General features: G+C 41.6%; 1 protein-coding gene and 2 long non-coding RNA genes across 3 annotated transcripts in view; 1 reads left to right on the top strand and 2 right to left on the bottom strand.

The window, feature by feature from the left end:
• The window catches only part of LOC138843425 (uncharacterized), a 3,472-nt gene extending 1,076 nt beyond the window's left edge, over window positions 1-2,396 (top strand). Inside the window, exons 1-2 of the long non-coding RNA XR_011378129.1 lie at window positions 1-1,542; window positions 2,162-2,396. The exon at window positions 1-1,542 is cut by the window's left edge and continues 1,076 nt beyond it. This is a non-coding gene — a long non-coding RNA (uncharacterized lncRNA). The remainder of the gene's footprint in view (window positions 1,543-2,161) is intronic.
• A 29,965-nt stretch (window positions 2,397-32,361) lies between these two features.
• On the bottom strand, window positions 32,362-40,239 carry LOC138843454 (zinc finger protein ZFP2-like). The gene is made up of 2 exons (XM_070047304.1): window positions 40,032-40,239; window positions 32,362-37,338 (listed from the first exon to the last, which is right to left on the bottom strand). Exons 1-2 carry the CDS (start codon window positions 40,237-40,239, stop codon window positions 35,360-35,362), a joined length of 2,187 nt encoding a protein of 728 aa, XP_069903405.1. The 3' UTR covers window positions 32,362-35,359.
• A 61-nt stretch (window positions 40,240-40,300) lies between these two features.
• LOC138843424 (uncharacterized) lies at window positions 40,301-124,532 on the bottom strand. Its single transcript, XR_011378128.1, has 3 exons — window positions 124,321-124,532; window positions 96,583-103,373; window positions 40,301-40,616 (listed from the first exon to the last, which is right to left on the bottom strand). It is a non-coding gene; the product is annotated as an uncharacterized lncRNA (long non-coding RNA).
• Window positions 124,533-144,179: the final 19,647 nt, after the last annotated feature.

Here is a 144,179-nt window from a genome sequence, read left to right as displayed (position 1 = left end):
GCTGCTGATCAGACCACCAGCAAGGATAGGTCTGCTTTAGTTCCGGACATGTGGACAGTATGTGATACCTATACTTTGCTTAAGATGCCCCTGTGCATGGTCCACCCATGCCTGCATGACCTTTTTGCTGATTGGTTCCCCTACTGCCCATGTCTTTTGTAAGCTTTATAAGGCTGCATACTTCTTCAATAAAGTGGTTCCTGCTTCCACAGAACTCACGGGTGCTTGTGGTGTGTTCATCACCCGTCGACCTTACCCTTCCCATTTGCCTTGTTGGGGTGTGCTTGCGCTGCCCCTGCTGGTCAGGGGCTAGCATCAGGCTTGAGACCCCAAGAAGTGGTGCCCAATGTGGGGCACGATGGACTCGAAAGAGCCCTAAAGAAGGACTGACTCTGGCCGAGAGAAGGACTGACTCCAGCTTAAGTGAAAGTACTGGCGGACATGGCTAAGCGAGGCTCTCGAGGTAAGGTATCCCTGAAAGGATGGGGCAATATCATGCTAAGTTTGAGGACCCAGTGTCTAAGGCACTGAGATACATACTAAAGACTCAAGGCTTATAGCCACACAAAAAAATTTGCACACCTAAGCTGGTTGATATGAAACAGATGGGCTGGGTGGCCTTTAATGAGGAACGTCAGAAGGATCATAAATCCCCAGAGGCAGTTGAAACTCAGGTAGAGCCTTCAGGTGTGGTGGCAAACCCTAAAGGCCTAGTGCTGTCTCAACCCACCATGCCTCCAATTACAGAGGGGACATTTGGCCTAGTACCACCCCTGTGGTCACCCCTTTAAGGGTATTCCCCTCCCTTGGATCACTCACTGCCATCTTGTAAACAGTGTACCTACCCAACCCCACAGCCTGCGCAGTCTTCCCTGTAAATGGGGGACCACAGCCTTTCTCTGCACTCTCTTCCAGTCAATGTGGCCTGCTGCACCCACGCAGGCATGGCCATAACATAGGGTCAGATATTTAAAGGCAACCAAGGAGATTTCTGAGAATGGCACGATTCTGTGAACTTTGGACTCCACAATTTGGATCCCCAGCTTTCACATGTAGCTTTAAAGATGCCCTGATGCAGTCTCCGTACTGAAAAGGGTAGCTGCAAAGTTGTTCCAGAGAACTAAGGAGCTTCTAAATAAAAGCTCTGGTATTGGGAATTACTGATGACAGGATTCTATGGAATTTGGATTCCAAGATTTGTATTTCAAACATTTGTGTATAGCTTTAAAGAGGCCCTGATGTAGACTTTGTACTGAAAAGGGTAACTACAAAAGTTGTTATGGAGTCCAGGATTTGTATTCTAAGCCTTGTGTTTGCTTAAAAGCCTCTGAAACAGACACTGTGTTGGACAGGGGAGCTGCAAATGTGTTCCAAGGAATCAAGGAGTAAATTCCAACATTAGAAATTCCTGAGCAAGCCATTCATAAGAAGATCCTCTTCAGATCAGTTTCAGCTTAAATAAAAGGGACCTTACCAGGTGCTAGAGAACACGACTACCTCCGTGAAATTTGGATTAAACTTCTACCTCTTAAGTCTTCACAGGTGAATACAAAAGACATGCCTGACTGTTCCTTTAAGCCAATCAGAAACCTTAAGTCAAGATGTGTTCCCTGTCCTAAGCAATGGGCTCCTACACTGATAACCAGCCCTTCTCTGTGCTGCTATAGCTAACTTATCTGATGAGAGTTTGCACGTGTCTTGAAGGTTTCATGTTTTATTGGATTTGCCTGTCTTTAATGTTTGAGTGATTACCTTAAATCTGATCAGATCTAGCCCACAGCCTTGGTTAAAATGCTCAGGTTAAACATATCAAAAAACAAAATAAGATTATAAAAAAACTTATAAAACAAAAAGGGGGAATCATACTCCCACAAGACCAGCTACTAATGGCCATGCTCATATTTTAAATTTTCCAAAACATCAGCCCTTGTCAGCCTTTCACAAACATTGGTTCCTCCAAGTATCCTACCTTTCAGTTAGGGTAAAATGGACAGACCCACTGACAGGATGCTGGCAAGGACCAGACCCACTGATAAGTGTTAGTAAAGGATTTGGATGTGTCTTCCCTCAGGGGAATTCTAATCCCATATGGGTACCCTGCCAAAGAAAGTCACCCAGGAGGACCCCTTCCTGAGGAGTGATTTTTCTTTTTCTCTTACAGGGATGAAAAGACCGTATTGGACTCTCTGTCTCATTGTGACTGGATCATCATGGTACATCAGGAGTGCTGCTTTTATGCTAATTGCTCCAGCATCATTAAGGACAAGATAAAGACCCTCCAAGAAGACCTTGAAGCTCTAGTTACCTGTGGTCGGGGCTTGGGGGATGGCTTCCTTATCTCCTCCCCCTTGTGGGCCCCTTGGTCTCCATTGTCCTTGTAAATTTGTCCAAGATTGCATCACTGCAGTCCAGTTAATGGTGGTCCGACAACAAGATGCCACTCTTTTAGAACCGGGTTATGCTGCTCTTCAAGCACCAGATTGGAAACCCTATATATCTGCCCATGGCCGCTGCCAAGATGTAGAGGTATAATACATCAGACTCTGAGTTGCTGAGGTGGTAGCCAATGATGGGTAAGATCCCCTTGGGGTAGTCCTTAACAGCTGGAGAAGTAGTCAAAGACAGGTAAGATCCCCAGAGGGGGACAACCTAAGGTAGACATGCTCCCTAAAAGGCTGATACCAGTCAGAGGGGAAAACCTAAGACAGGCACCCTATCCACTCAGTTCCTCTTCCTCTCTTTAATATAAAACAAAAAGGGGGAAATCTTGGGCATTGCTTAAAATCTCCATTACAATATGGCACCTGGCAGATGTTCGAGGGGCGTGTCTGCAGCTGCTGATCAGACCACCAGCAGGGATAGGTCTGCTTTAGTTCTGGACATGTGGACAGTGCATGATACCTATACTTTGCTTAAGATGCCCCTGTGCGTGGTCCACCCATGCCTGCATGACCTTTTTGCTGATTGGTTCCCCTACTGCCCATGTCTTTTGTAAGCTTTATAAGGCTGCATACTTCTTCAATAAAGTGGTTCCTGCTTCCACAGAACTCACGGGTGCTTGTGGTGTGTACATCACCTGTCGACCTTACCCTTCCCATTTGCCTTGTTGGGGTGTGCTTGCGCTGCCCCTGCTGGTCAGGGGCTAGCATTGGGCTTGAGACCCTGACAGAATAGTCTATTTGAACAACAGTGTAGATCAACTTTTTGAGCAGTCATATAAGGAGCCTTCTACCTGACAGCATCAGAACACATACACTTTAAAAAAAAAAGTTTATTTAGTTATTTGAAAGACAGAGTTGCAGAGAAAGAGATTAAGAGATAAATTGATAGATCTTCCATCTGCTGGTTCACTCACCTAAAGGCCACAACAGTCAGGAATGAGTCAGGCGAAAGCCAGGAGCTAGGCGCTTGTTCCAGGTCTCTGACAAGGATTCAGAGGCCAAGGAATTGAGGCATCTTCTGCTTTCCCATGTGCATTAGCAATGAGCTGGAACAGAAGTATCAGTGGCTTAATCTACTATAACACAACACCCATCCCAGATCACATGTTCTTAACCATTCTTCAGGTGGGATCACCTGTAGTTCAGAAAATTCAGTTTCAAATAGTTTTAGAAACTTGGAATTGTACCAAGCACATTCCCTAAGTGTAATGGAATAAAAATATAAATCAACACTAGAAGTACAAACTAGGCAAAATTTCACATGTTGGTTTTCAGGACTTTTTTTTTTTTTGACAGGCAGAGTTAGTGACAGAGAGAGAGAAAGGTCTTTCTTCCTTTGGCTCACCCTCCAAATGGCTGCTATGTCCAGCACACTGCACCTACCCGAAGCCAGGAGCCAGGTGCTTCCTCCTGGTCTCCCATGCAGGTGCAGGGCCCAAGCACTTGGGCCATCCTCCACTGCCTTCCCCGGCCACAGCAGAGAGCTGGACTAGAGGAGGAGCAACCAGGACAGAATCTGGTGCCCCAACCATGACTAGAACACAGGGTGCCAGTGCTGCAGGCAGAGGATTAGCCAAGTGAGCTGCGGTGCCAGCTTTCAGGGCTTTTTTAATCATATATTTTTTCTTTGAGAATCAGGGAGATTGTGCATCTGTGGGCTTACTCCCCAAATTCCCACAATAGCTGCGGCTAGGCCAGGCAAAAGCTGGGAAGCAGGAACTCAGAGATTAAGATTGAGATAGCCAGAATCAGCAATTAAGGCATTCAGATCTGGCTAAAAAGCCCATGAGAGTATTTCAGACATGGAAAGCCAAGACACTCTGGCAAAAAAAAAAATGACCTAAATGAAAGATCTCTGAGTGAGATCCCAGAGGAAAGAATAGGTCATCAAAGAAGGAGGCATCTTTCTCTGAAGGGAGGAGAGAACTTCTACTTTGACTATGGTCTTGTCTAAATAAGATCAGAGTTGGCGAACTCAAGAGGCTTTCATAGCCTTGGCAATTCATGACAAGAGCCTAGGGTGATTACTGATGCCATAAATAAGAGTGTCAATTGTTAAATCAACAACAGGATTCACTGTGCACTTACTCCCCATGTAGGATCTCTGTCCTTAATGTGTTATTCGATGTGAATTAGTGGTATCATTAGTACTCAAACAGTACTTTATTCTTTGTGTTTCTATGTGGCTGCAAACTGTTGAAATCTTTACTTAATATATGCTAAATTGATCTTCTGTATATAAAGATAATTGAAAATGAATCTTGATGTGAATGGGATGGGAGAGGGAGTAGGAGATGGGATGGTTGCGAGTGGAAAGGAGGTTATGGGGGGGGAAGCTGCTATAATCCAAGGTTGTGCTTTGGAAATTTATATTTATTAAAAGATAAAAAAATAAAAGAAGATGGCCCAAGCCCTTGTACCCCTGCGCCCACATGGGAGACCTGGAGGAGGCTCCTGGATCCTGGCTTCCCCATTGGCACAGTTCAGGCCATTGTGGCCAATTGGGGAATGAACCAGCAGGTAGAAGACCTCTCTCTCTCTGCCTCTGCCTCTGCCTGTGCCTCTACCTCTGCTTCTCTCTGTGTGTAACTCCAAGTTTCAAGTAAATAAATAAACCTTCAAAAAAAAAGATTGAGATAGCTCCCATGTTATCCACTGGTTCACTCTCCAACTACTTGTAATGGGGAGAAGACAGGACCAGAAACTTAATCTTAGGCTCCTATATGGGTAGAAAGAATCCAATTAATTATGCTATTATCACTGTATTCCAGGGCTTGATTTTGTGTTAAATTGGAGTTAGGAGTCACAGCCAGATAGATAATTAAATCCAGGTTCTCCATTGTGGGGGTCAGGTGTCTTAATAATTTGGCTAAAAAATTAGAGGTATAAGAGTGCTTCTAAAACTCCAAAAATGGGAAACTACATTGTGGCATAACAGGTAAAGCTGCCACCTGAGTTTCTGGCATCCCACTGGACATTGAATTGAGTCCTGGCTGCTCCCATGAAATTGAGATCTTAAAGAGAAATCAGAATGAAATCTTGGAAATGAACAATTCAATAGAACAGGTAAAAATACAATGGAGAGCCTTAATAACAGAATCAGTTAAGCAAAGGAAAGAATATCTGATTTAGAATACAAAGCACAGGAAATTATAGTCAGACCAAACACAAGAAGAAGAAATTTAAAAAATAAAAAATAAAAAACACTGGTGGGAATCTATAGATCACTATCAAATGAACCAACATACAGGTTCTAGAAATTCCTGAAGGCATGGAAAGAGACGTAGGATTATAAGAACTTTTTAGTGAAATAGTAACAGAAAATTTTCCCCAATTTCAAGAATGAAAGGGACATCTAATTACAGGAAGCACATAGAACTAATAGATATGACCAGAAAAGATTGTCTTCAAGACACATTGTAATCAAACTCTCCACAATAAAACATTAAAAAAGATTCTAAAATGTGCACAAGAGAAATGCTAGATTACTTTCAGAGGATCTGAAATTAGACTCACAGCAGACTCCTCATAATTAACTCTACAGGCTAGTAGATAATGGTGAGAAATACTCAAAGTCATAAGAGAAAAAAAAAAACTGTCATCCCACAATACTGCACCCTGAAAAGCTCTCATTTATGAATGAAGGTGAAATAAAGACCTTCATGACAAACAGAAACTGAAAGAATTTGTGACCACCCATCCAACCCTGCAGAAGATACTTAAGGATGTGCTGCACACAGAAACACAAAAACATGGTCATCATTATGGAAGAAGTTAAGGGAAGAAATCTCCCAGTAAAGGCACAGAGGAAATCCAAGATGAAAAACTGGAATATTTTTGGAAAAAGGCAGGGCAAGTCTTTCCTTATCAATAGTCACCTTGAATGAAAATTGCCTTAACTCTCCAGTTAAAAGGCACAGACTGGCTGAATGGATTAAAAATCAAAACCCATCTATTTGCTGCCTACAAGAAACAGCTATCACCAACAATGATGCACACAGACTGAAAGTGAAAGGATGGAAAAAGATATTCCATGCCAACAGAAACCCAAAAAGAGCTAGTGTAGTGTTGCTGTTGCTTTCTCAAGAATGTTGCAGTGTATTCATTTCTGGGAGGAGCAGTGTGGTGGGGGCAAGAGATGTGGAGTCAGCACACAGACCCCGGGAGTTGGGTGAAAGCAGGCTTGAGGCAAGCAGCCTGCAGACTTGTTTATTACAGTTGGAATCACATCTTATATAGTCAAGACCAGCCAATCTGGTCAAGGGGCAGTCTATGCTCCAACCAATCACAGCCTGTTGCCAGGCAGACTCCATTGCCAGGTGGGTTTCAAAGCCATTCCTGAGTAACGGACACTCGCTTGCCAGTGGCCACCTTGGCATGACCTTCTCATTCCACACATTTCCCCCTTTTCTTTTATTTTTGAGCAACGGGAGGTGTGATTCTTGGCCATAACATTGTTGACCCCATTTCCATGTGGTCTCCGTACACAGCTGTGCCTGTCTTAGGTTGTCCCCCAGAGGATCTTACCCGTCATTGACTAACCAGTGCTCAAATCGAGAGGCCACAAGATTTCTTGCTCAGATAGGGGTAGGAATGAGGAATAATGGTTATCAGGAATGGCATGACCGCGCACAGGCTGTGGGCCATTTGAGTGGCTGACCAGAGCTACTGGGGTATAAAACAGTAACAGGTATGGCTATGGGCAGTTTCTCAGGGTAGGATGATAGGGCAGGTGCATCTGCTAACAAGGCGGAGTCTCAATCTTGTTCAGCTGGTTTTGGTTGGCTGTCAGTGTGATTTTGAAGAAGGGCTGTTTCCCTTAGTAAATCGTATAGCGGTCTAAGTTCTGCAGGTGTTAGGGGAAGGAAGGGCTTCAGCCAATTGATTTGGCCACATAGTTCCCGAAGTTCATTAAGTGAGTATTTATGCTTCACTTTTAGGTTTGGTCCTATTGGAGATATATGGGAGGAGATTTGATAACCCAAGAATTGAAAGGGAGGAAAATGTTGTACCTTTTCTGTGGCAATAGATAAACCCAGGAATTGTAAATTTCCTACTGTCTCACTTAGACAGGCATTCAGAGTTGCTGCATTCTTGTGAGCAAGTAAGATATCATCCACATAATGTATGACCAAGCACTGATCTTTAAGTGTGCTGGTTGCATGAGAAACTTCTCATTCCACCACAGTGTAGCCATCCTAATATCACACAAAATAGACTTTTAAACAAAAACTGTTTAAAGAGACAAAGAAGGGCACTATGTAATGATTAAGGGATCAATTCAACAGGAAGATGTAACTATTATAAATGTGTATTCATCTAGTTAAAGGGCACCTGGCTATTTAAAAGAAATGTTAAGGAAGCTAAAGGGAGACATAGAATCAAATACAATTGTAATGGGGTATTTCAATACCCCACTTTGAGCAATGGACAAATCAACCAGACAGAATATCCCCAAGGAAACAGAATTAATCAACACTATAGACCAAATGGACCTAAGAGATATCTACAGAAATTTTAATCCTACAGTTCCATAATAAACATTCTTCCCAGCAGTGCATGGAACCTCCTCTAGGACTGGCCACATGGTAGGCCATAAAACAAGTCTCAGCAAATTCAAAAAAATCAAAATCTCTCTGAATACAATGTAATGAACTGGAAATTAACAAATTAGGACTCTCCAGAACATATGTAAACATATGAAAACTGAACAACATGCTCTTGAATGAACAGTGGGTCAAAAAAAAATCAAAAGATAAATAAAAGAATTTCTGGAAACAAATGAAGATGACAATACAACATATCAAAAGTTATGGGATACAGCAAAAACAGTGTTAAGAGGAAAGTTTATAGCAAATGGTGCCTACATCAAGAAATTGGAAAAGCACCAAATAAATGAGCTATCAATGCATCTCAAGAATTTAGAAAAACAACAGCAAACTAAACCCGAAACTAGTAGGAGAAAAGAAATAAATAAATTGGAGAATAAATCAACAAAATAGAAGCAAAAAACAATGCAAAAGACTTTTTGAAAAAACAAAATTGACCCACCATTTGCCCAACTAACCAAAAAAAGGAGAGAGAAGACCCAAATCAGTAAAACTAGAGATGAAAAAAGAAATGTGACAATAGTCATGGCAGAAATAAAAAGAATCATCAGAAATTACCACAAAGAGATGTATGACAACAAACTGAGAAACAGAGAAAATGGATATATTCCTGACACACGCAATCTACCTAAATTGAGCCATCAGACATAGAATACATAAATAGACCAATTACCAAGAAATTGAATCAGTAATAAAGACCCTTCCAACAAAGAAAAGCCCAGGACCAGATGGCTTCACTGCTAAATTCTATCAGACATTTAAAGAAGAACTAACTCCAATTCTCCTCAGATTATTCAAAATGATTGAAAGGGATGGAATCCCCCCCCAAATTCTTTCTATGAAACCAGCTTCACCTTAATTCCTAAACCAGGAAAAGATACAACAGAGAATGAGAACTACAGACCAATTTCTCTGATGAACATAGACGCAAAAATCATCAACAAAATTCTGGCCAATTGAATCCAATAACAGATCAAAAAGATCACTCACTCAAACCAAGTGTGATTCATGCCTAGTATGCAAGAACGGTTTTACATTCACAAACCAATCAATGTCATATATCATTGTGGTGGAATGAGAAGGCCATGCCAAGATGTTGTCAGTTAGGAGTGGCTTCAGAAACCCCCTGGGCAACCCCCTGGGAAACCACCAGGCAACAGAGCCTGCCTGGCAACAGGCTGTGATTGGATGGCTTTGGATACTGCCTGGCAACAGGCTGTGATTGGTTAGGGCATAAACTGCCCCTTGACTGGATTGGCTGCTTTGACTATATAAGCAGCTATACCAGTTGAAATAAATGAGTCTGTGGGCTGCTAGCCTCTGGCCCACTTTCACCCAACTTCCGGGGTCTGTGTGGTGATTCCTGCCTCTTGCCCCCACCATGCTCCTCCTCTCAGAACAAATCCACAGCAACACATCATAACAAATTGAACAAAAACCATATAATTATCTCAATAGATGCAGAGAAAGAATTTGATAAATTACGACACCCTTTCATGATGAAAACTCTAAGCAAATAGGATATAGAAGGAACATTCCTCAACACAATCATAGGAATTTATGACAAATCCAAGGCCAGCATCGCATTGAATGAAGAAAATTTGGAAACATTTCCACTGAGATCTAGAACAAGACAAGGATAACCATTCTCACCATTGCTATTCAACATAATCCTGGAAGATTTAGCCAGAGTCATTAGCAAGAAGAAGAATTCGAAGGGATACAAATTGGGAAGGAGGAAATAAAACTATACCTATTTGCAGATGACATGATTCTATATATAGACAAATTCTATATATAGACAAAGGTTCACATTCTAGCATGACACATTTTTTGGGTTGGCTCTGACTTTACCATTTTTCACTCTGCCTCTTTCCCATTGAATATGTTCTTGTTTTACCACATGACTTGGCATACATCATTTCCCATGTTTCATAGCTCATATTTTGTTCATGCTTCCCTGTCTAGGATGACCTTCTCACACTATCTTTGCACTTGGTCCATTTGTCAAAATTTGGCATTACTTTTGCAGCATTTTCTGAGCTGCCCAGACTTATATCCTGTCATCTCCTCTATGCCCTTACTTTAAGTTATTCACTTCATTTGTAGGACTGGTGAATTATACTTTTCTGTTTTACTTGTTTACATATTCTATACTTCCACTTGAATGTAGGGCAGAATCCATCCTCTATTTATATGTTTGGCTTCTCTTAGGATTGTGCCTATGATATGGTAGGCTCAGTAACTGCCTTACTGAGTGTGTAGGCATACAAATAAATGTTTCTGAAGTTCTTTTCTTTTTTTCAAAGATTTGTGTATTTATTTGAAAGGCAAATTTAGAGAGACAGAGGGAGACAGACAAAGAGTGAGAGGTCTTCTATCTCCTGCTTCACAGATGGGTCTGGGCCTGGCTGAAGTCAGTAGCCTGGAGCACAACGCATTTCTCCCTCTTGAGTAGCCAGGGCCCAAGCATTTGAGTCATCATCTACTGATTTCTCTGGTGTATTAGCAGGGAGCTGGATCAGAAGCAGAGCAGTTGGGATTTGAATAACCACTTCAATATGGAATGCCAGCATCACAAGTTTCAATTTAATCCACTGGATCAAAATGCTGTCCCTCCTGCCTCAATTTAAATTCATTTCTGTCATTATTAAAAGGAAAATGAAGTTATCATCATACTACTTGGAGCAATTACTCCCCACATGATAAGTTTATTTAGCCTGGAAAAGAAATTAGTTAATTAGTTACTATAACTGTATTCAATTTGTTTTCTTTTTATAGAAAAATTTTAAGTCACATATATTTGGCTCTAATGATTTTTGTTCCTCTTCTGAGCTTTTCCAATTTCCACACTTGCTTTTTTTTTTTTTACTTTTTTTCTACACTTGCTTTGTTTACCAGATCTAATCAACACACAAGCTCTAATGAAAACCCAACTGATAATGAATTCCGAAGCAATGCTGTCCTATCTGGGACTCTCTTCTCCCACTGATATTCTAAGATTTCTGTGAGTACTATTAGAGCCTCACTACCTGCAAACCTGAAAGAATATTGAAAATTAGATGACTTAAAGCTGCCACACTCAGTTCTCAAACTGTCCATTTCTTTCCTGAGATGATATGATTGGGAGTCAAACAGATGTCTGACCCCAAAGTCACATTCTCATTTTTGTTCACAGCATTGTGGAGATTTAATGAGATCAGGATGCATTTCACTTACAGGTCCTAAGTCTACTCAAATCCATCACTGATACAACAAGAAATTAGATGGATCTTACAGGATTTTCTCATCATTACAAATGTGTGTAAGTTATTACCTAGCACTCCAGGCACTTTCAGCTGTATATTGATTGATTATCTGATAATCAAGTTGTGGGGAGCAACTCAGACTAGACTAAGTTTCTGGAATTAAGACTTATTCTATGCATCTGCTCTCCCACAATATGGCACTGGGAGAGGAGTAAAAACAACTTTTACACAGCTGCCTCCAGTTCAACCAGTAACCTGCAGGAGCTGATCCCGATCCTGATTGGAGGAGAGCAGTGTACTCAGCGTGTGAGTAGCAAAGTTGGGATTGGCGGAAGAGGACTATAAAGGAGGAGAGAGACAACATGCACCAGGAACATCTAAGGGGAACACCTGAGGAACATCTGAGCAGCCCCCGAGAGAGCCGGCCGGCGGTGTGCCGCTCCCCTGCAGAAGTGGGGAAAGTGGCAGGGGGGCCCATCCCTCCACGGAGGTGGAGGGACGGCAGCCAACCTGGGAAGAACCAGCAGCAAACCCAGGAAGGGCCGAGCAGACAAAAGAACAGCGCAGGGTCCTGTGTCATTCCTCCGCGAAGAGGGGGAGCAACACATGTCAAGAATCTTCTTTGCAGAACTGGCATTGTGGTACAACATGCAAAGCCACTGAGTGCAATGCCAGCATCCTGTATGAGAATGCCACTTTGAGTCTGTCTGCTGTGCTTTCAATATAGCTCCTTGTGAATGCACCTGGGAATACATCACAATGTGGCCCAAGTCCTTGGACCCCTGCCACACAAATGGGAAACCCAAATGGCATTCCTACCTCCTGGCTTTGGCCTGGGTCACTGGTTCACTCCACAAATGGCATCAATGGCCACGGCTTGGCCAGGCCAAAGCAAGAAGAGAGGAGCTTCTTCCAGGACTCCTACATGGTGGCAGAGGCCCAGGGATTTGGGCCATCTTCAACTGCTTTCACAGGTGCATTTTCAAGGAATTAGACAGGAAGTGGAGCAGCCAGGGCTCAAACTGGATTCTACATGGGATGCCAGGTTCACAGGCAGTAGCTTAACCTGATATATGACAACATTGGTCTCGGGAGATAATCTTTAATCAGGCCCAGGTCCTGGTAAACTGCATGAACTAACTTGGCCTAGATCTGGAAGATTTTGGTGCCTAAATCTAGGAAGGAAATTGGTGATGCAGCTCTTTAAAATATGAACTACATGATGTCATAAGCATTTAAAAAAATAAAAATGAATAAATAAGCAAATATCCTAGACAGAGAGAGATGCAAAATGCCTATGTTCAACCAAATTGAAAAACCAATAAGGCTTTACCTTCTGGAACATGGATGGGAACCTTTTCCAAAGAGTAGAATAAAGCTCTGTAAGTATCTGAGTTTATATCCCACTTCAAGCTTATAACATGTACATATAAGCAGGTGAATGGAGAATAAGGGAAGAAAGGGAAAGGTGAAGTGGTTGTTGTGAAATATGTAGGTGAAATATGCTACTTTTTAAAATGTATCTACTGATGTGGAACTGATCCTTCTGTATCTCCTGAACTCTCCCTGCTATATATCTTCTGTTACTGGTTTTCATTTTTAATGTTTCAGACAGAGAGATAGACATATAGAGTTAGATCTTTCATTTTCTGGCTCATTTCTCATATTACTGTAATGGCCAGAGCTGGGCTGGTCTGAAGAGAGGAGCCAAAAGCCTATTCTGGGTATCCCACATGGTTGCAGGTGCCCAGGTGCTTGGGCCATCCTCCACTGCTTTCCCAGGCATGTTAGCAGGGAACTGGATGGGAAGCAGAGCAGCAAAATCATGAACTGGCTCTCATATGGAATTCTGGACCCCACACATAGCTGCTCTACCTGCTACACCCAATGCTATCCCCCAGGATGCTACTTTCCTAGAGACCCCTGAAAAAACCAACCACAAGAAATGAACCCAGGGTCTGATATTCAGACACATTGTGTTAAGACAGCCCACAGTGCCAGTATCTCAATTGGGTACCAGTTTTTTTTTTTTTTAATTTATGCTTATTTATTTATTTTTGATAGGCAGAGTTAGACAGTGAGAGAGAGAAAGAGACAGAGAGAATTGTCTTCCTTCCGTTGGTTCACCCCAAAAATGGCCACTACAGCCAGCGTGCTGTGCTGCTGATCCAAAGTCAGGAGCCAGGTGCTTCTTCCTGGTCTCCCATGTGGGTGCAGGGCCCAGCACTTGGGCCATCCTCCACTGCACTCCAGGACCACAGCAGAGAGATGGACTGGAAGAGGAGCAACCAGGGCAGAATCTGGCACCCCAACCAGGACTAGAACCCGGGGTGCCAGTGCCGCAGGCAGAGGATTAGCCTAGTGAGCCACGGCACCAGCCAATTGGGTACCAGTTTGAGTCCTGACTACCCCATTTCAGTTCTAGCTCCCTGTTAATTTACCTGGGAGACCTCTATAAAGTGACTGACTCCTAGCTTTGACATGGCCCAATCCCCCAATTCCAGCTATTGTGGCCTTTGGGGGAGTGATCCAGTGGATGAAAGATCTCTCTCCCTCTCCCTCTCCCTCTCTCTCTCTCTCACTCTTTCCTTTTTGCTTACTAAGGAAGCAGCTCCCACAGTGATATGTTTATGCATCTCAGTGGTGTAGCCTTGTAGGACAGTCATAATCCTGGAGCCAGACACAACAAAGGCATCTGTCCCCAATTGTCCCTCAAAGTAAATATTAAGCACTCAGAATCATAGTGTACATGCCTCTCTGCTGCTACTCTGTGTTTCTAGGAGTACTGCTGTATGAGGTGAAATGTCTTTGAGCACAGTTTCTCTTAAAGGAAAATATGGAAGCCAAGAGGTCTTCCTTTCTAACAACCAAAAATGTATTAACTTATGCTATCTAATGCTTCTCTCAAGAAACTTTCCAAACTGTGGCTTTAAAAAAATCATTAGATAATTGGTTGCTATTGTTCACATTCCTGTGAGTTGGGAATGTTTGAGAGGATTGAGTGTGTGCAGGCTCTCTCCTGAGGCTGAAGTTGGACATTCACTGGAGCTGTCATCATCTGAACACTCGATTAAGGCTGATGGACTCACTTATAACTCATTCACATGGTTGACACGTTGTCACTAGATTTTGGCTACAGCCTATTTTCTACACACATGTATCATTTCACATGGTTTCCTTAGTATCCTTACAGCATGGGAATTTTCCCCAGAGGAACTAATCCAAGGCAGATGGGAGTGATCTTTATAAGTGCCTCAGAAGTCATATGTCATCACTTCCATGACATACTACTGTTTCTACAGGGCTATCTCAGACAGTGAGTGTGCAAAGGGTGTGAATACTGATAAGGATCATTGGGGATCATTTTGGGGATTTTCTGAACTAGTACTTAAAAGAATAAGAAGCATATCATAAAAGAGATAGAAGGGAAAGAGAGGGAGCATGGGAGAGAAGGAAATGTTTTGATGCCTAAAAGCTGAGAGCAGATAGAAACAATGTACGCAGTTCTTTCCTGAGACCTCTGAGGCCGACCTTGATGTCTCTTCACAGGAGAATCCTCGAATCCAAACTCCAACTTCTAAGGCAGAGATTTCAGAAGAGTCACAAAAAGACAGGATGCGTTGAGAAACCTCTTCCTGGTCCCAGGAGGCACAGCTGTCTTCCTTTCCCCTTTTCCTACCTTACCTTTGTTGAAGCTATGATGTGACAGGTACCTAAGAATAAGTCTGTGGCTTGACACACATGTTCTCAAAACTGGTCACTAAAAAGTGATCATACTGGGGTCAGTGCTGTGACAGAGTGGATAAAGCTGCCACCCACAGTCCTGACAACCCACCTGGGTGCCAGTTTGAGTTCTGGCTACTCTACTTCTAGTGCAGCTATCTGCCATGGCCTGGGACGGCAGTAGAAAACAGCCCAAGGCCTTGTGCCCCTGCACCCATGTGGAAGACCTGGAAGAAGCTCCTGGATGCTGGCTTCAGATCAGCTCATCTCTGGCCATTGCAGTCATTTGGACAGTGAACCACTGGATGGAAGACCTCTCTGTGACTCTCTGCCTCTGCCTCTCTGTAACTGCATTTCAAATAAATAAATAAATCTCTTTAATAAATGTGAGATTGCTTTTAAAAAAAGTGATGCCTCTGGGGAAGGAATGATGCTAATGTAACCATGGATGCATGAATATCATAGTCTTCAACTTTCTACTGAATATATAGAGCAGGAATTTGGAACACCACTGGAAGAAAGTGGGAACCTAGCACTTTCCTTGCTCTTGAAAGTAAATACAAAGCAAGAGATTTACTACAATCTGTAAAGATGGTAGAATTTAACACAGAGATGCATCTAAAACATGGGGGAGGGAAGTAAAGATAAAGATAAAAGCCCTGTTCCTCCTCTCCTACTGTATCCACTGTGACCCTGTTATAACCAGTCAAATAATGTCCATTCAGCATGTGCATATCCTGTGTCTCATCACTGGAAATTCAAGACCCTAATTATGTGTCTGATGCATTATTATAGCTCTGAATCTCCCAAATCATTTTCAAAACACCATGCACCACTTACCTCCACCTGTAGATGCAGCTCTGAAGCTCAAATGAGAGAAAGTTGAAAGTCTGGACACTTCTTAGGTGGCAATTATCCACATTAAACCTCTGAGAAACATGCCACAGGGTCTCCACTCAGCTCTATTACTAACCATTCACCCCTAGGTTTTCTGTCTCAATCTGGACATCTCTGTTCAACCTCTTCCATTCTCCCAATGTGAAAACAATGTCCAGCACAGGGGAGTTCGCTCTGGACATTCAGGCAATTTCTGAACTCCCTGTACTAGGAGGTGGCATGCTAGGGGCTGAACAAGGCCTGGAGAGTACAGGTGACCACAGCCCCTTTCCATTTGCTGCCTTCAGGATCACTCTCCCCAGAGGCCCTGAGGAACTGCAGGACTTTTTACTTAAGGAAAGAGAGAAAAAGCAAATTCAGTAGTAATGGGAGCATTGCTGAAAGTCTCAAAAACCTTCATGAACCTGTGAAAAAATTATTTTCTCTTGACATTTTTCTTTGAAATTTGTAGGATGTTTTATCCTCAGAGGCCTAACTAAATATAAAAATCATGGCCTAAGTTTTACTTACAAATAACTCAAATTTCCTAAAATAAAGGTAAGGCAGAAATTTTGTGTCTTTCCTCCTTTTAAACCCTGCACCTAAATTTCTCACTACTTTAGTCTTCAAACACAAAACTTCACTGCTCATTACAGAAATGGCCTTATTGCAACACACCCAAAGACTTGTCTCTGAGTTGCTTCAAGTGGGCACCTGGCTGCTTCCATCTCAGGTAGAGTGGATGACACCCAGTGAAGTCAACAGCATGCTCAAAGCCAAATAGCCCACTGCCACCTTCAGGGAGTGGAATGTCAAGTGTCATTTCTCTCCCCAGCTCTCTCTTGCCTCACTGAACTAGACACACTCACTCACTTGCATATTGACTATGTGCTCTGTGCTAATGAGAGTCCCCAAAGTACCCTTTATTTATTTGAATGATTCATTTATTTATTTATTTATTTGAAAAGATTCATTTATTTGAAAGAGTTATATAGAGAGGTAGAGACAGAGAGAGAGAGGTCTCCCACTGGTTCACTCCCCAGATGGCTGCAATGGCTGGAATTGCACTGATCTGAAGCCAGGAGCTTCTTCCAAGTCTCCCATGTGAGTGCAGGGGCCCAAAGACTTGGGCTATCCTCCACTGCCATCCCAGGCCACAGAAGAGAGCTGGATCAGAAGAGGAGCAGCCAGTACTAGAACTGGTGCCCATATGGGATGCCGGCACTTCAAGCCAGGGCTTTAACCCACTGCACCACAGCGCCAGCCCTCCAAAGTACCTTTAATTCTAGTGAGCACTCATGGGGATTCAGTTGTGGTAAGGCTTAAAATTATATGAAATATTTCCTGGATCCTGCACAAGCACAGAACTTGCTTTACCCATTGTTTTACAGTCACTCCTAAAATAAAGCCAAAATCCCTCTGCTGGAAATACAAAGGCTACTTTGTGTTTTACTATGGAATATCTAGGACAAGCAAAAATGTTCAACATCCATTTTCTTTTTAAAGATTTATTTATTTGAAAGGCAGAGTTACAGAGAGGCAGAGAGAGAGGGAGAGAGAGAGAGACAGAGAGAGAGAGAGAAAGTCTTACATCTGCTGATTTACTCCCCAAGTGGCTGCAATGGCCTGAGCTGGGCTGATCCAAAGCCAGGAGCCAGGAACTTCTTCCAGGTCTCCCACATTGGTGCAGGGGCCCAAGGACTTGGGCCATCTTCCACTGCTTTCCCAGGCCGCATCAGAGAGCTGGATCAGAAGTGGAGCAGCTACGAACCGAACTGGCACCCATATGGGACCCCAGCACTGCAGGTGGCGTTTTACCTTCTACCCCACAGCATAGGCCCCACAACATTTCTTTGAAGACAGTGCTAAATAACTATTCATCACTCTCCTGAAAGTTGACTGAAATGGGAAATATTAGTAGTCTCAGATTTTTTTATTCAAGTGGGATGTAACGTCCCTTGGGGCATCAAATTCTTCTCTAGACCCATCAAGTTAGGTCATGTACAAGGACTTGTAAAATTCTTAACCTTATCCAGTGTACAGAGTATATAGAGTATGTACAGTTAGCCAGACTATGACAAATCCAACCAAAATTAAGCATAAGCATTAAGGAATATTTCCAGGTTTCAATGCTGGCTTGGCCACTTCTTAGCAGCAGCTTCTTGGGCACTCTCAGTTCTCCCTCACCTCTAAAATGATGACAATAATGCAACCTACTGCTTAAGCAAGAATGAAGTGGGACAACACATTTAAAATGCTAAGTGCCATGTCTAGCATATAGTGACTCAGTACTAGCTTACCATTATCACTACTACTGTTCTATCAGGCTAAGTGCAGTGGGCCACACTTGAGTTCCCATACTCTGAATGTATAAGTCCAATCAACACATGATGCAGCCTCAGAGACAACAATGGCTCTTGTTGTCTAAAGTGCTCTAGACCTCACATAGAGCAAACCATATCCAAATGGGCTTTAAAAAGTTCATAGGAGAAATTGAATTAAAAGATAATTTTGTTTCATTTAAAAAATCAGTACCTAGTTTTCTTCCACTTGAGAGACATTTTAATGGATTTTTTAAAGACTCTTCATGCACCCCAGTCTCTACTATGGACAACATATTGATGGCCAGAGTCCTTTTGCTTGAATACTGTCCTTTCTCACTTGATTTCACTCACATAGATAAGCTGTAGAGAATCATGGGAGTATTCACTAGGAAGTCACGTCTGTAGACATCAATAGTCACTGGGTTCCACACTACCCTTACTTCTCAAAACTAAGTTCTGCTAAGACAAGGAAAAAAGGGTAGCTCTTCATCTTCTCTTATTGAAAACCTCCCTCCTAAAAAATTAAATGAAGTCCTCTATAGAAATTTCAATTTGTAGAGAAAACACATAGCCAACATCTGTGATTTAGATAGATGATCATTTTCAGCATTTTGAGCAGGAATTATTAATGAGCTTTTAATCTGAAGGGCTTAAATCATCAAAGTGCTCTAAAATTTATTGAGAATTCATAAAGGAGGCCTATCAATGCCTTCCCAGCAGCTCCCATCCTGACACCCATCTCCCAATAAAAGCAGCTAAGACTGGGCTGGTGCCCTGGTACAGTGGGTTAAAGCCCCAACCTGCAGTGCCTACATCCCATATAGGCACTAGTTCGAGTCCTGGCTGCTCCTCTACTGATCCAGCTCTCTGCTATGGCCTGGGAAAGCAGTAGAAGATGGCCCAAGTTCTTGGACCCCTGCACCTGCAAGAGACCAGAAGAAGCTCCTGGCTCCCACTTTGGATTAGTTCAGCTCTGTCCATTGTAGTCATTTGGTAGTGAACCAGTGAATGGAAGACCTCTCTCTGTCTCTACTTATCTCTGTAACTCTTTCAAATAAATAAAATAAGTCTTTTAAAAAATGCAACCAAGATGATTTCTAAGACCACAAGCACACATTAGTGAGGCCACATTACAAGTCCTGTTTAAAAATTGGCTTTTAAATGGTAAAGGTTGAGGTACTTTAACCTCCAACCACAAGCCTGCACAACAAGATAGGCTGTGTGTCACAAAAGAGGGGAAAGCATTAAGCCACTTTCAGACCAAGTTTATTTAGAAGAATAAAGTCTAGGAGGGGCTCACTACCAGGTGAATGCATTTAAGACAGTTGCTAATGAATACAAAGCAGAGGGGAAACCCCTCCCTTAAAGACTAGTGTTTTATATAGCACAAAATAACTGGGAGGGGCTTGAAGGTCTGGGCTAAAGCTAGGCTAGTGAGACAAAGGGAGAATTTGGGCTAGATTTAAAGTTCCTTTGAGATAGTGTGAGCTGTGAGGGGTTGGGCTGAGGCTGGACTCTGAGGCTGAGCTGTTGAAATAGGGGGAGAGAACTTGGGAGGAGTAAGAGAGATCCTAGGCTGGTAGTAGGCATCTTTTGATAGCATTGTGTCCAACAATCAAGGCAGGACAGGGCTGGTCAAGGTAGAGTGGGGCTGTATTGGCAAGGCAGAGAAACAAGGACCTGCATGTTAGTTGAGAGGTCAACATGGATCTAGTTTTTTGTCCTAGCTCCATCACTGTGTATGATGAAGTCAGAATAAAGCACACTTTGATTAAGGAAATTTCTGGCACAAATTCTTTTTAAAAAGATTTTATTTATTTTATTTGAGAGGTAGAGTTACAGTGAGAGGGAGAGACAGAGAAAGGTCTTCTTTCCATTGGTTCACTCCCCAAATGGCTGCAATGGCCAGAGCTGTGCTGATCAGAGACCAGGAGCCAGGCATTTCTTCCTGGTCTCCCATGTGGGTGCAGGGGTCCAAAGACTTGGGCCATCTTCTATTGCTTTCCCAGGCCATAGCAGAGACCTGGACTTGAAGTGGAGCAACTGGACTAGAACAGGTGCCCATATAGGATGCTAGCACTGCAGGCAGAGGATTAACCTACTGTGTCATGGCACAGGCCCCTGGTAGAAATTCTATAATAAAAATATAGCCAATTGCAATCTATGGCAATTCACATAGATTTCATTCTAGCTAAAGGGATTCATGTTTGGTGCCTTTAACTGAGAACATGAGGAAATGTCTAACAGGGGTGAATGCCATAGAAGTGGCCAGAGACTCTAGTAGAGAGAACAGTGCAAACCACCAGTGACAAAATCCAGCCCTAATGACAGTACTCAAATCCCCATGAGGGGCCACACATTTAGCATCTTTCAAGTTCACAAGGTGTACTTATATTTTATAAGAACTCTCAGTCAAGCCTCAAGTGATGTGCATGTCTATGTTTGTTTTAAGGAAATATCATTTGCTGGAACATTTTCAGGAAAGATGAGCAGAAACATAGCTGTATTACGCCCTTCACTTACAATGTGCAACATCCCTACTACCACCAACTCAGATTTAAGAAGAGGTCAACTGCTAATCTTGGGGGTGCATATTGAGGAAGGGACAAAAGGGATGTGCTTTCTGCTATCTCTTTGCTCTGTTTCTAGCCTGAAAATCTCTCCTCCCTTCTCTAGCAGTCCTAGGCAAGAGGTTAGCCTGCTTCACTCACTCCCCAGTTTGTCTGGGAAATATGATGTCCCACTATTACTCTGTGAGACCCTCACTCAGATCATGCATGTGGGTGACTGCATTGGCCAGCATCCACTGCTGCACATACTGTTAGGACTATGACCCACAACCTGCATATATTAACGAGAATCTCATCTTGTAGCCTTTCTTTTTTGTCCTTTTTTTCTTTTTTTTAACTTTTATTTAATGAATATAGATTTCCAAAGTACGACTTATAGATTACAATGGCTTCCCCACCATAACTTCCCTCCCACCCGCAACCCTCCCCTTTTCTGCTCTCTCTCCCCTTCCATTCTTATCAAGATTCATTTTCAATTTTGTTTATATACAGAAGATCAGTTTAGTATACATTAAGTAAAGATTTAAACAGTTTGCACCCACACAGAAACACAAAGTGAAAAATACTGTTTGAGTACTAGTTATAGTATTAAATCTCAATGTACAGCACATTACGGACAGAGATCCTACATGAGGAGTAAGTGCACAGTGACTCCTGTTGTTGACTTTACAAATTGACACTCCTGTTTATGGCATCAGTAATCTCTCTATGCTCCATTCATGAGTTTCCAAGGCTATGTAGGCCTTTTGAGTTCACCGACTCTTATCTTATTTAGACAAGGTTATAGTCAAAGTGGAAGTTCTCTCCTCCCTTCAGAGAAAGGTACCTCCTTCTTTGAAGACCTGTTCTTTCCACTGGGATCTCACAGAGATCTTTCATTTAGGGTTTTTTTTTTTTTTGCCAGAGTGTCTTGGCTTTCCATGCCTGAAATACTCTCATGGGCTTTTCAGCCAGATCCGAATGCCTTTAGGGTTGATTCTGAGGCAAGAGTGCTGTTTAGGACATCCGCCATTCTATGAGTCTGCTGGGTATCTCACTTCCCATGTTGTATCGCTCTACCCTTTATTTATTCTATTGGTTAGTATTAGCAGGCACTAGACTTGTTTATGTGATCCGTTTGACTCTTAGTCCTTTCATTATGATCAGTTGTGAACAGAAATTGATCATTTGGACTAGTGAGATGGCATTGGTACATGCCACCTTGATGTGATTGAATTGGAATCGCCTGGTGTGTTTCTAACTCTACCATTTGAGGCACGTCAGCTTGAGCATGTCCCAAGTTGTACATCTCTTCTCTTATTCCCACTCTTATATTTAACAGGGATCACTTTTCAGTTAAATTTCAACACTTAAGAATAACTGTGTATTAGTTACAGAATTAAACCAGTCATATTAAGTAGAGCAGACAAAAAAACTACTAAGAGGGATAATGTATTAAGTTGTTCATTAACAGTCAGGGATATGCTGATCAAGTCACCATTTCTCATAGTGCTCATTTCACTTCAACAGGTTTCCTTTTTGGTGTTCAGTCAGTTGTCACTGATCATGGAGAACATATGATATTTGTCCCTTTGGGACTGGCTTATTTCACTCAGCATGATGTGTTCCAGATTCCTCCATTTTGTTGCAAATGACTGGATTTCGTTGTTTCTTACTGCAGTATAGTATTCTAAAGAGTACATATCCCATACTTTCTTTATCCAGTCTACCGTTGATGGGCATTTAGGTTGGTTCCAGGTCTTAGCTATTGTGAATTGTGCTGCAATAAACATTAGGCTGCAGACCGCTTTTTTGTTTGCCAATTTAAATTCCTTTGGGTAAATTCCAAGGAGTGGGATGGCTGGGTCGAACGGTAGGGTTATCTTCAGGTTTCTGAGGAATCTCCAGACTGACTTCCATAGTGGCTTGACCAGTTTGCATTCCCACCAACAGTGGGTTAGTGTCCCTTTTTCCCCACATCCTCGCCAGCATCTGTTGTTGGTAGATTTCTGTATGTGAGCCATTCTAACCAGGGTGAGGTGAAACCTCATTGTGGTTTTGATTTGTGTTTCCCTGATTGCTAGTGATCTTGAACATTTTTTCATGTGCCTGTTGGCCATTTGGATTTCCTCTTTTGAAAAATGTCTATTGAGATCCTTGGCCCATCTCTTAAGTGGGTTGTTTCTTTTGTTTTTGTGGAGTTTCTTGATCTCTTTTTAGATTCTGGTTATTAACCCTTTATCTGTTGCATAGTTTGCAAATATTTTTTCCCATTCTGTCAGTTGCCTTTTCACTTTCCTTACTGTTTCTTTTGCAGTAAAGAACTTCTCAGTTTGATGCAATCCCAATAGTTGATTTTTCCTTTGTCTGTCCATCACTCCTTGGTCTTTTCCAGAAACGCTTTGCCTGTGCCAATATCTTGAAGGGTTTCTCCAATGTTCTCTAATAACTTGATGGTGTTGGGTCATAGATTTAGGTCTTTAATCCATGTGGAGTGCATTTTTGTGTAAGGTGTAAGGTAGGGTTCTTGCTTCATGCTTCTTCACATGGAAATCCAGTTTTCCCAGCACCATTTATTGAATAGACTGTCCTTGCTCCAGGAATTGGTTTTAGATCCTTGATCAAATATGAGTTGGCTGTAGATGTTTGGATTGATTTCTGGTGTTCTATTCTGTTCCATTGGTCTATCCATTTGTTCTGTACCAGTACCATGTTGTTTTGATTACAACTGCCCTGTAGTATGTCCTGAATTCTGGTATTGTGATGCCTCCAGCTTTGTTTTGGTTGTACAAGATTGCTTTAGCTATTCGAGGTCTCTTGTGCCTCCATATGAATTTCAGCATCATTTTTTCTAGATCTGAGAAGAATGTCTTTGGTATCTTGATTTGGATTGCATTGAATCTATAAATTGTTTTTGGGAGAATGGACACTTTGATGATGTTGATTCTTCCAATCCATGAGCATGGGAGATTTTTCCATTTTTTCGTATCCTCTTCTATTTCTTTCTTTAAGATTTTGTAATTCTCATTGTAAAGATCTTTAACGTCCTTGGTTAAGTTTATTCCAAGGTATTTGATTGTTTTTGTAGCTAATGTGAATGGGATTGATCTTAGAAGTTCCTTCTCAGTCATGGTATTGCTTGTGTATACAAAGGTTTTTGATTTTTGTGCATTGATTTTATATCCTACCACTTTGCCAAACTCCTCTATGAGTTCCAATAGTCTCTTAGTAGAGTTCTTTGGATCCTATAAGTAACGAATCATATTGTCTACAAAGAGGGATAGTTTGACTTCTTCCTTCACAATTTGTAATCCTTTAATTTCTTTTTCTTGTCTGATGGCTCTGGCTAAAACTTCCAGAACTATATTGAATAGCAGTGGTGAGAGTGGACATCCCTGTCTGGTACCAGATCTCAGTGGAATGCTTCCAGCTTTTCCCCATTCAATAGGAAGCTGGCCATGTGTTTTTCATAAATTGCTTTGATTATATTGAGTAATGTTCCTTCTATACCCAATTTGCTTAATGTTTTCATGATGAAAGGGTGTTGAATTTTATTGAATGCTTTCTCTGCATCTATTGAGATAATCATATGGTTTTTCTTCTGCAGTCTGTTAATGTGGTGTATCACATTGATTGATTTGCGAATGTTGAACCATCCGTGCATACCAGGGATAAATCCCACTTGGTCTGGGTGGATGATTTTCCTGATGTGTTGTTGTATTCTATTGGCGAGAATTTTATTGAGGATTTTTTCATCTATGTTCATCAGGGATATTGGTCTATAATTTTCTTTCAGTGCTGCATCTTTCTCTGGCTTAGGGATTAAGGTGATGCTGGCTTCATAGAAAGAATTTGGGAGGATTCCATCTTTTTTGATTGTTCTGAATAGTTTGAGAAGAAATGGAGCCAATTCTTCTTTAAATGTCTGGTAGAATTCAGCAGTGAATCCATCTGGTCCTGGGCTTTTCTTTGTTGGGAGGGCCTTTATTACTGTTTCAATTTCTGTCTCAGTTATGGGTCTGTTTAGGTTTTCGATGTTTTCCTGGTTCAATTTAGGTAGGTTGCATGTATCCAGGAATCTATCCATTTCTGATAGGTTTCCCTGTTTGCTGGCATACAAGTCCTTGTACTAATTTCTGATGATTCTTTTTATTTCTGTGGTGTCTGTTGTTACATTTCCTTTTTCATCTCTGATTTTATTGATTTGGGTCTTTTCTCTTCTTTTTTTAGTTCGTTGGGCCAATGGGGTGTCAATTTTGTTTATTTTTCAAAACACCATCTCTTCACTTGGCTGATTTTTTGGAATGTTTTGGATTCAATCCTGTTAATTTCTTCTCTGATTTTAATTATTTCTCTTCTCCTACTAGATTTGGGTCTGGTTATTGCAGTTTGTCTAGGTTCTTGAGATGCGCTCAAAGCTCATTTATTTGGTACCTGGGCAATTTCTTGATATAGGCACTTATTGCTATAAACTTGCCTCTCAATACTGCTTTTGCCGTATCCCATAAGTTTTGGTATGTTGTGTTGTTATCCTCATTTACTTCCAGAAAGTTTTGATTTCTCTTTTGATTTCTTGAATGACCCATTGTTCATTCAGGAGCATGTTGTTCAATCTCCATGTGTTTGCATACTCTCTAGGGTTTCCTGAGTTGCTAATTTCCAGTTTCATTCTTCTGTGGTCTGAGAAGCTGCATGGTATGATTCTAATTCTTTTCAATTTGCTGAGACTTGCTTTATGGCCTACTATGTAATCAATCCTAGAGAAGGTTCCATGCACTGCTGAGAAGAATGTAAAGTCTTTAGCTGTAGGATTGAAAGTTCTGTAGATATCTGTTAGATCCATTTGGACAATAGTGTCGATTAAATCTTCTGTTTCCTTGCTGATCTTCTGTCTGGATGATCTGTCTATTTCTGAGAGTGGAGTATTGAAGTCCCCCAGTACTGTTTTATTGGAATCTAAGTCTCCCTTTAAGTCCCTTAACATATCTTTTAAATAGACCGGTGCCCTGTAATTAGGTGCATATACATTTATAATAGTTACATCTTCCTGTTGAATTGAACCCTTAATCAATATATAGTGCCCCCTTTGTCTCTCTTAACAGTTTTTGTATTAAAGTTTATTTTGTCTGGTATTAATATAGCTACACCTGATTTTTTTGGTTTCTGTTGGCATGGAATATCTTTTTCCAACCTTTCACTTTCAGTCTGCATGCATCTTTGTTAGAGAGATGTGTTTCTTGTAGGCAGAAAATAGTTGGGTTGTGTTCCTTAATCCATTCAGCCAGTCTGTACCTTTTAACTGAAGAGTTAAGTCCATTAACGTTTAATGTGACTATTGATACATAGTGACTTTGCCCTGCCATTTTCCCAGAGATATTTTCTAGTATATGCTTTGAGCTTTCTATGCTCTTTTACTGGTAGGTGTTCTTCCTTTACCTTCTTTCATATTGTTGGCTGTGTTTCTGTGTTTCTGACTGTAGCACATCTTTAAATATCTTTTGTTGGGCCAGATGAGTGGCGGCAAACTCTTTCAATTTCTGTTTGCTATGAAAGGTCTTTATTTCACCTTCATTCACAAATGAGAGCTTGGCAGGATATAATATTCTGGGCTGGCAATTTTTCTCTCTTAGCACCTGTGCTATGTCTCGCCGTTCCCTCCTAGCCTGTAGTGTTTCTGATGAGAAGTCTGCTGTGAGTCTGATTGGAGATCCTCTGAGAGTAATCTGACATTTCTCTCTTGCACATTTTAGGATCTTTTCTTTATTTTTCACTGTGGTGGGTTTCATTACAATGTGTCATGGTGAGGATCTCTTTTGGTCATGTTTACTAAGGGTTCTATGAGCTTCCTGTACTAGGATGTCTCTGTCCTTCTCCAAACACAGAAAGTTCTCTGCTAGTATCTCACTAAAAAGGCCTTCTAATCCTTTCTCTCTCTCCATGCCTTCAGGAACTCCTAGAACTTGAATGTTGTTTTTTTTTTTAATAGTGTCCTGTAGATTCCCAACAATATTTTTTAGATTTCTAATTTCCTCTTTTTTTCTTTGGTTTGACTGTATGTTTTCCTGTTTCTGTCTTCTAAGTCAGATATTCTCTCTTCTGTTTCACTGACTCTGTTTTTTAGACTTTTTAATGTGTTTGTCATTTGATCTATTGAGCTCTTCATTTCATTTTGATTTCTCTTCACTATCACACTTTCCTGTTCTACTAGTTTCTGCATTTTGATTCTTCCTTAAAATTTCATTTTCATGAGAGAGATTTTCAATCCTGTCCAATAAGGATTTCTGTAGTTCAAGGATTTCCTTTTGAAAACTTCTAAATGTTCCTATCATAAATTGTTTGAAATCTGTATCTTGCATTTCTTCTATCTCATCATCTTCATAATCTTGGCTTTGGGTGTTTTGTTTATTTGGAGGCATCATAGTGTCTTCGTTGATCTTGTTCCCTCGATTTTTGTGTTTGTTCCTGGCATTGTTAATTTTTCTTCCCTCACTGTGAGTTTTTTTTTTAATACTATGTCTGTGTTAAGTGGACTGTCTGCTGTTGGAGGAGCCTTGGAGGCTTGAGATGGGTGTGGCCTGAGAGCTCTGCTTGGTTCTTCAGGGTTACGGGTGTGCAAAGGTGACACCCTCAGGTTATGCGTGGTAAATCTCTCTCTTTTTATTTCTTTCTTTCTTTCTTTTATTTTTTTATTCAGGACGTAAGTAATACTGCACAGCTGTGCAGAATTGGTATTTAGCTTCTGATCTCTGGCTTCTACCCAAAGAGTCTGTGCGGGCTCAGTTTCTCCTGCAGACTCCCACTGGGTTGCCTAGGCTACTGAATTGTAGCACCTCAGTTCCTTAGCTCTACCCTTTTGCTATGTATATCAAGAGTGGGGCCTGCTCTTTGTCTCTTGCTCACCTTTGCAAGGTTGGCAGAGAGAGAAACTCGTCTGTACCAGTACCCCCCCACCTTTTTTTTTTCCTTCTCTCCTGTAGTCAGTCTGGTGAACTTTCCCGCCTCAATCCCACTTCCCTCTAGATTCTGTCTGGCGTTTCCCCACCAATGTCTCAGGTTACTGAGATCACCTCCCCTTCCAGTGCTGATGTGTGGACTCGGAGCCCTGGGCATCCCTGCTCTCCTTGCTGGTCATCTGTGTCACATCCACTCCCTTTCCAGCACTCTCTTGTAGCCTTTCAACATCACCCACTTAGGTTTTGCACTCAGGATCCCCTAAGTTCAGAGGACATAAGGCAAAGGACACGGGGTCAGGAGACCAGCCCACCTTTGAAAGTTGAATTTTTAATAGTAAAACAAAGAAAAGTTTCTAAGGTGTGCATGAGAGAAATGCCAGGTTATTTTCAGAGACATTCCAACTAGACCCACAGCTGACTTCTTGTCAGAATCTCTATTGGCTATGGAAGAATGCAGATACATAGTTTAAGTTTTAAGAGAAAAAAAGTGAAAACAGAGAATACCAGACTCTGCAAAGCTATCACTTATGAATGAAAGTAAATAATGACCTTTCATAACACACAGAAATTGAATTTGTCATCATTCATCTGGCCTTATAAAACATGCTTCAGGATATGCTACACACAGAAATACAGGAATATATTCACCATTATGAAAAAATGTGAAGACAGAAAATCTCCAAGTAAAAGTACAAAAGAAATCTAAAGTAAACAATAAGAGTATGTATGGAAAACCTCAGGGCCATGTCATTACGTAATAATAACCTTGAATGTAAATAGCCTCAATTCTTCAGTTAAGAGATATAGACTGATTGAAAAGATTAAAAAAACAAGACCCACCAAGGTGTAGCTTTCAAGGATCACACCTCACCAACAAAGAAACACACAGACTGAAACTGAAAGGATTGCAAAAGATAATTGATGCTAGTGGAAAGCAAAAAAGAGCAGATATAGCAATCCTAATATCAGATAAAATAAACTTTAACAAAAAAAACTGTTAAAAGAGACTAAGAGGGGCACTATGTAATGATTAAGGGATCCATTCAACAGGAAACTGTGACTATAGTAAATGAATATAAACCCAATTATAGGATACCTGGGTATTTAAAAAAAAAGATTAATGAATTCAAAGAGAAGCATAGACTACAATACAATACTAATGGAGGACTTTGACAAGCCACTTTCATCAATGAACAGATCTACTAGACAGAAAATCAACAAAAAATGACAGTTAATTGACACTAGGGACCAAATGGATCTAACTGAAATCTGCAAAATTTTTCATCCCACAGTTAGAAAATACACATTCTTTCCATCAGTCCATGGAACTTTCTCTAGAATAGATCATATGCTAGGTAATAAAGCATATCTCAACAATACTATGCATCATCTCATACCACAAAGTAATAGAATTGGAAATCAAGCACTCGAGAAACTCCAGAACATATGTGAACACATGGAGGATGAACAACATGCTCTGAATGAATAGTAGGTAACAGAAGAAATTTAAAAAAATAAAAAAAATTCTGGTAACAAATGAAGATGATAATATATCAAAACTTATGAGATGTAACAAAAGCAGGGTTAAGTGAGTTTATAGCAATTGGTGCCTACATCAATGAATTTGAAACATACCAAATAAATGAGCTATTAGTGCATCTCAAGGACCTAGAAAAGCAACAACCAAACAAACTCCAAATTATTAGGAGGAAATAAATAATTAATATTAGGGAAGAAATAAACACAATTGAAACATAAAATAAAAAAGATCAGTGAGGTGAAATCAAAACAGCCTGGTATTGGTTAAAAAAAAAAGAGAGATGTGTAGACCGATGGAAGGAGTAGAAACTTGAGAAATCATCCATGCATCTGCGACCAACTGATCATTGACAAAGGAGCTAAAATATATCCTTGAATCAAGGGCAGTCTCTTCAACAAATGATGCTGGGAAAACTAGATCTCCACATGCAGAAGTATGAAACAAGACCCCTACTTTACACCTTACACAAAATTCTACCCAACATGGATCAAAGACCTACATCTATGATATGACCCGATACCATCAAATTACTAGACTACATTGGAGGAACTCTACAACATATTGGCAGAGGAAGAATCTTCTTGGAAAAGATCCCAGAAGCACAAGCAGTCAAAGCCAAAATTGACAAATGGGATTACATCAAGTGGAGAAGCCTCTTCCCTGCAAAGGAAAAACTCAGCCAAATGAAGAAGCATGACAGAATGGAAGAAAACATTTAAAAGCCAGTAATCAGAACACACAAAATGTCAAGAAATATAATGAGAAGAAAACAAACAATCTGGTTAAAAGGGGGCAAAAGACTTGAACAGCCTTTTTATCAAGAGAGGAAATTCAAATGGCAATAAACACATGAAAAAATGTTCAGGATCACTAGCCATCAGAGAAATGCAGATCAAATTACAACGATGTTTCACCTCACCACAGTTACAATAGCTCCAATGGAGAAATCAGCAAACAACAAATTCTGACTAGGATGAGGGGGAAAAAATATCCTAATGTATTGTTGATGGGAGTGTAAACCGGTGCAGTTACATTAAAAGAAATCAGTGTATGAAAAACTTATCTGTATCCCTATGTTGATTGCAGCTCAATCCACAAGGGCTAAGATTTCAGATCAACCCAGATGTCCATCAATTGAAGATTAGATAAAGAAAATGTGTTATATATACACCAAGGAATACGATACAATGGTTAGAAATGATATCCTGTTGTTTGCAAAAAAATGGATGCAACTGGAAATCATTATACTTAATGAAATAAGCCAGTCTGATTGTGGTAAGTAATAGAGTACCTAAAAAGTAATCTATAGGAATGAAGTTGACATTTTGAATTCAGTGATTTTTTTAAAGAATTGTTTTATTTATTTGAAAGACAGAGTTAAAGAGATAGAACCAGAGAGAGAGAGAGAGAGGTCTTCCATTCCACTGGTTCATTCCCAAAATGACCACAATGGCCAGAGCTGAGCTGATCCAAAGTTAGGAGCCAGGAGCCTCTTCCAGTCCTCCCATGCAGGTGCAGGGGCCCAAGGACTTGGGCCATCTTCTACTGCTTTTCCAGGCCACCAGCAGAGAGCTGGATAGGAAGAGGAGCAGTTGGGACTCAAACTGGTGCCCATATGGGATGCTGGCACTGCAGGCTAGGGCTTTAACCCACTGCACCACAGTGCCAGCCCTTGCAGTGATTTTTAAGTCTTTGTCTCTACTGTTCAGGTTCAATGTTCTTTTGTGTTTTTTTCTTCATACTATTTGTTGAACTCTACTTAGAGCATGGTTATTTTCATGAGTATAACAAATTGAAAATAGATATTTGTTAAAAATAAGAATGGGATGGGGGAAGAAAAAGGGTGGGCACATGTGTTGTATGGAGGGCAGGGTGGAAATTATCACTGTTTCTGAATCTGTACATATAAGTACATGCAATTTGTATAATTTGAATAAAAAATTATAAATACTTCTATTTGTGATCTTAATTTTAATCTCATGATAAAATACTTTATATCCCAAATGGTCTAGTCCAAACCTGATGTGAAAATTTCATGGGTTAAATTATTGTTCACCATTTTGAAAATGCTGTGTTTATTCAATATCTAGTCTCTGGATTTATGGTTGTACAATGCCATTCCTGAGAAGCCATGGTTGACCCCACCCAGAGCATCTTCTCTTTTGGACCCTCAGAGCTGAGCTACTGTATACCTGTCCATCCAGGACAGACACATAAGAAATTGACTGATATTTTACCTTAAGGGGGACAGGGATTAGTAAACTTATGTAATCTTTTGGTTTTTGTAAAATTTATTTATTCATTTGAAAGAGTTACAGAGAGGGACAAGGCAGAGAGACAGAGGGAGCTAGAGGTCTTCCATCTGCTGGTTCATACCCCAAATGGCTGCAATGGCTGGAACTGAACAGTTCTGAAACCATGAGCCAGGAGCTTTTTCAGAGTCTCCCACATGGATGCATGGTCCAAGCACTTGGGCCATCTTATGCCACTTTCCTAGGCACATTACAGAGTGCTAAATCAGAAGTGGAGCAGCTGGCACTTGAATCAGCACAGCTTAAAGCCAGGATGTTAGAACTCAATTTGGTCTTCCAATTTGAATGGCAAGATCCAAATATGTGTAGTATCAGGCAGATAGAATCAGAAATGAAGCTGGACTCAAATGTAGGTATTCAGACATCCCAAGTGCTTTATTAAGCACTGCACCAAAGATCTTTCTCCAAATCAACTAATTTTAAACTTGAATCCATAATATAATACTTGTTCACAACATTTCATTCCTTCAGTCTTGTGGCTAACTGTGTTTCTATTAAGTGGCCACATATGACCTGTTCTTCATCACCAGGCACTTTTTGCTATAACAAATCTACAAAGATCTTTCATTCATCTAGATTGACTATGCCAGGCTCTCTTAAAGCTCACTAAAGTTAACAGAGCTATAAAAAGTTCACAGACAATATCCAGCAGTTCACAATGGCATCAGACTCCAAATCTTAGGACATCAGTTGATAGCAAATTTTTGGCTGGATACAGTTACAATTGATATGGATACCAGCTGGCTCACATTAGCTACCAATTCACCAGCATTTTCTTCTGTGAACTTGCTTCCCCTTCTCATATTTTCTATGCCCTCACTCTACATCTGGCATCAAGTCCCATATAAGACCCCCATATATGCTCCTGTCTCAGCCTTGTTTTGAAGGAAAACAAAACTAAGATGGAAAGAAATACAAACAGGTCAAAATATCCCCCACCCTGATCAAGTCATAGATAATCAAACAAAGCCCATAGAGAAACAGACTCCTTAAGTATAGAGGAAAGCAAGACTCCCAGACAGAAAATGTACAATTACTTTGCATAAGAAATTATGGCATCTTCAGTCAGCAAACTAACCAGTGTCTCTTTCAATAGAACTCATAACACATGTTGGAAATTAACACCAAAACAAAAATTCAAAGAAATTAGTGGATTTCTGACAATAACTGTCCTCTCCCGGTCCCTGAGGATTATTTGTAAATAAAATATATCACATTTAACTTTAGAAAAAAAGAATTTATTGAGGCATCAGTGATTAAAAACATTGGAAAAGCAAAAATGACACAAAACAAACAAACCAAAAGAATTATATTCCATCCAGAATTAAGAAATGGCTTCTAGAGGCATACCGCATTATTTATATTCCAACAATGATAATTATAAGGAAATAATTAGATGTGGATCAGGGAGCTAATTGATCCATTCGTTGACCCTACTAGCAAGTTTTTGTCAATTTTCCCAGTTATGATCAGTTTTTTTACTTCTACCACCAGATTGTGCTCATGTTTCATGAAATTTCAGTAACTTCCAGGTTAGTAGTAAGAGAATCTGGTTACCTATTGTTACTGTCAAAAATTATCACAAGCTTAATGACTTAAAAAAAGTAAAATATATACTGTCACTCTTTGAAGGATAAAAGTGAAATCTCTCTCTCTGGCTCAAACTGCAATGCAGGGAGTGAGGTCTGTGCTCCAGCCAGTATCTACAGAATAATCTCTTCATTGCCAACTTCAGCTTCTGGTAGCCTCTGTCTTTATGATTAGATGACTTTCATCTTTGCCTTCATGATGACATTGATTTTCATTTTGAGTATAAGCCTCCTTTTGCCTTTGGAAAAGGATGAAAACACACATTTTCAATAAAAATGAGGGTCACTTTTAGCAGTACGAAGTAATACTACCCAAATTATTGTCTCTGTGCAAGAAATTAAAGGAAGAAAAGTATAAAATAGGGGATTGTAAGTGAAATATTTTAAAATGGATTGCAACTCAGTAATCCAAGAAAATTTAGGAGATAAAGAGCAATTTATAGGATTTGAGATAGTCCCATTATATAATGAAGGTGATGTGTGCAAAAAGTCCTACCTGAATATTCAAACAGACCTCAGGCAGTATAGTCTAATCTAGACATGCACACAAATAACTTGAAAGTTCACATGAGTATACAGGTGACCACAGGCTCATTCCCTATACTGGACACAACACTCATCACCCAGGGCTGGAGTACAGAATTATGGCTGGAACATGTGTCAGTTCAGCTCACATGCCTGTGGTCACATCACTTCTTTGTACTACAATACTACAATAATGTGGGGAAATTCTTCCTAGGCAGGCGATAAAATTGCTATACAACAATAACTTTGTAATTGGTGAAGGTATTCCAAGTAACTGTTGAATCAACCGTTGAATATTTGTTAGCAAAATTTATACATGAAAGCATAGGTCATTTACTTGGTCTCACAATAATGGGAAACTAAAAACACAGGTTATATAAGAGAAAGAATTTCTGAAGAATGGTTAACCTGTCTCAGTCACAATTCATCATGTGAATTGCCTAACATTTGCTGAGGTGTGGTTGTATCTAAGAATTCTAAACACATGACATTTTCAGAAACTTCTCCCTGTAATCTTGCTCAGTATTGCAGAAGTTTGCCTTACAGTAAAGGTTTTTCCAATTACATTACAATCAAAGGATTTTCTCTTTGGTGAGTTCTCAGCTAACCATTGAGAGATGACTTATGGTAATCTCATTTCTGAGTCACTTCTTGTGAACTAAAGACAGATTTACAGGAGATGAATTTTTTAAACATTCCTTACATTTATTTTTTTCTTTATGGATTCTCTGATGTCTATTGATATCTAATTTCTGGCTAACTGTTTTGTCATATTTTTTGAATTCTGTATCAATGTAAGCATGAATTCCAGGAAAATACTTTTCAACATTCATTACACTTGTAAGAAAACCCCTGTGCAAATTCTTTGATTATAACAATTGATTTTGGAAGAATGATGTTTTTCACACTAATAACATTCATTAGCTTTCTCCTTTACATGAGTCCCTGTTGTATGGGCCATGGTTTCTAACAAAAGGCTTTGTCACAAAGATTACATTGATTTTGGGAAAAAGCTCTTCCACATTCAGTATATTCTTAAACTATTTCCTTTGTTTGAATTCCATGATGTAGTATGGGACATTACTTCTGACAAAAGGATCTCTTACATTTATTACACTCAAAAGTCTCTACTCTAAATTCTCTGACGTTATAAGTCATGATTTTGGCAAAGAGCTTTCTAACACTCATTATATTCATAAGGTTTCCCCCCCATGTGATTTCTGATGTCTTAAGAGGTGTGACTTCCAGATAAAGGCTTTTTCACATGCATTACATTCAAAAGGGTTTTCCCCTATATGATTTGATGATGTGCAGTTAGGGTTGAATTATAGTTAAAAAGTTTCTGAGTCATTACATTCATAAGGTTTCTCCTTGTGTGAATTCTCTGGTGCATTGAGTTCTCACTTATTGTCAAAGGCTTTTCCACATACTTTACATTCATAAGGCTCCTGCCCTGTGTGAATTCTCTGGTGTTCGATAAGGTCTGATTTTTGGCCAAAGGCCTTTCCATTGGTCATTAGCTTAATAAGGTTTCTCACCTGTGTGAATTTTCTGGTGTATAGGAGTTGTGATTTTTCACAAAAGACTTCCAGTCATTACATTCATGACATTTCTCTCCTGTGTTAATTCTCTGATGCATTGAGTTGTGATATATTTCCAAAGGCTTTTCCTCACTCATTACATTCATAAGGTTTCTCCCCTGTGTGAATTCTCTGATGCATTATTAGGCTTGCCTTCCGGCCAAAGGCTTTTCTACAGTTATTACATTCATAAGAATTCTCCCCTGTGTGAATTCTCTGATGTCTAATGAGGTGTGACTTCTGGCCAAAGGCTTTTCCACAGTCATTACATTCATGAGGTTTCTCCCCTGTGTGAATTCTCTGATGCATTATTAGGCTTCTTTTCTGGCCAAAGGCTTTTCTACAGTTAGTACATTCATGAGGTTTCTCCCCTGTGTGAATTCGCTGATGCATTATTAGGCTTGTCTTATGGCCAAAGGCTTTTCCACAGTTATTACATTCATGAGGTTTCTCCCCTGTGTGAATTCGCTGATGGTTTCTGAGGATTGACTTCTGGCCAAAGGCTTTTCCACAGTTATTACATTCATAAGGTTTCTCCCCTGTGTGAATTCTCTGATGCATTATTAGGCTTGCCTTTCGGCCAAAGGCTTTTCCACAGTTACTACATTCATAAGGTTTCTCCCCTGTGTGAGTTCTCTGATGGTTTCTGAGGATTGACTTCTGGCTAAAGGCTTTTCCACAGTCATTACATTCATAAGGTTTCTCCCCTGTGTGAATTCTCTGATGCATTATTAGGTTGGTCTTCTGGCCAAAGGCTTTTCCACAGTCATTACATTCATGAGGTTTCTCCCCTGTGTGAATTCGCTGGTGTATGATGAGTTCTGACTTTTGTCCAAAGGCTTTTCCACAGTCATTACATTTATGAGGTTTCTTCCCTGTGTGACTTCTCTGATGCCTCATGAGATTTGATTTCTGGCCAAAAGCTTTTCTACAGACATTACATTCATAATGTTTCTCCCCAGTGTGAACTCTTTGATGAATTATGATGCTTGACTTCCGGCCAAAGACTTTTCCAGAGTCAAAACATTTATAAGGTTTCTCCCCTGTGTGAATTCTCTGATGCATTTTGAGGTTTGATTTATGACCAAAGGCTTTTCCATATTCATTGCATTCATAATGCTTCTTCCCTTTGTGAATTCTCTGCTGATTGATGAGGTTGGACATGTTCAAAAAGTCTTTTCCATAGTCATTATATTCATGAGGTTTCTCCTCTATGTGAATTCTCTGTTGTGTTATGATGTACGGTTTTGGGAAAAAGACTTTTCTACTATCAGTACACTCATGAGGTTTCATCTGTATGTGAATTTTCTGTTGTCTAATGAGATCTGACTCCTGGGGAGTGGTCTCTCCACATTCAATCCACATATGGGGGTTTCCCTGTATGTGAGTACGGTGATGGATGTTATGGCAGGACTCACAACTGAAAGATTTTTCACAAGGTTTACCTGCATGGAGTTTTTTCTCTACATATGGTCTCTGATTTATGGCAAGATGTGATTGGTAAATAACAGGTTCCACATATCTAATATATTCATAAAATTTCTCTCTTATGTGGGTTTGTTGACGCGTACTGAGGTTAGAGCTTTTGTGGAAAGCATTTATTATTTGAGTTGCCTTTCCAACAGTGATAGTTGACTTATTACAGGTTTCTCCCTTATGAACCTTCTCAGATTTAAAGAACATCTTCCTTGTGAAGCCTTTCCCTTGTCCAATATGCTCAAATGTCTGATTCACAGTCTGAATCTTGTGACACTGATTAAGAGGCTCACAGAACTGGAGAGAGTTCCCAGGTACCTTAGTGGCATCAAATTTCTCTTCAGCTTGTAGTTGATCAGACCCCCTTTGGGGATACACATTGTGACATACATTGCATTCTTCAGGTTTCATTCTTAAATAATTTCCCTTTCTGATATTTAGTTTTGGAATATGGCTTGAACATAAATTAAATGTTTTTCTTAATTCAACTCTCTTTGGAGTTGATGTGTTGTTATTTTTCATAACATTAAGATTCAGACTTTTGCCCTGACATTCTTGGTTGGTCCTAATCAGGTCATCCCTTTTCACAGCAACTGAAATGAGAAAAAAATAAACAACCACTTCACTGAATCACATAGAACTTTCTCCTTGATAACTTATGTAAATGGAATCAAGTTACTTATTCAATTGGCATAAGTTATTAACAAAATCAATACGAGAAACTTATTTATGATTATTATATGGCTTTTCTCCTTAACACATTAATATATTGAATAGTATCAATAGTCTCCCAATGCTCAATCATGATTGTGTTCACTACTTGAATTCTGTTCAGGTATGCCAGTTTGAAACCTGACTACTCTATCTCCAATACAACTCTCTGCTTTGAATATAACTCTCTGCTTATGTAACCTGGGAGGCTACAGATGATGGTTTATGTGTTTGGGACCCTGTGATACACCAGAGAAGACTAGATAGAATTCCAGGATATTGGCTTCAGACTAGTCAGACCTAACTGTTGCAGTCATTTGCAGACAGTGAGTTAAAAGATCTCTCTCTACTCATTGACATTCTGCTTTTATCAGAGATGAAACAACTACACAAGATTTCAAAGAATAGACAAATATTTAGCAAAAATTTTCACCCCTTGCCTAGCAAACATTTTTTTCCTTGTGCTTTTGCTCCAGTTTATATTTAGAAAAATTGTGTATTTTGGGCTTCTCTAATATTTCAGAAATACGAGAAAGTTTTACTGGATCATTTACTTTCAGGTGAAGAATGAAATGTGTTTATATTCCAAACAGGATCACATTTAAGGAATAGTATATGAGTGTATGTTTCCTCATGTTTAGTCTTCCCTGGGATTTGTAGGATTTTTCAAATGAAAAACTTTTATCTGCAATCTATGACAGCTTCCCCATATTCCTAAGTAAATCTGACATCTTCAGCTTCTCATATCTGTTACTGGTACAGAAAAGTCACAGTATACCATCTTGGGTATAAACTCGATACCAGTTTAAAGAATTTGTTCCTACAACCCACGGGGTGCTCACTTTCTTTGAAAAGTGTTTTCTTATTTTTTTAACTTTGATTTAATAAATATAAATTTCCAAAGTACAGATTTTAGATTATAGTGGCTTTTCCCCCAACGTATCTTCCCTCCTACCCACAACCCTCCCATCTCCCACTCCCTCTCCCATCCCATTCACATCAAGATTCATTTTCAATTATCTTTATGTACAGAAGATCAATTTAGTATATATTAAGAAAAAGATTAACAGTTTGCACCCACACAGAAACACAAAGTGTACAGTACTGTTTGAGTACCAGTTATAGCATTAATTCACATTGTGCAACACATTAAGGACAGAGATCCTACATGAGGAATAAGTGCATAGCAACTCCTGTTGTTGACTTAACAGATTGACATGCTTGTTTATGGTGTCAGTAATCACCCTAGGCTCTTGTCATGGGTTGCCAAGGTTATGGAAGCCTTTTGAGTTTGCCAACTCTGATCATGTTTGGACAAAGTCATAGTCAAAGTGGAAGTTCTTTCCTCTCTTCAGAGAAAGATACCTCCTTCTTTGATGGCCCATTCTTTCCACTGGGATCTCATTTGCAGAGATCTTTCATTTAGGTCATTTTGTTTTGTTTTGTTTTGTTTTGTTTTTTTTTGCCAGAGTGTCTTGGCTTTCCATGCCTGAAATACTCTCATGGGCTCTTCAGCCAGATCCGAATGCCTTAAGGGCTGATTCTGAGGCCATAATGCTATTTAGGACATCTGCCATTCTTGAGCCTTCCTTGTATCCCGCTTCCCATGTTGGATCGTTCTCTCCTTTTTAATTCTTTCAGTTAGTATTCACAGGCACTAGATTTGTTTATGTGATCCCTTTGACTCTTAATCCTCTCATTATGATCAATTGTGGACTGAAACTGATCACTTGTACTAGTGAGATGGCATTGGTACATGCCACCTTGATGGGATTGAATTGCAATCCCTGGTACATTTCTAACTCTACCATTTGGGGCAAGTGCGATTGAGCATGTCCCAAACTATACATCTCCTCCCTCTCTTATTCTCACTCTTATATCTAACAGAGATCACTTGAAAAGTGTTTTCTAACTAATTCTGAAAACACCAGCTGTGGTTATCTCCTCTCAATTCTTTCTATAAACACTCCTCTGTGATAATTTGACTTTCTCAAGGCTTTTGATTAGTTTCCTCCTATTTTCACAGAACACTTCATTTCCTATGCTGTTTTGTTATTTTCTTGTTTCTCAATGACAATGAAAAATAAGAATGCATAATTCAAACTCTTCTCCCAAACAAATCTGAGCCATTCAACATGAACCTATGAGGTTACTTGACCTTGGGATTGAGAAACTCATGAATTTCTTGGTGAGTCTAGGATCACTTATTTTCATGTTCCCATACAAGTTCATGCTTAGCTTTATGATTTTTGATGTCACAGCACAGAGGCTTATTCCTGATCATCTTTTAGCATTTAATCATTTATTAACTTACTTCTAAGCCAAGAGACAAAGATTGAGGCACAAAGAGAATGAAAGAGAGGGTTTCATGCTACTGAAGGAGTTAATAAATGCATGAAGGAAAAGGTATGAAAGTGTGGAGAATGACAAGTTAGAATTTGTAGAATGAATCTAACCTGGAAAAAAAAAAACCCTTAGTAACATCAGAAAAGCATTATAATTTTTTTTAATTCAAGAATATCTTCACCAAGAAAAAAAGAGACAGACATTGGTATCCCCAGATATTCTAGAATACCTGATTTACAAATCCAGATGTCATCGGGAGTAAGACTTGAGAAAAATTCATGGAAAGAGCACCAGTCAACATCTGCTGCACTGCTTCTACTTTGGCCTCCCTGCCCATTATGTGCAGACTGACCTGGAAGGCTCTGATGCAAGCATTCTTCCACCATCCAGGGCTCTGCTCCTTGCTCCAAATTCAAGATCAAATCAGGTTTGGTCATGCAGTGCGCTATTAATGGAAACAATGTCAGACTTTGTGAAATCACAATCTTGGGTTATTTAAAAGACTAGAGCTTGGTCCAGGTGCTCTGCAACAAAGGTACCAATTTGAATCCTTCCTGGATGTTAGAAATTCAGATTATTCATGTTCTCAAATTCTACACCTTCCAAACATTATACTTTATAAAGTGTTTACTTATTTGTCAAATAGCAGAAAAAGTTACCATTGGGAATGTGATGGGTGTCACTCACCCAAGGAGAAAAGGATGCTGTAGGTCTCCAGCATCACATCCCTGTACAAGATTTTTTGAGCATTGTTCATGTTCTGCCATTCTTTCCAGGTGAAATACACAGCCAGGTCTTCAAATCCTATCATCATCTGTAATAGAATACTTCTGGTCAACATATGAACTCTGTCACAAAACAAACACTAAAAGCTGTGTATGTTGTATACAGGTATGAAGGAAGAAGGAAGGATGTGATTTCATTTTAGACTTGAGCATTTGGACAACCACATGAGAAGCATTAAACAGGGAGTCAAACTATTGTCTGAAAGCAGTGAAAAATGCCCAAGCCAGAGGGAAACAGGAGTTTCAGATCAAAAGGGCTACATCTGTCCAGAGGAATTACATAACAGACTGGAAGGGGGATAATATTAACTTTGATTGAGCAATGTTAAAGTGAAGAATTTAGAAGTATTTAGGGAAAAAGACAAGATCCTATCAGTGAAGCCTTAATGAGAATGAACACAGAAGAATTTCCAGGAAAACATCATCCATAGTCACTTCAAATATGGCAAAGGACAAATATTTTAAAGAGAGGGCAAGCATTTAGTTTAGTGTTTATGATGCCAGCTAAGAAACCCTAGTTCTACTTCAGAGTGCCCAAGTTGGATTTCCAGTGCCAGTTCTAGTTTCCAGCTCTCAGCTAATGCAGAACTGGGGAAGCAGTAGTGATGCCACCAATGAGGCAGGCATAGACTCCATTCCTAACTCCTGGATTCAATCCTGCTCACCTCTGCTTGGTATGGTTATTTAGGGAGTGAATCAATGCATGGGAGCTCTCGCTCTCTCTCACTCTTTCTCTCTCTCTTTCTGTCCTTTAACTTCTTTCCCTATCAAGCTCATAAATATTTTTAAATAAGAACATTGAGGTAAGACAGACAATAGAAAATAGCTTTTGGCTTTGTCCATGATTATTCTACCGATGAACATTTGAAGAACTGAAATAACATCAAATTAAAGGAAAACAATGGAATTATTTGCCTAAAAACAGTACTTGGGGAAGTCTGCACTACAATCTGCATTTGTGACTAATTGAGAGAAATGCATAAAGATTTAAGAAACTGAAGTAGGCATCTGCAATGTGATGTAGCAGGTTAAGCCTCCATCTGCAATTCTGTCATCCCTTGTGAGCATACAATTTGAGTCCTGCCTCTCTATTGCAACCAAGCTCCATTGCTAATACGTCTGAAAGAGTACTGAAAGATGGCCTGAGTATTTGGGCCCCATCCCCTAATATGGGTGACCAAGACGGAGTCCCAGGCTCTTGGTTTAGCCTGGCCCAGTCCCAGCCACTGTGGCCATTTGGGAAATGGAGCAGAAAGATGGAAGATATCTCTTTTTCTCTCCCTGTCTCTCCCAATCTCTGTAACTCTGCCTCTCAAATCAATAAAGAAATATTACAAAAACAAAATAACCTGCACTAGATTCTTTCCCCACATTTTGGATCCTATACCTGAATCAAGTTCAGCTCCTCAAAACTATTAAGGACTGCATTACTCTAAAAATTCAGAAATGAATTTAACGGATATGTGTGTTAGTACTAGGCAATTTTTACCTTTGTAGAATTTTAAGTATTTATTTTCAAGGTAGCACTAAAATGTTGACCACTATGTCATGTATGTGACAATAAAGACTGTGACATCATGATCCAAAACATTTAGAATATTTTGCTCTGAGGTTCAACTCAAACATGTAATATATATTTTGTCATGGCAACAGAAAGAACAGAGACCGAACTGCCCTATCTTAGATGAATGTAATGTTTCATAATCATGACACATTTGTTATTCATCTTATTTGTGGATATTCTCTGAGAACAAAGTTATGTTTATTTTCCTTTTTGATTGATAAACAATTATAGATTTCCTAAAATGAAAACTGACTACAAGCTGAGGAATAATTAAGAAAGCACTGCCTACAAATTTTGTAAAATAATGAGATAATAGTAAAAAAAAATTAAAACTTTAAGGGTGATTATCCAAATAAATGCGGTTATCAAAGAGATAAACATTATGTTGTCACTAAAATTTACATTAGAGAAAGTCATTTTGAATTCATTCTTTTTCTATGATTTCAAAAATACCATATAGGATTCCATATATATGTGTGTACACTAGAACACTTCTTGTATTTTTAGACCTGAAAGTCTATAGAAAGAATGCAACTTACAGCATCACATTTTTGGCCAAAATTGCATTGGAACAAATATACATAATATATATTTAATGTAGTATACTTTTTCAGTAATGATTTCAAATAACACCATTCCCTGTATCCATCCCTTCACAAGACCTTGGATTTCACCATTTCACTTCCTTTACCTATGAGACATCAGGACATGTGAGAGAAACACACACTGTAAAGCATTTGCCTTCTCAGATTTTTCTTATTTGACACAGTTATCTTCAGGAAAACCCTGGGGTCTGCTTGAGGAAGAGATAAGATCTAGCCAAGATTCACTAGAAATTACCATTTGAGTGGCTGCTTCCCTCCTGATTCAATTCCAGCTCCTTGAAAAATCACATACTGAAAAACACCTCCTGGGAAGCAATGCCTCAAGTAGGTGAAGGCCTTTGAGCCATGTCAGAGACTTGGATTGAGTTATTTCTTAAACAAAATTACTTATTTGAAAAACAGAGAGAGAGAGAGAGAGAGAATCTTCCTTATCCCAAAAACTTACAACCCAAATTCACCACAAATATGGTCAATTTCTGTAGACATGCTTACTGTGGACATAACATATAGTGGAAGATGGGATCTATGTGTTCTCTTGACAAATACAGAGCCTCCATCATTCAGATAGGACGGGGCACTACCTCTCAGCCATATTCACCCAGGACATATTCTTGGCAACAGGAAACTGGAGTCAGAACAAATGAGGATGCCTTGCCCTTCAGTTGGTGGTAGAGAGGAGAGGGATCCTGATGTTTCCATTTCATTGTGTCACGATAGGGGATAAGAAAGCAGACCAGGTTTCAACTGGCACCAAATCTCTTTGCTCTTACTTTCTGTGGTATTTATTTACTCCCTATATGTCTTTGGAGTTTACTAGAATAGCTTCTTATTTAGATTTTAAGTAACCCTCATCAATTTTACTAAAAAACGTGTTCCCACTGCTACACACGATCATTTCCAAATTCTATGAATCATTCAATTTTAATGCTTATATGCTTAACTATTAATTATATTTGTAATTGCCACATACTAATGACAAATTAGCTTAAAAGAATTGAACTCAATCAAATGTAAGTCTCATATCTGATCCATGGTATTATTTCTATGTTTTGGAAGCTTTGTAGATGTTTATTATATGTGCCACTAAAATTCAATTTCATGTTCATTAAACTGGTAAAATTCAGTGCATGTTTTGAAAAACACACATAGTGATAAATTTGGAAAAGCTGTGAAGTACTACAAGTGGTTGTCAAAGAGACGAAAAACCCACAATGATTATTCTTTTTTTTTTTTTGGACAGGCAGAGTGGACAGTGAGAGAGAGACAGAGAAAGGTCTTCCTTTTGCCTTTGGTTTACCCTCCAATGGCCGCCACGGCCAGTGCACTGTGGCTGGTGCACCGCGCTGAGGTGAAGGCAGGAGCCAAGTGCTTCTCCTGGTCTCCCATGGGGTGCAGGGCCCAAGCACTTGGGCCATCCTCCACTGCACTCCCTGACCATAGTAGAGAGCTGGCCTGGAAGAGAGGCAATCGGGACAGAATCTGGCGCCCCGACCGGGACTAGAACCCGGTGTGCTGGTGCTGCAAGGCAGAGGATTAGCCTAGTCAGCCGCGGCGCCGGCCCACAATGACTATTAATTTAGTATCTAGTGTTGAGAAAATCAGAAGTATTTGTGAAAATTTTGCTACAATGCATTACATTTATGATTTTCAGAATCTATCTTTCCTATGTATAATGTAGTTCTGTGCTAGCTTTGAGTAACAGAAATTTAAAATGTGAAGATTTTTCAATATTTTATAAAGATTCAATTTTTATTTGAGAAGCAGCTATGGACATAAAGAAGGAGAGACAGAAAGAGGGGTCTTCTATCCACTGGTTTACTCCCCATATGGCCACAATGGCTGGAGCTGGGATGATCCAAAGCCAGGAGCTAGGAGCTCCCTCTGGGTCTGCCACATGGTTGCAGGGGCCCTAGTATTTGGGCTATCTTTCACTACTTTCTTGGCCATTACAAAGAGCAGAACTGGAAGTGTAGCAGCAGGCACTTGAATTGGCACCCATATGGGATTCCAGCGCTGCAGTTGAAGACCTAACATACTATGCCAAAGCATTAACCCAATGAATGGCTTTGGGAAGACATTCTCCATGCAGCATAGTCTGTAATATTGAGAGGTAAGATTTAGGTTTTATTTCCCACACATCAGTATTTATTTTCTAGCAACTATAAATATTGAATATCATATATACATATATTTACATATTTTTGTAGTGGCAGATTTTGTTTTAATTCTCTCCAATACTCTTTTTAATGGTTTGCTAATTTTCCACCTTATGGTTATTGTATTGATGTTACCTATAGGTAACAACCATTAGGCATTTCCACTGTAGTATGTGTTTAAATGTGCAAGTATTTTTGTTTCTCTGTGTGTGCATGCATGCACAATTTTCAATGGAGTTAGCTCTGAAAGTAATACTGTAAGAATCCTAACACTCATTTCAACATCTCTATCCTCCCCAGAGATGGCTGTCTTTGAGTCAGACCATGTAGCCCATATAAGTGTTATGGACTGAAATGTGCCTCCCTAAAACTCATACCTTTAAGTGCTAAGTGCCAATATGACTCTACCTGGAGAAATTGCTTTTGAGCAGAACAAATAATATCATATGTGTGAGGTCCATTGGGAGAAAGGCCTCTAGAAGAAAATCAAGCTTGTTATGACTTTGATCTTGTGTTTTCGATCTCCACAACTCTGAGATGTAAATTTCTCTGATTAAAATGACACTATCTGTGGTATTTTGTTAGCAACCTAATACAGCCTCATTTCTGCAAGTGTTCTCTGCAGTCACCTAGAAGGTCCCCACAGTTATCAGGGAAACATAGAAATTAAAACTATGACTTCAGTTGGCCAAACATATAGAAACACAATAAAGATATCAGATAAGTAACCTACTATCCTTCTCAAGTACCCAGAAAAAACAAGAATGAGTCAAATCCAAGGGCAGTAAAAAATAAATAATAAAGATCAAAGCAGAAATAAATAAGGAAGAATCTTAATCAATACTAAAAATAAATAAAATGAAGAGGGACCAGCATTGTGGCATAGCAGGTAAAGCCACTGCCTGTAGTGTTGGCACCCCATATGGGAGACAGTGCAAGTCCTGGCTGCTCCACTTCTGAAGCAGCTCTCTGCTATGGCCTGGGAAAGCAGTAAAAGATGGCCTAAGTCCTTATGCCCCTCAACCCACATCTGAGACCTGGAAGAAGGTCCTGGCTCCTGGCTTTGAATGAGTGCAGTTCTGGCCGTTGTGGCCATTTGGGGAGTAAACCAGTAGATGGAAGACTCTATCTCTCTCTCTCACTCTCTCTTTCCCTGCCTCTACTTCTCTGTAAGTCTGCCTTTAAAATAAATAAATCAGTCTTTTAAAAAAAATGAAGAGCTGATTCTTTGAAGAAAATAATTTTCTAGCTAAATTAAGAGAAACAGGAAATGATTCAAATGAATACAATCGAAAAGAGAAAATATCTACTCAAACAGGAAAGTAAGAATTTAAATTTATATTTCTGTTTGCAGATAACATGGTTCTATATGGAAATAAATAAGAACATCATCAAGAGAATTCTGGAACTGATAATTTAATAAAATTGACAATACAAAATGAATTCAGTAGCACTTTGATATATAATAATGAACTTAGTGGGAAGCAAATTTTAAGAGCAAACATATTTACAATTGTCACAAGAAAATAAAATACCATGCAATAAATTTAACCCAGGATATGAAAGCCTTCTACAATAAAACCTCTAAACTGATGATATATATATATATAGGAAAGTTGTCTCATTATCCTAGGTTGAAATAATTTGTATGATTGAAGGAGGTGAAGAAAATTTTATTCTTTTCCTAATGGATTTGTTAGATTCTTGACCAGTGCCTGTTAGCCTTGCCACAAACTTTTGTATCACGCTACTTTCCTTCTGCTGAACTTCTATTTAGTCTCTTCTCTGTGGCTTTAAAAATAGTATACCTGCTGTATACCAAGGATATTTTTTTGTTTTATTCCTTGTTACATTTCTCCAAGAAATTGTGATCCTCAAAAGATTCACTCATTTATACAGTCTGTAGTTTTCATGAGCCATGGTTTTCCCATGTCAAGTAGTATATTAAGGGCAAGGTATGGAGCAGGAACTGAGCAAAAGTTCACAGTGATTAAAGCAGAGTTGAGGTCAGGGGCCACTGACAAAGATGAAGATGAAGAAGTAGGCAGAAGTGAGATGTGGAAGAGTCATGTGGTGTAGATGAAGATATGAAAGAGAAATAAGGTGACAGCTATTGTGTTTAATTTGCTGCTTGGGGAATGGACTGAAGTTGAGAGCAAGAGTGGGAGCCATCTTAGATAACTATTGTAATTTCATTTATGTAGGTGACAGCAGATATAAGGAAGGTGGGACCAAGGAGGTAGCAGGTGGAATGAAGAGATTTGAAAAATAGGTAAGGAATACACTCATCCAGTCATAGGTAAGTGAACAAAAAGGGAAAGAATTGATTATTCCCAAATATTTACCTTTTATAGAAAGTGGAATGTTGGTGACATATTCTGAGATAAGGTTTACCAAGGGGGAAGCAAGTTTTACTTTTACTTTTGTTCATATTGATTTTGAGGAACTGTGAAGCTCATAGTTGCATATATATGTGTTCTATGCTCAGGAGAAATGTAAATTTATTTAATGTAACATAAAGCATGATGTCATGAGGAGTAGATGAGTTTAGCCAAGCACTACATGTATTTGTAAAGTGTGTAGACAACCACTGCAATGGTAAACATCTGAGAAATATCAATATTTGATTTTAAGCACATGAGACTGCAAATGAACTTAAAAGGAGTAATCAGAAGTACAGAGGAAATTGAAGGAGATGTGTTACAATGTATGCTGAGGGAGACAGTGTTTGAAGAGGGAGCTAGGAAATGTGTCAGATGATGCCTTCTAAACCCATTCTTTGTTCTGATTAGTTAGTTATCCCATTACTATGCTTCATTTTCATAACACAATTTATTCTCAGTGAAAGTGTACTTTATGTTATCTTGTGAGCATGTTGTCATATTAACCCTTAAGAGAAAACGAGCCTATATTTTGTGCCTAGAAGAGGGTTTGGCATGCAGTAGAACTTTACAAAGTGCACTCTGTAAATGAGGAATTAAAAACAAAAATTCCATTTAACAAACACAGTAATCACTAATGACCTTGGGAAGAGAAATATTAGGAATAGTGGAAATAAAAATAAAACTTCAATAAATTGAATAACATAGAGAAAAGGAAATGGGGTGAATGCTGATGTTAATGGCTTTTTGAGGACTAAAATGATAGGGAGAGGGGTTGGCATTGTGGCATAGTGAGTAAACTGCCAATTGTGAGGCCAGCATCCCATGGGAGTGCCAATTTGACTCTGAACTACTCCACTTCCAACTCAGACACCTGCTAATGCCCCTGGAAAAACAGCAGAAAATGGTCCAAGGACTTGGGCCCCTGCTTTTCATGTGGGAAACCCAGAAGAAGCTCCTGACTTGAGCCTGGCCCAGCCCCAGTTTGCAACTCTTGGTGGCGTATGCTATCAGATGAGAGATCTCTCTGCCTTCCTCTCTCTATATTTAACTCTTTCAAATAAACAATGAAATACTTAATAAAAAATAAATAAACCAATAGAAAAAAACCACAATATTATAACTTATTCCAAAAATATAAAAAAGAAAATAAATGCTAGAGAGGATATGAGAAAAGAAAACTCTCATATACTACAGGTAAAAATGTAAATTAGTACAGGAGTTATGGAGAACAGTATGGTCATTACTCAGAAAAGAAAAATTAATCTACATGACATAGCTTTCTTACTCCTGGCTATACAGTAAAAGGAAATGAAATAAGAATATCAAAGAGAAAGCAATTTTCCTACAGTCACTACAACACAGTTCACAGCAGTCATGATTTAGAACAAATCTAGCTGTCAATCAATGAGACAGTGGACAAGGGAACATCATTTGGACACAAAAAATAAAATATTTTTATATCTTTTAAAACATAGAGATACTTAAATTAACTGAAAGAAGCCACACACAGAAACACAAATGTCACACATTCCTTGTCATATATTGAAGAGATAAAAAAATGGGTCTGAATTGTGATGAGTAGAAGCTGAGAAGGGTGGCAGCTAGGGAGAGAGGGGTATTGCTAACAGGTAGCAAAGCACAGGGAAGCAGAAGTGACTTCTGGTGTTCCATAATACAGTTTGATGACTAGAGTGCACCATATTAGGTACTATGTAAAGAACTGGAGGAGAGGAGCTGGTAGGCTCAAATTATGAAGAGGAAATGGAAAACGACTTATCTAGCTTAATTAGTTTCTACTGTGTATATGTGTTCAAATATTGCACTATATCCTATAATAATGTATGACTAGTATACATTAATCAAAATTGCTGAAATGCAACTTTAAAAAGCAAAAGCATTTGTATGTACTAATAATGAACTACTACAAAATTAAATTAGTAAAACACTTCCATGTATAACAGCATGACAAACAGTTGGAAAAATATCCCCCAGCACTCTCAGTGATTAATGAAATACACAGCTTAATAATCAAAAAAAAAAAAATCAAGGTGGCCTTCCCACTTTAATTTCTCTGATCAATCCTTACATGATTTATAACCAGATTAAACTAAAATGTGCAAGAGAGATATGTCAGATTACTCTCAGAGGATCTACAATCAGACTCACAGCTGACTTCTCATCAGAAACCCTACAAGCTAGGAGGGAATGGTGAGATATAGCCCAGGTACTAAGAGAGAACAACTGCCAGCCCAGAATATTATATCCTGCAAAGCTCTCATTTGTGAATGAAGGTGAAATAAAGACTTTTCATAGCAAACAGAAATTGAAAGAATTTGTCACCACTCGTCCAGCCCTGCAAAAGATGCTTAAAGATGTGTTACACACAGAAACACAGAAACACGGTCATCAATATGAAAGAAGGTAAAGGGAGGAAACCTCACAGCAAAAGATCACAGGGAATTCAAAGCATATATTAGAACTTACTTTTGGCAAATGGCAGGGCAAAGTGACCACTTATCATTAGTCACATTGAACGTTAATGGCCTGAACTGTCCAGTTAAAAGACACAGATTGGCTGATTGGGTTAAGGAACAAAACCCATCTATTTACTGCTTACAAGAAATGCATCTTTCCAACAAAGATCCATACAGACTGAAAGCGAAAGGCTGGAAAAAGATATACCATGCCAACAGAAATGAAAAAAGAGCAGGCGTAGCCATCTTAATATCGGACAACATAAACTTTACCACAAAAACTGTTAAGAGAGACAAAGAGGACACTATATAATGATTAAGGGATCAATTCAACAGGAAGATATAACAATTATCAATGTATATGCACCTAACTACAGGGCACCGGTTTATCTAAAAGATTTGTTAAGGGACTTAAAGGGAGACTTAGACCCCAATACAATAGTACTGGGGGACTTCAATACTCCACTCTCAGAAATAGACATATCAACAGGACAGAAGATCAACAAGGATACAGTAGATTTAAATGACACTATAGCCCAAATGGATCTAACAGATACAAACAGAACTTTCAATCCTACAGCTAAAGATTTTACATTCTTCTCAGCAGTACATGGAACCTTCTCTAGGACTGACAACATACTAGACCATAAAGCAAGTCTCAGCAAATTCAAAAGAATTAGAATCATACCATGCAGCTTCTCAGACCACAAAAGAATGAAGTTGGAAATTAGAAACTCAGGAATCCCTAGAGCATACACAAACACATGGAGATTGAACAACATGCTCCTGAATGAACAATGGGTCATAGAAGAAATTAAAAGAGAAATCAAAACTTTTCTGGAAGTAAATGAGGATAACAGCACAACATACCAAAACTTATGGGATACAGCAAAAGCAGTGTTAAGAGGAAAGTTTATATCAATAGGTCCCTACATCAAGAAATTGGAAAGGCACCAAATAGATGAGCTTTCAATTCACCTCAAGGATCTAAAAACCTTCAGCAAACCAGACCCAAATCTAGTAGGAGAAGAGAAATAATTAAAATCAGAGAAGAAATCAACAGGATTGAATCAAGAAAAACATTACAAAAAATCAGCCAAACGAGGAGCTGGTTTTTTGAAAAAATAAACACAATTGACACCCGATTGGCCCAACTAACTAAAAAAAGAAGAGAAAAGACCCAAATCAATAAAATCAGAGATGAAAAAGGAAATGTAACAACAGACACCACAGAAATAAAAAGAATCATCAGAAATTACTACATGGAATTGTATGCCAGCAAACAGGGAAACCTATAAGAAATGGATATATTCCTGGACACATGCAACCTACCTAAATTGAACCAGGAAGACATCGACAACCTAAACAGACCCATAACTGAGACAGAAATTGAAACAGTATTATAGGCCCTCCCAACAAAGAAAAGCCCAGGACCAGATGGATTCACTGCTGATTTCTACCAGACATTTAAAGAAGAACTGACTCCAATTCTTCTCAAACTATTCAGAACAATCAAAAAAGAGGGAGTCCTCCCAAATTCTTTCTATGAAGCCAGCATCACCTTAATTCCTAAGCCGGAAAAAGATGCATCATTGAAAGAGAATTACAGACCAATGTCTCTGATGAACATAGATGCAAAAATCCTCAATAAATTTCTCGCTGACAGAATGCAACAACACATCAGAAAGATCATCCACCCAGACCAACTGGGATTTATCCCTGGTATGCAGGGATGGTTTAATGTGCACAAAACAATCAATGGGATACACCACATTAACAGACTGCAGAAGAAAAACCATATGATTATCTCAATAGACGCCGAGAAAGCATTTGATAAAATACAACATCCGTTCATGATGAATACTCTAAGCAAACTGGGTTTGGAAGGAACATTCCTCAATACAATCAAAGCAATCTATGAAAAACCCACAGCCAACATCCTATTGAATGGGGAAAAGTTGGAAGCATTTCCACTGAGATCTGGTACCAGACAGGGATGTCCACTCTCACCACTGCTATTCAATATAGTTCTGGAAGTTCTAGCCAGAGCTATTAGGCAAGAAAAAGACGTTAAAGGGATACAAATTGGGAAGGAAGAACTCAAACTATCCCTCTTTGCAGATGATATGATTCCTTATTTAGGGGACCCAAAGAACTCTACCAAGAGACTATTGGAACTCATAGAAGATTTTTGCAAAGTAACAGGGTATAAAATCAATACAAAAAAATCAACAGCCTTTGTATACACAGACAATGCCATGGCTGAGGAAGAACTTCTAAGATCAATCCCATTCACAATAGCTACAAAAACAATCGAATACCTTGGAATAAACTTAACCAAGGACGTTAAAGATCTCTACGATGAAAATTACAAAACCTTAAAGAAAAAAATAGAAGAGGATACCAAGAAATGGAAAAATCTTACATGCTCATGGATTGGAAGAATCAACATCAACAAAATGTCCATTCTCCCAAAAGCAATTTATAGATTCAATGCAATCCCAATCAAGATACCGAAGAACTTCTTCTCAGATTTGGAAAAAATGGTGCTGAAATTTATATGGAGGCACAAGAGACCTCGAATAGCTAAAGCAATCTTGTACAACAAAAACAAAGCCGGAGGCATCACAATACCAGATTTCAGGACATACTACAGGGCAGTTGTAATCAAACAAGCATGGTACTGGTACAGAAACATATGGATAGACCAATGGAACAGAATTGAAACACCAGAAATCAACCCAAACCTCTACAGCCAACTTATATTTGATCAAGGATCTAAAACCAATTCCTGGAGCAAGGACAGTCTATTCAATAAATGTTGCTGGGAAAACTGGATTTCCACATGCAGAAGCATGAAGCAAGACCCCTACCTTACACCTTACACAAAAATCCACTCAACATGGATTGAAGTCCTAAATCTATGACCTGACACCATCAAGTTATTAGAGAACATTGGAGAAACCCTTCAAGATGTTGGCACAGCCAAAGAATTTCTGGAAAAGACCCGGGAGGCACAGGCAGTCAAAGCCAAAATCAACTATTGGGATTGCATCAAATTGAGAAGTTTCTGTACTGCAAAAGAAACAGTCAGGAGAGTGAAGAGACAACTGACAGAATGGGAAAAAATATTTGCAAACTATGCAACAGATAAAGGGTTAATAACCAGAATCTACAAAGAGATCAAGAAACTCCACAAAAACAAAACAAACAACCCACTTAAGAGATGGGCCAAGGACCTCAATAGACATTTTTCAAAAGAGGAAATCCAAATGGCCAACAGGCACATGAAAAAATGTTCAAGGTCACTAGCAATCACGGAAATGCAAATCAAAACCACAATGAGGTTTCACCTCACCCTGGTTAGAATGGCTCACATGCAGAAATCTACCAACAACAGATGCTGGCGAGGATGTGGGGAAAAAGGGATACTAACCCACTGTTGGTGGGAATGCAAACTGATCAAGCCACTATGGAAGTCAGTCTGGAGATTCCTCAGAAACCTGAAGATAACCCTACCGTTCGACCCAGCCATCCCACTCCTTGGAATGTACCCAAAGGAATTTAAATTGGCAAACAAAAAAGAGGTCTGCACCCTAATGTTTATTGCAGCACAATTCACAATAGCCAAGACCTGGAACCAACCTAAATGCCCATCAACGGTAGACTGGATAAAGAAATTATGGGATATGTACTCTTTAGAATACTATACCGCAGTAAGAAACAACGAAATCCAGTCATTTGCAACAAAATGGAGGAATCTGGAACATATAATGCTGAGTGAAATAAGCCAGTCCCAAAGGGACAAATACAATATGTTCTCCCTGATCAGTGACAACTGAATGAACACCAAAAAGGAAACCTGTTGAAGTGAAACTGACACTATGAGAAACGGTGACTTGATCAGCCATAGCCCTGACTGTTGATGAGCAAGTTAATACATTATCCCTCTTAGTAGTTTTTTTTGTCTGTTCTACTTAATATGACTGGTTTTATTCTGTAATTAATACACAGTTATTCTTAAGTGTTGAAATTTAACTGAAATGTGATCCCTGTTAAACATAAGAGTGGGAATAAGAGAGGGAAGAGATGTACAATTTGGGACATGCTCAAGCTGACTTGCCCCAAATGGTAGAGTTAGAAACATACCAGGGGTCTCCAATTTAATCCCATCAAGGTGGCATGTACCAATGCCATCTCACTAGTCCAAGTGATCAATTTCAGTTCACAATTGATCATAATGAAAGGACTAAGAGTCAAAGGGAGCACATAAACAAATCTAGTACCTGCTAACGCTAACCGATAGAATAAAAAAAGAGGAGAGTGATCCAACTTGGGAAGTGAGATACTCAGCAGACTCATAGAATGGTGGATGTCCTAAACAGCACTCTGGCCTCAGAATCAGCCCTAAAGTCATTTCGATCTGGCTGAAAAGCCCATGAGAGTATTTCAGGCATGGAAAGCCAAGACACTCTGGCAAAAAAAAAAAAAAAAAAAAAAAAAAAAAAAAAAAAAAAAAAAAAAAAAACCTAAATGAAAGATCTCTGTGAGTGAGATCCCAGTGGAAAGAACAGGTCTTCAAAGAAGGAGGTACCTTTGTCTGAGAGGAGGAGAGATCCTCCACTTTGACTATGACCTTGTCTAAACAAGATAAGAGTTGGAGAACTCAAGGGGCTTCCATAGCCTTGGAAACTCATGACTGGTGAAGAGGGAGATTACTGATGCCATAAACAGGAGTGTCAATTTGTAAAGTCAACAAACAACAGGAGTCACTGTGCACTTACTCCTCATGTAGGATCTCTGTCCTTAATGTGCTCTACATTGAGACTTAATAATGCTATAACGAGTACTCAAACAGTATATTTCACTTTGTGTTTCTATGGGGGTGCAAACTGTTGAAATCTTTACTTAATGTATACTAAACTGATCTTCTGTTAAAAAAAAGAAGAAATTATCAATTCCCAACTTGACTCCCACTGGGATTAAACATGACAATAGGTCTGATCTGATTTCATCATCATTTAAAAAATCATCTATTATTTTTCACTTTATGTTTCTGTGTGGGAGCAAACTGTTGAAATCTTTACTTAATGTATGCTATTCTGATCTTCTGTATATAAAGAGAATTGAAAATGAGTCCTCATGTGAATGGAAGGGGAGAGGGAATGGGAAAGGGGAGTGTTGCGGGTGGGAGGGACGTTATGGGGGGGAAGCCATTGTAATCCATAAGCCGTACTTTGGAAATTTATATTCATTAAATAAAAGTTAAAAAAAATAAAAAATAAAAATGAAGAATATAAAAAACATAAACAAGTCATGGACTTAAACACAAAACGTAAAATAAGCAAAGTAACTGGACTTCTTAATTAAAACAGTATGGTCTGTAAGATAATCAGCTTGGGGGCTGGTGCTGTGGTGTAATGGGCTAAGCCTTTTCCTGTGGCACCAGCATCCCATATGGGCACCAGTTCTAGTCCCAGCTGCTCCTCTTTCAATCCAGCTTAGTAGAAGATGGCCCGACTGCTTGGGTCCCTGAACCCGTGTGGGAGATCCAGAGGGAGCTCCTCGCTCTTAGCTTCAGATTAGCTCAGCTCCAGCTATTGCGGCCATTGGGAGAGTGAGTCAGGGGATGGAAGACCTCTCTGTCTCTCCCTCTCTCTGTATGCAACTCTGCCTCTCAAGTAAAACAAACAAATCTTTAAATAGCTTGGTGAAGCATTGGGTGACTGTAAGGAACTGGGCAGAGAAAAAGTTACTTTTCTGTATGTATGTTTCTAGAGTTCTCCACTTTAACCAAACCCAGATTAAAATAGCTCCAGTTACTGACCCACACAATAGATTTGCATTAACTTCGGTTCACATCTCACTTTGCAAAGAGTTCAGTGGCAGTTAATAAGAGTTGAATTCCTTGCTAACAGAAGAGAGAAGGATGAAGATAGAAACTAAAAAGATCCAAATAAATAATCAGCTAGGTTTTCATGCTGCAAACTCCAAATTCTAAGTCTGTTAACAAAATACAGAACATACATCAAGCCACAAAACTGCCACATACCCATCAAGCTGCACTGCCTAGAAAATGTCAGCTGAGTAAGCAGATCCCAGCTGTCAGATGTGCCACGGGGACCCCACCCTCTGGGCCTTTGAGGTGCAGGGTGGGGACCCAGGAGCAGAAGCAGATCCTAATCTGAGTCTCCTTCCCCAACCCCCTGCAGCCTTTGGCCCCTTGCCTAAGGCCACAGAGCCCCGCCCCGCTGAAACAACCTCGGGAAACAGCAGGAGGCCTAGCCAGATGGAATTCTGCAACCCATCCTACCTGTGAATCACGCTTATTGAAATATAGAGAATGAGAGGCTCATTGCCTTCCTTGGCTGTCCCTCTGCTTGCCCCTCTGCTTGCCCTGCTGTAAAGCTCTCCTATCCCGTGCCCCCTCTCTAGTAACCACTACATAAGACACATTAAGGAAAGTTTGAGCAAGGTAGCTTGCGGGACTGATTGGGCGCAGGGAGGTGGGGAAGCAGCGGTGGAAGACTCAACAGCTCCTACCGTGGGTCCCAGCTCCTACCATGCCCAGGGAAGCCTCCAGGTTCCCTGGGAAGCAAGCGAACAGCGTCTGGGATCTGCCGGCCCCCCTCACACCCACCCCTCTCCCACACATGCATCCGTGCCCCCTTTCTGTTCTCCATACTTACAAAAAAATGTCCCAGACACACGTCCCCTTTCTTCAGGATAGACACGGAGCAAAGCAGGGAGTGGGGGGGCAGGAAAAGTCCCTGGCACGTGTGACCTACAGGCGGTAGATCCTGAGGCTTAGTAGCAGAGGGTGGCAGGCTGCAGGATGCCTGGGATTGCACTTCCACAGCAAGAGACCTGGCGAATGCAGGAGAAAGCAGTGCAACCGCTCAGTGAGTGAACTCCCTCAGTTCCCAATTCCAGGCAATGTGGGCAGTGATGCGCAGGTGCACACAATTTCTGCCACATTCACCCTCACAGGCATTTGGAGCACGGAATACGTAAGGACACCTGGGACTCTGGGAAATGGAGTCCAGGATAGGGCATACCTAGAGAGACCACGACCACTTGCCCCATCCCAAGGACTTCCGTCTGGGTTGGAGACAGACTGGAAACCAAAGGGCATTTGCTTCTGTTTACATCCCTCCTGCCCTTCCTTCTCATCCCCAAATCTCAAATTGGTGTTTTTCAAGAGTGGTTACCGACTGCTGCTAATTGATCCCCAAATCCTGGCTCCTTCATAACCTCTTGTCTTTTTCCAGAAAATTCTTACTTGTTGCTTTCTTCTGAGAGACCTGAGCCTGGATCAAGGTGCAACTATTTTAAAATAGGCCTTCATTTTGTAACTTGGGCCTGACCAGGCCCTGAACCCTGAGCCAGAAGCTCCTAAATAAAATAAATGAACTCCCCTTGCAGTAAACTCTCCCAGCAACAGCCAATTAGCAGATAACAGAGAAATACCTAGAGTTCCTGGTGTCTTCTCAAGGCAATTAAGGTGATTGATAACTTCCCGATACCCTGCAGTTTGGCATTATACCCCAGCAGCTCAGACCCTATACTTTAGCCAATCAATTTAAAAGACATCAGCCCCAAAGCCATCCAACCACCTTTACTAGGGCCATTCCCACCACTGGATGCACAAATCAATTCGATGTCCTTTGAATTTCCCATGGGATGAGATGATTTGCTAAATGGTACTATAATATATAGAATATCTCTAAAAACCCTATAAAACCCCTGTTAACTGAAGAGTTGGGGCTCTCAATTCAAATCTGCTGTGTTGGTGATAGTTGAGAGCCCAGGCATGGACGTGTAATAGAACTCTCATGTGTTTTACAGTGGTATTGGCTCCTTGGTGGTCTTTGGGGACAATCAAACTGGGAATAACACTTCCAGGAATGATTCTCTCAAATAATAAATGACTATAATTGCAATACAATTTTTAGAAGAGTGTAGGTGGAATGGTTTAATATCCATATTTAAGAAAACAATTTTTATTTGTGTTTTATTGATGTTTAATGTTCGTTTCAAATCATTTGCCACCATCCTTTAATTCACCAAGTACAGAAACGAACAGGGGAACTGATACAGAACTAGCATTGCTGAGTATCTTCTAGGAGCCAGGTTAAGATACTAAATGCCTTACATCACATCATTTATACCTTAGGTTAATTTTGGAGACAGGATTATCATCAGTTTACAAAGAGAAAACTGAAGCAGAAAGAGTTTAGAATTTGCCCATAACAATATTGTTAAAAAGTATATGTTAAAAGCCAACCAAATTTTTTTTTAACTTTTATTTAATGAATATAAATTTCCAAAGTACTACTTATGGATTACAATGGCTTCCCCCCCATACCGTCCTTCCCACCCACAAACCTCCCCTTTCCCACTCCCTCTCCCCTTCCATTCACATCAAGATTCATTTTCGATTATCTTAATATACAGATCAGCTTAGTATACATTAAGTATGGATTTCAACAGTTTGCTCCCACACAGAAACATAAAGTGAAAAATAATAGATGATTTTTTTTAAATGATGATGAAATCAGATCAGACCTATTGTCATGTTTAATCCCAGTGAGAGTCAAGTTGGGAATTGATAATTTCTTTCTTTTTTTTTTTTTTACAGAGGATCAGTTTAGTATGCATTAAGTAAGGATTTCAACAGTTTGCACCCCCATAGAAACACAAAGTGAAATATATTGTTTGAGTACTCGTTATAGCATTAAATCTCAATGTACAGCACATTAAGGATAGAGATCCTACATGAGGAGTAAGTGCACAGTGACTCCTGTTGTTGACTTTACCAATTGACACTCCTGTCTATGGCATCAGTAATCTCCCTATGCTCCAGTCATGAGTTTCCAAGGCTATGGAAGCCCTCTGAGTTCTCCGACTCTTATCTTGTTTAGACAAGGTCATAGTCAAAGTGGAGGTTCTCTCCTCCCTTCAGAGAAAGGTACCTCCTTCTTTGAGGACCTGTTCTTTCCACTGGGATCTCACTCACAGAGATCTTTTGCCAGAGTGTCTTGGCTTCCCATGCCTGAAATACTCTCATGGGCTTTTCAGCCAGATCCGAATGCCTTTAGGGCTGATTCTGAGGCCAGAGTGCTATTTAGGACATCTGCCATTCTATGAGTCTGCTGAGTATCTCACTTCCCATGTTGGATCACTCTCCCCTTTATTTACTCCATCGGTTAGCGTTAGCAGGTACTAGACTTGTCTATGTGCTCCCTTTGACTCCCAGTCCCTCCACCATGACCAACTGTGAACTGAAATTGATCACCTGGAACAGTGAGATGGCATTGGTACATGCCACCTTGATGGGATTGAATTGGAATCCCCTGGTATGCTTCCAACTCCACCACTTGGGGCAAGTCAGCCTGGGCATGTCCCAAATTATACATCTCTTCCCTCTCCCATTCCCACTCCCATGTTCAACAGGGATCACATTTCAGTTAATTTTCAACACTTAAGAATAACTGTGTGATAATTACAGAACTAAACCAGTCATATTAAGTAGAACAGATAAAAAAACTACTAAGAGGGATAATGTATTAAGTTGTTCATTAACAGTCAGGGCTATGCTGATCAAGCCACCGTTTCCCATAGTGTCCACCTCACTCCAACAGGTTTCCCTCTTGGTGTTCAGTCAGTCGTCACCGATCAGGGAGAACATATCGTATTTGTCCCTTTGGGACTGGCTTATTTCACTCAGCATGATGTGTTCCAGATTCCTCCATTTTGTTGCAAATCACTGGATTTCGTTGTTTCTTACTGCGGTATAGTATTCTAAAGAGTACATATCACATAATTTCTTTATCCAGTCTACCGTTGATGGGCATTTAGGTTGGTTCCAGTCCTTAGCTATTGTGAATTGAGCTGCAATAAATATTAGGGTGCAGACCTCTTTTTTGTTTGCCAATTTAAATTCCTTTGGGTACATTCCAAGGAGTGGGATGGCTGGGTCGAACGGTAGGGTTATCTTCAGGTTTCTGAGGAATCTCCAGACTGACTTCCATAGTGGCTTGACCAGTTTGCATTCCCACCAACAGTGGGTTAGTGTCCCTTTTTCCCCACATCCTCTCCAGCATCTGTTGTTGGTAGATTTCTGCATGTGAGCCATTCTAACCGGGGTGAGGTGAAACCTCATTGTGGTTTTGATTTGCATTTCCGTGATTGCTAGTGACCTTGAACATTTTTTCATGTGCCTGTTGGCCATTTGGATTTCCTCTTTTGAAAAATGTCTATTGAGGTCCTTGGCCCATCTCTTAAGTGGGTTGTTTGTTTTGTTTTTGTGGAGTTTCTTGATCTCTTTGTAGATTCTGGTTATTAACCCTTTATCTGTTGCATAGTTTGCAAATATTTTTTCCCATTCTGTTGGTTGTCTCTTCACTCTCCTGACTGTTTCTTTTGCAGTACAGAAACTTCTCAATTTGATGCAATCCCAATAGTTGATTTCCAAATTCTAATACTGGTTTAAGAAATCTTTTTTTCTTGGGGTTCAGTTTCTAAATCCCAGATTTCTCATCTGGAAAAAAAAGAGAGAAAAAGAGTACCTACAATGATTATCTACACAGAAAACTGCATAGGTTTATACCTTGTCTAAAAAAGGAAAGAAATTCAAAGTTGCTATTATTCCAAGATCATTTTCTTATGTTTAATATCAAGATAGCATACAAATTTTATGTATTCTTAGGTATATGTATGTTGTTTGTTTTTTAAGTTTTAAAGTAGAAACGCAAATAGTTAACTGGATGACATGGAGTTCTATGTTTATGATTACTTCTTTCAATTATAGTTCATAGGATTAGAGCTGCTCGATTGGGAATGCATAAATCTTTATCCATTCACTTCACACTAGCATTTACTAGATCAGAACATTCTTTGGGTAGATGCTCTTTCTTGCCAGATTGAAAACCTCATTAGGACAAGAAAAATGCTTGCTTTGACATTAAAACTCAACATCGTGATAAAGTAAGCCTCTTAGTTTTATGAATAAATGAGGATATAACAAATACAAATAAGATTTTTGACCTTCAATAACTATCTAATAGAGGATACAAGGAAATAGAAATCTATTGGCCGGCGCCGTGGCTCAATAGGCTAATCCTCCACCTTGCGGCGCCGGCACACCGGGTTCTAGTCCCGGTCGGGGCGCCGGATTCTGTCCCGGTTGCCCCTCTTCCAGGCCAGCTCTCTGCTATGGCCAGGGAGTGCAGTGGAGGATGGCCCAGGTGCTTGGGCCCTGCACCCCATGGGAGACCAGGAAAAAGCACATGGATCCTGGCTCCTGCCATCGGATCAGCGCGGTGCGCCGGCTGCAGCGGCAGCCATTGGAGGGTGAACCAACGGCAAAGGAAGACCTTTCTCTCTCTCTCTCTCTCACTGTCCACTCTGCCTGTCAAAAAAAAAAAAAAAAAAAAAAAGAAATCTATTTGATGACTGCCACAATCAGCTGAATATATAATTTTTTGTTCTGAGAAAAGTTTGATCATAAAAGGACCAACTTAATAACTATACAAGATTGAAGTGTAGAAATAGGAACCATCCAGGACCAATCAGGTTAAATGTTCACCCTAGCAATGTAATGCATTCCATTCATTTATTTAATATGCATTTATTGAGCATTCTTTCATATGGTGATTTGAAGGAGCTACCAGCAGGGCTGCTGCTGTGGCATACTGGGTAAAGCTACCTCATACAGTGCCAGCATCCCATATGGGCAACTTGTTAGAAACCTGACTGCTCCAGTTTCTATCTAGCTCTCTGCTATGGCCTGGGAAAGCTGTAAATGATGGTCCAAGTACTTGGGCTTCTGCACCCACATGGGAGACCCAGAGGAAATTCCTGGCTCTTGACTTTGAAACAACCCAGCTCTGACTCTTGTGGCCATTTGGGGAGTGAACCAGTGGAGGAAAATCTTTCTCTCACTCTCTCTCTCTCTCTCTCCCTATGTCTCTATGTAACTCTGCCTTTCAAATAAATGCATGAATCTTAAAAAAAAAAAAAAAAAGAAAAAAGAACTACCACCTACTTGATTTCACTAAAAATTGGAGTGAGATACTGAGCTACCAAATACAGCCAAGAAGAGTGGGCCAAATCACAAAAGTCTTTGGACACAAAGGTAAAGAAGACAAAAGGCAAGAAAGTCAATTAAAGAGTCCATTAGGAGCCAGCACTGTGGCGTGGCAGGTAAAGCTGATGCCTGCAGTGCTGGCATCCCTTATGGGTGCTGATTCTAGTCCTGGCTGCTCCTCTTTCAATCCAGCTCTTTGCTATGGCCTGGGAAAACAGTAGAAGATGGTCCAAGTCCTTGGGCCCCTGCATCTGCATGGGAGACCTGGAAGAAGCTCCTGACTTCTGGCTTTGGGTCAGCACAGCTCCTGACATTGCAGCCAATTGTGGAATGAACCATCGGATGAAAGAGCTCTCTCTTTCTCTCTCTGTAACTCTGACTTTCAAAGAAATAAATATATCTTTTTTAAAAAATCACACAAAAATTAGCATTAAAAATGCTTTTAAAAAACTATTAAATGTAATTTAGTAGGATCAGAACCAAGGAACTGTGGCAGTGGGAATAAAGAGGCAATAAGTGAGATCTAAAAAGTATAATTAACAGAATTTCAATGGTTTACTATGGTAGATGAAGGCAGAAGGAATTTGGATTTCATTATTTAAAAGACAAGGTGTTGTCAGTACATTAATGTTCATCAGTAATAAAATGCTTCCTCCAACCAACTTATGGTGTCCCCATAAATCCAGGACACAATCTCATGAGTATATGCTCTCTATAAACTCTAGGTCAATCATCAAACATTTTAACTGCTACCATATACAATGGCCCTCATTATGATATATTAACTTAGAAACTAGAAGACATAATCAGGGTTGATAACCAGAATCTACAAAGAGATCAAGAAACTCCACAAAAACAAAACAAACAACCCACTTAAGAGATGGGCCAAGGACCTCAACAGACATTTTTCAAAAGAGGAAATCCAAATGGCCAACAGGCACATGAAAAAATGTTCAAGGTCACTAGCAATCACAGAAATGCAAATCAAAACCACAATGAGGTTTCACCTCACCCAGTTAGAATGGCTCACATACAGAAATCTACCAACAACAGATGCTGGTGAGGATGTGGGGAAAAAGGGACACTAACCCACTGTTGGTGGGAATGCAAACTGGTCAAGCCACTATGGAAGTCAGTCTGGAGATTCCTCAGAAACCTGAAGATAACCCTACCGTTCGACCCAGCCATCCCACTCCTTGGAATTTACCCAAAGGAAGTGAAATTAGCAAACAAAAAAGTGGTCTGCACTCTAATGTTTATTGAAGCTCAATTCACAATAGCTAAGACCTGGAACCAACCTAAATGCCCATCAACAGTAGACTGGATAAAGAAATTATGGGATATGTACTCTTTAGAATACTATACAGCAATTGAAATTCTCCAGTAGACAGCACTGGGTAAGGCAAGGGTGGGGATAGGGCTGGGTTATTAAGATGCAGGCTGCTGTATTTTAACCAATGGTTTGGGTAGGGGTGCCTGGAGAAAACAAAGTGGCATCCCTGTTTTGAAATTTGAAATTATTATTTTTGTTTGGTAAAAATGGGAGAAAATTCTAACATCCCTGGCCATAAGGGACCACTTCCACTGAGAAATGAGCAGTGGGAACTCAAAACTTTGAAAACATTTGGGGAAAGGGAAAATTGGCTTTCTGCTAATTGGCAAATGTTCCAATGGGTCTCTGTTTTTCTTGGGATGTGTTATGTTGTATGTACACATTTATGGACCAGAGTCTACTGAGGTTGCAAGGTTCAGAAAATATGAGTGGTAAAATCTGGATTTTTGTTCCTTTATCTCAATAAAAGCCCACTGGAACTACAAAAAAAAAGAATACAGCAGTAAAAAACAATGAAATTCGGTCATTTGCAACAAAATGGAGGAATCTGGAACACATCATGCTGACTGAAATAAGCCAGTCCCAAAGGGACAAATATCATATGTTCTCCATTCGGTGACAACTGACTCAACACCAAAAAGGAAACTTGTTGAAGTGAAATGGACACTGTGAGAAACAGTGACTTGATCAGCCATAGCCCTGACTGTTGATGAGCAAGTTAATACGTAACTCCTCTTAGTATTTTTTTTGTCTGTTCTACTTAATATGACTGGTTTAATTCTATAATTAATACACAGTTATTCTTAAGTGTTGAAATTTAACTGAAAAGTGATCCCTGTTAAATATAAGACTGGGAATAAGAGAGGGAAGAGATGTACAATTTGGGACATGCTCAAGCTGACTTGCCCCAAATGGTAGAGTTAGAAACATACCAGGGGTCTCCAATTTAATCCCATCAAGGTGGCATGCACCAATGCCATCTCACTAGTCCAAGTGATCAATTTCAGTTCACAATTGATCATAATGAAAGGACTAAGAGTCAAAGGGAGCACATAAACAAATCTAGTACCTGCTAATACTAACCGATAGAATAAATAAAGGGAGAGAACGATCCAACATGGGAAGCGAGATACACAGCAGACTCATAGAATGGCAGATGTCCTAAACAGCACTCTGGCCTCAGAATCAGCTCTAAAGGCATTCGGATCCAGTTGAAAAGCCCGTGAGAGTATTTCAGGCATGGAAAGCCAAGACACTCTGGCAAAAAAAAATGACCTAAATGAAAGATCTCTGTGAGTGAGATCCCAGTGGAAAGAACAGGTCTTCAAAGAAGGAGGTGGGAGTGGGGCAAGATGGTGGAATAGGGAGGGAGCACATTGATAGTCCAGGAAAAGATAGCTCAATAAAAGTTGAGATTCTGTAGTTTCGTGGAAAAGTTAGTGAAAAAATACTGCAGAGGAAACTCTTCCAGAACTAGTAAGACAAGGTGGACCTGTGAGGAGTGCGCAGACATCCACAGCACAGGACACCAGCCGACAAGTCTAAGCACCAGCACTGGAAGCTGAGGTGAGACAGGGCACTTGCCCAGCTCTGCTGCAACAGCTGGTGCCGCCCCTCCCCCAACCCACTCTGGGACAGACACTGAGACATGCATGACTGAGTTGGGGTGGAAATAGAAAATGGAACAGAGTGTGCAGCGCCTGCGGAAAGAGTACGCGATTCAGGGGGACTAACTGAGGGTGTAAACAAACGAGGATCCTTTGCTGCCTCCACCTTTTCCCAAATTGGAGCTGCAGTGGGCGGGAAGCAGCCATCTTGTTTGTTTACATTCGGGCTTTGCCTCCGCACTAACCTTCGGAGGTGGAACCCAAAGGTGGAGTGGAGTGACACAACATTCCTCTCACAGGGGCGGGCATCGAGGGAGGGCAGCTCAAAGCCCTGACACCAGTCTGCTCAAGTTACTAGAAAAAAAAAAAAACTACCCAGATGGAATGTCAAAAAACAAAACAAAAACCCACAATAAGAATATGGAAGAACATATAAACTCACCAATGGGGCAGGCTAAACCAACCATAACAGAAGCTGAAGAAGAATAATTTGAAGCCATGCCAGAAAAAGAATTCCGAAAATTAATAATCAGATTACTTAGAAATAATGAGAAACAGTGTCGAGAGCTGAACGAAAAACAAGCCCAAGGATTAGAGATCCTAAAGAGAAACCAGAACGAAATAGTGGAAATGAAAAACTCATTTGACCATATAAAAAACACCGTGGAATCCCTCAGAAATCAAACAGAGGAAACAGAAGACCGAATATCAGAATTCTAAGACAAACTTCCAGAAATAATACAGTCAGTTCAAACACAGGAAGAAGAAATTAAAAAATTAAAAAATATGGTCGGAGACCTACAAGATTCAATCAAACAGTGTAATGTTCAGATAATAGGAGTCCCTGAGGGGGTGGAAAGAGAGATTGGATTGTAAGGTGTTCTCAATGAAATAATATCAGAAAACTTTAAACAAAGGCAGCTGGATAACAACAGACAAATGCAACAGATAGTCAGGACTCCGAACAGGTAGACCAGAAGAGAAATTCACCGTGACACATTGTGGCAACACTCAGCTCAGTGACACACAAAGAACAAATCCTAAAATGTGCCAGAGAAAAACAACAAATCACATTCAGGGGTAAGTTAATCAGACTCACCCCAGACTTCTCATTGCAAACACTACAGGCAAAGAGACAATGGCATGATAGATTTCAAGTATTAAAAGACAAACAATGCCAACCTAGAATACTATACCCTGCAAAGCTATCATTTATGAATGAAGGGGGAATAAAGATCTTCCACGACAAACAGAAACTGAAAGAATTTGTATCCACACGTCCAACCCTACAACACTTGCTCAAAGATGTGCTGCACATAGAAATACAAAAACAAGAACTTCACTACAAAAAAAAAGTGAATGTAGCCAGTTAGATTGGCTTACATACAGAAATCAACCAACAACAGATGCTGGCGAGGGAGTGGGGAAAAGGGGACACTAATCCACTGTTGGTGGGAATACAAACTGGTAAAGACACTATGGAAGACAGTTTGGAGAGTCCTCAGAAACCTGAATATAGCACTACCACAGGACTCAGCCATCCCACTCCTTGGAATATACCCAAATGGAATTAAAGGGGAGAAAAAAGAGCCATTTGCACCTCAATATTTGTTGCAGCTCAATTCACAATAGCTAGGACATGGAATCAACCTAAATGTCCATCAACGGATGATTGGATAAAGAAACTATGGGATATATACTCTATGGAACACTATACAGCAGTGAAAAACAATGAAATCTGGGCATTTACAACAAAATGAAAGAAGCTCGAAAACATCATGCTGAGTGAAATAAACCAGTCCAAAAGGGACAAATATCATATGTTCTCTCTAATCAATGGCAACTAAATGAGCATCTAAAATGATACCCATTGAAGTGAAATGGACACTATGAGAGACAATGACATGATCAGCCCTTGTCTAGACTGTTGAGGAACAACTTACTATTCTATTCCTTTTAGTATTTGTTGTTGTTGCTCTGTTTGTTCTCCATAAGACTACTGGTTGAACTCTGTAATCAATGTACAATCATTCTTAGGTGTATAAAATTAACAGAATAGTGATCTCTGTTAAACATAGGAGTGGGAATAAGAGAGGGAGGAGATATATAAGTCAGCACATGCTCACTCAGACTTATCTCCAATGGTGGAACTAGAAATGTGCCAAGAGATTTCAGCTCAATCTTACCAAGGAGGCAGGTACCAATGCCAGTGCACTTGGTAAAGTGATAAGTATAAATACACAACCAATCAAAAAGATAGGGTAAGTGTCGAAGAGATTTCACAAATAAGACCAGTGTAAGCAAACAATGAAGGATGGAATTAAAAGGGAGAATATGATCCTGTGGGGGAAGCAGGACACACAGCAGACTCAGAATGGCAAACGCCCAAAGTGGCACTCCTGCCTCAGAATCAACCCTTGGGACATTCGGATCTGGCTAAAAGGTCCATGAGAGTCTCACAGGTATAGGAAGCTATGACACGGTGGCAAAAAAAATCTAAATGAAAGATCCCGTGAACAAGACCCCAGCAGAAGGAACAGGCCATCAAGGAGGGAGGCGCCTTTCCTGAAGGGAGGAGGGAACCTCCCGTGTGATATGGCCTTGACTGAACAAGTGCAGAGTTGGTGAACTCAAGGGGCTTCCATAGCCTAGACAGCTCATGGCAAGAGTCTCGGGTGATTGCTGATGTCATAAATAAGAGTGCCAATTGTTAAATCAACAACAGGAGTCACTGAGTACAGGCTCTCCATGTAGGATCTCTGTCCTTAATGTGTTTTACTATGAAACTTAAAAAAAACACTACTAGTCGAACAATACCATATACCTTGTGCGGTTGTGTGAGTGCAGCCTGTTGAAATCCTTGCTTAGTATATACTAAGTTGATCTTCAGTATATGAAGGTAATTGGAGGGCCACGGGAGGGAGGGAGGTTGGGGAGGGAGCCACAACAATACAAAAGTTGCACTTTGTAAATTCACATAAGCTGTACTTTGGAAATTTACATTCATTAAATAAAAGTTAAAAAAAAGATAATTGAAAATTAATCTTGATGTAAATGGAAGGGGAGAGGGAGTGGGAGAGGGGAGCATTGCGGGTGGGAGGGAAGTTATGGGGGGGAAGCTATTGTAATCCATAAGTTGTACTTTGGAAATTTATGTTCATAAAATAAAATAGAAAAAAAGAAATTAATTACTAGCCCACCATGTTGTCAAACTTTAAAAAAAAAAAAGAAGGAGGTACCTTTCTCTGAAGGGAGGAGAGAACTTCCACTTTGACTATGACCTTGTCTAAATAAGATAAGAGTCGGTGAACTCAAAAGGCTTCCATAGCCTTGGAAACTCATGACTGGAGCATAGGGAGATTACTGATGCCATAAACAGGAGTGTCAATTTGTAAAGTCAACAACAGGAGTCACTGTGCACTTACTCCTCATGTAGGATCTCTGTCCTTAATATGCTGTACATTGTGATTTAATTCTATAACGAGTACTTAAACAGTATTTTTCACTTTGTGTTTCTATGTGGGTACAAACTGTTGAAATTTTTACTTAATGTATACTAAACTGATCTCCTGTATATAAAGAGAATTGAAAATGAATCTTGATATGAATGGAAGGGGAGAGTGGGAAAGGGGAGGGTTGCGGGTGGGAGGGAAGTCATTGGAGGGGGGAAGCCATTGTAATCCATAAGCTGTACTTTGGAAATTTATATTCATTAAATAAAAGTTTTTAAAAAAAGAACAAATGAATTAAAAAAGTTAAATCTCAAATACTGAATGCACAACGAAGCAGGAAGTAAGTAAAAACAAATTCCAGAATAGCCAAAATATGCATTATAAAATCCAAGTGAAGTGCCCCGCCACTGACTCAGCATCACAGCTCTTAAATGAAGTCACTCTGTCTTGACAACTCTGGCAGGAGTGGATGGGCACATAGAGAAGAAGAAAGCAATAGGTATGTGCAGTGAATTACTAGAAAGGGCTCCAACAACAGTGCTGCAGAACTCTTTGGCCACTAACTGAAATGCAATATGCAGGCAGACATCTTCATTTCTGGTAGAAGGCTAGAAATGAAAACAAGAACCCAGTTGTTGAGAACTGAGCACAATCAGAGCATTCAAGGTCAACATCCACAATTTACTTAGTGATAATAGAGCACAGTAGCTTGCCTTCATGGGTACAACTAAGCCTTATTTGCCTGCTATATTTTTTTGTTTGGAGCCACTGGAACTGGAGAGAACATGGCGTTAGAGGAAATATAGGAGTGGGGTGTGTGGGGGTCTCATGGTGGTAGTTGTGCAGAGGGAGCTGTGGAGGAAAAGATCAAAAGCATCTAGCACTGTGGAAGTGAGGAGCAGAGGACAGAAGGAGAAAGGATGACTTGTCTCATTATGCCTGGTGCTCTCCTAGGCATCACTGATACAATATGAATGATATGAATATAATGCTTACCCTAAAGGTACTTAGAGTCCTGGGGGACAGATGACAAGGACATAGACAATTATAAAGCCATGTGAAAAAAGCTCTAGGTGCATAATAGAATCACCTACATCATTTGTGGATGTAATGCCCTTGCCAGGTAGGAAATATTGGTTTAAGGTCAGATCTCAGAAGTAGCAGAGCCCAGAAATGACACCACTGTCTGAAATGGAAATAAGCATATGGTGGGCAGAGGCTTGGTAACTGAAACTGGGGACAGAACATGGATGCTGACTGACTGGGAGACTGCTAAACCCATCAATAACCTGGGCAAGGCTGAGATCTCTAGTTTCTTCTTCTTTTTTATTGGAAATTTTTTTAACTTTTATTTAATGAATACAAATTCCAAAGTACAGCTTATGGATTACAATGGCTTTTCCCATCCCCACCCTATAACTTCCCTCCCACCCCCCGCCCTCTCTCCCCTTCCGTTCACATCAAGATTCATTTTTAATTCTCTTTATATACAGAAGATCAGTTTAGTATATATTAAGTAAAGATTTCAACAGTTTGCACCCACACAGACACACAAAGTGAAAAATACTGTTTGAGTACTAGTTATAGTATTAAATCACAATGTACAGTACATTAAGGACAGAGATCCTACATTAGGAGTAAGTTCCCAGTGACTCCTGTTGTTGACTTAACAAATTGACACTCTTGTTTATGGCATCAGTAATCACCCGAGGCTCTTGTAATGAGTTGCCAAGGTTATGGAGGCCTTTTGAGTTTGCCAACTCTGATCATGTTTGGACAAGGTCATAGTCAAAGTAGAAGTTCTCTCCTCCCTTCAGAGAAAGGTACCTACTTCTTTGATGACCCGTTCTTTCCACTGAGATCTCATGCACAGAGAACTTTCATTTAGGTAATTTTTTTTTTTTGCCAGAGTGTCTTGGCTTTCCATGCCTGAAATACTCTCATGAGCTTTTCAGCTGGATCCAAATGCCTTAAGGGCTGATTCTGAGGCCAGAGTGCTGTTTAGGACATCTGCCATTCTATGAGTCTGCTGTGTATCTCGCTTCCCATGTTGGATCGTTCTCTACCTTTTTTATTCTATCAGTTAGTATTTGCAGACACTAGTCTTGTTTATGTGATCCCTTTGACTCTTAGTCCTATCATTATGATTAATTGTGAACAGAAATTGAGAGATCTCTAGTTTCTATCCTAGTGCCCATGTCTTTACAGAGAGGCATAACCAAGAAAGAGAAACTCACCTCTGTAATTTGGCTGGCTGCGGGAACTATGAGAGCTCCCCACAATTTGAAGCCAGAATAATTTACCCTGAGGTTTGCTCTTTCATAGGAAGGCTCTTTTTTCTTCTTAATATAAACATCTCTTGCCACCAGCTCTCTCACAGGCCCACATCAGAGGGCAGATGATAATGACTTGCTGAATGAACAGAATCTTGAGGTGCCATTTAAATAGAAGATACATGCTATAAGTGAATACTCACATTATGAGTGTATGGCAAGGTGATAAAACTGAGGAAAGGGACATTGGTCATGCTCCAACTTAGAGTCCTACTTAAAAAACAAAATAAATAAATAATCCTTTCCATAGCTCAGAAGTGCCCAGCTGCTAACCTGTTGAGTACATGCTCCTAAAAAACAACAAATCTCCAAAGACCAGATGTGGGCATGGAACTATCTTAACACTGTAGAAAACATTTCAGGAGAAGAAGCCCCACACCACTAGAACCCATCTGTCAAAGGATCCAGCAGAAGCCTCAGAGGCTAGTCTCATCACACATTTGCTGACAAGGTAGGCCAGGCACAAAACATGTTGTGGGTTGTGGGCTTGTTGTGATGACTGCAGCAATTGACCCACCAGGAATTGGTAGTAGTAGGCAGTGGTTTGAGCTAGCCTCGCCTCTGTCTGGCCAGCTGCAGTATGCATGAACTGAGTCTGCACCTGGACTGCCTGCTAAGGCCAAGGGATACCTGGGGACTTGTAATCAGAGAAACTCTGTTGCACTGCCTCAAGATTAGAGAGTTGCCATAGCAACAGCATTTTTAGGGGGTGATGGTCAGGGGCAGCCCTGGGGAGGCAGGCTGGTCTCTTGATCTCATGTTTTTCCCCTTATGCCCCTCTAAATTTTTGTGAGCCTGAGTTTAATGCAACAACCTGTATGGGTGATGCTGAGAAGCCACAAGGTGAGATTCTGCTTAGTCCTACAGAAACAATTGTATGTCATGGAAGAGATGATATGTGACTTCTGAGGCTGTTATAAAGACCATTCTCATCTGCCTTGGATCCTTTCCACTGGGGAAAATTCCGATGCTACAAGGACACTCAGGAAACCCTGGGGAGAAGCAAGTGTTGTATAGAAATTGGGCTGTAGCCAAAATGCAGTGACGACTCATCAATCATGTGAGTGAGTTTTAAGTGAGTCCATCAGCCTCAGTCAAGCACTCAGATGACTATATCTGCAGTCAAAATCAGGAGAGACCCTGCACCAAACAGCTACTCAATCTTCTGCCACATTCCCAATTCACAGGATCTGTGAATAACAACAACTTACCATCTAATGATTTTTTAAAGTCACACTTGGGATAATTTCTTGAGAAAAGCATTAGGTAACCTAAATAAGTACACTTTTGGTTGTTGGAAAGGAACATTTCTTGGCTTGCTTATTTCCTTTGTGACCAACTAAGCTCAAAGACTTTTCACCTCATACAGCAGTACTCCCAGAAGCCTGGAGTGGCAGTAGAGAGGCAAGTGCACTGTGATCATGAAGTGCTTGGTGTTTACTTTGAAGGGTAACTTGGGGGAAGCTGTGGTAGTTACTGCATTGTGAATGCCTTGGTGGTGTCTCTAGGACTATGACTATCCTGCAAGGCTACACCACTGGGATGCAGACATCTATTGCTTTGGGAGATGCTTCCTTAGTAGGCAGGGGAGGGAGAAGAGAACCCCAACACTGGTCACTTTGGTAACAGGCAGGAATAGGACCCATTCAAAGAAAACTGGACCCCTGTCCTTTCTAGTGCTTTATTTTTTGTGTTTATTTGTTTAAAAGACACAGATACAGAAAGAAAAAGAAAAAAAAAAGGAGAGGTAGGGGAGAGAGAAAGAGATAGAGAGATAGAACTTATATCCACTTATTCACTCACCAAAAGGCCAAAATAGCTGGAATTGGGCCATGTCAAAGCCAGGAGCCAGTTCCTTCATACAGGTCTCCCACATGGATGGCAGGAGTTCAGACATATGGGATATACTCCACTGCCTTCACAGGTACATTAGCAAGGAGCTGGATCAGAAGTTGGGTAGTCAGAACTCAAACTAGTACCCATAAGAGATGCTGACACTGTGGCCTCTGTGTCAGCCTACTGTGGCTCAGACATTGGGCTCATTTCTCGGAACTGATTTTCTGGAATATGTCTTTAGGAAAGTAGCCTATTAGGGGGCAGTTTTAATCATCTGAAATTTGCCTACTCTCAGATGTGTAATCTTTAGAAAAGTATTTAAATGTAATCTGAGTTTAATTTATGGATACTGAAGCAAAATCCTTCAAATTTAAGAAATTTTCTAATAATGACAACTACCTCTTGATTTATTATTAATAAATTTAAGGCACACTTTTAGTCTAAACATTCACAAACTTTAATTTTACGTTAATGATTTTGTTGCATTTTAGGAAATAGTAATGCATGATGGTAGCATTAAATTAGTAAATTAATATTTGATGGTAGCATTAAAAATAAACATGAATTTTAGCAGCTAATTTAGATTATTTTGTAAGTTTTATTTGTTCGTAGTTGATCATTTAAAGTTATTTTTTCAAGATTTATTTATTTATTTGAAAATCAAAGTTGCAGAAAGAGAAGAGAGACAAGAGTCTTCTGTCTACTAGTTCACTCCCCAAATGGCCAGAATGGTTAGGGCTGGTCCAGGCCAAAGCCAGGAAGGAGCGAGAGCCTACTTTCATTTGGCAGGGACCTAGGTACTTATGCCATCTTTCTCTGATTTTCAGGTTTAACTAGCAGGGGCTGGATCACAAGTGGAACAGCTGCGACTCTAACTGATGCCCAACTGGGTTGTCAGCACTGGAGATGGTGGCTTCACTCACTATGCCATGGTGCCAGTCCCATTTAATTGTTGTTTTTAGATCTTGTTTATACTCCTGTGGAACTGTGGTCTTTCTAGTTTTTACTTGTTAAGTATTATCGGTAGTGGTGTGTTAACCCTGTGATTATAGAGTGGATTGCAATTATAGTTTTTATAAAAGTAAAAAAAAATTCATAAAGGAAGGAAGGCATGGGATTGAGGAAAGGAGAAAAGGAAGAAGAGAAATATGGTTATCACCTTAGAATTGTACCTATAAAAACATGTTCTCTTTATATTAATAAAATTTTAAAAGAATATTTTATCACAAAGACAGAATACAATATTCTTTGGACACTATTGTAATGAAATAATATCTGGCTTCTATGTCTTATGAAGGCATAAAGGGACATGTCTTTCTAGTTAACTGTTGTACTCTCAGTACCTTTCATGGTGCCATACACTTAGCATACATTCAATAAATATTTGTTGTTTGTGTAAAAGTTACTTTTAAAACATGTACATGACTTCTGTCCAGAGGCAACACACTAGCTGCCCTATGACAAATAATATGCTCAATGACCTAAGCAGATTTCAGAAAGGAACATTGATTTAGATGAACACTGTGACATCCATTTGTGAAGAGAGTATGCGTAGTACCTCTCTTTGTTACAGTAGTTTTTCCAATTAGTTTTGAAAAACGTACAGTCCTAGGTGTTTGAAAAAGAAAGATTTTAAGCAAGGGTTTGAATCACCAATGTTTTAGGACACTTGGGATCCTGCAACACTGTTCAATCACATGAAGCTCTCAAATTACATAAATTCTGAGTCACTGTGATAACTGCTTATTTTCTGTAATTGCACACCCAGGTATGGCCCTAGCTCCATCCCTAGAGATGACCCTGGAATGTGTTACTAAAGACAGCAAGATTCAGGGAAAGAGATATAATGTGAAGATGCCCAAGTCCATTTTTGGGAAACATAGCCCCAGTACTCAGGATGATGCATGAAATTTGATGTGGGAGGACTGCCTAGCACCCTGTGGACAGCAGTGCACAGCAGTGGAAACATGGTAAAATAGCCAATGCAAAATGATCACAAAAAAATTAACTGAAAGAGTGGAGAGTCACATTTCGGCTATATAAAGCATAGATTGCACCTTCCTCCAGAAAGGGGAGCAGTTGAGAACCTAGTATTGGATAGCAACTCTGGAGTAAATTTCAGGGTCACCTAATAGTGCTGGATTAACATACAACCAGATGCAAGGTGCCTCAGATGTACTTTCCCACTCTGTCAGCTATGACATGGGGTGTGATCATAACAGGGCCACCAGCTTACAATTTGTTTCTTCCCATGATTCTATCCTTATACATCCATTCACCTCACATACAATAGGAGAGAATGGCACTGCCCAAGTGGGCTCACGGTGGTGGCCTGCTCCTAAGAGGCCTGCCTTGCATCAGTCTTTATCCTGAATTATTTTTAGAGATTGTGGGATGGTGATCTAAAGCAGCATCTGAAGTAATTGTTGGAAAAAGCCTTTGACCCTATGGCTTTCTGGCCATAACCTCTGGGAGTAAGTAGGATTTCAACATCAAAGCTATAACTGGTTTAGATCTGTAATTGATGCACAGTTATTCTTAAGTGTTGAAAATTAACTGAAATGTGATCCCTGTTGAACATGGTGGTGGGAATGGGAGAGGGAAGAGATGTATAATTTGGAACATGCTCAGGCTGACTTGCCCCAAGTGGTGGAGTTAGAAGCATACCAGGGGATTCCAATTCAATCCCATCGAGGTGGCATGTACCAATGCCATCTCACTGTTCCAGGTGATCAGTTTCAGTTCACAGTTGGTCATGGTGGAGGGACTGGGAGTCAAAGGGAGCACATAGACAAGTCTAGTACCTGCTAACGCTAACCGATGGAGTAAATAAAGGGGAGAGTGATCCAACATGGGAACTGAGATACTCAGCAGACTCATAGAATGGCAGATGTCCTAAATAGCACTCTGGCCTCAGAATCAGCCCTAAAGGCATTCGGATCTGGCTGAAAAGCTCATGAGAGTATTTCAGGCATGGAAAGCCAAGACACTCTGGCAAAAGATCTCTGCGAGTGAGATCCCAGTGGAAAGAACAGGCCATCAAAGAAGGAGGTACCTTTCTCTGAAGGGAGGAGAGAACCTCCACTTTGACTATGACCTTGTCTAAACAAGATAAGAGTCGGAGAACTCAGAGGGCTTCCATAGCCTTGGAAACTCATGACTGGAGCATAGGGAGATTACTGATGCCATAGACAGGAGTGTCAATTGGTAAAGTCAACAATAGGAGTCACTGTGCACTTACTCCTCATGTAGGATCTCTATCCTTAATGTGCTGTACATTGAGATTTAATGCTATAACGAGTACTCAAACAATATATTTCACTTTGTGTTTCTATGGGGGTGCAAACTGTTGAAATCCTTACTTAATGCATACTAAACTGATCCTCTGTAAAAAAAAAAAGAAATTATCAATTCCCAACTTGACTCTCACTGGGATTAAACATGACAATAGGTCTGATCTGATTTCATCATCATTAAAAAAAAATCATCTATTATTTTTCACTTTATGTTTCTGTGTGGGAGCAAACTGTTGAAATCCATACTTGATGTATACTAAGCTGATATTCTGTATATTAAGATAATCAAAAATGAATCTTGATGTGAATGGAAGGGGAGAGGGAGTGGGAAAGGGGAGGGTTGTGGGTGGGAGGGATGGTATGGGGGGGAAGCCATTGTAATCCATAAGTCGTACTTTGGAAATTTATATGCATTAAATAAAAGTTAAAAAAAATGGAGGAAAGAAAAAAAAATCAAAGCACCATGTCCACATTGTCTCTGATCAAGTTAGCTGAGTGGTGATTATTTCTTGATATGTACATGCCTGGTCACCAGGGTTATAAGTTTTGTTGTCTTTTATCACTAAGAAAGTGGTATCAACCTGGACTCCTTTTATCTGACCACTCTCCTCTGCCAGGGTTGTGGGGTGGGAGTAGGGGTGGGCAGAGCAGGGCAAGTAGGCTTATTGTGACCAGGACCTTTCCATTGCCAATGCACCTAGTTATAATGAGTGACATACCAGCAGGGGAAAGAGGACACAGTGGCAGATCAGTGGAAAGGAGGAAGAAACTTCAACCTCTGGTTGCAACTTGAGGATTCCCAGGTGGGCAGGAAGGGACACATGAGGTCTCTCCAGTCAGGATCTGAATCCAGATTGTGTAAAATGGGGCAAGCCCCTGGGAGCAGGAACTCAGGGAACTTTGAGTCAGGGGCCTGGGCCTAGTGACCCACAAGGCACTCCTATCCAATTGGGGGGCTCCAGATGGTTGGGATCCCTACCTGTGGCTGTGGGGACCTCTAGGAACTAGTGCTCGATAATGGTGCAGAGTCTCACTGCAGTGTCACCAGGGAAAGACTGAGTGCTCCATTTTCACTGCTGGTGTTAATTTTTATGTCTTTATGTGTGTGTACACTGGGCTTATGGGAGAGTAAAAAATGTTGGGAGGGAAGAGGGTTGGGGTTGTAAGGCAGGGCTGGGGAAGTGTGGGATGACTCTTGATCCTAGGTGGGAATGCTACCTGGAGCCAGATCCCCTTTCAGAATGCTGTGCTGGGCCTTTTGGGGCTTTCCACTTAACAGAGAGAGCAGACATGTCTCCTCCTGGACAGATGGGGCCCCCAACAACAGCAATTCAGCTTCTACCAGCAGCCCAGGGAGGGTCAGTGATACGGACATAGGAGGAACAAACTCCAAGGCTTGAGAGATGTGGGTGGAGGTGAGAAGCCACTTCTGTTCCCTTTCCTTCCTGGAGGTGACCAGAAGGGGATGTCTGTCCCTTGGGTGGGCCTGCAGTGCCTGCTGGAAGCTCTGTGCTGGATTCCAGTTCCCAACCGCACATGTGGTTTGTGACATGGATACAGTGCCTACTGAAGGAGATACCTCATGGGGGCTGAGGGTTGGATGCCTGGCCAGACCTGATCTTTTCTACTCTTCCCCAGGTTCTGTGCTTGCCTGGTGGGAGCTTTGTTGCCCTAGGGGCAGCTGGACAGGTCTAGCACATGGTCACACAGCTCCATGCCTACAGCTTGAGCGCTGCCATGCACCAGACACCCAGGGCACCCTCCCACCTTGTGTGGACCCTACATGCCTAGACCATGGTCCTGGCTGCTGACTACGGTGCTGCCAACCCCTAACAGCAGCACATTTGCCTGACCATGCTGTTGGTCATAATGAGGTAAGCATGTCCATCATGGATAAGGACCTGGTGAAGCAGAACCAGAGGGGAGCAAGATTGCTATGCACAAATGCGTGATGGTGGGAGACCAATGCTTCCTGCTGGTGTTGTGCTATTCGGCATCATGGACCAGAGTCAAAGTGTGTAGGTCCAGCAGCAGCTACACCATGGTCTTCTGGTTGCTGTACATCTTCGTGGTGGGGGTCAAGCTCTATTCTATCTTTCATAAGTGCTGGGTGGCACAGCATGGCATGGCTGATACAGTGGCTTACAATGCTCTGACACTCTTGCTGTCAGTGTGTGTGCTGGGTATCTTCTTGCTGCTTGAGGCTTAAAGTACCATCATAAAGAACACTAGGTTTGAAGGCTTACTGCTAAATCATGGTCCACTTAGAGCCCAAGGAAAAAGCTTGTCCCCTTGTAGTGGGGTGACATAGCTGATTGATGGAGCTGTGCTGGAAGAAAGAATGAGCCAGCTCAGCTTCAGGAAGACAGTGTCTCATTTTCCTGCAGCTGACTGATCAGAATGGAACTGAAGAAGAAAATGATAAAGAGGAGGGGATACCAGGAACTACACTGGGAACTAAACTAAAACCATTTATGCTCATTTTATTTTGCAGTCATTAAGTTATTAATGTTTATCCAGTTCTGATAAGGTTTATTATCAAAAAAGTGTAATGGGATTATGGGAGGTTAACCTTTTTATGAATTTTTAAAAAATATTTGCTCAAGTTGATTCACTTTAATACACTGCACAGTATTTAATCAGCATCTTATATTTTTAAATAAAAACAAGTTTAAATTCTGCATTCCCTTCAAAGTCATAGAAGCTGAATCTTCATACTTAATTCCTCAATCTTCAAACACAGGTATTCCGTGTTACAGACTCCTGTTCAAATGATGTTCACTCCAAATATATCACAGAATATTAAGTCGGCATCTTATATAATGTTTCAGTAAATATTAAATATTAAACAATGTTAAATATTAAAGACAACCCTAAAGACCCTATGGCCTTCATAGTCATAAATCTTCAAACTAGCATAAATCCAAACCTACATATCAATATTATAAACTTTTTATAAAATTACTAATTTCTTCAGGGCATAATTGGATTAAGTGTAAATTTTAGGAATGCCTTTTTATATGTCTCCATATTTTAGTATAAGAATAGATAATTCTCTGAGCTACATGCTGTAGTAATCATTTATCTGAACAGTGGTTAGTTATGAAATCAGTTGTACTATTATGACAAACTGTTTTACATTTTAAAACCTGACACCTTTTATGTTTTTCAGATGATGCTAATGAGATATCAAGCTATATTTTTCTTTAAAAAAGATGCACTTTGGGTGCTGGCACTCTGATGTAATGGGTAAAGCTGCTGCCTATGTATCCCATATGGGTGCCAGTTAAAGTCCCAGCTGTTTTACTTCCAATCCAACTCCATGGCCATGCTCCTGGAAAAGCAGTGCAAGAGAGCCCAAGTGCATAGGCTCCTGCATCCACAAAAGAGACCCAGAAGAAGCTCCTGGCATCAGACTGGTCCAGCTAAAGCCATTACAGCCATTTGTGGAGTGAACCAGCAAATGGAAGATTTCTCTCTCTCCCTCTTTCTCTGTATCTCTTACATTCAAATAAATAAATCTTAGAAAATGCATTTTTGGCATAAAATCTTGGAGTATCCTTTTATCTATAATGCCTCTGTTCAAAGGTGTCTTGAAAATATTTTAACTCCACCACTTCTTCATGAACATCTATAAAGCTGAGTGTTTTCTTGAACGTGAATGTTGTAAAGACATCTGCATTCACATGCTTCACTTAAATTTACTGCTTTTCAAATAAATTTTATGCCATTTGTGTTTATTTTAATCTGTTGACTGCTTTCTTAATGATGTAAAGGATTATAAAATTGCACTTTATCATCTTTTTATGTCTTAAATATTAAATTTTTAAATGTAATATCACTTTTCTTTTTTTTATTTGACAGGTAGAGTTACAGACAGTGAAAGAGAGAGAGACAAAGAGAAAGGTCTTCCTTCAGTTGGTTCACTCTCCAAATGGCTGCAATGGCCGGAGCTGCGCCAATCCAAAGCCAGGAGTCAGGTGATTCTTCCTGGTCTCCCATGCGGGTGCAGGGGCCCAGGCACTTGGGCCATCCTCCACTGCTATCCATGGCCATAGCAGAAAGCTGGACTGGAAGAGGAGCTACCAGGACTAGAACCGGCACCCATATGGGATGCCAGCGCCATTGGTGGAGGATTAACCTAGTGCACCATGGCACCAGCCCCCGTGTAATATCACTTTTCTATATCCTACCATTTTTTAGAAAACTTTTATTTAATGAATGCAAATTTCGTAGATACAACTTTATTAATATAGTGGTTCTTACCCCACCCTCACTCTCATCCCACCTCCTACTCCCTCTCCCATCCCATTCTTCATTACGATTCATTTTTAATTAACTTTATATACAGAAGACAAACTCTATACTAAGTAAAGATTTTAACAATTCACACCCACACAAACACACTAAGTATGAAGAACTGTTTGAAAACTAATTTTACAGTTAATTCTTATAGTATAACTCATTAAGGACAGAGATCCTACATAGGGAGTAAGTGCACAGTGACTCCTGGTGTTGATTTAACAATTAACACTGTATTTATGATGTCAGTGATCACCCGAGGCTCTTGACATGAGCAGTCAAGGTTATGGAAATGTTTTGAGTCCACAAACTTCATCAGTATTTAGACATGGCCATAAGCAAAGTGGACATTCTTTCCTCCCTTCATGAAAATGTACATCCTTCTTTGATGCCCCCTTCTTTCCACCAGGATCTCACTCACAGAGATCCTTCCTGTAGAATATTTTTTGCCACAGTGTCTTGTCTTCCCATCCCTGAAATGCTCTCATGGGCTTATCAACCAGTACAGAGTGCCTTGAGGGCTGATTCTGAGGCCTGAGTGCTGTTTAGAGCATTTGTCATTCTATGAGTCTGCAGTGTGGACTGCTTCCCATGTTGAAAATTTCCTTTTCATTCTATCTATTGTTATTACCAGACACTGGTCTTATTCATGTGATCCCTTTGACACTTAATCCCATCTATATGATTAATTACATACTTAATATGATCTGTTTAACATGTAAGATGGCATTAGTACCACCCATTTTAATGGGATTTGGATTCTCATGACTAGTTTTTAGCTTTATCTTTAGGGGTATGTGCATGAGCATGTGTGCCAAAACATACAACTCCTTCTCTTATTCCCACTCTTATTTTTGTTTAGTGGGATCTATTTTCAATTGAATTTATACACCCATGGTTAATTCTATGTTAAGTAAAGAGTCAATCAATGGTATTAAGTAGCATAAAAATAATAAAAAATAAAATAATAAACTGGTCCTTGACAGTCAAGACAAGGACTGTTCAAGTCATTGCTTCTCATAGAGTCTCTTTCACTTCTACAGGTTTCCTTTTAACCTCCCATATTTCTTAACTGACACTTTCCTGAGCAGTTTCATTAACTGATTTCTCTTAGCTGATGTCTCCTGCTAAAAAGTTTTTTCTAAATTAAATATTTTTCTTTTTTAAACTTTGTTTATGTTTTTCTGATTTCTGAGAGAATTGAGAGAAAGAGTTTTCTTTTTTTTACTTTTTTTTTGACAGGCAGAGTGGACAGTGAGAGAGAGAGACAGAGAGAAAGGTCTTCCTTTTCCATTGGTTCACCCTCCAATGGCTGCCATGTGGCCAGTGTGCTGCAGCCAGTGAACCATGCTTATCTGATGGCAGGAGCCAGGTACTTATGGTCTCCCATGGGGTGCAGGGCCTAAGGACTTGGGCCATCCTCCACTGCACTCCCTGGCCACAGCAGAGAGCTGGCCTGGAAGAAGGGCAACCGGGACAGAATCCAGCGCCCCGACCGGGACTACAACCGGGTGTGCCGGTGCCACAAGGTGAAGGATTAGCCTAGTGAGCCACGGCGCCGGCCAAAAGAAAGGGTTTTCTTAAATCATTCCAGTTCCAGTTCTATAATGTATTTCAGGTTTCAAATACACTATTTTTCTAAATTGAAATTATAAAATTTGGGAAACCAAAATAGTCTCATTAAAATTTATACCCTCGGCAATAATTCCATATTTACTTGTATCAAAGTTTCGGTAAAAATTTATCTTACTTGTCATTTTATAATTTTTTTCTACTCAGATTTAAAAAAGTAGGTTTTATATCAGTATGCACTATGAAAACCATATATAAAGTCTCTTTTTCATATATGAAAGACATGTACTCACTAGTAAGATTTTCTGTTGTTTTCCTTCTTTTTTTTATTTATTTAATGAATATAAGTTTCCAAAGTACGAATAATGGATTACAATGGCTTCCCCCCCATACCGTCCCTCCCACCCACAACACTCCCCTTTCCCACTCCCTCTCCCCTTCCATTCACATCAAGATTCATTTTTGATTATCTTAATATACAGAAGATCAGCTTAGTATACATTAAGTATGGATTTCAACAGTTTGCTCCCACACAGAAACATAAAGTGAAAAATAATAGATGATTTTTTTTTAATGATGATGAAATCAGATCTGACCTATTGTCATGTTTAATCCCAGTGAGAGTCAAGTTGGGAGTTGATAGTTTCTTTCTTTCTTTCTTTCTTTCTTTTTTTTTTTTTTTTTTTTTTTTTTTTTTTTTTTTTTACAGAGGATCAGTTTAGTATGCATTACGTAAAGATTTCAACAGTTTGCAACCCCATAGAAACACAAAGTGAAATATATTGCTTGAGTACTCGTTATAGCATTAAATCTCAATGCACAGCACATTAAGGATAGAGATCCTACATGAGGAGTAAGTGCACAGTGACTCCTGTTGTTGACTTTACCAATTGACACTCCTGTCTATGGCATCAGTAATCTCCCTATGCTCCAGTCATGAGTTTCCAAGGCTATGGAAGCCCTCTGAGTTCTCCGATTCTTATCTTGTTTAGACAAGGTCATAGTCAAAGTGGAGGTTCTCTCCTCCCTTCAGAGAAAGGTACCTCCTTCTTTGAAGACCTGTTCTTTCCACTGAGATCTCACTCACAGAGATCTTTTGCCAGAGTGTCTTGGCTTTCCATGCCTGAAATACTCTCATGGGCTTTTCAGCCAGATCCGAATGCCTTTAGGGCTTATTCTGAGGCCAGAGTGCTGTTTAGGACATCTGCCATTCTATGAGTCTGCTGAGTATCTCACTTCCCATGTTGGATCACTCTCCCCTTTATTTATTCTATCGGTTAGTGTTAGCAGGTACTAGACTTGCTTATGTGCTCCCTTTGGCTCTTAGCCCTTTCATTATGATCAATTGTGAACTGAAATTGATCACTTGGACTAGTGAGATGGCATTGGTACATGCCACCTTGATGGGATTAAATTGGAGTCCCCTGGTATGTTTCTAACTCTACCATTTGGGGCAAGTCAGCTTGAGCATGTCCCAAATTATACATCTCTTCCCTCTCTTATTCCTACTCTTATGTTTAACAGGGATCACATTTCAGTTAAATTTCAACACTTAAGAATAACTGTGTATTAATTACAGAATTAAACCAGTCACATTAAGTAGAACAGACAAAAAAACTACTAAGAGGGATAATGTATTAAGTTGTTCATTAACAGTCAGGGCTATGCTGATCAAGTCACCGTTTCCCATAGTGTCCATTCCACTTCAAGAGGTTTCCTTTTTGGTGTTCAGTCAGGACCTCAATAGACATTTTTCAAAAGAGGAAATCCAAATGGCCAACTGGCACATGAAAAAATGTTCAAGGTCATTAGCAATCAGGGAAATGCAAATCAAAACCACATTGAGGTTCCACCTCACCCCGGTTAGAATGGCTCACATGCAGAAATCTACCAACAACAGATGCTGGCGAGGATGTGGGGAAAAAGGGACACTAACCCACTGTTGGTGGGAATGCAAACTGGTCAAGCCACTATGGAAGTCAGTCTGGAGATCCCTCAGAAACCTGAAGATAACCCTACCATTCAACCCAGCCATCCCACTCCTTGGAATTTACCCAAAGGAATTTAAATTGGCAAACAAAAAAAGCGGTCTGCAGCCTAATGTTTATTGCAGCTCAATTCACAATAGCTAAGACCTGGAACCAACCTAAATGCCCATCAACGGTAGACTGGATAAAGAAATTATGGGATATGTACTCTTTAGAATACTATACCGCAGTAAGAAACAACGAAATCCAGTCATTTGCAACAAAATGGAGGAATCTGGAACACATCATGCTGAGTGAAATAAGCCAGTCCCAAAGGGACAAATACCATATGTTCTCCCTGATCGGTTTCAACTGACTGAACACCAAAAAGGAAACCTGTTTTCCTTCTTAATAGTGGTACCAAATTAAATGATAGTTATACAAATTCTACTCTATTTCATAGGCCAGTATAAAACACATAATTCACTTACAAATAAAATTTCTGCAGTTTCAGAAAATAAAACTGGTAAGATGTCAGAACATTTCAACAATAAAAGTCAGTGTGGGCCTGTGCCGTGGCTCACTAGGCTAATCCTCTACCTGCGGCACTGGCACTTCAGGTTCTAGTCCCAGTTGGGGCGCCGGTTCTGTCCTGGTTGCTCCTCTTTCAGTCCAGCTCTCTGCTGTGGCCCAGGAAGGCAGTGGAGGTTGGCCCAAGTGCTTGGGCCCTGCACCCACATGGGAGACCAGGAGGAAGCACCTGGCTCCTGGCTTTGGATTGGCACAGCATGCCAGCTGTAGCGGCCATTTGGGGGGTGAACCAATGGAAAAGGAAGACCTTCTCTCTCTCTCTCTCTCTCTCTCTCTCTCTCTCTCTCTCTCTCTCACTGTGTAACTCCGCCTGATTCCAGTGTGGCATCAAACTAGAAAAGGGATTAAAAAGTTTTGGAAAAGTTAGCTAAATGCAAGCAAGTTACTTTTTAAAAGATGTATTAAATATCCTCAGGGAGTTTTATTTATGTATTCGTTTGAAAGGCAGTGTTACAGAGAGGCAGAGGTAGAGGTAGAGGTAGAGGTAGAGGTAGAGAGAGAGAGAGAGAGAGAGAGATCTTCCATCTACTGGTTTACTCTCCAAATGGCTGCAATGGCTGGAGCTAGGCTGATCTGAATCCAGGGCCCAGGAGCCTCCTCCAGCTCTTCCACATGGATGTAGGGGCCCATGCACTTGGGAGATCTATTGCTTTCCCAGGCCCTAGCCAAGAGCTGGATCAGAAGTGGAGCAGCTGGGTCTCAAATCAGCATGCATATGGGGTGCTGGCACTCTGGGCAGTGGCTTTACCCAGTATGCCACAATGCCAGCCACCCTTGAAGATTTTTTAAGTCTGTTCTGCATTACAAAGAGTCTAAGCATATTGTATTTTATATGATCTGCAACACATAAAACCATAAGTATCAGGAATTTAGCTAAAATGATTTCTAAATGAGTTTTAATCAAAGGAGTAGCAAATATTAACTCTCCTTATAAAAGATACTTGCTGTATAGTCTCAGAATGATAGTGAACTTTGTTGCAAGGTAAGCTGATTGACATGAATTTTAATTTGAGGATGCACATTTTGTAACTAAAAAAGTTTTTTAAGTAGTTTTAGATGTGAATTTTAATCATAACCATTGCCCATGTCATTCTCTCTCTGTTTAAAAGCATTGCTTATTGAGCATCCAAGTTACTCTTTGAAATACTAGATATTTGTATGTTTGAAAAACTTAGAGTTCTTATAAAAATTTCACAGATGACATGTATTACCAATGTGAAAGTACAGTGAAAATCAGATATTCTCTGAAGACATGGAATATTTGTATCCTGATGGTAGCTCTACAACTTCTACAAGTGCAACTTTGAACACGTTATTAATTTCTACACGCCTTTATTTTCATGTATATTAAATCAATAAAGTAAAATTCATGTTTTTAAAGGAAAGTTAGACAATATAATATATGGCTAAATTGTGTAAATTTACTTTTCCTTCTGTCTCCAAAATAAATCAAATGAGTACCTTACATGATCTCAAGAAGAGAAATTATATGTGGTTCCTGTTGTCTTTTCTGCTTTCCAATTCTCCACAAATATGTTTATATTACTCTTATATGAAAACAAAATATTAAAAATAATATTCTAATGTTAGTTGCTTTATAGATAGGCATGTGGCAAAAATTCCTTTTTATATTGCATATGAGAGCTAGCATTGTGGCTTAATGGGTCAAGCTACCACCTGCAGTGAGAAATCCCATATAGGCACAGGTTTGAGTACCTACTGCTCCACTACTGATCCAGCTCCCATCTAATACATTTAAGAAAACAGCAGAAGATGTCCCAAGTACTCGGACTCTTGTACCCATGTGGGAGACCTGGAAGACTCCTGGCTCCTGACTTCAGCCTTGCACAGCCCCAACCATTGTGGCCATTTGGGGAATGAACCAAAAGATGGGAGATCCGTGTGTGTGTGTGTGTGTGTGTGTGTGTGTGTGTCTTCCTCACTCTCTGTAACTCTGCCTTTCAAATAAAATAAAATATACCATTTTAAAAATTGGGTATTAAAAATTGGGTATAATTTCATCTCCATAGATCTTTCATCAATTAATTCACTTTAAATGTTTTTACTATTTTGTGAATATTTTTTTCTCATGCTAATACTTCACTTTTAATAATTGAACCATATAGATCTATTGCAGTGTTTTGAGGATTGAATAGATAATATAGAGGTAGTGGGTAGACAATCACTTTGGGAATCTAGAATAAAAGCCCATTAAACACATGAACTACATATTATTGGTAAGAATCTAGACTTCAACATCAGATATACCTATATTCAAGTTTAAGTTCCGTCACTGACATCCTGGGATCTTCTGAGGAATATAATGTCCCTTTCTAGTCTCTAGCTTCTGTGTCAGCAATCATAGGATAATGGCAACCTATCTCAGAGAGTGTTAGTGAAAATTCAATGAAGTAAGTAACACTTAACAGTAACAGTGTCTGACAAAAATTAAGGACTCATTCATTGAATATTTTTGTGTGCAATCCATTTGAGGTTACTTCTGAGGTTAATTCAGCAGAATGGAAGATCCAAGATGTATGAATAGGGAAAAGAGGTGCTGATTTTGACCACAGGAAGATAACAGAAGAAAAGTCAAGTAGCTGCATTCCAGAGGAGAGTTGGAGAGAGGTTTTCAGGGGAAATTCTACGGAAAGAAGAGAATCTCCTTGAAGGAGTGTGGACACTACAAACATGGAGCAGTGGGCAGTGACAGCACTGCCAACTCCCACAGCTGAGGGCTGGAGAAGCCATATTCTTGGGACAAGGTGAGAAGTCTGTGACAACACATGTCACTGGTGATATTGCCTGATTGGGAACTTTGTGGACACACTGACTTGATTCTGGTCTGGAACTTTTGTGGGGCACATAGTGCCCATTTTACCTCCATGAAAAGAGAGCACATGGCTTTCTTCCCATTCCCTACAAGGGTGTCTGGGAACTAGCAGTGGGGAAGTGCCACCTTAATAAGGTGAATAGAAACTGCTATGGTTCACATGCATTTGATTAGGAAATTTTATCACAGAGATAAATACATGGTTCCCATTGACTTTGAGACTGGCCCTGAGGGTTGGCAGGGATAGGCACTCTGGGAGGCACTCACCACCCCTCACTCTTATCATGAGCACCCAGACACAAACTTTCAAGGTGGAGCACTGATAAGAAGCTGGCTCTGGGAATGCCTTGGCTCTCCATATAAATAGGGCAGGATCACAGGGCTGAATGAATCCACTGTTCCACATGACCCATGACTGTGGGAGCCTGGTGCTCTATGGCTGGGGAAATTCTGTGACTACACAATAGGCAGGGTATGCGATATATATGAGTCTCTGGGCAATCACTGGGTCTGGATTCAGAGGCTCATAGTTTCCAGAGTGCCTGGGGTGGGTCATTGCACAGATTTCATGCTTACACTTAGGATCTCACAGATCCTTGGTGTGGACCACTGTTGGCTTATCCTGGGCATTGATCATCTTGGCAAAGATGAGGTGAGGTTATGATCACACCAGATGATGTGCTCATACCCTACACCCTACTGACATTAGAGGAGATCATTCACCCTCAAATTGGGTGTCATCCTGAATTCTTGCTCCACACTTGAACACTGACTAGAACTCTATGGTCCCACCCACTCATGACTCTGAGTATCCACTCAAGCAAAAGACACTAAATCACAGCATATTTTAAAGATAAGAGCCAGCAGAGGAGAAAATCAGCAAGTGTTTCTACAAATAAATGTAGAAATATAAGAAACATGATCAAGGAAGACAATAAGACTCTCCCAAAGGAATACCACAGCACATCAATGATAGAATCCAAAATCAAAGGGACTGACAAATTTCCTGAAAAGGAATTCAAAATAATGGTCATAAAATTACTCAAAAATACAGAGAAGGAAAGTCATAAGTTAAAGACATCCATGCATGACATAGCTGAAAAATGTTGCCAGGAGATAAAGAGGTTGAAGGGAGATGAAACTGAAATACTACAAATGAGAATTCAGTATGTGAGATAAAAATAAAATAGAAAGTGTTAACAATATAATGTGTAGGAGAGAACAAAGAGCTAGAAGACACATCTTTGGAACTATTTAAGACAAATAAAAAAACTGAAAATAGTGTATGAGAATTATAGGATACTGTCACATGACCTAACATAGATTCTTAGTAGTTCCTGAAGGTGTGAGAACAGAGAATGGACTAAAAGACTTATTCAGTGAAATAATGGCAGAAAACTTCTTTAACTGGGAGAGAGATATTGACAGGCAAGTAAAAGAAGGACATAAAACTCATAACAAACATGATCAGAAAAGAGGTTACCAAGACACATTATTAGACAAACTTTCAAAAGTAAAACATAAAGAAAAGATGCTTCAAAAATATCCAATTATACTGGCAGATGGTTTCTCATGAGGAACCCTACTGGATAGGAGAGAATGGAAAGATATAGTCCAAGTCCCAAAAGAAAATCAACAACAACAAACCTTAACAAAGAACATTAAACTCAGCAAAGCTGTCATTTATAAATGAAAGTAAAATAAAGATATTCCAAAATAAGCAGAAATTATAAGAATTTGTCACCACACATCCAGCCTTACAAATGACACTTAAAAATGTGCTACACACAGAAACAGAGGAAGAGCCCAAGCACTTGGGCCATCCTCCACTGCACTCCCGGGCCATAGCAGAGAGCTGGCCTGGAAGAGGGGCAACCGGGACAGAATCCGGCACCCAGACCGGGACTAGAACCTGTTGTGCTGGCGCCACAAGGTGGAGGATTAGCCTATTGAGCTGTGGCGCTGGCCTTTATTCTGTTAATTTTTATAATGATCTACTTTCAGTTTACTTTATACTCATAAGGTTGACTCTACACTAAGTAAAGACTTCAACAAATACTAAGAAGAAAAATAAACTGTTACTCAACAGTAGAGACAAGGACTATAAACAATCACAAGTTCTCAAAATGTTCATTTCACTCATATACCGTACATTTTGGTATTCTGTTAGTTACCACAGACTGTTACCACAGTATTCTGTTAGTTACCACAGAAAGCATATGGTATTTGTCTTTGAGACTGGCTTATTTCACCAAGTAGAATGGTATCAAGTTGCATCCATTTTGTTGCAAAACACAGGATGTCACTTTTATTTGAGGCTGAGTAGTATTCCACACAATTTCTTTATCCAGTCATCAGTTAATGAATATCTGGGCTGATTTCATATCTTAGATGTTGTGAATTGAGCTGCTATAAACATGGAAGTGCAGATAACTGTTTCATATGCTGATTTCATTTCCTTTAGGTAAATTCCCAGGAGTGGGATTGCTGGGCCTTTGGTAGATCTAGATTTTTGAAGTATCTCCATACAGTCTTCAAAAGTGGCTGTAGCAGTTTACATTCCCACCAACAGTGGATTAGGTTACCTTTTCCCTCACATCCTCGACAACATTTATTGTTGTTTCCTGTATGAGAGATATTCTAACTGGAGTGAGGTGAAACACCATTGTGGTTATTTGCATTTCCCTGATAGCTAGTGATCCTGAGCATCTCATGTGTCTGTTGGCCATTTAAATTGCCTCTCTTGAAAATTGCCTTTCAAGTCCTTTGCCAATTTGTTAACTGTATTACTTATTTCTTGTTTTTATCTTTGACAGGCAGAGTGGACAGTGAGAGAGAGAGACAGAGAGAAAGGGCTTCCTTTTGCCGTTGGTTCACCCTCCAATGGTTGCTGTGGCCGGCATGCTGCAGCCAGTGCATCGCACTGATCTGAAGCCAGGAGCCAGGTGCTTCTCCTGGTCTCCCATGGTGTACAGGGCCCAAGCACTTGGGCCATCCTCCACTGCACTCCTGGCCACAGCAGAGAGCTGGCCTGGAAGAAGGGCAACCGGGACAGAATCTGCGCCCCAACCGGGACTAGAACCCCATGTACCGGCACCGCAAGGTGGAGGATTAGCCTATTGAGCCACAGCACCAGCTCTTGCTTTATTTCTGTTGAGTTTCTTGAGCTCTTTATAAATTCTGGATCTTAATCCTTTATCAGTTGCATAGTTTGCAGTTATTTTCTCCCTTTCTGTCAGTTGCCTTTTCAGTTTGCTGAGTATTCCCTTTGCAGTATAGAAGCTACTCAGTTTGAAGTAATCCCATTTGTCAATTTTGGCTTTGGTTGCCTGTGCTTCTGGGGTCTTTTCCAAAAATTCTTTGCTTATGCCAGTGTTTTGCCAAGTTTCTCCCAATGTTCTCTGGTAATTTTATGATATTACATTGTTGTTGTGGGTCCTTGATCCATTTTGAGCAGATTTTTTCTGAGATGTAAGGTCTAGTTTCACATTTCTACATGAGAAGATTCAATTGTACAGCACCATTTGTTGAAGAGACTACTCTTTCTCTTGGGATGGATTTTATCTCCTTTGTGAAAGAACAGTTGGTTGTAGATGTGTGTATTGATTTCTGGAATTTCTATTTTGTTCCATTGGTGTACATGTCTACTGTTGTGCTGGCATAAGGCAGAGTTAGACAGTGAGAGAGATAGAGAGACAGGGAGAAAGGTCTTCCTTCCATTGGTTCACCCGCCAAATGGACACCATGGCCAGTGCTGTGCCGATCCGAAGCCAGGAGCCAGGTGCTTCCTCCTGGTCCCCCATGCAGGTGCAGGGCCCAAGCACTTGGGCCATCCTCCACTGCCTTCCCAAGCCACAGGAGAGAGCTGGACTGGAAGAGGAGCAACCGGGACTAGAACTTGGTGCCCATATGGGATGCTGGCACCGCAGGTGGAGGGTTAACCAAGTAAGCCATGGTGACAGCCCCTTGTAGTATATTTTATGATCTGGTATTTTGACACCTCCAGCTTTGTTTTTGTTGTTTAAGATTACTTTAGCTATTCAGGTTCTCTAGTTTTCATATGAATTTTAGCACTGTTGTTTTGCTAGATCTCAGAAGAATGCCATTGGTATTTTGCTTGATAATTCACTGAATTGGTAAATTACTTTTGATAGTATGGACATAATGATATTAATTCTTTCAATCCATGAATGTCATAGATTTTTCCATTTTTTTTGGCTTCTATTTCTTTTTTTAATGTTTTGTAGTTTTAATCCCAGAGATCTTTCACCTCCTTTGTTAAATTTATTCCAAGGAACTTAATTTTTTGTAGTTCTTGTGAATGGGTTTGATCTTAGTTCTTTCTAGCCATGGCATTATCTGTTATACAAAGGCTATTGATTTTGCTGCATTAATTTTACATCCTACAAATTACCAGACTCTTTTCTGAGTTCCAATAGTCTTTTAGTGTATTCTTTCAATTTCACTATATATAGAATCATGTCATCTGTAAACAAGGATACTTTGACTTCCTCCTTGCCAATTTGTATCCCTTTATTTTTCTTGCCTAATGTCTCTGACTAAATCTTCCAGGACTGTACTGAATAGCACTGGTGAAAGTGGGTATCTTTTTCTGATTCTGGATCTTAGTAGAAACGCTTCCAACTTTTCCCCATTCAATAAGATGCTTGTTGTGTTGTTTGTCATAAATTGTCTTTATTGTGTTGAGGAATGTTTTTTCTTTAAGATTTTTTCATTTATTTGAAAGTCAGAGTTACAGAGTGATGTAGAGACAGAGAGAGAGCTCTTCCATCTGCTGGTTCACCCCCCAGTTGGCCACAATGGCTGAAACTGCACTGATCAGAAGCCAGGAGCCAGGTGCTTCCTCCTGGTCTCCCATGTGGGTGCAGGGCCAAGCACTTGGGCCATTCTCCACTGCCTTCCTGGGCCACAGCAGAGAACTGGACTGGAAGAGGGGCAACCAGGACAGAAACCGGTGCCCCAACTGGGACTAGAACCTGAAGTGCCAGCGCCGCAGGCAGAGGATTAGGCTAGTGAGCCACGGCGCCGGTCTGAGATGAAATTTCTTGATGCAGGCACCAAATTCTATAAACTGCAATTTTAACACTGCTTTCACTGTATCCTATGTGTCTTAATATTTTGTATTGTCATCTTCATTTGTTTAGGAATATTTTTATTTCCAATTTGATTTCTTCTGCAATCCACTGTTCATTCAGAAGCATGTTGCTTAGTCTGCATGTGTTTGTGTATTTTCTAGATGTTCTTGAGTTGTTTCTCCATTTTCTCCAGCCCCTAGAGTTTCTGATGTGAAATCAGCTGTGAATATAATTGAAGGTCCTCTGAAAGTAATCTGGCATGTCTCTTGTATGCATTTTAGAAACTTCTCTTTATATTTTACTCTTAAAAGTTTGACTACAATGTATTGTGATAAGGCGCTTTTCTGGTCATGTCTATTAGGAGCTCTATGTGCCTTGTGTACTTGGATATCTCTTACTTTCTCCAAATTAGTAAAAATTTCTGTAATTGCTTTGCTGAATAGGCCTTTTAAACCATTCTCTTTCCACACCTTCAGAAACTCTTATGACCCATAATTTGATAGTATCCCATAAAGATCTAATATAGCTTTTAATTTTTCTAATTTCATCTTTTTTTTTGATCTAAGATATTTCCAAAGATTTGCCTTCTAGTTGAGATATTCTTTCTTCTGCATCAACAAATCTGTTGATAAGGCTTTCCACTATATTTTTCATTTGACATATCAAATTCTTCATTTCTAATATCTGCTTCTCAATTGAAATCTCAGTCTCATGGGAAATTCTTTCCTCCATATCATATATAGAATCCTATAACTCATGAGTTTGCTTCTCATTGCTTCTGAGTAATCCTATGATCATTCTTTTGAATTCCCTTTCAGGCATTTTCATCAATCATTTTCACATTCTAATATTGAAGTGTTGTGTTCTTTTGGGGGAGTCATGTTGTCTTCTTGTTTCTTGAATTTCTGCATTTACTTTTAAGTATTTGTGGAAATATTTGTTACTTTTCTATTTTGATGGATTTTATTTCTAAACCATACCCCCTTTGGCTTAGTGGAATGACTGTTCTTTCAATTGATACAGAGACATGTTCTAGGAGTGTCCAGGAAGCTCTGGACAGTGCTCTAGAGTAGGTCAAATATCCAGATTAACACCCAACTTTGGCGTGGTAGATCTCCTCTATTGTCAGCAGGGGGAAGTGTGTGGTCACCTCTGTTGGTATCTTCACGTTGTTACCATCTCTCTTCCAAAGTTATCAAACCCAAGGCTTAGACCACCGTGGGTACAACACTCACTTGTACTACCACATGAACCACACAGCAGATCTGTAAAGTCCTTAATGTGAGCATGGATCCCACTGCTGGGGCCCACTGCAGGTAATTGCAGAGCTCTGAGCTTCTGGTCCCAGACATAGTTATTGCCCAGAGACCCAGCTATACATTGTGCCCTATCTTAGAGTCAGAGAATTCTGAGCCACAGCATGCCATGCTCCCACATGGAGAGTGGGAGTGCAGAGCATCAATTCCACCCCACTACGCTGTTCTGTTGACAGAGAGAGCAAAGATGTTTGTAGAGCCAGCTGCCTGTGGGTGCTCCACTTAGAGTTTGAGCCCTGCAGCCTATATGTTGAGATGATGGGTCACCTCGCAGTTCTACATGGGTGCCTAGGCCCTGTCAAACCTCCCAGCCAGAATCAAAGTCAATGAGGAATACACAGTTTTCTCTTTCATAAAATCCCTTGATCATACCCGTGCAGCTGCTACTGGGGTCAAATGGCACCTTCTCCCCACCAGTTGCCAGGTGCCCTTGTGGGGGCATGGGGAGAAAGAATTGCTCTTTTCTTTTGCTGGGTTAGACAGGTACCCTGCCCCCTGTTAGTGCTCCAGGCCAGAATGAAAGACAATGTGATCCTCAAGGTTCTCCCTCTGGCAGTATCACCAGTGGCACAGGCTGCCTCAGTCTCCTGTCACCCCACTCTCCAATGCAGACAAATCCCCCAGCTCTCAACTGCAGGAGTTGTGTGTGGAGTGTGCACTGGTCGTTGTGTGTTGGCATCTTCCATGCTGATCCATGGTCTCCCTCTTCCTTCTGCAGGATTTCCAGAGCAAATTTCTCTCTGACTCTCCTCTGCAAATGCACTTCCTCTGCTTTTTGTTGTTGCTGCTGCTGTTTTCCTCTCTTCTAAAGCAGTATGTCTTTTCCCTATTCAGTCACTTAAAATCTTCTTTAGTGTATCTATCTTAAACATTTTTTTAAAAGTATGTACTTGCCATGCTGAGAGAGAGACAGAGTGCTCTACTCCCCTTAATAATGCCTCAATGTCTGCCGAGGCTGGGGTAGATGAGGGTTGAAGCCATGAGCTGGAGACTCAATCCAGGGTGATAGAAACCTAATTACTTGAGTCATCACCTGCTGTGTCCCAGAGTCTACATTGAAAGGAAGGTGGAACTGGGAGCCAGAGCTGAGACTCAAACCCAGTCACACCTATGTGAGACATTGGTCACATAACTGGTATCTTAACTTCTAGACTAGATACCTTCCATCTCTATATTTAATGAGTACAATGCACTAAATATCATGTATATATAAAATATACATACACAAATACACATAAATATTGTGAAATGAGGACTGCAATGAAGCTAATTAACCTAACATCTTCCATACTGAAAGATCTACTCCTTCATTTAGCAAATTCTAACACTATGATATTAGTAACTGTAATCAAATTCTAGGTTAAATCTCAGGAACTCATTCATTCTATTTAAATGAAACTTTGTATACTTTGGCCAACACCTCCCAATATCCTTAAACCCAAGCCTCTGGAAGCACCATTCTACTCTGGTTTCTACGTGCTTGATATTTGTCGTGTCTGATGTGATACGTACTTGTTTTTCTGCATCTAGCTTACTTCACTTACTATAATGGGACATCTTTACGGAGTAGAGCATAAGAATTCATTATATGTAGACAATTTGTGATGATCAAATCAGGCTGGTTTACATTTCCAGTTCCCTAAATATATTTTATATTCTTTTGATTGATATTAAATACTTTCACAGGTTTGGAGTATAGTGCGATGTGTCAAATATGTATAGTGTACATATGGTCCAAATGAGGACCATTAACATCCCCCCTTCCTTATTATGATAAGTTTGGAGCCTTTGAGCTACACCCTTCTATTTATTCTGTTTATTCCTCCTGGATATAATGGGTTATTGTAAACTCCTGGTTTTTCTTTTCCATGTGATGTATGCATATCCCTTGAGTCATTGGCTCACCAGGTTCATGCTACCCAATGCCAATGGTAGGATCATTGATCAAGAAAGTCAGCGTGTGGTAGGCAATGATGTCTCTTACTATGCTGCATAAGGGATTTGTGACAGGATGACAAGTACTTTTGTGTACAGGGTGTGTGCTGCTGCATTTAAACATACATTTTTAAGGCTCATGTTGATGATCGATTAAATCTAATAAAGGTCTGTCGCTGCGGCTCAACAGGCACCACCTGCGGTGCCAGCACCCTGGGTTCTAGTCGCTGTTGTAGTGCTGGATTCTGTCCTGGTCACTCCTCTTCCTGTCCAGCTCTCTGCTGTGGCCTGGGAGTGCAGTGGAGGATGGCCCAAGTGCTTGGGCCCTGTACCCACATGGGAGACCAGGAGAGGCATCTGGCTCCTGGCTTTGGATCAGCGCAGTGTGCCAGCCGCAGCAGCCATTGGGGGGTGAGCCAACAGAAAAGGAAGACCTTTCTCTCATCTCTCTCCCTCACTGTCCACTTTGCCTGTCAAAAAAAAAAAAACTAATAAAGTTTCTCCCTTTGTCTTGCCTATTTAGGCCAGGTACTGAAAAAGACTGGATTTAACAGAGGTTGACCTTTGCTTTCTGGCATGGTGCCACACACCTCTCAGAATTTGTGAGTTGATGAGGATTTCTGTTTGTGTGTTACAATGCTCATGATGATGCCAAAGCCTGCAATTTGGTGTACCTATTGCTACTTGGATTGTGTGATAACAGAGATCATCTTATAATTATGTACAGCATTTAGGATCTCTGTGGATCTAATAATTCTTGGCACGTAAGTGCTGGGACTCCCTTGCATGGTGGTGCTAGTTATGTCATGGTTCAAAGTTCACTGGAGTCAGAAGGATCAACAGGGGCACTTATTTGCCTCTCTCACTTGGGCCATCAAGGTCTTGGGCAATTTGTGTATGTATCATGTCTGTCTGAGCTGTGGAAATGTAACTTATCTGTCAGACATTAGGCGGGGATAGGGTTGAATGAGTCCATTACATAAAGTTAATTACATAAAATGATCAGATTCTTCTCTATTTTGAGAAGTTAATCTTGAGCTGTGCATAGGAATGCATTGCCTGGGGAAAACACACACACACACACACACACACCCACTCATGCACACTTTTAAAAGCATACATGATCACTCATGAAAACTTCACAAAACTGATGCACATAGACCCACACGATCTCTAAATGACACAGCTACTTCCAGGGCCTGCCTTAGATGCCCATAGCTCTGTGCTGGCCTATCTGTTCCTTTCACCACACCTGAGATCTTGTTATCCACCAGGAAGCTGGAATCAGATTGAATCACCAGAAGAGGACAGGCAGGAAGGTCCCACTCTCTCATCCCTTCAGCTTTTCCTCAACAACTGAGGGATTCCAGAACACATACAGTTTTCACTGGATCTTGAGTCCATCTGTTATCAGAGAAAGAAAGTCAAGTCACTATAGGACCACATTCTGTTTGCACAGGTCTCTTTTTCCCTAGCTTACTGTGGGAAACCTGATGCATGATGCAGCTGCCCTCAGATAAAGCATACATGACACTTGTGTGCAAGACATGACCTTTCACAGGTGACATTGCATGTCCATTTTGCTTGGCAAATACAAGATGCAGTTTTTTAAAAAGATTTTTTATTTATTTGAGAGAGCTACAGATGGTGTGAGAGAGAGACAGAGAGAAAGGTCTTCCTTCTGTTGGTTCACTCTCCAAGTGGCCACAATGGACAGAGCCGTGTTGATCTGAAGCCAGGAGCCAGATGCTTCTTCCTGGTCTCCCATGTGCATGCAGGGTCCCAAGCACTTGGTCCATCTTCTACTGCTTTCCCAGGCCACAGCAGAGAGCTGGACTGGAAGAGGAGCAGCCAAAGAATGAAAAACTGCTACTGAACAAATGCCCTGTACCATATAACTTGTAAATGATGCTGTCATTTTTGAAGACCATCTTGAATCAGGTCACAATTAACAACAGGCATGCACTTCATTTATCTCAAGAAAACTGAGGTAGTCATCTCCAATGTATGTAGTCAGATTTTCATATTTGAGAAAAAACTAATTGTAAACAAAAACATTTCTGTCTCCAAAATAAAGGTACCAATACCTTCGCAAAGGATATGGCTTTCTCCTCCACCCTGTCTTTGGGAAGTTCTTGGAGAACACAGGGTAAATGTCAGTAAATTTGCATTGTGGATGAGTTAGGAAGGGACACTTGCATGCAGTGGACATAGAACTAGGCTTTGTGGGGTGGGTGGTGAACAGTGAACAACATGAAAAGTTCTGTGCTGCACTCAGTGACAGAGCAAGAAAAAAACCAGCCCTGCACCCACAAATAATTCAGGAAGGTCAACTCATGCAGGCTCTGAACTGTTCTGGACCATCTGAACTTTGGGACCACCCTCATTGATGGATGAAAGAAGGCCAAGAAGAGGGCTGGGAAATAAATAAGAAATGGAGTCTTGATTTCTTGCCCAAAGCAACCAAATCACTATGAAATAGTCAGTTTAAGATTTTTTTTTTTATTTGAAAGGCAGAGATAGGGAGAGAGGGGAAGGGGGAGAGAGAGAATCTTCTACCTGCTGGTTCACTCTCCAAATGGTTACAATGGCCAGGGTTAGGCCAGGGAAAACCAGGAGCCCACAGCACAATCTGGGTCTCACATGTGAGTGGCAGGGTCCCAGCACTGGGACCATTCTCCACTGCTTTCTCAGGAACAGGAGCAGGGGGCAGGAACAGCAGCAGCTGGGACTCAAACTGGAGCTCTGATAGACAGAGGCTTTCCTCATCACATGAGAAGGCCCAAGCCAGGAACCTGGACTCCACCCACATCTCCCACATGGTGGCAGGGGACCACAGGCCGCTGCTTTCACAGGTGCGTTAACAGGGAGCTGGACCAGAACCAAGGCAGTGGAGACTCAACTGGGCACTCTCATAGGAGATGCTGGAGTCACAGGTGTCAGCTTAACCTGCTGCACCATAGCAACGGCCAGAAACTGCCTGCTTCTATCGCTGTGTCTACAGTGAGGCAATGAAGTTCACTGTCCAAGACACAAAATGTCCATGTCTCATTTCTCTCCTCCCACACCCAGGAAGAGAAAGCAGCTTCTTCTCTTCTTCCTTCCTCTGCCACAGATCCTGCACCCCTGGCCCAGCAGGCAACTCTACTCACAGCTACTCCCAGTGCCTCTTGGTAACAGCTGATTCAAGAGGCACCACAGGCAAGTCCAGGGCCCTCCCTGCTCCCACCCCCACAACACAATTGCTCCAGGGCTGGCTTCCAAGCTCTGAATTCAAGACATGGTCCACAACAAGAACTCAGTGAACACTGGAAATAACATCCAAAAGTAGACTAACATGAAGCCGGGAAAACTCGAAAGTGTCTGCAACCCAAGCAACAGACCCAGGGTGAAGACCCTTAACATGTGAAAAGTCCCTACCAATCAACAAGCAAATCAGAAAGAGAAATAAAATCACTGTGTTCAGAAGTATCAATGAATGCATAAAAATGCATTCTGGGGCCAGCACTGTGGTGTAGTGGGCTAAGCTTCTGCCTGCAGCACCAGCATCTAATATCAGTGCCAGTTCTAGTCCCAGCTGCTCCTCTTCTGATCCAGCTCTCTGTTATGGTCTGGGAAAGCAGTAGAAGATGGCACCTATGTGGGAGACCCTGGAAGAAGCTCCTGGATTCTGGCTTCAGATCGGCACAGCCCCAGCTGCTACAGCCATTTGTGGAGTGAAAGAGCAGATGGAAGACCTTTCTCTTTCTCTCCCTCTCTGTAACTCCACCTCTCAAAGAAATAAATAAAATACTTTTTTCAAAAAATGCAGTTGTGTTTCTACGGTCATCTCAATAACAACACTATCACATTTCCACATACCAGAGAGGCAAAAATTCTAAAAATCAATAACATCCAGCAGTGTCAGGATAGAAGAAATTATTTTATTTTTTCCTATTTTTTCAAATTAGACAAAGTAATATATGCTCATTTTCAGTAGTCAAAAAATGCAAACTGTTAACGTATTTTCAAAGAGACACATGCACTGATTTGTTTTCCTGATACCATACCACATAAATGTGTTTGTGATTCTGCAAATGAACTATTTAAATACCTTGGAGAAATTTCAATGGCAGCAGAGATCAATCTCAAGCTTCCTCCAGCTGAATTCCTCCACACAGGTGTGCTCAAATGTATTCCACCAAGACTTGGCCAGAGGAATCTGCTTCCAGACTGCTTTCCCCCAGTGTTAACACACAGCTGAGCATTCTGACACATGCCTCTGTGGGATGGGTCCCTGGGAAGGGACTTGCTGAGGCCAAGGCAGCACAGCCCAGCAGGTTCCCACATCCTCACGTTTCCAAGTTCTGCTGTTCTAGCCCTTCTCAGGTGAGGACTTGGAGGTTAGCGCTTGCCCTGGGGTCAGGTGATGGCTGAGCCCAATCCTCAACACTTCTCCCATGCTTGCTAGCGGGTGGACACTCTCGACTTAGCAATTGCTGCCGAAGTGGTCAGCAGGGAAAAGCAGCAAGTGGGGGGAAGGCTGAGACAAGGACATGAAGCCACCCCCTCCCCATTCACAATGTCATAAAACTCCCTGTGCAGAACCAGGCAACTGAGCTTCCATGGTCATGGGGGTGGGGGGTGCAGCCCTCACAGGAGAGGCCACATGCAGGAAGTCTGATGTGTAATGTGCAGGCCTGGACCTGCCCCCAGCATCACACAAGAGAGGAGACGAGCGGGCCATGCAGACAAGCCCTGCCCTCCATCCGAGAAGAAACGCCAGAAATGGCGAGAGGGAAGGGGATTGGCACTGTTGGCCCCAGACCATGCCCCCAGTGACCACCTGAGTCCTTGGGGACACCCTGGGGACAGCAGGCGTGGGGCCCACCTGGGGCGCCCCGCTGAGCAGCAGCCTGGGGGGCGGGTTGTCCATGCAACCCTCGCCCGGTTGCCATAATCCATGTGGCTGGGCTGTGGCACCGTCCACTGCTGGTAGTACAGGGACTGCTCTGTGGACGTCATGGTCTTGCTGGGTAGTGGGCGGAAGAAGCTGGCCCACATGACCGAGGGGGAGGGCAGCAGTGAGGCAGCCTTGGGCAGGCTGCTGCTGTCAGTGGCCAGGACCATGTCTACAGGAGCTTGGGCAGGAAGACGATGGGCGGCGGCCGGCAAGCCTTGGCCAGAGAGCACTGTGGGGCCTGCAGGATGAGGGCGCTGCTGGCGGCGGCCGTGGACAAGGAGCACGAGCCCGAGGAGGACGGCTGGCCAGATGAGGTGACCTCCACGTGCAGGCTGCTCCACCCAGGGCTGTGTGTGCTGGCTGCGGGTGGGGGATCCTGGCTCACCTGGCTCCCCTGCTTCTCCCTGGGGACCCTGCCCTCCTCAGAAGGGCAGCTGGGCAGGGGTGAGCTGGCCTGCTTTCTCTGCAGGGGCCCCACAGGCAGAGCCCCAGGCTTGCCAATGAGCGTGGAAGCTGAGGAGAGAACACCTGTCAGGCACGTCCCATGGGAACCTGTGCAGAGCCTATGCAAAGCCTGCCAGCTGCTCCCATGTCTACCCAACTCCCTGAGCTGTTTCTGGTGGCAGGAAGTAGCCCACTGGTCGGGGGCTTGGAGCCTGCTTGTCATGGCACCGGGCCGGCCACCCAGCTCATGGCTACCCATGGGCCAAGTTAGCCAAGAAGAAGAAAGGCAGCCAAAGGCCCCCCTGGGCCCTGCCTCAGGTCATGCAACAGGGTTTCCCAGTGGCCCCCAGCCAGCCCCTTGCACCCCAGGCTGGAGCTGCTGGAACTCCCAGAGCCCAGGCCCTGCACCCCTGCCCTTCAGCAGCTCCTCTGCCCAGGAGGCTCTCCTACCTGGGCCACTTCCAACAGGGCCGGGCCAGGGGACACTTAGGGCAAGGGCCAGGGGAGGAGTTTTTGTTCACAGCCCTTCTCCTCTCTGCCAAACTCGGTTTTCGGCCTGAGGCCACAAGTCCTAGCAGCGAAGCCTCCCATGTCTATTCACCTGGACAGGGGACACCTCATCCTCACCCCTACTCCCAGCATAGGTGCTTCCCAAATCAGTAGCTTCACTGAGGACATGGCCACCACTCCCAAGATGGCCCTGGCCAGGGGCAGACCCCATGGTACTCTCCGGGCCCAGCCCTCCCCAAAGCATCCAAGCCCTTGGATCCCAAGTTCACTCCTGGGCTGCTCCCTGGAGGACCCATGTCTTCAGAGTCTCCCTCCTTTTTCAGGACCCCATGGAGTTACACCAGTGCCAGCGAAAAACACCTCCCTGTGTCTTCATTCTTGGAAACCTCAGCCCTCACCCAGCTCGGACCCCTGCACGGGAACTCACCGGATGCCGTGAAGGACAGGGGTGAGGACGCTGAGTCCTGGGAGCAGGGCCTTTCCATTGTCACCGGGCTTACTCACTCCCAGGTAGAGCCTGCTTCAAAGCATACAGGCGCTGGAAAGGTGTGGGCAGCTGTGAACCTGCTGCACGCCCAGCCCTTCACACATCATCTCCTCTCCCCCTACCCACTGCTGGAGCATGGAGGTGGCAGAATGAAAGATGTGGAGGTGGCCATGGGTGCTCCCAGACCATAGGCTCCCACCCAGGTGGTGCAGCTCAGAGGAGGACCACGTGGTCAGCAGGTGGTGCTGCAGCCATCTCATCCCACTCCACAAAGGCCTTGCATTTTTCATGTGCTTGGCCTTCTCATCCCCCTTGGCCACAGCCAAACACCCTCTGCCACTCTCATTTGTGTGGTCTATGGGAGACCCAGTGTCGGGCTGCCAAGGGCTGCAAAGGAGACCAGCCAGCTCGCATAAACTGCGGTCATGGACAGCACAATGGTGGCTCCGTTGGTGTAGGGGCAGAGAAAGAGGGAGTCCCACATGGGAAGGAATGCAGCTAACAATAGGAACAAAGCCTCAACCTAGCCCTAGGAAACCTCAACGTCCTTCTCAGCCTCCAAGAGTTCTAGGGCGATAAAGAACCCACGGGGACTTCCTACTCACCCCACCAAAACATGGGAGCAAAACGTGAATTGAGCGAGCACTGCTCTGGAGGCTCCCAGCCCCACGACCACGTGGCAGGGACCCCAGGGGGACAGGTGGGCCTCACCTTCAGTCCCTGGCTCCTCCTCCTTGTTGTCTGTGCTGCTCAGCTTCTCTGTGTCACTCTCCAAGGCCTCACTCCTGGGCCCCTTGTCTGAGGGCAGCTCACTGCTCACAAAGTGGGCGGCCAGGCCCAGCTCCTGCTCTAAAGCCATTCTTGCCAAGCATGAGGAGTTGATCTGGTGCAGAGACCAAGGAGGCAGGCACAGCCTTAGGGAGTGCCCTGTGCTGAGCAGGCGCCCAGGGGGCTGGGGACCCCTGACCTCCTCCTTGTGATGGCAGGACCGGTGCCCGTGGGAAGACAACCATGCTTCTGTGAGCCTTCACAGCAATGCCAGCTTGCCGGCAAGGCTCTGGGGTGCCTGCTGCATTTCCAACTTGGCTGCATGTGATTGAAAGAGCAATGATTTTAGGGTCAGGCGACACAGGTCTGGAATCCAGCTCGGCCACATCCACATGACAGAACCTTCTATAACTATGCAACTTCTCTGAGGCTTTGATTTTAAAAGATCTGCTTATTTACTTGAAAGGCAGAGTTTCAGAGAGAGAGGGAGAGAGATATCTTCCATCTTCTGGCTCATTCCCCAGAATGGCCACAGTGGCCAGGGTTGGGCCAGGCCAAAGCCAAGAGCCTGGAACTCCATCCAGGTCTCCAACGTGGGTGCAGGGAGTTCAGCAGCAGCCCCACCCCTAATCCACAGGTGCCTTTCTGAGAAGTGGGAAAAAGCTGCTTGTGCTTCTGATGAATATCACTGCCATCTGCTGGAAGCTCCTAAGAATTACACCACCTACCATGACCATAGCTGACAGTGAAGGGCGCCACCTGGAGCCAGGCCGTGGTAACACAAGGACTCCCTGAGCTGGTCCACCCCACTGAGGAAGAGGATGCAAGGGAGGCCCTCCAATTCCAGGTAGGTCTGGGCTCTCCATGCTGCATCCTCGATGTTCTGCCACATCTGCAGATAGTTAGAAAGAGATGAGGTCCAGAGGCTCCTTCCTCCCCCCGGGCCCAGCTGCCCAGGGCCCACATGTTCTCTGAATGATTTAAAGCCCTCACCATGCAGCTCTCTGCACTGCAGACAAGCACGCCGTCCACTTTGTTTCCCATTAGGTGTGAGCGTCCTATCCCTTTCTGTACTTTATTCATTAACTTTAGAGGCAGGGAGGCAGAGGAGGGGTTTAGGATGGGGGAAGATAAAGAGTGTGCTCCTCCACCCACCAGTTCACTTACCAAACACCTACGATGGTGGGGGCTGGGCTGGGCCAGGCAGAAGCTCAATTCAGGTCTCCCATGTGGGTGGCAGAAACCCAGTCAGCTGAGCTCTCACCACGGCCAGGTACTCCAATGTGGGATACAAGCACCAACTACTAGGTTAGACGCCCAGTCATGCCCTATTCTTGAACACTCTGGGCAGTCTGAGAGTGTCCATTCACAGTTCTCTGGGAGGGAGGACCTGTGAGTTCTGTCCTATGGCTCACTGTTCTGTCATGTGCTACTCGCTTGTTCATTCAACACCTGCTCCCTAACCTCTACATTCTCTCCAGGCCTAGTGACAACTCTGATGGGTAAGGAATTGTGCTAGGCTTCCAGGCAAGCCATGAGGGCTAGTCTTTGTCCCCAGTGCCTGGAGGAGGGGTGGGGACTGCAGGGACCTGGGCCCAGCCCCAGCAGTGGGGGAGGGTGTCCTTGTGAAAGGGGAAATGACATTGAGCTGGGTCCCGCAGCAGAAGGAGAAATGCACCCCAGGATGCAGGAAAAGCTGGGACAACCCTAGGGGTGTGAGAAAGGTGGCCCCGGGTCCAGGGAAGCAGCATGAAGAGCTGCACAGTGGAGAAGTGGCCCTGGGCCGGAGAGGTGGTGGGGACCCAGGAGACCAGCAGGCATCCGTGGTGCCCACCACTAGCTGCTTTACGAAGTGCTTGCTCACCATGATGCCCGTGCTGGGGGTGCCCCGGATGATCCAGAAGCACTCCTGCAGTGCCAGGCATGCACACACGTGGTCCAGGGACTCCTAGCCCATGGTGGCCAGCGGCGCGCAGGGCACGTGCATCAGCACCATGAGCCCGTGTCCACAGGGGCATTGTGCAGAAGCACGCAGCAGGTGCTGTGTGATCTCCAGCTTCTGCACTGACACATGGTTCCTCCTCTGCGGCAGGCCACTCCTGGCCATCAGCACAGCTGCCTAGTGCTGCAGAACAAAGGTCTGGATCACCACACTGTGCAGCTGGGGAATCAGACACACGGATGTGGTGTCCCTTTGTGCTTCCCAGCCCCTGGTGCCCCGAAGCAGCATACTCAGAACGTGCAGTGAACAAATGGATGGAAGAAGGAAGGGCCTGTGCAGCTCTCAATGGCTTCCGGAAGGCTCCCCAAGGAGGCAGGTGAAGCTCCCAGGACTCCCCCTAGCATCAGGAGAGCCTGCAGCCACCAACAGGCAGAGGCAGCCCCTGCCCCTCAGACCCAGGGCCCATCTTCCACACACTGCTTTGTTTCCATTACAGGAGTCACGTTTAACAGATGAGTCTTAGAACACATGAAGTCAAGCTGACAGTTACCATGCATCCCCACAGAGCTGGTAGTTCCAGGAACAGCTCTGACCCACACATCAGGAACAGGCCCCAGGACCCGCTGGAAAAACCCAGGTCCTCCTGGGTCACTGTGTGCCTCCCAGGAGTATACAAATATATGTGCTCCATTTTTTTTGAAAAGATTTATTATTTATCTGGAAGGCAGAATTACAAATAGAGGGAGAAGGAGACACACACACACACACACACACACACACACAGATCTCCTATCCACTGGTTTACTCCCCAAATGGCTGCAATGGCCAGGGCTGGGCCAGACCAAAGCCAGGAGCCAGGAGTCAGGAGCTTCTTCCGGGTCTCCCACGTGGGTGCAGGGGCCCAAGCACTTCTGCCATCTTCCACTGCCTTCCCAGGCCATTATCATGGAGCTGGACCAAAAGTGGAGCAGCCAGGTCTGGAACCCGTGCCTATATGGGATGCTGGCATCACAGATGGCGGCTTAACTTGCTATGCCACAGTGGCGGACCCAGACATCCAGTTTCCAAACAGTGCCCTTGTGAGTTCCTGTAGCTGGAGTGAGTCCCTCTGAACATGCAAAGCTAGGAATCATGCAGTAGCCAGGCACTTGTATGTGCTCTTGGGGCAGCCAGCTGATGCCTGGATGACACTTCTGCTCCCTCCTCTTCTTCATTTTTCCCTGAGCAGGGCAGCTGCTTTGGGTTTTTTTTTTTTGGGGGGGGGTTGTAAACTGGAAGCCTGGCCTAGTGGACTTGCCAGGACTTAGCACGGTTCCAGGAGGGCATAAGTGGTTCATGGGGTCTGGCACAAAGGGGACTCAGTGGCCCAGGGACTTCTTACCCTGCCCCTGGTGCCCAGCCAGATGGCAGGGAGGGAGGGAAGGACAGAGGGGGTGGGTTAACTCTCTTCTGATCAAGGGCACACAGAGACTTCCACTTCTGGCCATGACAGAGTTGCAGGGATCAGGTTTATCCTCCCAGGGGGTGGAACAATGGTGTGGCAAGACCTTGGTTATCCAAGCCTCCAGCCCCTGCCTGCTCAGGAAGGGAGAACCAGGCAAAGCCCAGGGGTCTCCCCGAGTTGAGCTGAGATGTCAGATTCCAGGGAAACCAAGGCAGCTGCTGGCACAGCCAGAGTGCCAAGGAGGAGAGAGCTGCGTAGACAAGGAGAGCTCCAGAGATCTGCAGCACCCACCCCCTCGAGTCTTCAGCTGAGCTGTGGTTAGCACTGGTAGGTGAGGAGGATGCTCAAGGCAAGGAAAGGATGTGCTGCTGTGAGCCCCCGGGATTGGAGGCAGTCCCTCTTCCCTCCTGAGATGTGGAAGACCTCAGAGGCAGGGGACACTGCCTGCTGCTCTGCTCCTGCCTGGCAATGTTCAGCAGCAAGGATTGAACTGTTCCAAGCATCTTCACTGTATTCAAGAAAGAAAAACCAAAACTCACTATTTCTAAGAATACCAACATATGTAACACCCAATAAGGTAAACTTCACAATGACTAGCACCCTCTCAAAAATGATCAGATAAAAAAAGCAACAGAAAAAACAAGCCTAAGGAAGAGGAGGCAAGCCAGTCAACAGAAACCAACCCAGAAATGCTACAGGTGAATCAGCAGACAGGAAACCTAACACAAGCACCCTGCCTGCGTTCTGTATTCAAATAACTAGAGGAAAAATGGAACGTGCTAAGTGGAGATGTCTTTAAAAAAACAAATTACAGAGGTGAAAGCTATTTCTAAATAGGACCCTGAGTTCTCCCCAGGAGCCGTTGTCTCTGTCCATGGTCTCACCCTGCCAGCCACAATAAGCTGGCTCAGGAATGGGAACCTGACCCAACAAGGGCCAACAACATGTTCCCCCTGAAGAAGTCAAAGACTGTGAGGTCCACTGACAACCACAGGCAATGCTTTTCAGCCCCTGGACGATGCCCATGGGTATAAGCTATGTATAGTAAAGCCAGCCCAGAGACAGCCAAGGTAGGATGGCACTGTTGTGACAATGGGTGAACACCTAACACAACTACTCTCAGAACCATCAGTGGCTCTGCTTAGCCTTTTACTTCATGAGCCAATACATGCCTGTTCTTCCTAAAGAGTTCAAGCTTGGTGGTAGGGTGGGGGCAGCACTGCAGCATAGCAGGTTAAGCCTCCACCTGCAGGGCCGGCATCCCATATGGATGCCAGTTCCAGTCCCAACTGCTCCACTTCTGATCCAGCTCCCTGCTAATGCACCTGGGAAAGCAGAAGATGGCCCAGGTGCTTGGGCCTCTGTACCTGCATGGGAGACCTGGAAGAAGCTCCTGACTCCTGGCTTGAACCTGGTCCAGCCCTGGCTGTTTCAGCGATTTGGAGAGTGAAACATTGGATGGAAGCTCTCTCTCTCTCTCTGTAATTCTGCCTTTCAAATAAATAATTAAATATTTTTTAAAAATTAATATACTTGAAAACAGCAGCAGAAACCAAACTGACTGAGGAAAAAAAAAATGAAATGGAGGCAGGGATCCAGCTTCAAGCAGCCTTATCCTTGTGTGATTGTTTTCCTCTCTGATAGAGGTGGGTGGGAGACAGAAAGGCTGAACTTTTGAAGAAAGGCTGAACTTGCTCAGATGTGATGAAAACTCAAGCACAAGAAAGATGAAGAGAATTATGCCCAACCATGCTGAGCTTGTATGGCTTTAAATGAGTGAGTGCTTTAAAAGCTTCCAAGCCACCAGCAGGGACAGGGGAGACAGCAGAGAGACACAGCAGGGATGATGTTTCTGGACTGAAATGACGCAAGACAGAAGACAGCAAAATAGCATCTCTAACGTACTAACAGAAAAAGTCGGTCCAGCACTTATGAGGCCTTCCAGGGAAAATCGCTCTTGAGGATGAGGCAAAGACAGACTTTTTCAGACATACAAAAGCTGAACAAATTCATCACTAGCTGACCTTCTCTATAAGAAATGTTAAATGAAGGCCTTAAGACAAGGAGGAGACTGAGCTGTGGTGTAGCGTCAAGTCTCTGCCAGTGACATTGACATCCAGTGACACCAGAAGATAGCCCAGGTGTTTGGGCCCCTGCTACCCAAGTGGAAGACCTGGAAGAAGCTCCTCGCAGCCATCTGGAGATTTAACCAGTGATGTAAGTCCTCTCTGACTTTCAAATAAATTAAATCATTTTTTACAAATGTGCAAAATGGAATTAAAAGACCAGGTTTTTTGGTGCAGAAAAAAAAATGAAATCCACTCACACTTTCTTCCCACTACCTATTCTTTTTAAACATTTCAAAGTCTCCTCAAATGCATGGACTCTAAGTTTACTTTGGTACAAAAAGAATTTATCTTTTAATTCCATTTTCCACAAAATTTTGAACACTCTCATAAGCTGCTGAAAGAATCTTAAACATGACCTGAGAGCACAGTGTGGTTAGATGTAAACCATACATGTAAGGCAGCCATGGGAGAGTGCAGCAGTTTGTATCAGGTAGTATAAATAATCTAGAGATGATTTAAAGTATACTTGAGAATGTGCATAGGTTCTATGCAAATACTGTACAATTTTCCATAAGGACTTGAGCATCCATGGATTTTGATAATTGCTGAGGTTCTGGAAACACCCCCTCATGGACATGGTTGGATGACTGTATTTATGTTACAAAAATAGTATCATATTATCTCGCAAATTTTGTGTCTGTGAGTGTGCATGTCTAAATAATATCATGGTGTTCTTTGCACATTTTTTAAGAAAACTTTTATTTAATAAATATAAATTTTGAGGGGCGGTTCCAAGATGGCGCACTATGGAGGGAGCTTACTGATCTAGTCCAGGAGAAGATACTTTAATAAAAGTGGAGATAGTGTAGTTTCAGGGAAGAGTTAGGGTAAAAATGGCAGAGGAAACTCCTCCGTAATTGGAGGGACACAGTGTACCTATGTGGAAAGTGTGGGCATCCACGGCTCAGGACTCCAGCAGCTGAGAGCCTGCGCACCAGTGCTGGAAAGTGAGGTGAGACAAGACCACAGTAGTCCAAGACAATGGCAGAAAAGTGGCAAGAAGTGCCTAGAGGGAACGAAGCTTGAAGCCCCGTGGGAGAAAGTACACCAGCCTAACTATAAAAGGGAAGGTACAAACACAATTCTCTCTCTCCTGTCAGCTTACAAAGACCCAATCACCTTACAAATGCATATGGGCCAATAGAGCAGGCACCATTTTGGACATATACAGCAGCTGTGGCAGCTTGTTGTCTGAGCCCGGCAATCAGCCAAGCAGAGAAACCTGACTCTGGTGGGGAGTAATAGCAGGCAAATAAGACCTGGGGATTGTGTGGAGCTTCTGAACTGGGACTGTGAAAAAAAAAAAATTGAGAGTGTGTGGGAGAACTCACAGTGTGGCTGAGACTTTGAGTAGTCTCAGTGGGAGATGCCACAAGCTTGGGCAGTCCTGGCTACCTGGTGAGAGACAGTGCTGGGGAATCTGATCTTACACTGAGGACTACACAGACCCTTTGTATGGTCCTTGGGACAGAGAAGATGGATATTAGATCCACTGGGGCTAGCCCTCACGTACTGATCACCATCAAGAAGAAGAGCTCAGCTGAGAAGAATTACTTCCCTTCTAATTCAGAATAAAAGAGAGAGAGAGAGAGAGAGGGAGGGAGGGAGGGAGGGAGGGATTTACAGTGACAAACCTGGATGTGTCACATTAGGCATGCCCTTAACCCTGAAGAACTGAACAAGCTCTATGGCAAGACCCACCACAAGCCTTTAGAGATTACTGAAAGCAGACAGTATGAAAAAAGCAGCCACAGCAGAAAAAAAAGGAGAAGAAACCAATGAGTATCTCCACAAATGCCGAACAACGAACACAACAATCCAACAAACAAGAATAAGGAAGACAACATGACACTCCCAAAAGAATGTAGCAATTCAATACAAGATTATGAAGATGATGAGATAGAAGAAATGCAAGAAATGAAACTCAAAAATTTATGATAAGAATACTTAAAAGTAATCAAAAACAAATCCACAAACTACTGAAATTCATGCAGGACAGGAAAGAAAATCTCTCTCATGAAAATGACATCTTAAAGAGGAATCGAAATGAAGAATTCAATAGCACATGAGATTGAAATATTGAAGATAAATCAATGTGAAATGAAAATTCAATAGAACAAATAAAAAAAGCAGTTGAGAGCCTTAAAAACATAATCACAGAGGCAGAATAGACAATATCGAACTTAAAAGACAGGGTACAGGAAAGTATACAGCCAAATCAAAGAAAAGAAGAGGAAATTAGAAATCTAAAAACTATTGTGAGGAATCTACAGAATACTATTAAAAAACCCAACATTCGAGTTCTAGAAGTTCCCTGAAGTCATGGAGTTAGAGATAAGATTAGAAGGCCTTTTTTTTAAAACTTTTATTTAATGAATATAAATTTCCAAAGTGCGACTTATGGATTACAATGGCTTCCCCCCCATACCGTCCCTCCCACCCACAACCCTCCCCTTTCCCACTCCCTCTCCCCTTCCATTCACATCAAGATTCATTTTCGATTATCTTAATATACAGAAGATCAGCTTAGTATACATTAAGTATGGATTTCAACAGTTTGCTCCCACACAGAAACATAAAATGAAAAATAATAGATGATTTTTTTTAAATGATGATGAAATCAGAGCAGACCTATTGTCATGTTTAATCCCAGTGAGAGTCAAGTTGGGAATTGATAATTTCTTTTTTTTTTTTTTTTTTTTTTTTTTACAGAGGATCAGTTTAGTATGCATTAAGTAAGGATTTCAACAGTTTGCACCCCCATAGAAACACAAAGTGAAATATATTGTTTGAGTACTCGTTATAGCATTAAATCTCAATGTACAGCACATTAAGGACAGAGATCCTACAAGAGGAGTAAGTGCACAGTGACTCCTGTTGTTGACTTTACCAATTGACACTCCTGTCTATGGCATCAGTAATCTCCCTATGCTCCAGTCATGAGTTTCCAAGGCTATGGAAGCCCTCTGAGTTCTCCGACTCTTATCTTGTTTAGACAAGGTCATAGTCAAAGTGGAGGTTCTCTCCTCCCTTCAGAGAAAGGTACCTCCTTCTTTGATGACCTGTTCTTTCCACTGGGATCTCACTTGCAGAGATCTTTTGCCAGAGTGTCTTGGCTTTCCATGCCTGAAATACTCTCATGAGCTTTTCAGCCAGCTCCAAATGCCTTTAGGGCTGATTCTGAGGCCAGAGTGCTATTTAGGACATCTGCCATTCTATGAGTCTGCTGAGTATCTCACTTCCCATGTTGGATCACTCTCCCCTTTATTTACTCCATCGGTTAGCGTTAGCAGGTACTAGACTTGTCTATGTGCTCCCTTTGACTCCAAGTCCCTCCACCATGACCAACTGTGAACTGAAATTGATCACCTGGAACACTGAGATGGCATTGGTACATGCCACCTCAATGGGATTGAATTGGAAGGCCTTTTTAGTGAGATACTAGCAGAAAACTTCTGGGTTTGGAGAAAGAAAGAGATGTCCAAGTACAGGAAGCATACAGAACTCCTAATAGGCATGACCAGAAAAGATCCTTGCCACTACACATGGTAATTAAACTCACCACAGTGAAACACAAAGAGCGCAAGAGAGTAATGCAAGATTACTCTCAAAGGATCTCCAATTAGACTCACAGCAGACTTATCAGAAACCCTACAGGCCAGGTGGGAATGCAAGATATAGTCCAAGTACTAAGAGAAAAAATCTGACATTCCAGAATATTATATCCTGCAAAGCTCTCATTCGTGAATGAAGATGAAATAAAGACCTTTCACAGCAAACAGAAATTGAAAGAATTTGTCACTACTTGTCCAGCCCTGCAAAAGATGCTTACAGATGTGTTACATACAGAAATACAGAAAGACAGCCATCAAAGTAAAGGAAGAAAATCTCTCAGTAAAACATCACAGGAAGTCAAAGTATATATTAGAAATATTGTTGGGAATTTGGCAGGGCAAATTGACTACTTATCAATAGTCACACTGAATGTAAATGGCCTCAACTCTCCAGTTAAAGACACAGACTGGCTGAATGGAATAAAAAACAAAACCCATCTATTTGCTACTTGCAAGCAACACATCTTTCCACAAAGGTGCACGCAGACTGAAAGTGAAAGGTTAGAAGATATTCCATGCCAACAAAAACCAAAAAAGAAAAAATAGCTGGCATAGCCATCTTAATATCAGATAAAATAGACTTAAAAATAAAAACTGTTAAAAGACACAAAGAGGGGCACTATATAACTTAAGTATAGAGGCCTTTATTAATCCAGGCTGATAAAACAATTTTTTTATATTCCCTTTACTCATTTACTTCAAGGCAAATTATTAAGAATATCAATTTTTACCACACCCCCAAAGCATATTTCATATGCCTGGGCAGTAGGAAAAGTACAGTTTTTTTTTAATATTTATTTATTTATTTCAAAGTCAAAGGAGAGAGAGGAGGTAAGGGAGAGAGAGACTGATTTCCATCCATTGGTTACTTCCCAAATTACTGCAACAGCTAGCACTGGGCCAGGCTGAAGCCAGAAAGTTTTTCCAGATCTCCCACATTAGTGGCAGGAGCCAAATACTTGCACCATTTTCTGATGCTTTTCCCAGGCTATTAGCATGGAGCTGGGTAGTAAATGGAGCAGTTAGAAATTAAACCAGTGTCCACAGGGGATACTGGCATAATGAGTGGTGGTTTAACCTGCTATACCACAAAACCAGCTCCAGAAAACAACAATTTAATATTCTTCCATGAGATCCTTAACCTCATTTTTCATTGAAGTTGAAGGAAATTTACCATTTTTCACCAGAGTTTGAAGAGCTCTGTATGGTATTTCTGAGCCACAGTTTTTATCAAAAGAAAACTAGATCTCTGTGGATTTGGAATCTACAACTTGCACCTTTGGTTTTCTATAAAAAAAAAGTATTAAACAGTACCTACACACAAAACTTTAGGCTCAAAAATGGCTAAATCTCTGGTGATGGAGTCTTTCATCTATCCAGGAACTTTCCCAGACCATTGTAGTTAGAAGAAGAGAACAGGGGAGATGCAAGCTGGCTGACTAGAGAAAAGCTGTGCTGATTCAGACCACAGGAAAGTAACAGAATAAAAAGGGAACTGCGTTCCTAGGGTACAGTTAGAGAGAAGTTTGCTGTGGAAATTCTACAGAAAGAAGGACACACCATAGAGCAGCAGAGATGGCACAATCACATAATAGGGAGCAGAACACTGCCAGTGACTCCTGCAGCCAGTGGGGGTCAGGAAAACCACTTTCCAGAAGCAAGGTGAGAGGAACTGTGGCAACCCATGTCACTGGTGATACTGCCTTTGGGAGAGATTCACAGACCCCACTGACTTTGAGTTTGGACTGGAGCATGAATGGGGGAAGGGAGTGTGCCTGCAAAACCCCATGAAGGGAGAGCACATTGCTTTCCTCACATTGCCCCACAAGGATGCTCAGTAAGTAGCAAGGATGTAGTACCATCTTCATAAGGTGAGTAGACTTGCAGCCCACATGCACTTGCAGTATTTTATAGGAAGGATAAACCTGTGGCCCCCACTGAATGTCATTGTGTTCTGAATGGATGCTGTGGGTGGAGCACCCACTTAGGACTGTAAATTGCCCCCCTCTCCTCGCTCAGTCAAGGTGCCTAGACTCAACGTGGCAAGGCATAGCACCAACCACCTTCTATTAGGCATTCAGATGGATTTAGAAAAACTGTGGCTCTCTCCATGCATGGGATAGACTCGGGCTGAGAGTGGTTCACCTACTCTCTGTTACTGCAGGAACACACTCTTTTTGACTGTGAGAATTCTGTGACTGTGCAAAAGGGTGTGGAGTGTGGAAAGATCTTAATACAATCACTGTATCTGGCTTCAGAGGCCCAGAGTTCCCTGAGTGCCTGGAGTGGGTCATGACAGAGGTCCTGCACTCACACTGGGGAGACCACAGATCCTTATGTAGTTCAAGCACCTGCTTGGGTGGGTACATAGACACTGAGGACTCATCCTGGAGAGTTTGTTAATATTGACAAATAGGGGCTGAGACTGTGTGCACACCAGGCAACGTGATCATAACCCTACCCCTCCTTACAGTACAAGAGATCCACCATTCCTAATTTGAGAGACACACTGGGCAGTTGCTCCAACCTCAAGCACTGCCTGGAGTTCCCTGGCCATTCCCAGCTCACACCACTGGATATGCGAAGGAGCAGACATTCCACTAAATCATAGAGGCATATGTCAAAGATAAAAGCCCTCAGAGGAGAAATCCAAGTGTTTCCACAAATGCCTAAAAATGAATGTAGAAACATAAAAATGATGAACAAGGAAGAAAACATGACTCACATAATATTTCACTATTAGAATGTGAAGAGGAAGAGGTTAATGAAATGCCAGAAAGGGAGTTCAAAACAATAGTCACAAATTACTCAAAACACAGAGAAACAAATATATTAGTTGAAGAAATCCATACCTGACATCAGTTAGAAACTAGGGTAGCATAGAGAGATACTGAAGAGAAATCAAACTGAAATATTAGAAACAAAGAATTCAATATGTTAACCAAAAAATTCAGTGGAAAGCACTAACAACAGACTTGTTGAGCCAGAAGATTGAAAAGCTGAGCTAGAACACAAATCCTTAGAAATAGCTCAGAGAAAACAAACAGAAAAGATTACAAAAACTGAAGATAATGTTTTAGACTTACGGGATACTATCAATCAAACATACATATTTGGCTGAAGAGTTCCTGAAGGTATGCCCTTGATTAGAAGGCCTATTCAATACAATAACAGCACAACAATTCCCTCATTTGGAGAAAGACAGGGGCATCCAAGTACAGGCAGCACACAGAATTCCTGAAAACAATTATCAGAAAATATTTTAACACAGCACATTGTAGTCAGATTTGCAAAAGTAAAACATAAGAAAAAGGTTCTAAAAGGTGCAGAAGAAAAACACTACATTACATTGAAAGAATCTCCAATTAGCCTGACAGCTAATTTTTCCTCAGAAAAGTAAAGCAACCACATGCAGTGCCAGCATCACGTATGGGCACCAGTTTGAGTCCCGGCTGCTCCACTTCTGATCCACCTCTCTGCTATGGCCTAGGAAAGCAGTGGAAGATGGCCCAAGTCCTTGGGGCCCTACATCCAAATAGAATTTGAGAACCGGAAGAAGTTCCTGGCTCCTGGCTACAGATCGGTGCTGCTCCAGCCACTGCAGCCATCTGGGAAGTGAACCAGCAGATGGAAGACCTCTCTCTCTCTCTGCCTTTCCTTCTCTTTCTGTGTAACTCTGACTTTCCAATAAATAAATAAATCTTAAAAAAAAAACACAGCGAGGTTTCACTTCACACCACTAGGAATAGCTTTCATCCAAAATCAAGGAATAACAAATGTTACCTAGAATGTGGTAAATAGGGTACCCTAATACACTGTGACTGGAAATGCAAATTATTAGAACATAGGATGCTTGGGGCTGACACTGTGGCATCATAGGTAAAGCTTCCACCTGCAGTGTCAGCATCTCATATGGGTGCCAGTTTGAGTCAAGGTTGCTCCACTTCTTTTTTTATTTACAGGCAGAGTGGACACAGAGAGAGAGACAGAGAGAAAGGTCTTCCTTTTGCCATTGGTTCACCCTCCAATGGCCGCCGTGGCTGGCATGCTGTGGCCTGTGCACCACCCTGATCCAAAGGCAGGAGCCAGGTGCTTATCCTGGTCTCCCATGAGGTGCAGGACTCAAGGACTTGGGCCATCCTCCACTGCACTCCCGGGCCACAGCAGAGAGCTGGCCTGGAAGAGGGGCAACCGGGACAGAATCTGGCACCCCAACTGGGACTAGAACCCGGTGTGCCAGTGCCGTAAGGTGGAGGATTAGCCTAGTGAGCCACGGCACTGGTGCTCCACTTCTGATCGAACTCTGCTATGACCTGGGAAATCAGTGGAGGATGGCCCAGATTCTTGGGCCCCTGCACCCACATGGGGGACCTGGAAAGATGCCCCTGGCTCCTTGCTTCAGTCATTATGGCCATTTGCAGAGTGGGCCAGTGGATGGAAGACTTTTCTCTCTGTTTCTGCCTTTCTGTGGCTCTGCCTTTCAAGTAAATAAATCAGTAATTTAACTTTGTGTATCTGTGTGGGTACAAACTGTTGACATCTTTACTTAGTATATACTAAGTTGATCTTCTGTATATAAAGATAATTGAAAATGAATCTTGATGAAGAATGGGATGGGAGAGGGAGTTGGAGATGAGATGGCTGTGGGTGGGAGGGAGGTTATGGAGCGAAAAGCCGCTATAATTCAGAAGTTGTACTTTGGAAATTTATATTTAGTAAATAAAAGTTGAAAAAATAATTTAAAAAAATACAGTATGGCAATTCCTCAGAAATCTGAAAACAGATTTACCATCTGACCCAGCCATTCCACTCCTGAGAATTTACCCAAAGGAAGTGATATCCACATAAGAAAGTATTATCTGTATCTCCATGTCTCTAGCAGATCAACTAAAAATAACCAAGATAAAGAATCAACTACATGTCCATCACATGAAGACTGGATAAAGAAATTATGGGTATATATACATGATGGACTACTACTTAACCATAAAAAATAGGATGAAATCCTGTTTTTCACAACAAAATGTATGCAGAGACTATTAGGCTCAGTGAAATAACCCAGTCCCAAAATGATAAATATGTTTTCTTGATTGGTGGGAATGGGTATGATGGAAACTGACATTTTAATAATTGATTATTGCTTATAGATTGGCCTTGAGGAACAGTGCTTTTTTCTACTTACTACTTGTTGATTTCTGTATTTAACAGAGAATTAAGTTTGTGTTTATAAAAAAAATTAAAAGTGTATCATTGTAAAAATTAAAAGAAAAAATGGGAACTGAGGGAGGATGGGTGTGAGGGAGAGAGGAAAGGTAGAATGGCAATTATCACTATGGTCTTGAAACTGAATATATGAAAGACATGATATATGTGCCTTTTTAATAGTTTTTTAAAAAGTAACAAAGGAGAATAAATAAATAAACCTCAATAATCAGGCCCCAGTACAAACAATTGGACAAGTGAATTTAATTATCATAACTCATAGACTCTCACTAAAGCTTTGTTTATTCTTTCTAGTTGAGACTGCCAGGGGGCAAATTGCTGAAAAAATCAAATTAGGATACCTGAAATGTTTGTGTCTCTAGAACAGCAATGCAAAATAAAAGTCATGTTAACATTTAACCTTGGATGGAATTACAGTCAAATCACATGCTTTTCTTGCCTGTGAACAGAAACAAGCAAGAGGTTTTGCTGATCATTTATTATTCATTGTGGACACAATTTTAAGACTGATAATGTGGGACCAGCATTGTAGTGCAGTGGGTAAAGCCACCACCTGCAATGCCAGCACCCCATATGAGCACCAGTTTAAGTACTGTATGCTTCATTTCTGATCCAGCTCCCTGCTAATGCACCCAGGAAAGCAGTAGAAGATGGGCACCTGCAACCATGTGGGAGAGTCAGAAGGAGTGCCTGGGGCTTGTGGCCTTGGTCTGGCCCAGCCCTGGCTGTTACAGCCATTTGGGGAGTGAACCAGTAGATGGAAGGTATTTCCCTCTCTCTAACATTAATTGGGAGAAAGTAAGCAAAAACACACCAAAGTGGCTCCCAATTTGTAATTATAAAATAGATTCATAAAAATATCATATGAAGGTACCCCCAAGAATTTGTTGAAAATGGAATTCAAAGATAACTTTATTTTGGGACAGATATTTTCAAATCCATACATAATTTTTTTTAATAATATGCACTTCCATAAACTTTTTACAGATATGTATGAAGAATAGTCGGCCTAAACCAACTTGATTGCAGAGCTGAGGTTTCAACTTCTTAAGAGAGGTTTTCAACACTGACAGGAGAATCCAAAATGGACAATTTTCCTTATAATCTCCTTCCAGTATCAGGATAGATTTACTCATACACACTTTCCCTGAGGATGTAGCCATTTAACGGTCCTGGCTTATGCAGCTGTCTCATTTCCCATTAAAGCCCAGGAGCCAAAGGCATGTATTTTACCTCCATACAGCTGGTAAAATCCAGTCCTCTGAGCAATGGAAGAGAATAAAGAAAAATAAGACTGTTTCTTCCTGTTCTTGTTTTTTTTTTTAAATTTTTATTTATTTATTTTCATTGTGCTTGAAAAGCAGCCTGACTGAGAGATGAGGGAGGGAGACTGTTCATATGCTGGTTCATTTCCCGGGTGCCTGCAACAGCTGGGACTTGACTAGGCTAAAGCCAGGAGCTCAGAACTCAACCCAAGTCACCAAATGGGAGACAGGGACCCAGGCACTTGAGCTATCACCTGTTTCCTCCCAGGGTGCACATTAGCAGAGCTAGGACTTAAAGTCAGGCACTTGGATATGGGATGCAAGTGCCCCAAGTGGCAGCTTAGCTGCTGCTCCAAATGCCCTCACTCCTCTACTCTGACTCCAGAGAAACCATTTAAACTCAGCAATGCCTTTAAAGGGATATTTAATATACTTAACTCCAATGTGCTAAATGAATTGTAATTGAAACTTTTTCAGATTATCTAATTTATTAAATTGCTGGAAATGCAAGTACTCAGTAAAGAGTGTTGAATAAAAAATTACTTAGTAAATACATGTGTTAGCTCTTCATTTAAAATCACAGAAATGAATCTGTATAGTCTCATATATGTATGTGATGAATATAAATGTATGTATATCTATGTCTTTGTATATGTTTGTGTATGTGTCTGTGCATGTGTGTGTAAGAATGTGCATGTGTGTTTGTGTGTATATGATTATTACACATCCACATATATTTATTGCAATAAAATTTACTTACTTCATAATTCAAAAAATAAATAAAATAGTGGGAAAGGGAAGCATTTCTGATTACAGCTTTTCAGTCTTCTAAGTATGCAAGATAATGCCCTTTTCTAATAATTCATGCATATATAGACCTGTTCCAAATTAAGAAAATTATATAGTTATACTTGGCATTTCAACTAAAAGCGCTATACGTTATTTTTCTCTTTGAATTAATTATGATTGTAGAAAATGACATTTAAGGGTTTGGTACAAATAAGGGATCCACAGATGGCATTTAACAACCAGCATTAAACTTACTTGTTCACTAACTCCTGCTTGACACCAGTGCAGATCAGATAGCGCCAGGTAAACAGTAAGTATTTGATACTAAGCATGGTGCTGGTCATGAGTGAGGAGTAAGACTGCCATTGGTATGCCTTCCAGATGGGTAATCAATAAGCACATGATGGTGTGAACATAAGTGATGCTTGGTTGGAAAGGCAGAGTTCATGTACAAAGGGACTGAATAATGAGAGAATCTGTCCTGTAACGAGGGTAAAAAAATACTCCAGAAAACAGACAGTTAGCTCGACTTCAAAATGAGTAAGAGTTATCACAGGAAGAGAGGGATGTAAGTGTGTTCTTCTAAAGGAAACAGCATGGGCAAAAGCTCTGAGTTGGAAGAATGCATGGCATATCCATGGTATCATCCTACCAGATATTGCCGGCCAGACTCCAGAGGTTGTTAGGATTCAAATTCTACCTCAACCAATCACAATTTTTGTTATCTTAGGCAAAATATAAAACCATGATTAGTACCCTTCATCTGAAAAATTAAGACAATTATTGTACTTACTTCAATAGGCAGATTGGATCAAACAAATTAACATATACACAGTACATATCTAGTAATGTTAGTTATTATTGTTAGATATTATTGTTACAAATATTATATGATTTGACATTTTCTACTACTTGTCTAGATAAAATTAAAACATGATTATTCTCTCTTCTGTTAAAGGTAAAAAGACTGTGCATACACTTTAATTTTTAGAAAGATAAAGCAGTTTCTGTATATCCTATACATAAATAACCATGCACTCTAACAGTGCTGTCCAGTGACTTTTAGTAAATGTATGCAGGGGGAAACCAGCACAGTCCAGCTTTAGGAAATCCCCATCACTCCAAGATTCCTACAGCATTTCTGAGTCTTTCTCCAGTTTTACCCCCAAACACATGTAAGTCATGATCTGCTTTCTCTCCATATATATTTGCCTTTTCAAGATAAATGGGATCATAGAACATTTAAAAAAAAAGACTTTGGTAGAATGAGGTGTGCGGTTGAAGAAGGCTTGAGGGGCAGTGGTTTTATGCTGTGCAATGCTCCTATGAAAAGAAACATCAGTAGAGTTCCAGCTTATTCTTTCCTCCCTTTTGGAATCTCCCAAGCCCATATCAATAAAACCATGAAATTGCCATCATTCTATTATTTTTACAGCAACATGTTGTAAGCAATGACCAGAATCACAAAACCATCTTTGAGAACTGTGAAATTTACTTTGAAACATGAAAGGAAAATATTCCATAATGCAGTTCCAAGGGTACAAAGTAAGAAGTAATGTCAATTAACTGACATGAAAGACCTAGAACATATTTTCAGTACAAAAGCCATCATACATTTTATGTAGAATTTTATTATGCCCCTTACTTCATTCAATAAGCCTATAAACTCCTAAAGTACAGGACTGAATTCATAGACTAAACTTGATACACTACAGCCATGGGCAGACAAACATATTTTCTTTTTTTTTTTTTTTTTTTTTTTTTTTTTGACAGGCAGAGTGGACAGTGAGAGAGAGAGACAGAGAGAGAAAGGTCTTCCTTTGCCGCTGGTTCACCCTCCAATGGCCGCCGCTGCAGCTGGCGCACCGCGCTGATCCTGGCAGGAGCCAGGAGCCAGGTGCTTTTCCTGGTCTCCCATGGGGTGCAGGGCCCAAGCACCTGGGCCATCCTCCACTGCACTCCCTGGCCATAGCAGAGAGCTGGCCTGGAAGAGGGGCAACCGGAGACAAACATATTTTCAATAAATTCTTTCTGAGTTTATGAGTGAACTTTACCAAGAAGCTAAGCAAACACAGTTTTCTGATTAGATCAAGCATTGAAAAATAGGATTGGGATGAACTGAGTGATGCACCTGGCCTTACATATCAGTGTGACTCTTTCTTGAGAGGTATAGAAATCTTTCATACCAACTCTAATGAAAATTGCAAGTGAGGTGGAATTCAGTGTTAAGTCTAAGAAACAGCAAAACAGCTTTGTAGGATCAACATTAAAATGGAGTCCTATTGCCACAACACCTATGTCACATTATATTGTGATTACCAAGAGAAAAATACAGAGTATACTCATCCTAAAACTAGTGAGAAAACATGTAAATGAGCTATTTAGCCAGAATACTTTCCAATGACTCATTTTGCAAAAGTTTCTCCATTCCTCCTGGTTCCCCACTGCCTTTGGGTTTATGTTGCCCCATATTCAGTCCATCCCAATCTTGCTTTACATGTGAAAATAGAATGACGATCTTTCTAATGTGACTGGAACTAGATATTTACATATTAAAATATATTCATTCATTCAACATTTACTGTTTACCTATTTTAAAGCACCATTTGAGATGTGTAGGATAGATGAATAAAACTGATACAAATCAGTGGCTTTCTGAACCTTACATTGTATGAGAATCACAGTTTGTCAGACACTGAATCATTTGTTTTTATTTATTTAATAGGCAAAGTAAGAGATGAGGAGGTAAAGAGAAATGGGGGAGAGTGTGAGGAGGAGGAATAGAGGGAGAGACCATCCAATCACTGGCTCAATCCTCAAATGCCCACCTTTAAGACTGAATCAGGCCAAATTCAAGAGCCGGAAGTCCATCCAAGCCTGCCACAGGTGTGGCAGGACTCAAGCCCTTGGGCCATACTCTAGTGTTTTCCCAAGTACACCAGTGGCTAGCTGGATGGTGGTTGCTGGCACTCAAACCAGCACTCCAATATGGGATGTGAGCATCCCAATCTTCAGCTTAACCTGATGAGAGGCAATGCTTACTACACACTGAATTATTTTACACAAGTTACATATCCCTCACAACAAGGAGGTAGGTGCCTTTATCATCCACACTTGATAAGAAATTGTAATAAATGCTTAAATGCATGGCTACATGTCCAGGTTTACACACAGCAATGAGTCCAATCCAGGCATCTAACTCCAGAGCATACAGACAACCATGACAAAACTGCACACTTTATGAAATGCTGGTAGCAAACAAATATGTCGCAAATGAGGCATACTATACAATTAGCCCCTAACATGCTAACTTGTAATTGTCCTAATTAAGTTTACTTCCCACAAAAAAGCACACTTTGTGAGCCAACCAGACTTTATAGTACAATTCAAAATGAATTGAAGGCTTACATAAAAGGTCTGAGAATATAAACCCCTTTACAAATGGAAGCAGATTCATTGATATTAGTCTCAACAATGATTGTTTACGTATGACACTAAAAGCACAAGTGAAAAAGCAAAGACTGAAAAAATCTAAGAAATCTTCTTCATACGATAGGAAAAACAGAACAGATAAAGCAAGGAGGGGAAGGAAGTATTGGAAAGCCTGAGTTTGAACACAGACAACTCAAAAGAAAATATTGTAATAAAAATCACGCAAAGGATTGATCAGTTTTCTATTGAATATATACAAGTAGCCAACAGGTAACTGAAAGGGGACTCCAAAACTGCTAACAAAGACCACAATGCTAATCAAGACCACAATGATTATCATCTCATATATGTTAAAATGATTCTTATCCAAAAGCAAAAAGATAACATTGGACCAGGTAGGAAAAAAATATAAAGATTGTTGGTGAGAAAGTAAATTGGTATATCCAATATAGAAAACACTATGTAGGTCTTCAAACAAAATTAAATATAGAACATATGACAAAGCAATCCCACTACTGCATATGTATACAAAGGAAATCAAATCAGTATTTCAAATAGACACATATCTCCACATTAATGGCAGTATTATCTACAAGAAAAAGATACGGAAACCCCATTGTTAACAGATGAATAAAGAAAATGTGATACACACATACACACACACACACACACGGAAATCACAGCCAACCTTAAAAAGGAAATTCTTCCATTTTGTCAGAACAAGGATCCAAAAATATGAATGTGGACATTAGGCTATTTGAAATAATGCACAAAAAAAATGCCACACAATCTCACTCATATGTGTCACCTAAAAAAATCACACTTAATCACAGAACAGAATGATGGTTATCATGGGCTGAGAATGAGGACATGGGAAAATGTTAGCTGAACACACATTTGCAGCTATGAGGTAAATTAACACCTCAAGACCTTAATATTCAACACAGTAAGTAGATGAGTATGATATCACATACTCACAACTTGCTAATATCTTACATATTCTTTAATAACATAGGGGTGTAAGGTGATGGATATGTTAGATTGTCCTAATAATTTCATAATATATACATACAAGAGGATTCCAGAAAGTTTATGAAAAAATGTAATCAAAAGATAATGTGAATTGTCCATCACTTTTTAAAGGCCCCTCATATAGCAAAGCATCGTGTTACATACCTTGAATATACACAAATTGTGTCAATCATACTCTGACAATCTTGAAAATTAAAACAAGCAAAAAAACTCCTGTATTAAAATATAAATTCAAAATAACTTAGTAAACTCGACATATCTTCGGGATTGAGAAGGCTTTCATGGAACAGAAATCATTTTTAAAACACACACAAATTTGAGCAGCCACAATTTCTACTTTGAAAGTGCAAATACAGATGGCATCTGTTAGGAGGAACTGTAAGGGCTACGATGATACCTAAGTACCGAATTACAGGGGCCTCCTGCCCCTCTAAAACCTGGGTAAAAACTCTGAGCCAAATAAAACTTCGGTTTCCACCTTACTCAGTCTATGTTACTGTGTTACTGCAAACAGAAAACGGACTGAGACGTCCCAGAAACAGCTATGTGAAGAGGTCAGAGCCCTGGAAAAGACCCTGCAGCCACATATTTAGAAATCTCGGGGAGAACCGGGTCCGTGTGGGGAAGGGAGGAGGAACCCACAGCACCTGCCCCGCATGAACCGCATAACCGCACTGCACACAGAGCCGCCTTCTCCCTAGTGACCACCCCGTGCCCCCTGCACAACCGGGGAGAGCGGAGCTGCAGCCACACAGCTGCCCGCTATGGCTCCGGGGTCGAGAAGTCTCTGCGGGCAGGGAAGGGCAGGACCTCGGGGGTCCTGGGTGCCAGCAGAGCCCCCACCCCACGGGTCTGGGGGGCCGAGGGAAGCCCTGAGCCAGCGCCAACACGGAGTCCACGGTGCTGGGCCCGCGTCCTCCGGCCTGTGGCTCCGGGTTCCTCTCTCGGACCCCAGGCCCACACACTCACCATGTCGCGGTGCCCGGCTCCCCAGGTGCCCGCGTCCCCGGGGAGCGAAGGGGGACAGAGGCAGAGCCCGACTTCACTTGGGAGCCTCGCGGCGGCCAAGCTGCCTCCCCGGACCTCACTCCGCAGGAACGCTAAGACGACTGTGACGTCAAGGTCGCGTGCTGACGCAGCGTGGACGGCCCCGTGCCTGATTGGGCAGTCTGCCGGCCCGGCGTGCACGCAACGTCACAGAGGACGGAGCCAATCAGCACCCCCACAGCAGGACCCCTGCCGTCAGGTGTCCTGCACGGGAACAGGAGCGCAGGCCTGGGCAGGTCTGCAGTGGCCGCCCTGGGGCGCGCACTCCCAGCTCCTGCCGCCCGCTGGCCTCGCCCTGGGTCAAGTCCTTCTCCCTGCGGAGCCTGCCTGGCGCTGGCCGGCCTGCCTCAGTGAGCGCAGTTCTGTGCATCCGCTGCCGGAGCCTTCGCTTTCCTCGTATTCTGCTCATTTTCCTGTTGGGCCATTGTATTACTATGTAATACTGACTGGAATAGTACTTAAAGAAATAGCGTACTTTAATCAGTCTGTCTCTTGTGTCTGTGAATATTCGTTGTCCACTCTGCCTGCTGACCTCTGATAGCGTCTATTGCTTTCTTTCTGGTACTTGGTAGTCTAATGGATTTGTAAAACACTGATCTTTCCCGCAACCTCATTAAATTCATTTATCAGTTGTGTTTGTTTCCAGATCTTATGGATTCTCTCTAAATAAATATCTCCACTATACTGACAGTTTATTGTTTAGAAATTACACATTATTTTTCTCTTTGCTCTCCCACCCCCACTACTGCCCCAGGAAGAAGTTGGAGGTAGTGGAGACTTCCTGGTCTAGGTTTCCTTCCAAGGAAAAAGCTGTCAATTATTCTGTATTAGTTGTGCTGTTCGTTGTAGGAGCCTTTTAAACAATCTTGATCAGAATAAGAAAGCCACTGCTTTTTTACTATACTGCTAGCAAGTTTTTAATTACGTGCAGATTTTAAAATGTTTTTCAGCATTAAATTGTCATGTGATTTTCCCCTGAATTTTTCACCTACCTGGAAAATTTACATGGCTTGGTTAGAAATGTTAACCACTTCTTGTATTTTTTATTGTATGTCACTTATTATTCATATTTTATATGTGGTTTAATTTCTTATAAAATACTAAAGATTTATACCTCTGTATGTGAAAGAGAAGTTCCTACTTAATTCATATTTCAAGTTCTGGTCAACTTGCATCATAATCAATGTAATGCTGGCTTTCTAAAAGAAATCTGAAAATATTCTATGCTTATTTATATTTGGTACATCTGGGAAACATAGGTGTGTTTTTTATTTCTTAAATGTTTGGATATTTTGAGTTTTTATAATTGAAATTTTGACTCTGTAACTGTTTTAGTGGTTAGTGGTCTTCAAATTGGGATTCAACTTGCTTGGTTTAATGTGGAGTTTTCCTATTTTACATTTGTTATATTGGATTTTAGGAATTTATATTTGTGTTTGTGAATTTGATTTTCAAAGTATAGTGGATTTTTATCTCAAGTCAAATTTTTACCCCTAAGAATTTTTTTTTCAGATCTTGACAAGGCTATTTTGTCCATAAACAATTGTTTTAATAAATGAAAATGAACACTAGTGTTACTTTTCCCTGTGTTTCCTCAATTACTTTGACTCATAGTTTATTAATTTTGTTAACATTAAAAAGTATATCCAGCTGACGCTATGGCTCACTAGGCTAATCCTCTGCCTGCTGCGCCATCACCCCAGGTTCTAGTCCCGGTAGGGGCGCCGGATTCTGTCCCGGTTGCTTCTCTTCCAGTCCAGCTCTATGCTGTGGTCTGGGAGTGCCGTGGAGGATGGCCCAAGTGCTTGGGCCCCTGCACCCCATGGGAGACCAGAAGGAAGCACCTAGCTCCTGCCTTCAGATCGGCGCAGCATGCCGGCCGTAGCAGCCACTTGGGGGGTGAACCAATGGAAACAGGAAGACCTTTCTCTCTGTCTCTCTCTCACTCACTGTCTAACTATGCCTGTCAAAAAAAAATGTATATCCTGGGGCCAGTGCTATGGAATAGTGAGTAAAGCCCCACCTACAGTGCTGGCATGCCATATGGGCAGCAGTTGTTGAGCTTTACCCGGTGGTTTGATCCTAACTTCCCCGTAGGATGTCTTGAAATCTGGTATTGTGCTTCCACTAGCTTTGATTTCCTTGTTCACAACTGCTGTAGATATTCAGGGTTTCTTGTAATTCCACATGAATTTTAGCATTACTCATTTTCCCTTTTTTGGTTAGTTGGGCCAATGGCCTATCTTTTTTATTTTTTCCAAAAAGAGCTCTTCATTTCAAGAAATTTATATATCTTTTTTGACCTTTATTTTGTTTATTTCTTCTCTAATTTCAATTTTTCTTTCTTCCAAGTTTGGTTTTGGTCTTTCCCTCTTTTTCTAGGTCCTTGAGATGTATTCTTATATCATTTATTTGATATCTTTCAAGTTTCTTGATGTAGGCACTGGTTGCTCTCGACTTCCCTCTTAACATTGCTTTTGATGTTCAATTTCTGGCTCTGCAATCTACTATGAGAAACTCCTTGCAGGGAATGGTTTAAGGGAGTGGAAGCCTGTATTAGGTGTTAGTAGAGGTCAGGGAAGCAGTAGCATGGTCCAGGGGACCAAAGAACACAGCAGGTGTGGAGCTAGGGCAGTGATAGCAAAGCCAGAGGAAGGCTGTTTTGGAATGAAAGTGGGTGGGGCAGAGTGAAGGTGGCTAGGATTCAAGGCCACAGATTTGGACTTCATCTGGTTTACCATGTGCAGAGGGACATCATGAAACATGTTTTCAGGTTTTCAGGAAACGTGGCCCATGGACAATGGGAGAAAAGTTTAGAATCTGAGGTCTAGGAACTTGGTGTTAGGAGACAGCCCCTTGGCCTGATATGGTGAGAAGAAGAAACAGCAGCAGTGAAAGTCAGGGTGGAAAGAGCCTGAATAGGCAGGAGGGTGAGGTCTGATGCTGCAGGCAGCAGGGGAACTGGCACTTAGGTGGTACTCTATTGGATAGGCAGTGGGTCCTGGGAGATTGTTGGTCCAGAGGTTTCCAGAGTGAGGAGAGGCAGTAATCAAACTGCAGTGAACTAAACAAGTAACTGATGAGTAAATGTGTCAATTTGTTTCCCATTTTGACAAATGTTTGTCAGTGATGTGTGGTGACATAGGCAGCAGAGGGAGTTCTTTCCTCAGGATTCTGTGGATCAGTGTTGGCAGATGCAGGTGAATGGAGCAAGGACCACTTGATATGTCACTTAGTATGTGAGTATGGGTGGAGTAGTCTACACTGGGGATCAAGTGTTTGGGCTTAACTGCTTAGACAGCTAAGGCTTGGGTTGCTCACTGCAGCTGAGGGATCTTAGTCAAGACTGCTTACTCTCTCATTTTCCTCATCTAGAAAATGGGCAAATACTAGCAAGACCCTCAGAGGGAGGCTGCTGCATGTGAAGACACTTGCTACACATAGGGGTTCACATAAGCACCACCTGTATGCACAGAAGTGTTCAGACAACTGCATTTGCAATTGTGGATATGAGCCTAGTACACGATGGTGCTCATACACACACATGTGCATGTACATACATGTGCTTTGTATACAAATGTATTAGTAAACAGACATGCACATGCACAGACGTGTGCCTAGTACGCACATGTGCTTACCTCTGCATGTAAACACACAAAAGCATGCCTCACACACAAAGGTGTTCATACAAGCACATGTAAATGCATGGATGTGCCTGGTACACAACTGTGTTCACACATAGACAAGTGCATAGACAAATGTGTGCCTAATACACAAAGGTGCTCACACATGTCCATGTGCATCCATGGCCATTTGCTTACTACATACAAGCTGTTCATCTTGCCATGTACTCATATGTTCCCAAAGATGGAAGTAGACATAAGGTGTGTTGGATAACCAGGTACCCCCCCCAAAAAAAAGGAGAGCCCAGAACTCCAGCTTAGGCTAATTAGGTAGAGTGGCAGGCAAGAGATTTCAGAACTCTTTGGCACACAGAAGGTACCAAATACAAGTTAGCCCTTTCAGCCTGCAGAAAATATGTGACCCTCAGATCATGCAGGCCACACTTGCTTCCCATAGGATCTGCTGGAGCAAACAACCTGCAGAGGGAACACTTTACAGGCTCCTCAGGTAGTGGGCTCACTTTTCCTTTGATTTCATCTGTTCTGTTGCAGAGGATGGTGCTTTCCTCAATCCATTAGCAGGGATCTATCTGAAGTGGAGCAGCCATGACACAATCAGCACCCATATGGGATGCCAGCATTGCAGGCAGCAACTTTATGTGCTATGTCACAATACAGCCCACAATGACAGGCTTTTTGTCTGCTTGCTTGATGCACTCTTGTTTAATCACAATGAAATTCTTTCTTTCATTCTAGCCTGATTCATTAAATTAAAAAATACAGGATATACTGGTAAGTTTAGTTTCTTCAAAGCAATGAATACTTTTTAATATAAGTTTGGCTCATGCAATACGTGCGAAAAAAGATTGTTGTTTCTTTGAAATTCAAAATTAACTGGGAATTCTGTATTTTATCAGCAATCATATGTTGCTTCCTGCAATCAATGAAGCAAAAGTGGGGCTAACTACTCACATTCTGGTTAGTGACTTCCCTTGGAAGTAAAGATTTTGTTCAATACCAGGTACTAGGAATAAACACTCCTTCTCAAGTTTTATTAACAAAGAATGAAGAAGTGACATAACTCACCAGCAGATTTTATTTCCCAGATTATTGCAAATAAATTATTTAAATACATAATTAATTCCATTACCTTGAAGCCTTTCTTGAACTCTTACTCATTTGGGGATGCCAGGAACACAGTTAGAGGAACTATTGCAAGCAGGCACCTTGTACCCCTTTCCCTATTGTAGCCACTAAAAGTGAGCATGTCAACCATAGCTGCTCAGTCATCTTCCTAGAGAACAACATCAATGCCTTTCATTATAATTCAGAATCCAGAGATTTCATATTCACATTCCATAATGTGTTTTCCCGTTTGATAGTTCCTTGCTACTTTAGTTTTTAAAAAATAACCCAAACAAAGGTTTATGGAAACAGATCTTACCCCTAAACTCATTACATTGGTAAAACTGATTTCTCTGCCTAAGAATAGTGAAACAAGGCATGAATTGTCCAGTTGGAGGAGGGTCTTTCATGAGTCCTTTACTAGATGAAAGCACATTATTCATCTCAGAGAAGCACTCCCCTAAGAGGGGAATTTGAATAAAGCATCACCTGTAACTAGACAACCCACAGCAGCTGGCTCAGCAGGTACACAGCACATTGATGCAATAAAATTTGTCCATTCTGTGAAGAAGAAGAAGGCCCACATCAGGCAGTATGGATGCTTTGATGAGCAGGGTACAGGCAGTATTTCAGCCTCTACATCCCCATTTTATGTAGTACAAAAACTAAACCATAGGATCAGTGCCCATGATCATATTAAATAAGATGATGATGTTACAGAGTGGTGGCATGTTTCTGCTGAGTAGCCTAGGGGGTGATGGAAGTGTAGCTGATTGCAGCAGTATAAAGGGGCTGAGCTAAATAAGAAGAGATAGAAAACATATCACCATAAAAATGGTAATTGTGGGAGCACCGTGTTTTAAAATATTTCTTTTTGTTTTCTAAACTATTTGCAATATTTTGAATGCTAAAACATAATTTAAAAAGAACAATTTCTTCAATGGATTAAATTAAAGATATTTTGGAACTTTTATGGAAACAGCATTAAGTCTCAAGAAACACAAAGCCTAAAAAAGCAAACAAGAACCAACCTTAACAAACACTGGGGCACAACCAGCATTCTAAGTTTTATCAATAAACTGGCAAATGAGTTGCTTACATGAGTTCCTCTGTTGACCATAGCTGATAAACTGGGCTGGGCAACTTCATCTGTGACAAGGGATGTGGCTGCATCATGGGTGAGGGCAGGATAGATGGGAAGGCCATTCACGCTGAGGACGAATGATAAGATAAAGGAACAGAAGCAGGAAACCATGTTTGTGTAATTAGAGGAAGGCTATTTAGGAACTAGCCTCAAAGTACATGCATGGGGGAGCTGGAGCAGTGCGGGGTAGACCAAGCCTCTGCCTATGGTGCTGCCATCCCATATGGGCACCGGTTTGTGTCTTGCTCCATTTCCTATCCAGGTCTCTACTTTGGTGTGGGAAAGCAGTAGTTATGGCTCAAGTGCTTGGGCCCTTGCACCCATGTGGGAGATCCAAAAGAAGATCCTAGGCCCTGGCTTTGGATCAGCCCAGCTGAGGTCGTTGCTGCCATTTCAGGAGTGAACCAGCTGATGGAAGACCTTTCTCCCTGTCTCTCCCTTTGTCTGTGACTCTGCCTCTCAAATAAATAAAATCTTGACAAAAAGTACATGCAGGTATCCCAAAGTGATGCACAACAACCCAACCCATTAGCTTGTGGAGAGAATTAAATAGAATTTGTGATTGTTTTTTCCCTTTAGAAGTACAAGTATAACCTGCTGTACATGCTTCTAAGTTAAATGTGTCTGTCTTTTATGGAAGTATGAGTATAGTATACACATCTATAGAGCTCTGCATGGCAGACCAAGGCCTTATTGAAAAGGCTGTTGAATCTTCACCTGGTGTTGGGGCAACATCTTCAACCCTGATAATATCTTGGCCTATTTAGCCCTAACATGGTTTGCCTTTATCAATTTTTAAAAATGTTTTTATGAATTTGTTGGAGCAGGAGAGAGAAAAGAAGAAAGGAAGCCAGCAGGGGAATGGGAGACAAAAGAGAGAAAAGACAGAGAGTGCTCCCACCCATTGGTTCACTTTCAAAATGCCTGCAACAGCCAGCAATGGACCAGGACAAAGCTAGGAGCCAGGAATTCCTTCTGGTTCTCCAATGTGAGTGACAGGGACCTTAGTACTTGACCCATCAGCCACTCCTTCCCAGGCCATGCATTGGCAGAAAGCTGGAGTCAGGAGTTTGAGCTGGGAATCAAATCAAGGCACTCTGATACAGGGCACAGGTTTCTTAACAGGCATCTTAAAAACTAGGCTAGATGGCTGTCCATGTTTTTTTTTTAAAGTAACATTCTGGAAAATTAGAGTTTATACCTATTTGTGGAACCTACATGTTTTCAATTCAGCTTACTCAGGGCAGTCCTAGACATGGTCTATTCTGTTTCATTCATAGTACCATATGGAGATGCTATTCTTCCTCCATCTCCACCTTTTCTAGCTTGTGTGCAGCACGAAAGAACAGAGAGGGTACCATAATTTCCAAGGCTTGTGTACCCTCACCCTGCCATTCCTGTGTTGAAATCATGACCCACAATATTTCAAACTGTGCCCTTATTTAAAGAGTATTATTATCTTCTTAGTTAGGATGAGGTCATACTAGAGCATGGTGGGCCAACATCCAATATGGGTGATGTCTTTATTAAAAGGGGATATTTGGAGACAGACATGGGCACAGGCAGAACACCATGTGAACATGAAGGCAGAGATCAAGGTGTTGAGTGCATAAGCTAGGACATCACAGACTGCCAGGAACTCACCAGAAACCAGCATGAGGCCTGGAATTGACAGCGCCCCTCAGCCCTCAGTCGGAGCCAGCCCTGCTGAGCCTGAGCACAGACCTGCAGCCTCCAGGATTACAGGACAGTGCACTTGTTGTGGTCCAATTCACAACACTGGCTCTAGATCAAGTAACATGGTATTTAATGTCTCTTCAAATAGAGAACACAAGGGAACAAACCAAGGCAACTCCTTAGTGGTATCTTAGTGGGAATGCTTCTGAAATTACTCCATTCAATAAGATGCTGGCTGTGGTTCATCATAAATTGCCATTCGTATGTTGAGAAATGTTTCTTCTATACTCAAGTTGCTTAAAGTGTTTTTCATAAAAGGATGTTGTATTTTATCAAACACTTTCTCTGCATCTATTGAATAATCATATTGTGTTTGTCCTAAAGTTCTTTGATGAAATGTATAATAATTACTGATTTGTGAATGTTGACACATCCCTGCATACCAGGGATAAACCTCACTTGGTATGAGTGGATGATCTTGCTGGTGCGTTTTTGCAGTTGATTATCTAGTATTTTGTTGAGGATTTTTACATTTATGTTCACCAGGGATATTGGTCTATAATTCTCTTTCTCAGTGTATCCTTTTCTGGTTTAAGAATTAAGGTGATGCTTGGTTTATAGAAGGAGTTTGAAATGATTCTCTCACTGTCAGTGGTTTTAATAACTTGAGAAGAATTGGAATTAGTTCTTTTTTCAATGTGTGATTGAATTCACCAGTGAAACCATCTGGTTCTGCACTTAACTTGGGAGATATTTATTACGGATTCAATCTCTGTTCTTTATTTCTCTGCTCTAATTTTCTGCGTCTTCATGACTCAATTTTTGTAAATTATATACATCTACGAAACTATTTTTTCTTGGTTGACATACAGTTATTTGTGTAATTCCTGGTTATTTTATTCCTGCTGTATCATGTTACCTTTCATTTTCATCTCTTACTTTGTTGATTAGAATCTTCTCCCTCTTTTTTGGTTAGTTTTTCCAATGGTTTATCAGTGTTTTTTATTTCTTCTCTAATCTTAATTATTTCTTTCGTACTACCAATTTCGGGTTTGTTTTGTTGTTTTTCTAGGTCCCTTAGATATACTGAATGCTTATTTATTTGGTTTATTTCAATTTTTTGATATGGGCAGCAATTATTTTAAACTTGCCTCTTAGCACTGCTTTTGCTGTGTCCCATAAGTGTTAATGTGTTGTATAATCATCATCCTCTCTTTTTATCTCATTTTATTGATTATATTACTCTTTTCAATGATTCTATTACCTGTATGGAAGACCTAGAAGAAGCTCCTGACTCCTGGCTTTGGAGTGGTCCAAATCCAGCCATTGTGGCCATTTGGGGAATGAGCTAGCAGATGGAAGAACTTTCTCTCTATCTATGTCGGTAATTCTACCTCTCAAATAAATAAATACATCTTATACATCTTAAAAAAATTTAAAAATGGAGCAGATGGCCACAGCAGAATTTTCTAGGCCAAGCCAAAGCCAGGGGCTCCATCTAGGTAGCTCACATATGTGGCACAGGTCCACCACGTGGGCCATTTTCCAAACTTGGACCAGAATTACAGAGGGGACATAATCAGCACTTAAGTATGGGATGCCCGCACTGCAAGCAGTAGCTGAACCACTGGGCCTCAAAGCGAGCCTCAGAACAATTCAATTTAAAATGGAATGTTCAACATCATAGCATAACTATACAGATGTGGTTGAAATTTAGACAATTCTTGTACAGAATAACTATCCTGGACTTAACACAAATTTATCACCCTGGAAGTAATTAGGAACAGTTTCCTCAGATTGTGCCCCCTCACTTTTCTGTTCATATATCTAGGTTGTCCTGTAACAGACAGCTCTCCTCCAAAGTTACCCTTATTTCCTGAACCTGTGAATGTGTTAGCCTACATGGCAAAACAGACTGCAAGTGCGGTTGTGTCTAAGTTCTTAGGATAAGGAATTTAACCTGGATAAAGTAGGTGAGACCATTCTCACTAAATGAAGTCTTTAAAAGTGAAGAAGCCTTGCCAGCTGTGATCAGAGGAACACTGGACTGCAGAAGGAAAATGAGAGATGGGAAGAGCGTCTAGTCAAGGAATGCAGGCATCTTCTAGGAGCTGGCAAAAGCAAGGGAACAAGCTGGCGCCATGGCTCAACAGGCTAATCCTCCACCTGCAGCGCCAGCACCCCAGGTTCTAGTCCCGGTTGGGGCGATGGATTCTGTCCCGGTTGCTCCTCTTCCAGTCCAGCTCTCTGCTGTGGCACGGGAGTGCAGTGGAGGATGGCCCAAGTCCACAGCAGCCATTGGAGGGTGAACCAATGGCAAAGGAAGATCTTTCTCTTTGTCTCTCTCTCTCACTGTCCACTCTACCTGTCAAAAAAAAAAAGGTGGGGGGCAAGGGAACAGATTCTCCATGAAATCTGTGAAGAACTATAGGCAGCAAAAGGAAACAGGCTGTCTGATAAAGAGCATCTGGTACCAGGAGCACTCCCCAGACTCTGCCACAACTAAAAAGGCCCTCCCAGACTTTCAATGCCCCTGAGGTAGCGTTAGCACCATTCTCAGCTGAGAATCACTGCATTTATAAACAGCAACTTGTCAGAAACATGGAGAGTGACATAATCAGATTCCAAGACAAAAATATAATATTCTGATTGACATTAACAATTACCTTTAATATACTCATATGTCTTATTTTATATTATAAACAAAATAGTGAAACTTAACACAGAACATATTATTTATGTCTTTCAATGAAATCTCCATAGCAAACAATTTTATTCCTAACTTTCTAATCAATTTCCTTATCAGGTCAGCAATTCATAGCCCATCGCCACAACAGAATTTACACTTGATCTTAGCCAAAAGGCTGAGAAGTGAATAGAATGGAATCTAACAGAAGCCAAAGGGAGATATATTTTTGACTTTAAAAGAATATATGGAGGAAAATGTGGCACAGCAGGTAAAGCCCCCATTTGGGACACCTAGCTTTTCATATATGTTCCTTCTGAGAATAATTTTGGGAAGATTTTTATAATAAAGGGGTTTCAAATTTTTAGGGCTTATTTTTTATTTATTTTAAAAATTTAGAGAAAGAGAGAGGGAGAGACAGAGAGATGTAGAAGTGTCTTCCATCTCTTGGTTCACTTCCCAAATGGTTACAAAGGTGAGGCCTTTCTTGAGCAAAAGGGGAAGGCCCAGGAGAAGAGGAGGACCACAACACAAGGAAGATTGTGACAAAGACTCATCCTGGAGAGGATATGTGTAGGTTTTGGAGAGGAGGCTGCTAAACACTGAGATTCTTCCTTCTAGAGACACGATACTGGGATGTTGATCCCTGTATTCAGTGTCAGGGAGTGACTGGAATAGCATGGATGCCAGAAGACCAGGGTCACCATGTGTGTCCTAGTCCTGTACCATGCACTGTATCTGAGCTCTCCAAAGGGAAGCTGCCATCTTTGGCCATTAAGTGTATCCTTATGAAACTTCCTCAAACTGCTGGTGTACTTTCAACACCTTTTGCAAACCTTCCATCTACCCCTTTTCTATTGTGCTTCCTACCTCCCCACCCTGCCCCAGACAAGCCTCCTTAGGAAGAGACTTCCCTGAAGAAGGAGGAATCCCTCAGAAGCTCAGGCCTCTAATATTGCCCCACCTCCTTAAGCCCTGGGATGAATTCAGCATGAAGAAACCAGTGCAAGATACCTTGTCTGGCAGAATTTCAGAAAGGAAGTAAGTTTCAGCATATTCAGTAGACAAAAGGCACAGCACCATCCCTGCATTTTGCTATAAAAATATTATAACAAAATGTTATTTTTTCATTCCTTTAGAAATAAAAATAGAATATAAGGAGAAAAATAATGAAGAAATACAATACAGAAGAAAAAAGGGAGATAAGTATAATGTGAAATAATGCTCACATTGGATAAATTAAAATATCTATATACATATGTAATTAGATTACCATGAGTGCTCTTTAATTATATAAATAACAAGTTACTAAATTTCTAGTGATTCCTTCTAAATCCTCAAAGTCTTTCAAACGCATCAGAAATCATGCATCACACACATTATGGAAGTGGACTCCTCTAGCACAAAGACAAAGGAAAAAGGTGAGGACAGATCTGTGCTATATGTGGACGAAAGAGATAGAGCTGCTCAGTTTTCTCCTGTAGAGTGCTGTGCCCTGTCTGCTCACCCACCGACCATCTTCTCCCAGGGGCTCAACCCGATCCTGAACTTGGACCAGGTACTAGTGCTACAAGTAGCAGGAAGGGTGTGGTGACAGACTTCATACTGCCCTGCACAACCACTCCCATTTGCTGTCCCAGCAGCAGATAAAAAGAAGCCAGTAGGGATCCCACCAGTCTCTGAGCCCCATCCCCCATGCTATGGGGTTCTCCCCTCCATCTGTCCACAGCGGGGCCAGCACAGAGGTGCTGACTGCAGATTCACATTCTCCTCTGTGGCTCCAGCTCTCCTCATTTCCCCAGAGAGGAAAGTGGCATCCTGGTGTCCTCTTGGGAAAGCACTCCTCAGTGGGCAGAACCCAGAGGCTTTCCCAGAACCAAGCCTTTGCTCTGCCCTTTTGGCAGCTGAAAATCAAGGTGGGGTTTCTGGAATAGGGGCCCACCTGCATTTTCATGTTTTGGATAAAATCCCCATCTTACATTTTGTGTATTGAAAACATAATACTTCTGATGAGAGATGAAGTCACCTTAGGATGTGTGCCAGAGCTGGGGGCTCATGAGAAGGGACCCTTCCAACCTCAGGGTAGAGGAGGTGAGAAAGTGGGCCAGCAAGCTCCCCTCTATCACAGTGCTTTGGTCTTTCCAGGCTCAATGGCAGGACAGGAGGCAGGGAGAGTATTGCTGCCAGCTGCCAACCTGCCATTCCTGGGCATGGCATACTGGGACATAGTGTGGGCCAGGAGAGGCTCAGGGTCTGTGGCTATGACACTGTGATGTTAGACCCTCAGGGTCAGCAACATAGTAGCCAGGACCAGGGCAGCAGTGAGGGATCCAAACACCATCAAGGCCACCAGATTAGACTCCCCCAGCCCAGACTCTTGCCTTAACACCAACTCCTTCACTGATGCCATGGTAGTCCCTATACTGTGGGGGAGAGGGGCTAGTCCTGTGGCAGGTGCTAAGGTGATCTTTAGAGGGGTGTCCACTGTGGTGAGGGATTTGGGGCAGGTGAGACAAGCTCATAAGTCTTGCCCCCATAGACATGGGGCAGAGGGAGTGAAAGTCTAGCACTTGGTTCCCACAGCAGGCTCTTCTAAGGCATCGGCAGAAGTGTGCTGCAGAGGCAGGTGAAGCAGTTTATGCCATCAAGGCAGGTGGCACCATTAACACAAGAACACATCAAATAGTCATCAACATATGTCTAACCCACAAAACCTGAGGGCAAACTCATGGACATCCTGGCACCACCTGCCATTCTGTCATGGGGGCCAGGTTTGGGGTAGAAGAGGGCATTGACGCCAAGTGACTGACACTGGGCAGTGCCCTGACCTCAGTATCCTGCTAGAATTTCTAGCTGTATCACATAAAGTCACTCTCTTTGAGCTTCAAATACCTTATTTTAAAACAATACCTAACTTCCAAATATTGGGAGTTAAATGAGATCATCCAACATCAGGCAGTCATCAAAAGATCTGATCCAAAGGCAGGGCTGCTATTAATATCACAGGTCCCAGAGCTTGAAGAGTAAATGAGGACAGCCTGAGGCATGCTCCTCAGATAAGGGGCATCAGGCTGGCATGTGGAACAGTCTTCGTGTCACTGGCTAGCTTTCTGGGAGGATGAAAGGAAATCTAGGCTCCCTACACAAGAAGTCCCACATGTGTCTGTCCAACCTCCAGCTCTCTCAGAATATTTATGGAGAAATGGTTCAGAAGGTGCCAAGAAAACTTAGAATGCAGGAGCTAGGGACACTGGCATGCATTCTGGGATTTTATCTTAGGGTACCCGCAGTTGGGCCTCCCCTCAGTCTCCACCCTCTCAACAGCCCTGCCTCTTTCCTCAGTCCATCACCAGATTCTGGTCTAACTACCCCACACAGCCCATTGGCCCTGCACTCACTCTGCCTGACCCCAGAGTCCAGCCTTGGGCTCAGTCAGCACTATGTATGCCTGGTGGGCAGTAACCGTGGCATGAACCACATTCGTCACACTTACACAGGCTTCCCTTCTGGTAGAGACTGGATGGCACAGATGTACTCAACAGCGGAGGACATGGGGAGTGGGGGATCCTGGTACAGGCCTTTGTCTTTTAATTAAACTTGTTTCTGACTAAAATGATTAATGTTGTGGGAGAGGACTTCCCAAGGTCAGAAGGAGAAAAAGGGAGGGACCTGTCCTGTGAATGAAATGTAGTTATTATCTTCTTGCCTGTGAGTTTACTGTCTGCTGGGGTTCCTGCTTATTAGCACTAAAGGATGATGTTAACCCTTGATAGACAGTGTAACAATCAGTATTTTTGGAAAAGATAACATTATCAACAACTATGCATGAGCAGTAGTATGTCATCTCCTGCAGCCACCATGAAGCATGCTGCATGCATGTAGCCATATAGGGAGAAAAGGAATCTAAAACCATACATAGAAAAATACCCCTCTTTGTTTAGGGCTCAGGCTTTTGGGTTAAAATACACCTAGGCCTTATGCCGGCATAAATAATAATAAATAGTTCCTCTAAAAGGCCTTAGCATCTCATCTCTACACACAAATCCTGCTATAGGATGGTCTCTCACATCTGGTTCAAAGACCTGTTCCAGGCCCTCTGGACCCAAGGCTCTGTGTGTGTGGCTCATTCTAGAAGCCTGCTCCAGGGTGGTATGGAGCTCCAGGGCCAGGGGAGGGGATGACACTGACTTTGGAGACATGAGACTACCAGCCCTGTCTATGTCACTCTGTCTCAATCAAACTGCCTTTGTGCAAGTGATAAATCTCCTGTGGGCCTCAGTTTCTTTATCTGTAAAATAGCATAATGTTTAGCAGCTGCCTTTCCTGCCAATAGGGCTTTGTGGAAGACTAATTTAGACAACAGAGATACAAAATGTTAAAAGTGGTTAAGTGTCTTGTGTGTGAGGGGTGGAGCAGAGCAAAATAGGTGCTCAATCGATATAGATATATTTGGAATTATAATTGTTTATCTTATCAATTATCATTGTACTAAGGAAGGAAGAGTCGGCATCTTCAAACACTCTCTGGAGGGTCTGGAAGTTATACACAAGCAACACAAACTTCTGACTTAAAGGAGGTTATAACAAACAGTTCAGATATTTTTGTCATGTTTTCTTTGATGTTCCTAAACACCACTTTTATTTGTGAATAAACGCAGGATATATATGCGTTGAAGATGGTCAAAGAAGAACTGCAGAAAGACACATGCCCCAAGGGCCCAGTTTCCACCACTCAAGCCCATTTAGTTTGGCCTGGTTATTCACATACTTGGGAGCTTTTAGCTTCCATTACAGAACTTACTCCTGAGAAAATAGTCACCACATCCCAATGTGCCAGTCACCTACAGACTGCACATACAACGCTGGTCCCATCAGAGGATAACAGCTGAAAAATGTGTATCATCCAGTGACACTACAGTGCACACCATGTCCGGGAGCACGGAGGGGTTCGAAACCATGGCCACCAGACTGGACACGTTATAGAGGAATTAAAGGGCCAAAGCCCAATACTCCAGTGTCCAAACCATGATCAGCTGTTCCTTTTACAGGACACATGAAGACTGGCAGATGCCCTTGAGACTGTTGTCTGATCTGTTCCTAGCTTATTCCTACCCAGGTGGCCTCTCTCTAGGAGAAAGTTAGATTGAGTGAGTCGATTCAGTAGGAGTCGAGGCGACTGAACCACATCTATGCAGTAATAGAAGTTTACTGCTCACAGATGTCAGATGAGGGACCAGGGTCCGTGGGAGTGAAAAAACTCCCTGGGCTGCACACGTCCATGGAGTCCATGGGAAGCTGAAAGTTAAGGTAGGAGGGAGACCAGGATGAAGAGGCGGGGCCGGGCATGCAGCCCCGCGCAGTAGGTGCTGCACAGAGCAAGCGGAAGAAACCGCAGCACAGAAATGAAGACGAGGCAGTGGCCGAGGCCATGAAGAGTGGGGCACTGCGATGGTGGCAGTCTGAATCCCGGCAGCGCTGCGGCTTTGGAACCGAAGAAGTGTGGGGAGAAGGCACCGCTGAGCATGGGAAGATGGCGGCGGTGGGGCGATGGCCAAGCAGCTGGCACTGAGCGTGGGCCGCGGCGGTGGTGGGGACCAAGCTGGGCCTCAGGTGTCTCCTTGGAGGCCCTGGGGCTGCCGTGGGGGAGCTGGGAATGCAGCAGAATGGCAGCCACGGCGCGGCATGAGGTGCATACGACTGACTGCTGAGTTTCTCTCTATGGAGTGATAGATCAGAGCCTACCTCAGTGGAGTGCAGTCGCTGTGTCTGCGGGCAGCGGCCCCCTGGGCTCCCAGCGGAGTTGTGAGGAGGAGGGAAGCCGGAGTCCGCCACGCTCTGGAGGACTTGAGGCAGGAGCTGGACATGGACCTGACGCTGAAGTTCAGCTGCTTGACGGCCACCGGCAAGGACGAGCTCATCTCCGAGTCTCAGAGGCTGCTGGGCGTGACTCAACCTGTGCGTTCTTCCTGGACAGGAGCGACAGGTGAGCCAGTCCAGCCGCACTGGGGTTGGCAGAGGCTGGGGGCCCCGAGGTGAGGGGGAGGGACTCCCGAGCCCTGCAGGCAGTGAGGTGGGCCTCCCTCCTGCAGCAGAGTGGTCACACGCTTGGGGAGAAATCTGTGGTCCGAGGGTGGCTAGAGGAGAGTTAGGGGCCACAGAGACAGGAGGGGCAGATAGGATATTGGGGACTGAGTTCCCCGGGGTGCTGCAGGGAATTAGGGGCTCAGAAGACTTGGGCATGGCAGCATGGGAGCTAGACCTGTGAGGGAAGGTGTGTGCTGTTGGCTAAGATTAAAAGCTGAACACGTCTGGATTTGAAGAGACTGAGAAAAAGTCAGGTAAGCTCGGGACTAAGGATGACAGCATTAGAGGGAAATTCTGGGGAGGGTTAGGTACCTTGGAAGACATCGGAGATGGAAAAACAGGTCATCTGTGGATGTCACCATTCGAGGATGGATAAGAACAAGGGAAGAGTGTTACTGCTGATGGCAGATGACTTTTGCAAGAGCTATAGCAGGGATGCACGGGATCCGTGAGTTGGACTAGTGGAGGGTCAGGAGAGTTGGACCTGGGACAGACCCTAGGGAAAACCCTTAGGCAAAGTGGGAGGAAGGAGAATTTGGGAGGAGGGATCTTTCTGAAAGGACTGGAGTACTCGTGCAGCACTAATTAAGAAACTTTAATAAAGATCTCTAGAAAACTGGGAATAGAGAGGAAGCTTTTCTGAAAGAAAACTGAGTTGAAACAGCACTTTAGGAAATGGAGAATTTGACTCAGGTTGAGACTGAAATAGTTTTTGGCTGTGGTCACTTTGTAGGACTGAATTGGGGCAGAACACTCTTGGTCATTAAAGGAATGTGTCTTGTAAGTGTTATCTGTACTTTACCAGCTTTTTTTCTAATTACTCCAGATAATGCCGGGAGCAACATAATTGTTTTTGAAAGTTTCTGAGAAGAAAAATTGTTCATTTGTTTGGGTATAAAATTGTTTGATAATCCATGCACAGCTTTCTCATAATACATATTTTTTGTATAACCTCTTTGACAGCTCCATGTGAAAGGTGCATTCATGGGGGAGAGGGCCCAAATATAAAACAAATCAGTTCATTTATTTAATTCCTGGTGAAAAATTCTCTATCAAGAAGGTAAACTAGGAAAGAGTGAGGAAGAAATTCCTTCCATTTGAAGGGTGTTGTTGAAAGGCTGGATGACAGAGAAGGGGAGAGACCCACCATCGACTGCTTCTCTCCCCAAATGGTCCCAATGACCCAGGCCTGGGCCAGGTCAGAGTCAGGATCCAGGAATTTTTTCAGAGTATCTCATCTGGGCGGAAGGGCCCAAGTACAGGGACCAGCTTCCTCTGACTTCTCAGGCACATGGAGGGGGAGCTGGCTGGGAAGCAGAGAAGCTGACACTCAAACGTTTGATTCACCAGTGTGGGCTGCCAGCATCGCAAGCACTGGCTTCAGCTGACACCATGCTGGTCCAAGGTTACAGTTTTAAATAGGCAGTTATAGACGTTCTCATTGAGAAATTGATATTTTACAAACAAATGAAGAATAGTAGACCAAACCAAGTCATGGTATATTTGATGGAAAATAAAATTTAAAGTCACCAGTAATTAAAATACAATCCTGGGGTTGGCATTGTTGCGTTGCAGGTAAAGCCATAGCCTCTGGTGCTGACATCGCATAGGGGCACTGATTTGAGTCCTGGATGCTTCATTCTGATCCAACTCCCTGATAATGTACCAGAAAATCAGCAGAAGTTGACCCTGCCATCCATGTGGGAGACCTGGAAGAAGCTCCTGGCTCCTGGCTTCAGACTGGCCCAGCTCTGGCCATTGTGGCCATTTGAGGAGTTAATCAGAAGATGGAAACTCTCTTTCTCTCTCTCTTTTTCTCCCTCTCTCTCTCTGTATCTCTGCCTTTCAAATAAACATTAATCTTTAAAAACATTAAAATATAATCCGTTTTTATGTTATCCTATGTCACTGATTTTTTTTGTTGTTTCTATAGATGAATAAAAATTTCACTACTTTGTCGGGATTCTTCAGGAAAATATTTTCACTTGTTTACATTCTGACTGCCCTGTCTCATTTGGTAGAGCAGAATTCTTAATTTTCAAGTTAATATATTCATTTTGTTGAAACAGATGGCTGATTTGATGCAACATTTTACTCATGGACAGTTCATATTATCTAATATTCTGGGGTATTCATTTCACTGCTCCATTTGAAACTTTTTATCATGTTAGAATTTATGCTCAATTGTGGCAAAAAGCTTTTAGCAGGGCAGAGTGCCCAACAGGAAGGCCATGGTACCCTCATGAGCATGATTCTGGGTACTGAAAACACCGACCAGAGATAACGCAATGAAGGTTCAAGAAAATCTCACTGACGTCTTCAATTTGTAATGTTTTATGACTTTTAATCACTAAGAGTTTAAGTTGTCACATTGGCTAGTGGAAAAATTTCTCTTTATTATTTGATGTGAGGAACATGTATGTGTGTGTCTATATATGTATGCATATATATGTGTACATATAGCAGGCTGAGGAATATGTATATGTACGTGTGTATATATACATACATATATGTAGCAGACTGCCTGGGTGTCTTTCTGACTCTGTCACACATATCCCATGTAACTAAGGTAAAGTTACTCATGGCATGTCTGTCATGTGTTAACTGAGAAGTAGAGATAACCATGGTTGCAACCTCAGAAACCTGTGATGAGGAACAAAAGGGTTAAGGTGTCTAGATCCTTCAGCCAAGCACTTGGCACAAGCCTTCAAGAAGTGGCAGTAAGGATCATCTCTTTTACTATAGTGGTACATTATCAAATTAACCCTTGAAAATATAAAATTAGGTGGAGTCCTTGTTTAAGAGAGACTGTGTTAACATGGTGGGGAGGTATAAGTTAGGTTTGGGAAGCAGAGGTTCAGATATTGTAGCTCAGAGTCTTATTAGGTATCTTTCATCATATTATTTAATCTTTCTGGTCTTAAGTTTCTTCATTTGTGAGTGGAATTATATAATAGGGTTGTTGTGGGCATTAACTGGATTACATTTATCATCCATATCGCAAGTTGGTTCATTTTTGTGTTTATTAAATTATAGCTGCCCTTGATATTATTTGCAAATTCTAGCCTTTCTAGATACAACAACTTTAATGAAAGAGAAAGAAAGGAAGAAGAAACTGGGAAGGAGCAAGGGAATTGTCATTATATTATTAGAACTGTATCTATGAACTACATGGAATATGTTCTCATTTTTGCATTAATATTGCATTAACATGAGAATTGTGTTATGAAAATCTAATAGAAGCACAGAAAGATTACAATGCTTTGGTATAGCTGTATAAACAAAGAATACAAAACTACTTTTTTCTCACTTAATGCGTCCAAAATTGAAAGGCTTTTATGAGTGTTCTAAGTTTTGTGGCAATGTGATTGCATGAGTTCAGTAAGAATGTGTTTTCTTCATAACAGGATATCATTGTAAACATTACCATATTTAAAAGTTAT

This window comes from Oryctolagus cuniculus, chromosome 8, assembly GCF_964237555.1.
Source record: "Oryctolagus cuniculus chromosome 8, mOryCun1.1, whole genome shotgun sequence".
Lineage (NCBI taxonomy): Eukaryota > Metazoa > Chordata > Mammalia > Lagomorpha > Leporidae > Oryctolagus > Oryctolagus cuniculus.
This window is presented reverse-complemented; position numbering and strand designations above follow the sequence as displayed.

What these genes read in the sequence shown, in the direction of transcription:
- LOC138843454 (XM_070047304.1), bottom strand. Translation starts at nt 40,239, where the DNA reads ATGACCAAACCTGATTTGATCTTGAATTTGGAGCAAGGAGCAGAGCCC. An exon ending in CATCTGGATTTGTAAATCAG is followed by an intron (nt 37,339 to 40,031) that starts GTATTCTAGAAT and finishes TTCTCATTTCAG; the next exon opens with TTGCTGTGAAAAGGGATGAC.